A 144,179-nucleotide genomic window follows, 5' to 3' on the forward strand; every position below is an offset into this window, starting at 1 on the left:
ATTTGGAATCTTTTCAGATTGTCTTAAGCATCCATTTTTAAGAATTGTTCTATGGGTAGTCTTAATACAAACCTCACATATGATGCTTTTTGAACTTTTTCATTAGGTCACCAGGAAAGGCAAATTATTGTATTCAGGTATCCAAGTGACCCTATTATTTTCTGTGTTGAAGAAGAATGCCCTATCTCATGACCTATCAGAAGTATACAATTGCATCAATTTAGTGGGGGACAATTTTAAATGGAGGAATAACAACATGGCTCATTGTGCACATTTACTGACTTATCCTTTGTTTGGTTCCTGACTTGGTTCAAGGGCAAGAGGTTAGCCCAGCTAGACCCTGAGCACATGCTCTTATAATCTTCTATAACACACTCCACTCTTATCCTGAATTGGTGATAATACAAATATTTTTTTTTTTTTTTTTTGAGACGGAGTCTCACTCTGTCGCCTAGGCTGGAGTGCAGTGGCACAATCTCAGCTCACTGCAAGCTCCGCCTCCTGGGTTCACACCATTCTCCTTCCTCAGCCTCCCCAGTAGCTGGGACTACAAGCGCCTGCCACTACGCCCGGCTAATTTTTTTTGTATTTTTAGTAGAGACAGGGTTTCACCGTGTTAGCTAGGATGGTCTCCATCTCCTGACCTTGTGATTTGCCTGCCTCAGCTTCCCAAAGTGCTGGGATTACAGCGTGAGCCACCACGCCTAGCCAATAAAAATACTTTTAGTAGCTGCATGGATGAACTACTTTTAATGGCTATGTAAGTATTCTATTGCATAATATAATTATTGCATGATTACCATGACTTAATGGATAATACAGTTTTGGATAAAGCAAAATTTTAAAATGAGTTGATTTAAATAAAATGTTAAATAATAATAAAAGTTGTTGAATCATATAACAAAATTATGAATATGCTGCTCAAATCATTGACAATTGTAAAAATCAGCTGTTATGTTTACCCATCTTTTTCCACCAAATCAAAACATTCCTGCACTGTACATCTCTTGATACCCATGACCTCTAGACCATGTGAAGTCCCTATTCACAACCATCACTCTGTACTTTTCTCTCAGAAACCTCATCCAGTTTCTCATTATTGATTTGATAACTTTTCCACTTTAGGTTCAATGAACATGTGTGGTATTATGTCTATCTTATACTCATTGGTTCCTGATTTAGTAACTGGGTCGTGGTAGGACTTTAACATTTGCTACATGAATAAGCTGGAAATGACTCATTTCACAGGGTTTCAATCGTGGAAAAGGCAAACTCTGTAAAAAACAGGATTTACAAGACAGATAATAGGCATTGATCTTTAAAGTTATTATTCTGAGTCTTTTTAAGTTATTATGGCTGCTTTATTATATATAATGCAAAAATGCTATTAGTAAATTTTTTGTTTTCTGCTGCTCCTTTTGGTTGCTAAGTAGATATCAGATATACATGTTGGTAGGTTTCAGATATGGGAATGGGGATCTGGATCTGTGTTTCAGATTCAAGTCTTCAGAAAACTGGATTTTCAAAGTGGGGTTAGATGGACCTTGAGTTCCTTGGCATAAGTCAGAATAGACTACTGAGAGGTGCCATGGGTGGGTAAGGTAAGAGGGTAAATGAGAGAATCCAAAAACAGTAGTGATATGGTATAGAATGGCAAGCTAGTGAACACTGTGGATGGGACTGTCCAGTGATCATTTAGAACAGGTATATCTGATCCTGAATTTGAAGTTTACTTTATTTCTATAGTTCAAAGCGATTGTATATATTTAATACTTCATATACATTGAATTTTATTAATAAAAAAGGTTAATTAAAGAAAGGCACTGGATCTACCCAATGCGGAATAATGGCAGTAAATCTAGTAGTATTGGAAGATTGATAGAATTAATTTAGACCAAGCTGGAACTTACGGTCCAGAAGGGGCTAAGATAGATGCCCATAGTCGCATAAATCAGAGATATTGTGAGAAATTAAGAGATATTGCAAAATTGTACAGTTGAATTTCTAGTCTTTTTTGTTTGTTTGTTTGTTTGTTTGTTTTTGAGACGGAATCTCTCTCTGTCGCCCAGGCTGGAGTGCAGTGGTGCAATCTCGGCTCACTGCAAGCTCCACCTCCTGGGTTCAAGCCATTCTCCTGCCCAGCCTCCCGAGTAGCTGGGACTACAGGCGCCCGCCACCACGCATGGCTCATTTTTTTGTATTTTTAGTAGAGACAGGGTTTTACCATGTCAGCCAGGATGGTCTCGATCTCCTGACCTTGTGATCCGCCTTCTCGGCCTCCCAAAGTGCTGGGATTACAGGTGTGAGCCACTGCGCCTGGCCCCTCTAGTCATTTTCATGTATATATTAAGGGTAGAATAATCCAACTAAATTATTTAACAATGATTGTTGAACAATAATAATGAATTATTAAATAATAATTCAATATTTATATACAAATTTATTAATCTAGTATTTATGTTCATCTTTTTTATTTTTACAAAATGGCGATACAAGTAAAAGTTTTTGTTAGCCTTCAAGTTCAGCTCATCAGCTAAGAAGAAAATGAGAAAAGAAGAGATCCATTTGATCCATTTGTTATACAGTTGGGTATTCTGTTCAATAAGTTTAACAAATATCTACCAGGAGGTCTATATTATAGCATACATATAATGAATTAATCTAATATAAAACTTAAAAGTTAACTATAAGCATCAGTCCATGTTATAACATTACATGGATTCAAAATCAGTTGTGTATTTTTGAGGAAGTTCCTTAGAGTTAACTGGTCATTTTTATTTATTTATTTATTTTTAATTTGTGAAACTGACTTTGTGTATTTAGTAAAATTTATGAAGCCAATCTGGATTGACAGTGTATGTGAAAACAGAGAGATGTACTTGGGGCAGTGTTTATGGAAAGTCAAGGAAGGAGAAAGAGCAGTGAGACATTTAATAGTTATATGTGGATTTACTAATACTAATTATCTACATCTACAATAGTACATTGAACTCTAGCTTAGATTATAAACATAACATAAAGGAATCCTACTTTATGTCTTGGATTCAACTCACAAAAATAGAAATTTCAAATTGTTATACTCAGATATTTTAAGGGGACTTTTCCATTACTGAGGCCCCATAAAGTGAAATCATCCTTTATACTTGCTTTAACCTCAGCATTAATCTCAAAAAGCTTACACAGTGAGGTAGAATTTAAAAGACAACACAGGTCTATAAAAATATTAGGTACACAGAAACTTAGAAGCCATGTTAAAAGATCCATATATATACATATATATTACTATATATAAACTACTATATATATAGTAGTTTATTTTACATGGCTGAAATTAATTTATTCTCAACTTTAATCTGACTGATTCATAGTCACAATATTTGTCTTTTTGGGAGGGCTTCACAGTCTGCCATATAAAATATTTATATCTTTTTTTCTTCATATGAATCAAAATTATCATCATTCCTCTTCTCACTGATTTTACAAATGAAACCGCATAACTAATCCATAGCATTTTTAGAGAAGAAAAATGACTTGACACACAGCAGGAATATGCTCACCTGACAAGCCATCACTCTAAAGTTTCCATTAGCTCAATGAAAAAATGGCTTTACAGTGAAAAAAAAAAAAAAAAAAAAAATGAAGGCTTGGAGTCTATTACTCCCATGGCTATCGTTTGGCAAACTTACAGAAAAAAATCATTTTTTTTCTTCACAGCCTGATAATATTCAAACTTTTTCAATCACTCCTTAATGGTTAGCATTATTCTCACGCCTGGAAAAACAAAAATAAAACAGAGATGAGGAGAGAGAGAAAAGGTGTGGGTACAGGAATAAAAGGGAAAGGAGGAGTGTGGAGGAAGAGATAAAAGAGATGAAAGGAAAAAGTAGGGAAGGATGTCTCTGACTGCTGAGAAATAAATATAAGAGGTAATAACACAGGTAAAAGTGACATGGTTTGTGGTAGTTTTCAGTGTCCACCAACAACTTACAGACATTCTTGGAATGAGAAATGACTGGTGAAATAAAATTGATATAGTAACAAGAAAAAATGAAACATTAGATAACTAGAGTAAGATAGAATTCATCTAATGGATAATATTTGTAGAGCTTCTTACTATGGAATCTTCTTTCTGTGCTGCTATGTGCCGCACAGAGAAGGTAAAGGTGAGGGAGGCAGTGCTAATAACCTATGATGTGGCAACTGGGTTTATTCTGTTTCACACTCTATAAACTATGAGAGGTTTTATTTGCCTTTTTTAGACAAGAAAAAAATGTCTCCGAGACGTCGCCTTCTTTGGTTTGTATTCTCAGTAATCACCATTAATCCCTCTTGTCCATTATCAACCTTTCATTCAAGATACTTTGTTCTCCAGATGGCTAATCTCTATGGACTACTTCAAAGGGATCTCTCGCACTTTGATTTCTGTTTGGGTTCAGCCAAAGGAAGATAACAGAGGAAGATCAGTAAACAGTAAGAAAGAGAGGACGTAGTAAATGGTCCTCCAGTGCTCTCTCTGCTTGGCTGCTTTCTTCTAAGTGTGCTTTCTGATACCTACAGCCGCATTTCCTACCTTTCAGCTCCTTCTACAGCTATATCCTCCTATCTGGATTACGTTATACTCCCGCTCCCACTTTATCAGGCCTAGCAGTGACAAAAGTTCTCCAGTATTTCTAACCTTTAGAGACCTACACAATGTTTGTTATTATTATTTTTTTTTTCTTTTCCTTTTTCTTTCTTTCTTTCTTTTTTTTTTTTTTTTTTTTTTTTTTTTGACGGAGTCTCGCTCTGTTACCCAGCCTGTCACCCAGGCTGGAGTGCAGTGGCGAGATCTCAGCTCACTGCAAGCTCTGTTTCCCGGGTTCATGCCCTTCTTCCACCTCAGCCTCCCGCGTAGCTGGGACTACAAGCCCCCGCCACCACGCCCAGCTAATTTTGTTTTTATATTTTTAGTAGAGACAAGGTTTCACCGTGTTAGCCAGGATGGTCTTGATCTCCTGACCTCCTGATCCGCCCGCCTCCGCTTTCCACCGTACTGGGATTCCAGGCGTGAGCCACCGCGTCCAACCCCTCCCCCACTTTTTTTTTCTTGATATGGTCCCTACCTTTTTTGGAAAAAAAAAAAAAGAAAAAACTTGTTCCTAACGTCTCTTCAATTAACTCATACCAATGTGAAGTCACTTTCTATTAGAATTCATCTACTAGTTGACAAAGCCAAGATTTAAACCCAGGTTTGCCTATAAAACCTAGAATTTTTTTTTTTCTTACCAGCCAACAACCTATTTGGAAATTATTATTATTGTTATTATTGAGACAAGAGTTTAACTCTTGTTGCTCAGACTGGAGTGCAATGGCGCGATCTCAGCTCACTGCAACCTCTGCCTCTGGGTTCAAGCGATTCTCTTGCCTCGGTCTCCCAAGTAGCTGGGGTTACAGGGATGCACCACCGCACCCAGCTAATTTTGTATTTTTTAGTAGAGACAGGGTTTCACCATGTTGGTCAGACTGGTCTTGAACTCCTGACCTCAAGTGATCTGCCCACTTTGATCTCCCAAAGTGCTGGGATTACAGGTGGGAACCACCTCACCCAGCCTGGGAGATTATTTTTAAGGACCATTGGCCTGACAGTTATGTTTATTTTAAACCCTTCAATTAATAACTGTTTTCATTATTTTAGGATGATCATTTATTTAATAAAATTTGTGTTCCCTAAAAAATAAATAGTGACATAATTGCTTGAAGGCATTTATTAGAGATTTTGTTCTGGGACCAGATTCACACAATTCAGTAAGTAGGTTTGTTTTCATTGTTTCCAACCCCATGTAAGCTAACTTATCTATCTTAGCCAGCATTCCTAGATTGTTCATAGCTCCATGCAACTTTTTAAATAAATGTGACTCTACTGGGGCATCTACTTATGTCTCCTGGAACGAGTCAACCGGCCAAGCGTGATGGCTTATGCCTGTAATCTCAGCATTTTGGGAGGCTGAGGCGGGTGAATCACAAGGTCAAGAGATGGAGACCATCCTGACCAACATGGTGAAACCTATCTCTACTAAAAAAAAAATACAAAAATTAGCTAGGTGTGCTGGCACACACCTGTAGTCCCAGCTACTCGGGAGGCTGAGGCAGGAGCAATCGCTTGAATCCAGGAGGCAGAGGTTGCAGTGAGCCAAGATTGTGCCACTGCACTGCAGCCTGGGAAAGAGCGAGACTCTGTATCAAAAAACAAACAAACAAACAAACAAACAGTCAACCTATTTATTGTCTTATACTACACAATAACATTAAGGATGCATTTTTAAGCCAACATAAATGAGGGTATAGTTGAGTCCAAATCAGGCAGATTATGAGCAACTTGGAAGCAATCAACATGCACTTCACGTCTTTTAATCCCAGATGTTTAGTACTACATTTGGCCTACAATGGCCTAACTTAATAAATAAGTTACTAGATGATGCATTCATAATGGAAATAAAGAATATTCTTATTTATGTAATTAATCTTCCCTTTAATAATGCCAGACACTTCTGATTTCTCTTCTGCCTCATTCATCACTCATTCCTCATCTCATTTGCTGACTCCTTGTCTTTGATCTACTTTCTCTTTTTTGACAAGCCTACCAGGCTCTACAATCTCCCCTTTCAAGGTAATTTAAGATTTTTTTTGTGTGTGTATGACATGAATCTCTTTGGTAGCCTGGTAAAACATCAGGACTCATTCTTAGAATATTGTTTTTATGTGTAAGATATGTAATAGTGTAAATAAAATCAAGCATCAAAATATATTTTAAAAGGTTTGTATTCAAGTGATATATGTGCTTCTTTATATATTAAATAGGAAAATCTCATGGTATGCCTACTACTGCAATAAATTTGAAATCAATTTAGTATAAACCATGTTTTGATATATCAGCAAACACTAAAAAGATAGCTGTAATTCCTGTTGGTGATTATTATTATTATTATTTGCTTTTGGTAATAATTAAAGAAAATGCTAGTTAATTAAGCTTGGTAAAATATAAAATGCAAACATTTCCATTCATATTAATCTTTGGATTCCATCTATATCCATTTATCTTTTGTTAAAATGTCTAATTTAAATGGGTTGTTCAATATCATGATGGAAAACAGAATCTATATGCTAAAAGACTCACAAATTTACATCTATATTTCAGACTGCTTTCCAGAGCTCCAGTGAAACTGGGCTGTGTTTCAGACGTCTCAAATTTACCATAGCCAAAGCAGAATTCTGGAATTCTTGATTCATGTCATAAAATGATCTCTGTCTTAATTTTTTTCACTATTAAAATAAAGCCAAGAAAAGGCAAAACTATGGCACTGTTTTCTCATTTGCTCAATTTTTGCTTAAAGCTGGCCTTCTTCTCAGTCATTGCTTTACCTTATTCTGCCACATCAAGTTCATCAGACAAAATTGTCAGTTTTACTAAGGTCCAAATGTTTTTTACCCTAGCCCAAGACTGGTTAAATTTTCATCTGGATTACGCTAACCTTTTTAAAACTTTTTTTTTTTTTCTTCCTGCAGTTATTGCCGCTTAGTATTTTCTTCTAAGAGCAGTCAGAACTGTCTTTAAAATGTAATTCAAGTGATGGATCCATCTCTGCCTCTTTCTACAAATTTTGGTTGTTTTAATCACTCTAAGGTCCATCCACATCTGAGAGTCCCTTTGTTCCTAGAATACATCAAGCTGTTTCTTATTTTAAGGATACCCAATATGCTCCCACCACCTCAAAACCTCCTTCTTTCTTTTAAAATAATACAAATATCATCTTTTTAGAGAGGTCATTGTTGATATCCTACCCAAAAGAGTAAAATCATGTGCAGCAGTCACTCTTTTAAACATTATCCTTCAAATGCAGCATCTGTGTAATAATGACACATGCATAAATGATGATAGATAGACAGATAAACTATATATTATCATTTTATTTACTTATTAATTATCTGTCTTATCCAAGAGAATAATTGTTAAAATGTATGTGTTTTTCATTGAATCTTTATTGCCTAGTAGAAAATCTATCATACACTAAAGAGTTAATAATCAATACTGACTCATGGATGATTCATAAGCAGTAAGCTTCCCTAAACCTTTGTTCAGCAATATAATTCCTTCCAGATAAGAAACAGTTTAGAATTATTTTTAATAATCCTAATTCAACTATTTTTTTAAAATGCCATAATAGGTCAGGAGTGGTGGCTCATGACTGTAAATCCCAGCATTTTGGGAGGCTGAGGCGGAAAAAATTAGCCAGGAGAGGTGGCGCGCACCTGTAATGCCAGCTACTTGGGAGGCTGAGGCAGGAGAATCACTTTAATTCAGGAGATGGAGGTTAGAGTGAGCAGAGATCACACCACTGCACTACAGCCTGGGCAACAGAGTGAGACTCCGTCTCAAAAAAAAAAAAAAAATCCATACAAAGAGATATTTGTTTGTATCTGACATAATTTCATATAGCACTGAATAAAAATATCCATTTCAAAGTGATCTGGCCAGTATTTTTTAACATGTTCTAAGACATACATGGTGTCAAGATCTATTTCCTTTACCATTGTTCAAGGTCCTCACTTAAGAAACAAATTTTGTTGTTTACAATTATTCATAAATCAGCTAGATTATTTATTTATGAAACTCACTGTGATTATTTTAGGATTGGAAGGTGTGATGGTCTTATTTATGACTGTGTGATTTTCTGACAATAACTAAGAAAACATGAAAGTAATCATGACTTTACAAAACAGCTATTGACAAAAAGGCAAAGATAATACTTGGGAAATTCAACATATGCAAATCAGCAGGTCCAGATGACAGACACCTTAGGCTATTAAGGGAAGAGATAAACATTCTGGGCCACTTAAAATTATTTCAAACAAAAAACAAACTGGTCAAAATTTTTTAAAAACAGCATAACGTTGAGAAAATATAAATATGCAATCAATTTCTTTTTTAATAGAAAAAATTCTGTGTGATGTTGATATTAATAAATATGAAAATATGAGGTAGGAAAATGCCATCAGGAGCAAATTCAAAATAGATTTTGATAGGAAAACACCATTTCATCTATTCCCTTAGTTTTTGCACTGTAATGCAATTACTATGCACAGTACCATCATCATTCAAATATTAAAATAGCCTCTATTTATATATAGTTATGTAGAAGATTAAGTGATATGACTAGCTATATGTAATCAATGTGGAATCAGAATAAAAACAGCAAATAATAATCTCTATAAATGAAGTCATCTTAGGAAACTTTTGGGAAGTTGCTGATAAAGTAATATCAAATTTGAACTGAATTATAACCTCTGTACTAAACTGGAAGAATAAAAAGCCTGTCTCAAATTTCAGATAATATTAAATTGAGAAGAATTAAGAAACTGAGAAAGACAGAGATATGATGTAAGTCTAAAGATAAAAATGTGAGCAGAGAAAACAAAATTAAATTCACATTGAGAAAGAGATAACATATCAGATTAAACATAATTTTTAATTAACATAAAATTAAGGACAGAAAACTGTGTAAAACAATGTCCAAAGAAACCTAAGTGAAATATGGTTAGACCAATTAGATATTACACAGGAGAAAAAAAAAAAGAACAGCAACTTGACTTAAACTCCATCTGGAACCCAGTACCTGTATGAAATCCTTAATTGTAATAATTTCTAAGAATAATTTAAAATTTTGTTAAACACAAATAGTTATTTGTGTATTTACCATAAATCAAAAATAAACCAATAGCAGTAATACTCTGACACTGGAATTAAGCAAAATATTGGCTTTAGAATACAAAATGAGAGAGTCTGAAAGTTTTTATAGGAAGTGGCATGGTAAAATGGAAATGAAATCTAAAAATTCTGCCCTAACCTTATTGTGGCAGAAGCTGGACCAAAGCCAGGGCCTATTTTCTTTCAAAATCCAGACATCAGAGATTTATTCTCTGAATTAGAATTATATTAGTAATTAGTATAGATGAAGAAAAAATTGATTATACAGAATGAACAGTCTATCAAACCATTAATAAAAACCTAAATAAATTTCCACTATAAAGTAAATATATGCACCATATAATTTTAAACATATTTTTATATTTATTTCAGGTAAATAAATATACCTCTTGAGGCAATGCCTTCAATGAATATTTTATATTAGAACCTGGAAAAAGGAAGGGAAATTTTAATTCATTATAAACTATTTATGTAGAGTATACATGTAATTATATCATGCACTATATATGTGTAACAAGGTTCAGTATTTTATTAAAAGCATAAAATACATCTGTTCTTTGTCATATGAATGTCTTTTAATGGTGAAATACTATTATTATAGTTATTTTTTAAGTAGAAAATTATAGTTTTCTTTCAATATGCTAAGCTACATATATTTTGAATGATATAAAAAATAGACCACTGATCTTTTTGTGATCATCAATATGTGAAAGCAATATATAAGTGGGGTAGGGGCTGTTTGCCCTATAGACCTTGATAAGGACCAGTTTGGGTAATTATATTCCACCTGCCAAACTTCTCCCTGTAGGTTTTAGTCTGCAGAGCTGTTAAACAGCTGCCACATGTTATCATAGTGATAAGTGCAATTTGGTGATGAAGGAAATGGCTCATTTCTTTATTTAATTGAATTTAATAAAACTCAGGAGTTTGAATAAACATCTTATACATATTGTACAATCTTTTTGTACAGAACCTGCATGACCTAATCCATTTAACAATCAAGTTTTAAAATAATAAGTAATTTTCCTGAATAACATGCAATGACAATATGTTTATTTGAAGACAATGAGTAGGAGGAATTGAACAAAGTGTTTTGAAATGGAGATAAATTTTAGAAGAAAATGATACCTAGGCCCATGTCATGAAAGGTATAGATATGCAACCTCAAGTCATGTAAAATTAGAGTTGTAAGTTTTGCCAAGTATTTAGATTTTTGTTTCCATCAATTTGCAAGAAATTCATTGCATGCACATTTAAAATGGTTTCACTTTATATACGATTAGCTTGTATTTTCTCATTATGAATGTCATTTTGCTTTTCTCTGTTCATATTTCTTATATTTACACTTACTTGCATCAGAGTCCTGCCCTTGTTAGTGTTCTCCATTCTTTTCCAGTCAAAACAAGTTTGTTTAGGGAAACCACTATCACACACACACACACACACATTGTCAGACACACAAAGAATCCTTTGTCTACTGAACTTACTCATCTTTAGGTGTCATTCAAGAGTCGCCTCCTTACGGAAGAGTTCTGATTCACCACACATAGTGCAATTTCAATTTCCTTTGTTATTTTGTATTAGAAACCTTTGCTTCACTGTATAATACTTTCCTTGAGTTTACAATTATATATTTGCTTGCATGATTGCATGATCATTTTCTGTTTTTACTAGAGCTTAATTTCATGAGAACAGGGTTCTTTGTATAAACATTTTATAAATATTTTCTAAGTTAACAACCTTTTGGCAAACATTTCTCTAATTCTACATTGCTCACCCTTCCTTCTAACTTAGCCCTTTTTTCACTTCTGCATATATATTTAACATCAAACATTTAATAAATGCTAAGCACAATACTACTTTATGTTACATATGTTATAGCATTTATTTTTAACAGCAATCATATAAAAATGTATTTATATTGTCATTTTACAAGCAAGGAACAAAGACTCAGATAAGATAAACATGAGATAAATATGTTTTCACCTAGAAGTGACATGCTGAATTTAAACTTAGATTTGTTGATTTTTTTTTTTTTTTTTTGGTCCAGAACTCCAAGTATATCCCCACTCTGACTCCAGAGTTGGTTAAGATAACAGAACAGCAATATACTAAAATCAATGTGTGTTTTGAAATCAAGTAGATGAAGGTCAGTAAATCCCAGCTTTTAAGTATTAAAGCCTAGGTAATGAATTTTGTAATTTAGAGAAGAGTACTAAGGGATCTACTCAGTGTTTATATCTTTAGACATTATTGTGAGGGTCCTGCTGGTCACAATAATCTATATCCTTTTCTAGAAAATCTTAACATCTTAAATGGTCACAAATTATGTACTCCCTTTTTGTCACACTGTATCTAAAGAGAAAACTGAAAACTCTACAATAGCAAACAAGGCAAAAGATAAATTCTAAAAGTTAAAGGCATAGATCAAACTACTTTTAGAGATAAGTGGTAATTGTAAGAGTAGATATTATCTGAAGAATATGTAAGATCAACGATCTAGAATCCTGGTAGCATTTACAATATAGAAAATTGTAAATTATATAATCAAAGAAATAAACAGCATCATAATCCATTTCTTAGTGATTTTGCTAAGTATCCAATGTGTTTTAATCTAAATTATTTGTATTCCAGACTTTATATATGTGTAAGTTTCATAATTCATGGAATCTGGAAAATAATTATACCAGAGTTATTCTGATGAGCAGCATCTGAGTTAGGACTCTATAGCTTAGATTCTGAATTGAAGCTAAACAAATAATTTATCTGGCAAGCTCAGTTCCAATCAATATGCATTTCTTGAAATTTCAAAACCTAAGGAGCTGGAACCAATCTTTTAGCTTCAGGTAAAGATTCCACTTGAATCTTTATTTTCTCTTAGAAAATTGCTCTTCCTCTTATACAAGAAAAAGCATTCCCTTCTATAAACATATATTTTTCAGACTATAAAAACATATTTTTTTTCATTTCTTCACTTCCATTAAATATGTCCTTAAAATTCATCACATAAAGCAGTTACTTGATATTCTCCAATTAATCAATATATACTGGCTTATATAAACTGCCCTACTGTATTCAATAATTTTCTAACTTACTCGAGACCCTATAATCCATCACATAGATTACATTTTTTCTATCCTTAGACTTGAACTTTTTTTTACAGTATATAACTTTTTCCAGATTCTACCTTAGAAAGATTTTCTTCAGAAATATTGTCAAGAGTAACCATTCTCAGCATTTGAGAAATAAGAAAAATACCATGTCAAAGATAGATTCTCGGTTGACTAAATTAAAGGAAAACCTAGGAATATTTGTACTGCAATAATTTGTTTGCTTTCACAAATACAAAGCTTATCATGTCACTTAAATGTACTATTGCTCTTAGTTTTGTGTAATTATTTTTTCTGTGCAGATACTAACATAGTAACTGATACACATTACAATATGTGTGTGTTTGTATAATACATACATGGATGAATTACAGACCTAGGAAGTCATTTTCATTTTATCCTAAGGCAAAAGTGTCATTCTTATGAGAAAATGATCCATCATCAACAAATAACATGAGAAAGAGGTGGGGAAGACTTGCAGATTTAAAAGACTTAAGATACATTTAAACTACTTGAATTATGATCCAACTAAACTTTAAAAAACTCTAACATTTATGTAATAATCAGAAAATACGAACACTACCTAAATAGTAGATTAGCAATTCCTAACTTCTTGGCACCACAGACCAGTTTTGTGGAAGACAATTTTTCCACAGACCAGGGTTAGGGGTTGGGGATGGGGAGCTGGGGGCGGAGGTGGTTTCTGGATGCTTCAAGTGCATTATATTTATCATTAGATTCTCATAAGAAGTGTGCAGTATAGATCCCTCACATGCGCAGTTCACAATAGAGCTGGCACTCCTAGGAGAATCTAATGCTGTTACTGATCTGACAGGAGGCGGAGCTTAGGCGGTAATGCTTGCTCACTTGCCCCTTACCTTCTGCTGTGCAGCCCGGTTCCTAATAGGCCACTGAACAGTTGTGGTCCATGAGTTAGGGAACTTAGTTTTAGACAATACACTTATTTCACATATAATGATGATGTTAACTATCATTTTAAGAAGAAGCTATTGAAGAGACGCAGACTGAAATATGTATGCATGAAATTACATGAAGTCTTGGATTTGCTTCAAAATAATCTGGGGCAGGAGTACATAGGAATATAAATTAGAAAGAATGGCTGAAATGGATGATTTTTGAATCTTTGTGATGGATATAAGTTTATTAACCTATTTATCCTATTAATACTTTTATATATGATCAGAATTTTCTATAATAAAATGTTAAAAAGTAATATTTTCTAATGTAACTATTCAAATAATCTTTCAAAAAACTTGATATGCATTTAAACAGTTGGTAGTATTAGTGATATATCCTTTTTTTTCTTTGAGACAGAGTCTGACTCTGTCACCCAGGCTGGAGTGCAGTGGTGCAATCTTGGCTCACTGCAGCCTCTGCCTCCCAGGTTCAAGTGATTCTCCTGCCTCAGCCTCCAGAGTAGCTGGAATTACAGGTGCCTACCTGGCTAATTTTGGTAGTTTTAGTAGAGATAGGGTTTTCACCATGTTGGCCAGGCTGTTCTCAAACTCTTGACCTCAGGTGATCCTCCCGCCTCGGCCTCCCAAAGTGTTGGGATTGAGCCACCACACCCAGCCGATGTATTTTTTAATACAATACAATGGTGATTATTACACATCAATTTCTGCTACCAAATATTTCATCTCTAATAAAAGGATTATATATATACTTCTAAAAAGTGAGTTTTCCTTTACCCTGTCGCTGTGACACATTATTGTTGGCTTTCAACCCAAAGACACTGACATAGCTCCAATTCATATCAATCCCGAGCAGTGACAAATAGGTCTGCAGTGACTATAAGAATTAGGACATAGCTGGGCACGGTGGCTCACGCCTGCGATCCCAGCACTTTGGGAGGCTGAGGTGGGTGGATCACCAGGTCAGGATATCGAGACCATCCTGCTAATACGATGAAACCCCGTCTGTACTAAAAATACAAAACAATTAGCCAGGTGTGGTGGCGGGCGCCTGTAGTGTCAGCTACTTGGGAGGCTGAAGCAGGAGAATGGCATGAACTCGAGAGGCAGAGCTTGCAGTGAGCCGAGATCACACCACTGCACTCCAGCCTGGGCGACAGAGTGAGACTCCGTCTGAAAAAACAAAAAATAATTAGGACATTATACTACTATAAATTGAAATTGAGATAATGACTTTTTGTATCTTACTTGAAATATCACTCTTCTTGCACATTAAGGTTTATGGCAACATTATGTAAATTGAAAACTTGAAAATAAATTAACTTCAATGTGAATCTTGAACTCATGACTGTGCAAAGCGAGGCCATGTATCTAGCACATAAAATGAATTGGGACAGAATGAATAAAAATCAGAAAATAAATCAAGAAACTGAACACAATTTCTTTCTCTCTGTATTTCTCCCCCTACCACCCTTACTGGGTCTTCATAGCTAATCTAATCACTCTTGGGATTTTGATAGGAATGAAGCTAAGGATATAATCATGATAGAATAGGCATTTTATTCCAAATTAATCATTTTCATTAATAAAATTCATCAAAAATCATTGAATTCTTTGTATGGTTCAAAGTTAAGTTTCTGTAAATTTCAGCATATGATGACTTGAAGCCCAATTTTCTTCCATAACAGAAAATGTATTTTTTTATTCTGTTTGACTCCCAATCTCAAATCAGCTTTTTTCTTTCTTAACTTCCACATTCCCCAACTAGTTCTACTTACCTAAGGTAAAATCTTAAAAACATGGATGTTTTCACTTCTACTCTTGTTTCCAAATTGCTCAACAAGATCTCTTGATTCTTTCATAATTAATTTCCATTTTTACTGCCATTGCCTAGTCCAAATCCTAGGCTCTTAGACTGAAATTACAGTCTCTTCATTAATTTTCTTGTATCTAAGCTTTTCCATATCCACAGAAGACCTGACAGTATGGTCTCATAATTCTTTGTAAAATGTTCTTATATTACATTACTAACAATTAATTATATTTTAATTTTCTTTTATTTATAAAGTATTTTCAAATACATTAGATTGATCTCACAAACTTACTTTATTTATCTTTAAAGTCTTATGAAAATCTTACGAAAAGCTCAGAGGCTTTAACATTGATCTGCAAGTGGAGATTTACATCTAGGTTTTCTCTATTTCTGAATTTAATATTGATTACTCTTTAGTGCACTGGGTGTCTTGTTCATGAACCTATAGTGGTTCTTCATTCTTTCTGAGTATATCGTTTGACAAATAAATTATCCTCAACTATAATTTCCATTATCCCTACTCTGCGTGTGTGTGTGTGTGTGTGTGTGTGTGTGTGTCTATTATTTGTGCCTCTCTCACTTACTATTTAAGGTTTTTTTTTTTTTTACGACGGAGTTTTGGTCTTGTTGCCCGGGCTGGAGTGCAATGGCGCGATCTCGGCCCCCTGCAGCCTTCTCCTCCCAGGTTCAAGCAATTCTCCTGCCTCAGCCTCCCGAGTAGCTGGGATTACAGGCACCCACCACCACGCCCAGCTAATTTTTGTACTTTTAGTAGCGACGGGGGTTTCGCCATGTTGGCCAGACTGGTGTTGAACTCCTGACCTCAGGTGATCCGCCTGACTCGGTCTCCCAAAGTGCTAGGATTACAGGGATGAGCCACCACGCCCGGCCCACTATTTAACTTTTACTCCTTTTAGATCAAAGCTGATCAGAGCCCTTTTTCCTTGCATGCATTGCATCTACTGCCAACCTCATAAATTTCCTGCTACCTAAAATTTTATCCCATTTGTAATTCAAATCTTTCCATCTTTCTTAACATTTTGTAAATCAACTATCAGTAACATATTTTCTCATTAATTTGCAAACATATTCATTGCATAAAACATGCTATAACAGGTTGTAAATTATATCAAGTATTGACATTATACACAACTTTAATCCTATACTAGCTCATTATGTACATAAGAATTCTGTAAATACTAATTGGTTGAAACAACTGGTATACTTGCTTACACTGCAATTAGGAAGAGTTAGATGTACCTCCTACCTCATTTTAGCCTTTGATTTTCAATATGTCACTGATTCTGAGCCAACAGTTCAGTATCAATCATTATCCAAGCATTTTAATTACACTTATTATTTATTTTACATTAAAATAATTTCTACAGAGGGTTAATTTGTATAATAAAATTTTGAATAACTTTTGATTACTTCATTATTAGATAGCCACCTAAAGAAACCTTCTTGTTAAAGGTTTGTTGAATTTAATTGTTGTCAAAACTAAGTGCACACCTTAGCAATGTCTTTTATTGGGTAGATGTGAAGAAAGGCCAGGAGTAGGGTAGAGAGGCATAATTATAATGTATTCTTCTTGGCATACCTTTATAATTCTTGATCAGAAATTATTTACTGGGTTCTGAATTAATATGGGAAAGAAAATTCATGAGAACATGGTGGATAAAACACATTTGTGCCTAACACTATGTTTAGAGAATGTGGCGTCAACATTCAGAAGTAGAAAGAAAGTCACCAAGTTGCCTTGTCTACACAAGGGTAATAAAATTAGAGGGGTTTTTTGTTTGTTTGTTTTTTCTCATTCCTCAACTGACTATGCAAAATTTCCAAATATGTATGTAGGCATATAAACACATACACTCAAACATACTTCATTTGCTTAGAACTAGTAGAAAGTAGGTAGAAATTGATTCAGCAAGCAATTTTAAGTAATTTTAGCATTGTACAATTAAAGCCATAACATAAATCGATTCTTTAAAGTTAAAAATGATTTATGAAATTAGTAAATTGTAAATATTTTTCAATGAGTAAGATTGCCAAAATAGCATGAATGCATTAATTTGTGCCAAATGCCTTAAAGTTGACAATGCATCAGTAAATATATACTCACCAAGCCCATATAGTTTGAAAAGGCTTGCATTAAGTTATCAAGCTTGGCCTACCACAGTCTCTCAATAGCTGGTGGTCATAAAGGCAATACTAACAATTGGCTATAATGATTGAAGAAAGAGGAAGTGTTTCATTATCTGTTGACTACCAACTACCCCAAAACAGTGATTGAAAAACTCAATAATTTTCTTTTCCTTACAATATTGTTAGTTAGGAGTTCAGGAAGGGCTCTGCTGGGCAATTTACCTCTAGCTGGGAGGGGCAAGGAGATTCATTTCCAAGTTGGATCCCAAGCTCAAATGTCTAGATTTTTGGTGGAAGCAGTTGGAATATTGGCCTCAACTGGGCTTGTCATCTTCATCTTGCCCTTGAGGTATCAGGGCCACTCCATGTGGTTTCCTCAGTAAGTTAGACTTCTCACATGGCAGCTCAGGCCTTTGAAAAACAAGATAGAAACTGCCCATCTTATTAAAGGCTGGGCCTGGAATCGGCATGTTGTCACACCCACTGTGTTTGATTTGTCAATGTACTTACAGCCTAGTCTACATTCAAAGGATCGGGAAAAGAGCCTCACTTCCTGATGGAAGATGTATCGAAAAATTGCCAGTCTTTTTAATTTACCACAGAAGGAAAAATGAAGAGAAAATTTTCTTTAAAAATAGTCTTGACAGCCAGAATTTGAAAATAACAAGGAGTATCCCCATGTAATACAGTGTTATCAACCTTCCTCTGTAGGAGATTCTGTGATGTATCATCTAGATCTCCCCTTTAAGATTGAGGGACTTTTTTGTACTTCAGGAAATGTTACCTGCTTATAGATGAATCCCTGTTTGTGAATTGCTCTCAGTCAAAGGAAGCTTCCTTACTCAAAATTCCATTCTTCCATGAGACCAATTACATCCAGTGACTAGTCAATATGGTGTACCTGGACCTGCTGCCTTTCAGCTCAATTTGGGACAATACTGAGTTGCTGTTCCAGCTCTACAGTTCCTTGAGGATCTAAACAACTCAACTTCTCCCTCTGTCTACACTAGCTTCCTTCTTTTTCTCACTGCTATTGTTTTTGAGGGTACTCTAAAAAAAATCTCCTCACACAAAACTGCATTAGTGTTTCCTGGAGAATCAACATATGATGCTTTTTAAATGTATGGTAAATGGCTATAAAGCAATCTATAAATTATAACACATAGATATTTATTATTTGTTTTTTTATGCAAAATATCCGGCATAGTTTTGTATGCTTCTATCTTTGACGTGTTAATAAAATTAATAACAAGAAAGCTCTATTTGAAATTTAATGCATTCTATTTTTTTATTATTCTTATAATATTTCTATAAAAAGTAGAAATTTACTGAAAGTTATAACTTGGGATTGAATGGTAGTGCATTGTAAGTGTTTGCAGGAAGGTGAATTGTTTTAAAAAATAAAATTCCACAAGTAAACATTTCCTCCAATGAAGCTCAAAGAAATTACAATGTCATTATTTATAATACTTTGTTGATTCACTGTGTATTTTAAAGGAATTGGGGCTTATCTAAAACAAAATCCCCACAGTCAAAGAGCTTAGAAGTACAAAAGAGAAAAAGGCAATCAGAGCTGCAGGGGGGCTGAAAATCACATTGATTTGAAGATTAAAGATATGAAATTGAATGAGACAAAAGTAATGCAAATTCCATGCCAAATTCAGTCACAACAAAATCATTTTGCCTAGTTCACAAAATGGTACTTTTTTTTTTTTTTCTTTCATCTGTTTTAGCTCCTTCTAGGCCTTGAAAAAAGCAAAAGTGCTGACAGACTGTGAGGTCACACATATTGACAGTAAATATTTCATGCCCAGGGCAAAAATGATTAGAATCATCATATTTGAAATTTTTGATCCAAATCCTTCTACCTGGTGTCTTTTTATATAACTGACCTCTTTTTCCACAGGAGCCAAGTAGAATCATTCAGTGCTTTCTACATCTGCCCCATTCCTTTCACATCAGCATTTCAGTCTCCTTCGCTTTCTTCCCTTTGCCTCCCAGGCATTGACTTTCTCAATGCTGAGCCCTGTATTGCTATATTCCCATTCTCTTTTAAGACATCACTTTGTCCTTAAACTTCATACATTCTTTAGTACATTGAAAAATAAAACTCATAAATCTAAATTTGTATTTTCACTCCTATCTTCATGCTTCTAGGGTATTTCCACTAAATATCTCACTACTATATCTAACAAGATGCCCAAAACTTGTCTTTACACTTAATTAATATCATATCATACCATATAATCATTTTACCATTATTAGTGTATTTATGTGAGTAACATCATAATCCCTGTACTTCTGCATATTTTAAATATTGCCTTTTCCTTAGCAAATGTATTTCATCCAAGTCTCCTATAACATCAGGTCAAACATCATTATTAAGCCTGCCCAGTTTCTCTTGTTAGTTTGTTACCAGCCTTAATTAGGTTTTTTTTAATACATACACACCTAAACTGCTACATTTCACTCATTTGACAAATATTAATTGCACTCCAATAATATGCCAGGCTGTATGCTCAGAATTGAGAATACAGTTTTTACAAAGCTAGATACGCTGCTTGATGTCAAGAACCTTACTTTCTCCAAAAAGAAAAGTATTATGACAATATGGGAAGCACGAGGTGCTGGGGATATAAAGATGAAAGAAATTTTTTGATTTGTCCTAGCTGCTGCTTCTTTAATTCACACAGCATATCCATATAGTATGTAATCTGTTTTAGTCACTAGTACAAAATAGATACCAACAAATAAGAAAAAAAAGAAAATGAGTATTATATGTCATCTTCGTTTAATGTGTATATGCCAGGCACTTCAGGTGTTTCTAGGCATAAATACAAAATATGTTTTTGGAAAAGTGTTGTTAACTTATAGTAACTCATAGATAGTAAAAGAAATATTACTTTAAACAAATAATTAAAGCATACTTTTCCCAAATCTTAAAATGCTTCCTTTTACACTTGTGTATTAACCCCAACTAATCAGATGCTATATTGTAAGACATGCTGTAGTCTTGAAATAATTTTTATTGAGGTTTGCTTTTTCATGAATTTATAGCCTTCTATTTGCTCTTTACTGAATGATTTTTGAGAGGATAATATCTGATTTATATTTCTATGTCTTAGAGTGATAGTTCAGTATTTTGTACTTAATGTTCTTTCATATATCTATATATTGATAATTTTTCTATCTCAAGCTATTTATATATTACATACCATTCCTCCAATCTGAAATTCTAATTTCTTTAAAGAACTCCAAATGAGTGCCTTACAAAAGTTTTGTTAAAGAGAAAGCATTATTGTTTACTGTTTCTAAAAAATTTCATCAAAACACTTCAGAAGTTGGATTATATAGAAGCTTTCATGTAAGTCAATTTTTAATATCATTATTTAAATATATCAATGTTCAGCTTGAAGGATGGATCTCAGGCCTTCTAGTTCATCTTGCCCAATTGTTTGGTCAACATTGTTCTGCATATTACACCTGCTGTTAGTTAAAATATGCTTTAGTTAAAATATGCACTGCTGCCTCCACTGAGTGTTCCCAATACATCCCTCCTGCCTTAGGTTCTGACACCTGCAAAGCATCAATTGAGCTAATTAAGATAATTCTTTTTCCAAAGACTCCTTGGCCAAGGAAAATAGAAATCATTAGAGTAGCTTCCTTTTTTGGATTTATCTGTACAATGCTTATTAGTTATTCATTACAGTTCAAACAATTTGAAATTTCTGACTTCGTAGTTTACTAGAGATTTCTTACAGTGAGGAATTCACCAATTATTTTTATAGTTTATATCAAACTTCTTTATTATATTTTAAGCTTGGAGGATTACTAGATTCTTTTTAAATATGACATCTCCTTTAGCCAGAAGACATGTACACTAATTGTCTAATGTTTGGACAGAAACTTGGGAAGATAGGAGATAGAAGTAAATAGTTCATTTCAGCTTAAGATAGGTAAAGAATCATTAGACATCATATAGCATTGCATATATTACCTCTTTTTTTTTTCTTGAGACAGAGTCTTACTCTGTCACCCAGGCTGGAGTGCAGTGGGGCAATCTCAGCTCACTGCAACCTCCCACTCCTGGGTTCAGGTGATTCTCCTGCGTCAGTCTCCCAAGTAGCTGTGATTACAGGCACCTGCCACCATGCCTGGCTAATTTTTGTATGTTTGTTAGAGACAGGGTTCCACCTTGTTGACCTCAAGTAATACACCCACCTCAGCTTCCCAAAATGCCAGGATTATAAGGGTGAGCCACTGCGCTTGCCCATATATATTACTTCCTAAAAATAATTTTTGTAACCTATTGTGTGTATGTATGTGTATATATACATATATGAATTTTTATAGTCTTATGTTACTATTTTGTAGCATTAAATTGATACTGATATAATTCATCCCAGTGCTGAAAATTTCAGCTTGCTCCTACCAATACCCCCTTCTATTAATTATATAATAATCTTCAAGATGTGGAAAGAAAATCTTTCTTTTTCAAATTTACTGTCCACTACTTCCTTTTAAAACTTCTGTTGCAGGAAGTCAGGGACCCTGAACAGAGGGACCAGCTGGAGCCTCAACAGAGGAACATAAACTGTGAAGATTTCATTTTAATATGGACATATATCAGTTCCCAAATAATACTTTTATAATTGCTTATGGCTGTCTTTACTTCAATCTCCAAAGAGAAATTGTGAAGATTTCATTTTAATACAGACATTTATCAGTTACCAAAATTAATACTTTTATAATTTCTTATGCCTGTCTTTACTTTAATCTCTTAATCCTGTTATCTTCATAAGCTGAGAATGTATGTCACCTTGGGACCACTATTGTGTTAACTGTACAAATTGATTGTAAAACGTGTGTTTGAACAATATGAAATCAGTGCACCTTGAAAAAGAACAGAATAACAGCAATTTTCAGGGAACAAGGGAAGACAACCATAAGGTCTGACTGCCTGTGGGATTGGGCAGAATACAGTCATATTTTTCTTCTTGCAAAGAGCCTATAAACGGATGTGCAAGTAGGGAAGATATCACTAAATTATCTTCCCAGCAAGGAATATTAATAATTAAGAACCTGGGAAAGCAATGCATTCCTGGAGGGAGGTCTATAAATGGCTGCTCTGGAAGTGTCTGTCTTATGCAGTTGAGATAAGGACTGAAAAACACCCTGGTCTCCTGCAGTACCCTCAGGCTTACTAGGATTGGGAAACCCCACTCTGGCAAATTTGAGGTCAAACCAGTTCTCTGCTCTTGAATCCTGTTTTCTGTTGTTTAAGATGTTTATCAAGACAATATATGCACAGCTGATCATAGACCCTTATCAGTAATTCTGAATTTGCCCTTGTCCTGTTTCCTCAGAAGTATGTAATCTTTGTTCTCCTTTTTGCCCTTTGAAGCATATGATCTTGTGAACTACTCCCTGTTCTTGCAACACTTCCCCTTTTGAAATCGTTAATAAAACTTGCTGGCTTTAAGGCTCAGGTGGGCATCATGGTCCTACTAATATGTGATGTCACTCCCAGAGGCCCAGCTGTAAAATTCCTCTCTTTGTACTCTCTTTATTTCTCAGCTGGCCAATACTTGTGGAAAATAGAAAGAACCTACATTGAAATACTTGGGATAGGTTCCCCCGATAAACTTCCATATTCCGTTTTTTATTTCTATTTATGAAATACATTATACAGACTTCATACCTTCATAAATTCTCTTCTCAGATTTCCATGTCCTCATTTTTATAATTTACTGATCTTTCAAGTACCAACGTGCAAATAAAATAACACATTCTACATGAAGTCCTTCCTAAAACCTTATCTCCTAATAAATACTTTTCCTCTACTGTTATATCAATTTAACTGTGATTCTATTATGTTACTAATTATATACTATTAATTCAAGAATCCCTACATTTTATAGTCTAGGTATGATAAAATGTAGGCATAGAAGATAGATTGTTAAGTAAGATGCATATGCTCCATGTTGTTATAGACCTCACCTCACAGCATAACAGATGGATGTGGAGCAAGTAATAATGCTGAAGTATGATTGATATTATGTTAAGGGGATTAATTTAAATTATGTAAACATAAACATAAATATGTAAAGCATAAGCTAGACTTCTATAGAGACATTTAAGAAATAAGACAGTTTAAAGAAAAAAAAAATGAATAAGGTAGTGTTTGAATAGATAGTGTACCAGGAAGGAGAAGGAACCTGGTAGAAGGCTGAGGTTTGGGAGGGATTATGACAATTGTGAGGAATTATAAGATGAGAAGAGTAGTAGGAACATGAATGTGGCTGGAGAGGCAACTCAGAGTGATATCATGATTTGATATAAAGGGCAATTTGCGAACTCTGAACAATTTAGTGAAGTGAATGATTTGATGATGTTTATAGTTTGGGAGAGCTCTCTAACTGTAGTCTTAAAGATGAGTTGGTAATTAGAAAACAAGTCATAAGCAGTGACAGTGATGATGAACAAAATTATAGGGATTTTGTATAAGTAGTAATTTGAAAAATATTTCAGAGATTTATAAAATTTGGCTGTAGCATAAATGTGAGGAAAAGAGTGAAGAAAGAGATAGGAATGTTCATATTTCTGTGTTGAACAATTAAGTGCTACATTATTCTGAGATGTAAATCAGCATGTCATAAGTAATGAGAGTACTTGAAGTTTAGTAATTATCATATTAATTTAATAATACTTACATGAGATCAAAGTGAAGATATTGAACTATCTTTAACTGGATATATATATTGCATGTATATAGAGAAAGAGTGCAATTGAAAAAGATAAATAACAACTTAAAAAATGGATGAGATCTATTGTTGAGATAAAAAAGTATCTTATAATTAACACAATGAACCTCAACAGAATAGATAAAAATAAATCCAAACAAAAGGGTTTCCAAGCAAATTCTTTCTAACATTGAAGCTAAATGAAGTATCAACCATATCAAAGTTTACACAATCTTTTATAAGTTGAACATGGTATTGATACCAAACTAAGTAAGAGTAATTTCAGAGTTGGAAATAGATGTAAAATTCTTGACAAACTATTAGGAAGCAAAAATGAGCAGTGTCTAAAAACAAAACAAATTATCATAACAGTGCCATTCCCTTATATCTCCCCATGAGAATCAGGATAATTTAACATAGAAATGTAAGACTTTTCTTATGGCTCTCTGGAAGATTAGATATTTGGAAAGTGTATCTTGTCCAGAATTATTAAAATGCTATTATATATGTAATATATATATACATGTAATATACATATATTATATATATTATGTATATTACATGTATATATTGCATATATTATGTGTATTATATATATATTACATGTGTATATATGTGCAGAAGATTATGAGGTGCTTTTCCTCCAGATTCTGAGGATCAAATCCGTACCGATGGTTCAGGATACATTCCAGAGGATTATAAACTGAGGACGGTGAAGAGAACTGGTTGCCCATCCTGAAAGACAGGGAATAGAAGCATCCCTCATTCCCTTCCTTCTTTCAGTGAAAACTCAGTGAAAACTCAATATATACATATATTTTATGTATATATATGTATACATATAATGTGTGTGTGTGTGTGTGTGTGTGTGTGTAGCATTTGGTGATTGTCACATGGCCATGTTAAAAAATTAAATTTGAGAATAAATGAGGAGGAATTAATATATTTCATTTGTAGAACATTTTCCAACCCTAAATGACACGGAGTTAGAATTTCATATAAGAAATAGTATGGGATTAGGAGGCAAATTTGGATACCAGCAGGATGGAAGATCAAATTAATCTCTCTCCCATTCTAATGCTGAGTTCTCCACCAAAGGACTGTAGAGGAAGATAACCAGTATATTTGGCTTTATTAGAATTAGATTTAACTGTGTATAGTCCTAAAAAGCCAAGATTAAAATTTAATTTGAAATAATCTATAGTTTGTTGTGCCTGTCAATTGTCTAATGTAAACAAACATATACATTATTTGGATGAATATAAACAAATAACTCAGACGTTGAACAAACATGGAGTAGCAGGAGCCAGATTTACCATCTTATCCAAACAAAATTAAAAAATGAATGAGATGATACAAAACAAATGTTTTCCAGACACTGGATATTAGGCATAGAGGGCAGTGATCCTTGATAGATAGGAAACACACAAATAAAGATACAGAAACAAGCCTTATGATTGCCTAGAGAGAGTTTCTAGGCTGTGGTATAAGATAACCAAGGAGGAGTCTGGTCTTTTCGCTGAAATGCTGAGAAAGCTAGATGTATGGTGAGGCCAAGAAGACTAGATTTTAATAAAGAAGCATTCCGAGATAAGAGCTACACAGACAGAAACCTCCCAGGTTTTCCCTGCTTCATGAGTGCACAGCATATTAGTAACTATGGCTGGCACATGGCAAGGTCACCAGGACTCAGGGATAAGGGGTGGAGAGTGAAGGGAGGATGCTCACTTTTTCTCTCTGTCACACTCTGAGTTTTCACTGAAAGAAGGAAGGGCGCCGGGCGCGGTGGCTCAAGCCTGTAATCCCAGCACTTTGGGAGGCCGAGACGGGCAGATCACGAGGTCAGGAGATCGAGACCATCCTGGCTAACACAGTGAAACCCCCTCTCTACTAAAAATACAAAAACTAGCCGGTCGAGGTGGCAGGCACCTGTAGTCCCAGCTACTCGGGAGGCTGAGGCAGGAGAATGGCGTAAACCCGGGAGGCGGAGCTTGCAGTGAGCTGAGATCCGGCCACTGCACTCCAGTCGGGGCGACAGAGCGAGACTCCGCCTCAAAAAAAAAAAAAAAAAAAAAAAAAGAAAGAAAGAAAGAAGGAAGGGAATGAGGGATGACTCTATTCCCTGTCTTTCAGGATGGGCAACCAGTTCTCTTCACCACCTTCAGCTTATAACACTCTGGAATGTATCCTGAACCATTGGGACTGATTTGACCCTCAGAATCTGGAGGAAAAGTGCCTCATAGCCCTCTGCACAAAGGTTTGGCCAAATTATGATTTACAGGAAGGACTAGTTTGGTTTCAGGAAGGAATCATTCATTTCTACACCATCTGGCAATTGTAACTTTTCTGTACACATAAGGATAGATAGTCTGAGGCCCCACATGTGCAAGTTTTCTGTACTTTGCAAGGCAGTCCAGACCTTTGCCAATAATGTAGGATTGATCCAGCCCTCCTGTTTGCCATCTCAGGGAAGGCTGCAAGGGGCACCCCAGCAGAGGAACCCGCTCCCTCAAGCCCTGCTCTTCTGAGTCCACCATGACCTCCCTATCTGTCTGCAGCCTCTCACTTGCCCCTCCTAGAAATCCTTGCTCTAGACAAGCCCCAGTCTCCCTCTTCCCCCTCCAATAGATGAATGCTTTTGGGATTTGACTAAACCAGTAAAGGAAAATTATGGCACCAAATGCTTATATTAGAGATCAGTTTCTATCTTAAGAAGAAACAAACAGAAGGAAATGAAAAGGATCAGAGCAGCTGTGGAAAATAGTACTATACATATTAATCGACTTTTCAATTCATTCCACAGGGTCAACATGACTATTTTTTTCTTTTTTTGAGATGGAGTCTTGCTCTGTTGCACAGGATGGAGTGCAGTGGTGTAATCTTGGCTCACTGCAACCTCTGCCTCCTGAGCAATTCTCCTGCCTCAGCCTCCCAAGTAGCTGGGATTACAGATGCCTGCCACCATGCCTGGCTAATTTTTGTATTTTTAGTAGAGACGGGGTTTCACCATGTTAGCCAGGCTGGTCTCGAACTCCTGACCTCAGGTTATCTGCCTGCTTTGGCCTCCCAAAGTGCTGAGATTATAGTCACTGTGCCCAGCTGATATGACTGTGTAACCAAGTGACATAACATGTTAAAAGAAAAATAAAATGACAAATCAATATTCCTCAAAAACACACTCTAAAATTTGTAGCAGAACTGCAACAAATTGAATCTAACAATATAACAAAATAATAATTAATCATAAGCAAGTGTTCATTGAAGGGGCAAAATTGATTTAATGTTAGAATATCAGTCAAAGTAAATTTCAAAGAATATCATTTAATAATATTCAGCATTTATTTTGAATTTAAAGAACTAAGGAAACTAGAAATATAAGTCAACTGCTTCAATCTGATAAATGTCATTTACTAAAAACCCTAGAGCTAATATCACATTTAATGGGCTGGGCATGGTGGATTACGCCTATAATCCTAGCATTTTAGGAGGCCAAGGTGGGCGGATCATGAGGTCAGGAGATTGAGATCGAGACCATGCTGGCCAATATGGTGAAACCCTGTCTCTACAAAAAAATACAAAAATTAGCTGGGTGTGGTGGCACGCGCCTGTAATCCCAGCTACTCAGGAGGCTGAGGAAGGAAAATCACTTGAACCTGGGAGGCGGAGATTGCAGTGAGCCGAGATCGCACCCCTGCATTCCTGCATGGCAACAGAGCGAGACTCCATATCAAAATAAATAAATAAATAAATAAAAATTAATTAATTAAATAAAAAATACAAAAATTAGCCAGATGTGGTGGCGGGCACCTGTAGTCCCAGCTACTCGAGAGGTTGGGGCAGGAGAATCACTTGAACCCTGGAGACAGAGGTTCCAGTGAGCTGAGATCGCGCCACTGCATTCCAGCCTGGATGACAGAGCAAGACTCCGTATAAAAATATCTATATCTATATAGATATAGATAGATCTATCTATATATACACACATATATATCTACATATATCTATATATACACACATATAATATATATTGTTATATATGTATATATCTCTATATGTATATGTATGTAAATGTGAGATATATATCTCACATTTAATGGTTAAAAAAAATACTGGACTCTTTGCTGCTAAGGTCAGGATCGAGGAAAGGACATTGACTTCTATGCAATGTTTCACTGGAGATTCTAACCAATATAGTAGGTAATATAAATATATATACACATATATTTATCACTAACAACAAATGTGTTTTGAATATATTAGCTAAAATATTATATAATTGATATAATTTTATCTATAACACATTTCTAAATTTTTATAATATGACATACATATGTTATAATATGTCATAAAAAGTATGTGTCTAAGTACCAGTTATTTCCAAGCATTGTTCTATTTTACTCCTATATTTTTCTTTCTAGTCTGAAGTAGTATAATTAGTAAAGCTATTAAACTTGATATCCATTATTATGTACTTAAAAACTTTTTGAAATTGTGCGTGCAATCCATCAACCATAAGCCATTTAAATACAGATGTAGATTTCCTCATCTTTGATTGGCTTATAGATACTGCCAAATATCTACTTCAATTTCGAAGTCTAAATAAAAATTATAAAATTCTAAAAATATATGTAGAAATTGAACTATCTTAGGAAAGGGAGAGCAGAGAAAAACATATTAAATAAATCGATAGCATTTATTTATTTTATTGTTTCCTTTTTATACTTATATGTTTAAAAATACACTGACCGTTGTATGAAATTTCAGAGCTAAGAATAAAAACCTTGTTTTGGGTTTCTTTAGAAACCAGGTCAGAAATGTCACAGGTAAGTAACCAAATGCTGACAGTATTGAAAGGAAGAAATCCCACTTGTAGATTTCAGCTGCTGAGTACCTGCTAGAAGAGACAGGCTCCAGATTCTAGGCCTGTTATATTACTGCTTCAGACTGTAGAGGAAAAGCAGTTTGGACACAGGATGGGGAACAACATATACTGGGGTCGGGGGGGCGGGGGAGAGCATCAGGATAAATAATTAATGAATGTGGGGCTTAATCCCTAGGTGATGGGTTGATAGGTGCAGCAAACCACCATGGCACATGTTTACCTATGTAACAAACCTGCACGTCTTGCACATGTATCTCAGAATTTAAAATTAAGTTAAATTAAAAACGAACAGAAAAAGGAATTAAAATGATATATTTAATCTTTAGAAAATGTGTGAGCATTCTTAATTGCAAAAGGAAGTGCTGCTTCCTGCTTGGTTATTGCAACTTTGTTTTCTTTTCTTTTCTTTTCTTTTTTTTTTTTTTTTTTGAGACAGTCTTTCTGTGTTACCAGGGTGGAGTGCAGTGGCACAATCTCTGCTTATTGTAACCTCTGCCTCCCGGGTTCAAGCAATTATCCTGCCTCAGCCTCCTGAGTAGCTGGGACTACAGAGGCACGTCACCATGCCCAGCTAATTTTTTTTTTTTGTATTTTAAGTGGAAACAGAATTTCATCATGTTGGCCAGGCTGGTCCCAAACTCCAGACCTTGCGATCTGCTCGCTGCCCGCTTCAGCCTCCCAAAGTTTTGAGATTACAGGTATGAGCCACTGGGCCCAGCTGGTTATTGTAACTTAAATAGAAGACTTGGAAGAGTCCACAGTCGCCAAGGTATCAGTTACTTCAGTTTGTTACTTTAACCACATTTGGAAAGGCCATTTTTATTTTCATCATTTTATGATTCACATCAAATAGTTTTAAACTGGGCATATAATAGTTACTAATGAAAGCTAAGCTTGATTACCTTGGGTCCATTGGTATCTTTACTTTTGTCCTTATTTTGTAATAATAGAATAGTTATTTTATATGCATTTTAGTTTTACTTTAAGTAAGCCAACATAATGTAAATATTTGCTGTCAAAAGCATATACTGCTCTTCAGACAAGTATATACTGCTTCTTAATTTTGTTTTGATCTTATATTTTGCTATATTTAAAAGCCATTTTTGTTTGATTTTATATTTTGTTAATTTTGTTTGATTATATATTTTGCTGTATTTACAAGCCATTTTTAAAATATCTACAATATCATGTGAAATGAACACTAATCTATGGCGTTAAAATAAAAACACAGTGATATAAACTGTTAACCGCATGTGAAGTAAACTCTATTAACTACTGTATTATTAAATCAAGAAAGGTACGTGCTCTTTACAGTGAATGAGATGAATAAGGCACTGTCTTAAGGTGAATGTCGTCACCTTTTGAAAATTAATGTTTGCTTTAAATTCAATTTTTCACCATAATAATCTGGAATTTTATAACTGCTAGTTGTGAAACAATGATTAATCAGCATATGTTTTAATGTGTATTTTAAGTACATTATCTCATATAATCCCTACTGCAGTCAACCTTCGTAGGTAGATAGTAGGTAAATACTACATCAACATTTTACAGATAATGCAAATGAGGCTTAGCGTAGATGAGGTAGACCAATGTACAACAAACAGAAAGCTGGAAGACATAACACTGTGATTTGCCGTTCTGATTCACAGTAGAGGCAGTACGTTTTTGTCCCTTTGTTTTCTTTGATCTCTTCTTCAGAGTAATATTTAGCTCCTTCTTCCTCCTTTCCCTTTGTTCCCACATTCTCACATTAAATTTCTAATCTTAATTCATCCTCTATAATATTTTTTCACTGTGGTTGTTTTCCTAGTCTTCTCTACTACTAAACCAGCCTCATTTTATTTTCTTCGGATACTGAAGTACGTTTCTAAATAATTCCTGGTCTTTTATATTTTTCCAATTTATCCAACCCATGGACTACATATATAAAAACCAGTGTTGTCGTTTTTCTACACACCAATATAAACACAAACATACACACTAAAAAATGTACTATGTTTGTTGTAATAGGAGACAAAATAGGGGAGAGGGAGGAGTCAGGAGAGAAGATTGCGGAGAATAAATGGTATTGTAAAACTTTAACATAGAATGTTTTTATTGCAAAAAAGGAAGCTTGTTTCTTACTCTGATGCTTTGCAAGTATGTATAAATTATTGACATATGCTACAACTGAAAATGGCTGCTCCTTGTCCTTTCCTTTTCCCAAAGTCAAAAATACCTTCCCCCTTTTAGTATTCTTTTCTTCTCTTATTTGTGTGTCTATCATAGTGGAACTATATTGAACTTCATTTCTAGGTAGTCTATTAGCATGAACATACAAACAAAGGAAGAAAATCAAGGAGGGTGATGACAGAAGAGTTCTGTTTGACTCAGGAATAAAATCTCACAGACTCATTATATTTTCAAAGAGAGTCACTTTATGTAGGATTGACAATGATTAAGTATCTGGACAAGTAAAGGGAAACAGTGATAGAGTTATGATAAAAAGGAAATTGTTAACAGTCAACTTCCTTCTTTGATGGCAATCAAAGGAAGAATTATTATGTATTCTATTTAGAATTTTAGCATTTATTATGTACATAGAATTTCAGCCTCTCATCTGTCTTAACATTAACAAATCTTTCAGTGAAATTGAAATATACCACAGCTACCAAAGAAATGAAATTAAGCAATTAAGAAAGGAAATTTAACTATTTATTTTTCAATTACTGGCTCAAGAATGTGAACAGGTCATATATTAGAATTTTTTTTTTAATTCACATACAGTAAAAATAAAATGTGGAAACAAAAATATCTTAATTGTTAAAAATATATAATATCCTGGCCCTCATAGCTATTACAATGTATATTTAATTTTTTTATTGGGTAAAAAGAAGCATTTGGGTATAGCATTTGAAAATTTAAGTGTGTGATTGTTTATAACACTAAAATATCAACAGATATTTTCAATTACATTTCAATGTTTGAAATATACTTGAAATATTTACTAATTTTATTGTTTGTGTATTTATTTATTTATTTGAGACAGGGGGACTCACTCTGTCACCCAGGCTGGAGTGCAGTGGTGTGGTCTCAGCACACTGCAACCTCCACCTACCAGGTGGAGGCGATTATCATGCCTCAGCTTCCCGAGTAACTGGGACTACAGGTGCTCTCCACTATACTCAGCTAATTTTTGTGTTTTTAGTAGAGATGGGTTTTCTCCATGTTGGCCAGGCTGGTCTCAAACTCCTGACCTCAAGCAATTGGGCCATCTTGGCCTTCCAAAGTGCTGGGATTACAGGCACCCAGCCAGAATATTTATTAATTTTAAATATAATTTAAGAAAAATATGTGTATGAAATTTGTCATAAAATATCCATTTTAGCTAGCCTGTGTTCAGCAAACAGTAATATTGATTATAATATTGATTATTCAGAAGGATGGCCATAAAGGATTTTACCGATTTAGAAATGATTTCAAAATTTGTATTGATTGCTTTTATTTTAAAGATTTTTATTTTCTTTTAGTAGAATCTGTCTGTTCTTTCCTTAATGTCTACTCTTCATTGATAACCTTTATATCCAGTGTGATGTTTTACTACTTTTTCTTTCCCAACTTGCCTTCCTTTATCTTTCATTCCTCTGCTTCACTAACATTGATCATTAAATTCTTTGTCTTTTTGATGTGCTCTTCATCACTAAACTACTTAGTGAAGGAGGTCACTGACTTGCTGGAAGATGGGAATTAATGCAGACATTCAGAGAATGTTAAGAGTGAAGGTTATTTTATTTTTTCCAACTGCTGCTCCTGTGATATTAAAAAAATATTTTCAGCAGTATTTTTCGTATAGATTCCATAAATTGGGTCCTATAAGATATCAAATTGAAGTAAAAAAAAAATTAAGTAAACCACACAGATGATATCACCTCTAGATAGAGACTTCTTTGGACATGGTATCAAAAGATGATAGACATGAATTTCCTTTGTAATACTTAAATGGGTATTTTGTTATTTCTTTGATTGTTATTATCAAAACCATTATCTTCAGTTTACAAATTTTCATTACAGCAAAGGTGAAAGAGATAGTCCAGTGTTGTTGGTATGATAAATTTTAGTTGAAGAAATTGAGGCTCAGGTCTCATAAACAACCAATCTTTTCTGACGTCTAGTCTCTACGGTAAGCACAATTTGCCTAAAAAAGTTAAACAAATATTGAACTCTAGTTATTGAATTTGATAACTGCAGTAGTCATATGCTAAATGCAAATTAATGTTTGTGTTTTCCACATTTAAATAAATTAGTAAAAGAGGATGAAATGAGTAATATTTCTCACTGCTGAAAAAAAGTATTATAATAATGTAGAGGAAGACTAAAATTTACCTTTAAGCATTGAAATATAATTGGAAATTAATGTAGTCATGATTTTTAACAGAGAATTTGTATACAGATCTCTAACCTCAAACAGTCTCTGTCAATCTTTATTTCCTAGAGGCCTTCAAATCCATGTCATAATACTAGTAAAGTAATATGAAGCGCTAATATCTTGGTTTCTAAATATCATTCTCAATAGAAAATACCAAACCAAACCAAGATTCCTTGAAGAAGTTGAATTTATGTCAGGGATACAGAATGGATGTGTCTTAAACACACCATTGTGACACAAAGTAATGAAGTGCTCATAAAGTGATGATGATATACCAAGAGCACACAGGGAAAAAAAAAAGTAGTAGACAGAAAAAAATGAAAAGAAAGCAAATAAGACCAAATGTAAACAATTGGTGAATATAGTAAAAAAGTAACCACTATTACTAGAATATTCCTGTAAATGTGTTGTTATATCAAATCAACAATTAGACATCCAGCTTCTGTTAATGGCAGCCTATTTCTATCATACAATTGCTAATTTAAAGCAAAGCTAATTGGAATGTAGTGCAGTGTTTACAGTACATGTTGTTATACATTATTCTTTGTTATAAAATCCTTGTTATTTTAAGCCACTAGGTTGTGGTAATTTGTTATAGCAGACCTAGGAAACTAATATTTAGATTTAAATATGGGAAACTGGGTCCTAGTATACTCCATACATAAAAATGTAGAGGTGGCTTTGGAATTGGGTAGTGCATAAAGACTGGAAAAGTTTTGAAGTATATGGTAGAGAAAGAACCTAGATTTCTTTGAAGAAACTGCTGGTAGAAATATGACTGTTAAAGGTGATTTGAGTGAGGGCTCAGAAAGAAAGGGAGCTGCAAGAGAAAGCTTCTATGTTTCTTAGGAGACATACATATCACCATGAACAGAATGTTTCCAGAAATATGAATGGCAAAAGTGCTTCTGGTAAGGTCTCAGACTGAAAAAAGAAACATCATGTTAGAACCTGGAGAAAAAGTGATCCTTATTAAAAAAAAAAAAAGGCAAAAATTTGCCAAATTAGGTTTTATTGTATAAAAAGTAGAATGTTTAAGTGAAAAACCTGAGCATGAAGCTGAGGAGATTTTCAAGCATAATGCTGAAGTTGTCACCTGATGTCTGCTTGCTTCTTATGGTCAAATGTGAGAGAAAAGAGATACATTAAGGAAAGAACTGCTAAACAAACAAACAAACAAACAAAAACAGAGCTTGTTAATGCAGAAAATTCTCAGCCTGTCAATATTACAAAAGATGTTCATGCATACTCTTGAAAAATTGTCAAAGATATGGCTGGACAATCTTTTGCTAAAGAGATTAGTCTTGTGACCTTTTGCATCTAAACAACCATCTTAGCAGATGCCAGGAATAGAGATGGGGTTATCACAGATGGATCTGTGGACAACTTTTATGTCTAAGGCATGGATTCCATTAACACTCACAAAGGTTAGACAACTTATCCCAGCTGAAACACTGCTAGCCTAGACTGAAAGGGACATGGATGTAGAAAATAGAAGATTGACTCTGAGAGCAGGGCTATAGAGGAATAGGTCATCAGAGAGAGAATAGTTGCAGCCCTGGAGGACTAACGGGGTGAGCACCAAACCACAGGTGATAAACATTTCTAACCAAACACAGAGGTTTCTTAGGTCTTGAAACCTAATAAAATATGTCTTGTTGTGTTACAAAGTTGCTTTGGACCAGTACCATTTTCTCTATTTAAGAATGGGAATTTTTTCTTATACCTGCCCTACCATTGTATTTTGGAAGGAGTAAATTATTTCCTAGTTTCAGAGGTCCGTGAATGGGGAGGCATTTCACTCCAGGAAGGATCATGCCTGATCGTATGCTTACTTGATTAAGATGATGAGATTTGAAACTATTTGAATTTATATTTAGGGGATACTGGAGACTTGAAGGTGGTAATGAAGTAGGTTAGTTTTTAATTCTTTGGAGGATATTTGGATGATATCACTTTATATTGTATGGAAGACATGTGCATTATGGGGGGAGGCAAAATGAGGGAGATACTGGGTTGTATAGTGTCCCCTCGAAATTCATGCCAACCTAGAATATCAGAGTGTTAATGCATTTGAGAGTAGGATTGAAGTGCTGGTGTAGCTAAACTAGGGCCTACAGCTCCTTTGGTATCAAATCTTTGTACAGACATAGAAGACCTATCGTTTTCTCAGCAAAATTATGACTTGACCCTACTTATTAGTCCAGTGACCGAGAGGGAATGATAATGGTAGATCCTGAGGAGGCTGTATGTGTTATTTCAAGGAAGGCACTCCTGTATGGTCTTCAAGCAGTAGAGTGAACTGCCTTAGACAGGGAAGAGTGAGTCACTTTTGCAGGTCTAAGGATGATTTTAACTAACCTAAGAATTCAAGATTTCTGAAGTGTACAGTCCCATAAGTGTCCTTAAGAATTCTAATGGTCCCAGAAATTCCTAATTAAGTTTCTAATTTTCATAGAGCACATTTTCTGGGTTGAGAATTTAACCTTTGCCAAAGCTTTTTCTGGCATCCAGCTAAATGAGGTAACACTCTTTATATAATTCTAACTAGACTTTCTCATTTATTAATCATTCATAAACCTGTATTGCATTTCTTTAATGAATCAATAGCATCTAGCAAGTGTCGTCAATTCCATATTACTTACTATAACCACTTCTTCTGGACCTCCCAAATGCTAGAAATACTATACTGTCCACCCATTCCATTTTATGTTATCCCTTCACAATCCCTTCACAATTCACTACCGGATGATTTTTTTTTTTTTTTTTTTTTTTTTGAGACCGTGTGTCACTCTGTCACCCAGGCTGGAGTGCAGTGGTGCCATCTTATCTCACTGCAGCCTCTGCCTCCTGAGATCAAGCAATTCTCTTGTCTCAGCCTCCCTAATAGCTGGGATTACAGGCATGCATCACCACGCCAGGCTAATTTTTGTATTTTTAAGACGGGGTAGAGATGGGGGTTTCACCATGTTGGCCAGGCTGGTCTCGAACTCCTGAACTGAGGTAATCCACTTGCCTTGGCCTCCCAAAGTGCTGAGATTACAGGCATGAGCCCCTGTGCCTGGCCTACTGGATGAAATTTTAAGAATTGCATCTCTATTGCATGTAAGAGACATTTACTACTAAACCTGACCAGTGACTGAGTACTCATTAGCATGTTGCTGGTGGTTTATTCTGCTTTATTTTAGGATTAGTTTCCTAGGAATGCATCCAATACCAACAGACATAAGTCACTTTGCCCAGGAAATAAAGATTTGCTTACAGAGATTTTGTTGATGGGTGCGACTGAGAATACTATTTGTAAGAGAGTGAATCAATCAGGATTGGGTATAGAGAGAAGTTGAATTATGATTCACTTGTAACTGAGGCATCAGTCAGTTGGACTTTGGAAATGAGATGGGTTTTCAGGGATACCCTGAATATATGTGAGAGGCGTGGACCTCTGTACACCTTCGTCACACTATCACTGAAGATGGGATTCCCATATGGTAAGGGCAAGATGTTAGGTGAAACAGCTCCCTTCAGCTTGACACTATTGCTAGAGAAGAAGTTGACTATGAGAATTCAGCAGGCAATACTCCAAGCAGCTGCAGTAATTACGCCCTTAAATAGTATCTGGGAAGTACTCAACAGCATTCACTAAAAGTAATTAGTCCTGGTGCCCTTCAAGCATACGAATGGCTTTGAATGTTAGGGGAGAAGACACATTTACAAAAATAACTTGGAATTCCAGAACCTGTCTGCAGTCTTACCAATGGAAAAGCAGATGTCAGAAATAGTTGAGTAATAGTTACAAGAAACACTTTTCTAACAAGAAAATGCCCTAGGGAGATAAACTGAGAATCTCTTAATTGCTCTTAATCTAGGAAATCATGAGAAATATTCTACTAAAATTAAATATAAACTTGATGCTGTTTCTCTTGTTTTAAATGAAAAATAAATCATAATTCTACATCAAATTTAAATTGCCCATGGAAATAAGGCAACAATCTTTTCTTGAAAATTAGATCCAAAAAAATTTTTTGGAGATATGTAGAGGCGTAAAGTATACAGAAATACATCATTCAATCCATTTAAACTTCATCTGTTTTTCCAAAGTAGGTTAGAATATATTTGTCAGCTAGCCAGTGATGAAGAAAATATGTCCTACAGCTACAATAAGGATATGTTTTGACTAGACCATCTTGTTTTTTTGGAGATGTGAGACAGTATGCTTTTCTTATACATCATCTTTTTAAATGATTGGTAAGTAGCTAACATTGTGAATTCTGGCTGACTGAGACCAGTGGTATGCAATTTTAGCATGTGTATTATATATTTTCTGTGTGTAAGACCAATTCTAAATTTGATGTGCCAAAATATCTGCTTCCAATTTTGCCTTTAATTTATTAGAATGTGTAAGAGAGTGGCTGTCCCAAACACAGATCTCTTACTAGCATGACAGTTACTCATTACTACTTGGCTAAAGCACTATATCAATTGTGTTTCATTTTAGAATCCTTTCATCATTTAGATAGATTTGAAAATTATTCTTGATTGGTTACGTTAGCATGTTTGGAATGCTATGTTATGTAGGTTATTACCTACAGTACTTCATTAGTTATTTCTCTATTGGGGTTAAAGTTGGCATGCATTTTTTATATTTGATGTTTCACAGTGCTATGCACTGGATACAAGTTTGAGATACATATTTATTAGTTGCATGTTAATTTATTTTGAGGATTTATTTTGTTTATAGTGGTAGTTCTCTATGAATTGCTTGACCTATTGAATTTTGATTAATTTGTACTTATAATGATAGATCAAATTAAAATAAAAAACCACACTAATAATACAAGATATACATTTGTGGGAGACTAGTAAGTTATCTGCCTCAAACTATATTATTCATAGATGAAAATTAAAGTTAATTAAAATATTGATCACAAAATAAGAACTGCAGCTTTTTGTTTGTGAATCTTATAAACAGGAATATTCCTCAAGGTCACATTTCTTTTTTCCTTTCTTTAAACAACAAATCAAATCATTTCAGAGGATAATAGCTTGCTTTAAATAATAAAAAACAATGGCAGAGGCAGATTTTCTGTGAAACTAGTGAGGCTTAAACTTCAAGGAAGCTAACTTAAATGGATGCCATCTGAGTCTCTGAAAGGGGTGCTAGCAGAGTGTTTTAAAATACATATTTTAATGACTTTTCCAAATGTAAGATATTTCAACTTCTATTTTCATTCTAACTTCCTCTTTATCACAGTTTTCTCTGTGTTAGGTAATATTGACTACCAGAAGGATTTTGAGGATCTGGCTAAGGAGAAGAAGGTTGAAAGACAGATTTAATTAAGACTTTACATGCTACACAGTCACTGCTGTATATAATTAAGATATTGTTAGTAATCTCCATTTATTGTAAAGGCTTCTGGAGTAATTCTATTATGCTTTGTGCTTATTCATCAAGATTTGGTACCAGAAGTGTTATCAACATACCCTAGAATCTTTTCCTGTTCTAGGTGGCAATCAGTAATGGCAGCCTTTTATGCCAGGTGGTACATGGATCAGTGCAATATTTCTACATGTGAAATGTGTTGCATCCAGCCTCCATATTATCACTAGAAACTTCACTTTCTTCTTTGTGGTAGGAAAATTACAATGTAGCAATTATTCTTACCCTCTAAAAGGGATATTCAGCAAGTTCCTGACTATTGGTCCCGGAGCTTGCTGAAATATCCTGAAGTGAGAGGTTAAAGAAACTATCTCCCTATCTATGAAGATTTACCTCCCTATCTATGATGGCTATGATGTTACTTCAAGTACAGTGCATTCAAAGAACCAGCCAGTTTGTATTAATCCTGTCCAGTCATCTCTGTCATCAATGTAACAAATCAATAAGATATTTTGCAGACTTCAGATAGTCTAGGCCTCTTCATATTATATTGTGACAGAGAGTAGAAGAGTTCATCTAGCCTTGAGCAAATTTGTGAAGGAATATTTTTATTTGTCCCATGAATACGAGTTAGGTTATTTATTTATTTATTTATTTATTTTTTGGACTAGAGGAAAATACTTTCTCAGATCTATTCTAGTAATAATACTACATCTGGCAAAACAACCACAACTGGGACTAAGTAGTTAAACCTGGGTCAGTTTATGGCCATTCTCACAAATTAAATAGCGATGAAAGCCTCATGGACAAAGACTTCATGGCTGAAACACCAAAAGCATAGCAACAAAAGCCGAAATTGACCAATAGGCTCTAATCAAACTAAAGAGCTCCTGCACAGCAAAAATAATCTATCATCTGAGTGAATAGGCAACCTACAGAATGGGAGAAAATTTTTACAATCTATTCATCTGACAAAGGGCTAATATCCAGAATCTACAAAGAACTTAAACAAATTTACAAGAAAAAAACAACCCCTTCAAAAAGTGGGCAAAGGATATGAACAGACACTTCTCAAAAGAAGACATTTATGTGGCCAACATACTTGAAAAAAAAGCTCATCATCACTGGTTATTGAAGAAATGCAAATCAAAACCACAATGAGATAGACACCATCTCATGCCAGTTATAATGGCAATCATTAAAAAGTCAGGAAACAACAGATGCTGAAGAGGATGTGGAGAAATAGGAATACTTTTACACTGTTGGTGGGAGTGTGAATTAGTTCAACCATTATGGAAGACAGTGTGGTGATTCCTCAAGGATCTAGAACCAGAAATACCATTTGACCCAGCAGTCTCATTACTGGGTATACAACCAAAGGATTATAAATCATTCTACTATGAAGACGCATGCTCATATATGTTTATTGCAGCACTGTTTACAATAGCAAAGACTTGGAACCAACCCAAATGCTCATCAATGATAGACTGGATAAAGAAAATGTGGCACATATACACCATGAAATACTATAGAGCCATAAAAGAGAATGAGTTCTTGTCCTCTGCAGGGACATGGATAAAACTGGAAGCCATCATTCTTGGCAAACTAACACAGGACAGAAAACCAAACATCACATGTTGTCACTCATAAGTGGGAGTTGAACAATGAGAACACATGGACACAGGGAGAGGAACATCACGTACTGGGGCCTGTAAGGGGTTGAGGGGTAAGGGGAGGGAGAGCATTAGGACAAATACCTAATGCACGCAGGGCTTAAAACCTAGATGATGGGTTGATAGGTGCAGCAAACCACCATGGCATATGTATACCTATGTAACAAACATGCACATTCTGCCCATGTATCCCAGAACATTGATCTCTACAACTTCAAGAAATCAGTATAATTTAAATATATATATATATATATGTGTGTGTATATATATATATATATATGTATATATATATATAGCTGTTTTTTTTCTTAGCTAAGTGTACAACAGTTTCAGAGGCTTCCACTTGGCATTCTCCAGTATGATAGTGCTTACTCCGTAAGCCATAGACCATGTAGGGTTCCGTTTACTGCCAAGTATGTTAATCCAAATTGTACATTCAATGAGACAGTAACCATTGAGTATCTCTGCGGACTTACAGGACTCACTACAAATTGGATTTTAGCCAGAATTATATGTATTACCCACTCTTTATAAGAAATCATATTTTATATGTTGGTATATCATTTTCAACTCAGATCCTATGTCTCAGAGTCTTCCAAATGTCTGAGTATTCAAATTTCCAAGTATATATTCACTCTTATGAATGACTCCAAATACTTTTGGGAAAATTACCAGGGATATAATTACAATATATGCTGATGATGATGTGGCAGGGTCCTTCCTCCTCTAGCCTTGACCATTCCATTAGCCAAAGGGTCCGAGTTAGAAAAGTGGCTCAGATTCAGGAACTGAGTAAAGAATATGACTTTTTCTTATAACAACTGCCGTAAGCTTTCTGCTTTCTTTTCTGTTTTCCTTTGATTGTACATTGTTATAAATAAAGTTTCATTGCCACAAAAGAAGTAGCACTTGAATATAAAATTTTCCTTTTAATTTTCAGCAAGGCAAGTTAGTCCTATAGAAAGATGCACCCTTACAGATGGAGCAATGGTGAGAGTACACTTGGACAAGGGAGGGGAAGGGGTTCTTATCCCTGACACACGTGGCCCCTGCTGCTGTATCATTTCCCTATTGGCTAGGGTTAGACAGCATGGGCTAAGCTAATTACAATTGACTAATTTAAAGTGAGTGACAGGGTGAGTGGTTTGGTGGGAAAAATAGTTATGACAGAACAGGTAATCAGAATAAGGCAGGGTGGAGTAGGTAATCTGAATGAGTCAGGGTGGAGCAGGTGATTGAAATGAGATAGGGTAGAGGAGGTAATCAAAAAAGGTTGCCTTATGAGGAAATTAAATTTAAAAGTAGAAGGCAAAAAATTGAACATACTAACATATTGGTTCTTTGAAAAGAAATTTAGAACTCGTATCTAACAACCCCTCCTCTTGCATTTCCTTGCATCTTTCTTTTCAAACTTTTTTTTTTTTTTTTTTTTTTTTTTTTTTTTTTTTTTAACACATCTTGGCTTAGTCGTTTTGCTTGATTTCCAAAATAAGCTTCTCTGGATAAGGTGGAGGATAGTTAAGGGAGGTTTTAGTAAGTGCCATTTTTATGTGCCTGTGCACCAACCCACAGATGCATGGTATGACACAGCACCCAACAAGAATAAGTACACCCATTATGGCTGTGAGGGAAGTAAGAATGTAGGCTATTATTCTTTTCCATTTACCAAACCACTTTTCTAACCATCCTGTAAAGGACTCATTTACCCCTGAGTTGTTGGCTAACTCATTGGACAGAGCAGTCTGAACTTGCAATGCCTGTTACACTTCCATCAGGGGCAGTGTTGTACAACATTTAGTTTAATCATAACGCAAACTCCTCCTCTTTCTGCTAATATCATGTCTAAGGATGTTCTGTTTTCTCAATCCATCTGGCTGGTAGCCCTTAATTGCTCAGCTATTCCTGTAACAGCATCTCTAAGGTAGTTAATAAATTACTGTTGGTTGTAGTAGATGTAGTTTATCTAATCTACATTTTTATTAATCGTCACCTACCAAAATATTGACTCAAATCCTGCAGCTATCTGATTTCTGGCTTTAAATTGATCTGATATTCCCCGTGGGACTCTAATTGTGTCTAAATAAATATGAGAGTCAAAAGACCCATAAGGGGCTTCTCTTGCTTTATGACGTCTTATTTTTCCTTCCTCTGGTTGATGAAATGCCAGGGTGAAAGGGATAGCCAATTAGACTAAAGCACAAGTGCCACTCCAGTTATTTGGCAGAGTGTCCAGTAAAGGTCCACCACAATACCACCAAACATCCACTCAGGGATGAACAAGGGCTGACTGATTGATAAGCTCTAGAAAATTCTTAAGCTTATCACATCCCTTCAGGTATCCAAGAAATACTAAGTTTCCTCCCTGTTGTGAGTGACACGAAGCAAACTTAGTGTTGGGAGACGGAAGCTGGATGGCCCTTGAGGGCAGACCTGTCGGGTGCTGGACTTCAGGATATAGCAGAGAGAGAGTTTGGCACAACTTATTACTCTAGGTTATAGAATCCTGTAAAATTGCTACCATGCATCCCACGCCTGGTTGACTGGAGGACCACCCTAGTGGAAAGGGGGCAATCTGGGCCTCTGACCTGCCATACGCACAAGCATAGCAATTGCTTTTGCTTAACGTGTGGACACAATATTTGATTCACTTCAACCGGGCATTCGCCATCTTGGTATCCTGTCTTAATTGCCAAAGTTTGTTTTAAGTCTTTAACTTCTACTGTCCTCTAGTAAAATTAATGTATGGTTTTAGGAAATTACAAAAACTGGGTGGGGCAGCCCATCCTTGCTCTTTAGTGGTCCACAGAACATTGGACCAATTAAGGCATAAAAGCTCTACGTCTGGGGGAAGACTCCTGGTTGACACTGGGGTCTTTACTGAATTCTCCCCAGATTACATGGCCCCAATTTGCTAAGGCCCAGTCTGAGGAGAGTCATGAGGGACAGAGGTACTTTTCTGAAGTAGAGAGCTGTCTTTGACTTGGCAAGTCCCCACAGAGTATAACAAGGCAAGCATCAAATGCAATAGTTTTAGGCAAAATTGACTTGGTTATGTTATAACTAGATGATCAACAATAGAACGAGGAAAGAAGAAAGAGTAATAGAATAGATGAAAAGAGTTAAATTTTTCTTAGCTTGAGTTTGGTAGGGTTTTTCCCTGGGACCATGGCCCACAACTCTGGAGGGGGCGGTGCTTTCTTGACTCAGATGTGATGAGTCTATCTCCATTCTGCTGTACAAACAGCAGTCTTGGTGGTTAGCAGGATAAGATAGGGTCCTTCCCAGGATGGCTTGAGTTTTCCTTCTTTCTATCCTTCGATGAGAACATGATCCTCAGGCTGGTTCTGGTTTACCAGAAATTCTAGGGATGGTACCTGTGTTAAAAGACTTCTAGTTTTGAGGGAAAGGAAAGTGGAAGATAAACCAAGTATATAATTTCTAATAAACTGATCTTTTGTTTTAAATGTGGGGACATCAGCAGTAAACTTTCCAGTCCTTGGTGCCTTCTTATTAAGGAATTTCTTTTAGCCCTATTTTCATTAGTTTTTAGATCAAAAAACTGAAACATCATTTTATATTTGACAATGCTTCCTGTATGATTTTTATACTGGATAAGCTAAATTTAATCTTTATATTAGTGTGTTATTAATGTTGAACTTAATTTTAATAAAATCTTGTAGGCATATTTATTCAATTTTTAATGTCTGACCATAAAGTAAGATTTTTTATAGACTATTTTTAACCTTTTATAATTTTTGTTAAAGAGCAGATTAGTGCTTTAAAAAAAAAAAAAAAAAAAAAAAAAACTGTTGTGCTTTTATTTCAATGTCCAGTTCACAGAAGAACTGGATGATACCCCTTTAACTTTACCCAGTATGTTTACCCACAGAATTTCCTTTACAATTAACGTTTCAAAACTTGCTTAAACCTTTAAAACAAAAAATATATTTCTTAAACCTTTTAATGTAGGTAAAAACCCACATTCTTATGCCTCCTTATAATCCTTTTATTAAAGGTATATTTTACTTTCCTTATAGACCTTGCACATAAAGTATTTCTTCAATAGTTTTACATTCAGGAGGCCTAATTACTTTTAAATTATACAATATTTCTTGCATAAATTCCCTTTTATAACATTTTTTCATGACTTTTACAGACAATTCTTCGACATGCCTCAACTTTCTGACTTGTTGCAAACATCCCTTTCTTTAACAATCAGTTCATTTATTTTAGGACAAGAAAATACCATATAACATTCCTTTTTACATAAATTCTCCCCCACTTTAATATTTTTTTTTTTCCAAAGATGATAACCATTCTTTTCCAAAACGAACTTCCTTCATGTCTGTGGACTAGATTGTCTAAGGCCACAAGAATAATACATGTTACACTGTTAACTTTTAGCAAACTTTACTTTTGTTGAAAACCTTGTAAGTTTGGGATTTCAATTATTTTTTGCTATTACTAGGACATTGTTCAGTCCATGTTAACTTAGAATTGGTATGGATGGCTCTTTCCTGATTCTTTAAGTTCTTTAAGGCTTGACTGAGTGCAAATAGCTTGCACGTTTGAGTAGACCAATTATTAGGCAATTTTCCTAACTTTGCTTCTGCAAGAGTTTCCTTATCACTTCGTGAATACCCATTGTGTCTTTTTCCCTCAATCACCCAGGAGGAACCATCTATCTCCTGTCCTGAAGGGAGTTCCTCCTAGGTCTGGTGGGACCTTTGTATGGTAATTAATTAAGATTTAGATCCCCTGTTAGGAAACTTGCTAGGTTAAGGGAATTATCAGTGGTTAATGTTAAATCATCTTCTTCAAACAGAATAGTCCCATACTTTACCTCACCCATACTGGTGAGGTGTGCTCACAATGAGGTTTTCTCTAAAAGCTATTTTTCTACCTTCTTCTGCTAGCCAAGCAGTTGGCACTACAGATTGAATGCACTTGGGCCATCCATGGGTTACTGGGTAAAGGATTTTTGATAGAAAGGCTACGAGTTGTCAGTGGCCTCAGTGCTTTCTGGCTCCACCCTTGTTTACACTGACAACAAGGCAGTATTGAAGTGTTACAGGGTCATGGAGAAGACCTTCAATTATCAATTATAGGTTTTACATTTGGCTTTTAAAGGAATAGGGTGCACTGTTTTCTCTTTACTACTTGTCTTTGTCTTTCTTTCTCTCTTCTATTTTTTGTCTCTCTCTTTGACTACCTCATTGCCTGTCTCTTCCTCTCTCTCTGCCTCTCTTTCTCTCTTTTTCTCTTTGACTCTCTTTTTGTCTCTCTGTCCCTTCCTCACTCTTTCTGCCTCTCTTTCTCTCTCTCCTCTCTCTTTCTCTCCTCTCTGCTGTTCTTTCCCTGCCTCTGCCACCACTTATGTTGTTCTTCTCCCCTTTCCTTCCTCTTCCCCTAGAGGGGCCAGCAGGAGTGCAGCTACTCTTTCTTCCCCTGAGAAGAAAGGAAAGGGGAGTTCTTAATATTATTCTTACTACCAGAGGTTTAGTGTGAGGTTCAACCACCCGCATGGAGATTCCTCACCTCTTTGTGAGGTTCAATCCCCCATCATGGGTATGTCTCACCTCTTTCTGAGGTTCAACCCCCTCTTGGGGAATTCTCACCTCTTTTTGAGGTTCAACCCCCCCATGGGAATGTCTCACCTCTTTCTGAGGTTCAGCCCCCCTCATGGGGAATTCTCACCTCTTTTTGAGGTTCAACTCCCCCTTATGGGGATTTCTCACCTCTTTCTAAGGTTCAACCCCTGCTCATGGGGATTTCTCACTTCTTTCTGAGGTTCAATCGCCTCCCCCCATGGGGATTTCTCATCTCTTTTTAACCTCCAAGACATCCTGACTAAGGAATATTTAACCACCCCCTACAGCTTTCTTTCCCTAGCTCCAACTAAGGAATGCTTTACCACCCCTGTGGTTTCTCTCTTTTTGGTATGTCCTAACCAAGGAATGATTTACTGCCTTGCAGTTTTTTCCTTAGTCCCGACCACCAAGAAAATACTTTACCAGCTCCCATGGCTTCTCCTTCCTTGGTCTGTGCACAGAGTCATTGCCACAGTATGTGAGGATCCTTTAAACTAGGTTGCTGATCGTTTTTTTTTTTTTTTTTTTTTTTTTCTTCCACGTTGCTGAGAACTTGGGTTATTCCTCGCACTGGATGTGTGTTGATTTCTTACCCCTGAGGCTACCACAAAGGGGCAGGGCATGCCTCCTCATTAGAGACAACCAGAGTCTGCCCCCGGAGGGGAATGTAATCACAGGTGAGCCCCCAAATTGTTATAAATAAAGTTTCAGTGCTGCAAAAGAAATAGCACTTGAATATAAAATTTTCTTTTTAATTCTTAGCAAGGCAAGTTACTTCTATAGAAGGGTGTGCCCTTACAGATGGAGCCATGGTGAGAGCCCACTTGGACAAGGGAAGGAAAGGGGTTCTTATCCCTGACACACTTATCCTTGCTGCTGTGTTGTTCCCCTGTTAGCTGGGATTAGACCACACAGGCTAAACTAATTCGGATTGGCAAATTTAAAGAGAGTGATGGGGTGAGTGGTTGCGACAGAGCAGGTAATCGGAATGATTCAGGGTGGAGTAGGTAATTGGAATGAGTCAGGGTGGAGCAGGTAATTGAAATGAGTCAGGGTGGAGCAGGTGACTGAAATGAATCAGGGTGGAGCAGGTAATCCAAAAAGGTTGCTTTATGAGGAAGTTAAGTTTAAAAGTAGAAGGCAAAGAATTGAACATACTGACATATTGATTCTTTGAAAAGAAATGTAGAACTCATATCTAACAAACATGTTAAAAACAAACAAGCAAACAAACATAAAAACTTTTTGTTACTCATCTGTTGTTACTAGGCCATACGTCATGAGACCGTGTTTTATTAACCATCTCCATAACTATTTGTGGGTCAAATCTCCTAGGTTGCCACTGTACCCTTGCCAGTCATTATAGTAAAAGTGGTCATATTGTCTCTGGTGGATAGGGATCGCTACCTAACCTTTGTAGTTCAGGGCTCCATCATCCCCATGGATATTAATAGACACATTTGTGTTACCTCTTCTACCATCATCAGCTCTGCTGCAGAAAACAGTCAACACTGAACTGCTTAGCTGTCTAGAGCCTCTCACTAGAATGTTCTCAGTGGTCTTGGTGAACAATGTGTCCTCTGAACTCTTCTGTGAACATCTGGTGTGTCTTCTGGCCTCACATAACAAATATGGTTCAAAATTGCTCACTCCCTGACTTTTGTATTCATTCCTCTATAATCTGCTAGGGAATTTCAGGTATTTTCACCTCACTCAGCACAGACCATAACTTTTACAATGGACTCAATGCTGGTATCCGCTCCGCACCACACACACAATTCTTATGTTGAACTTCTAACCCCCACTGTGATGGTGTTAGGAGGTGGGGCCTCTGGGAGATAATTAGCTCATGAGCATGGAGCCCTTATGACTGGAATTAGTGTCCCTATAAAAGGAACCCCAGAGAGCTATCTCACCTTCTTTCCTACATATGAGGAAACAGGACAAAAGCTATCAGCAAACCTAGAAGAGGGCCCACAACAGAATTTGACCATGCTGACACAATGATCTTGTACTTCCAATCATCAGAACTGTGGGAAATAAATTCCTGTGTCTAATAAACTACCCAGTCTATAATGCTTTATTATACTAGCCCAAACTAAATAGTTTTCTTTAGGCTTCTTAAAAGTACCCTAACAGTTAGTTCACCCCATGCTCTGGGTCTTTACCAAGGAATTATTTTTCCTAAGAAAGTGATCACAATTTAATAAAATTTTGTTTTTCCACTCTTATTGTTTGGCCACTTGATCAAGTTATTGGCAAAATCCAGTTCCAATGGAACTCCCTAGCTTATGTTGCTACATGCTGGCAAATTCTTGTAGCACCTTTAGTGTGTATGTTCTTCTCTACTTTAACATGTATCCAGGTGGTTTTTAAATTCTGAAATCTAGACCTGGTTATCAGTTTGGCAGAAAAGAGAAGATGGGGTAGCTCTTAAGGAAAGAGTATCAGATGGTTATTTTTGTGTGTCAATTGGACTTGGCGTCTGTGTGCCCAGATATTTGACACATTTTTTTTCTGGGTATGTCTGTGAGGATGTTTCTGGATGAGGTTACCATTTGAATTGGTACACTGAGTAAAGCCTATTGCCCTCCCCAAGTTGGGAAGACATCATCCAATCTGCTGAAGGACTGAATGGAAAAAAAAAAAAAAGGTTAGTAAGGAAATGTTATTTATTTGTCCTACTGTCTTCAGGGTGAGGGTATTGCTCATCTGCTTTTGGGCTGAAACTTGAACTAGAACTTATACTATGAGCTGTACTGGTTCTCAGGTCTTTGGACTTACAATGGAACAGACACTGTCAGTTATCGTGGGTCTCCAGTACACCCAGCTTAGCTTACCAATGGCAGATCTTAGACTTAGACTCTATGATTGCATGAGGCAATCCCTTATAGCTATATATATATATATATATATATAGAGAGAGAGAGAGAGAGAGAGAGTAATATTTATATGTTTATATAATATGTATCCATGTAATAAATATAATAATATAGATGTCTACCTATCTATATCTATTTATCTGTATCTATCTTTTTGTATCTGTCTATTTAGATCTATCTGTTCATCCATCTATTGTATTGGTTCTAGTCTTCTGGAAAACTCAGACTAAGAGACTAATACCTAATACAATACAAGCTATCTTTACTTTTTAATGGATAGGCCTTGACAGGGTTAGCCATCAATTCAGTCAGCAGAAGTGCTGTTATTAGGGGTTGGTGGTCTACTCCAGCGAGTTTTTAGGGCTTAAGGGGGACTGCTTGGCAAAATACTTAGGAATATTCACCCAGATGTCCCATCACATCTTTTGTGTATTCACATTTTTAGTGCCTATAATCCTCTTTTTGGCTAATGTAATCATTTATTATCATTTTATTTTATTACGTTTATCTAAAACTATTGTATTTTACATCTGCCTATTATGTGTAGAGCTATCATTATTCTTATTTTACTTTTCTCTTCACCTCTTACTTCTCTAATAAGATTTATGTGTAATTTCCAGTTTGGCAGAACATTAATATTTGACCTACTATTTTTCCACCATTTTCTGTACCTTTTTTAAAAGTCTTAGATAAATAATTAAATATAAATGCTCATTATCAACTCTTTTGTTAAGGTTACCCTAGTCATCTCTTAGTTCATTGGCATTCATCCCACAATTAATTCCTTGAGAAGAGCTCATCAGTACAGTTTTACCTGAGTTCTTCCATATTTAAACATTTAAAAAAATATATGTACTTGACACTTAAAGAGTAGTGAGACTAGAATATAAAATATTTAACTTATACTTTCTTGTATTTTTTCATGCTGCTTCAACAGTAAGCTTGCTTCATGTATTACATGTGAGAAATGTGACAGCAGCCTAATTACAGGGGCCTTGAAGATTTTTATCTTATTTTTAACATCTAATATTTTTGTGAGGCTTTTTATCAGAGTTCATAATTCTTTCTCAATTTTCTTATGTATAGTGAAAATTTTCAGTATGTGGATTTAGGATTTCACTTATATTTCAATTTCTTGAATTTTAGTTTTAAATATTAATTCTCTTCCATGGTTTTGTGCTTTTTCAAAAAGAATTCAGTTTTATATATGTTGGACCATCTTTGCCTATATTCCATCATAACTACTTTCCCTCTGACCCTTTCTAATTTCTGTAGCACATTTTTATTTTCTTAATAACTTCCCAAGCTCTCTTCAATATGACTTCTTAGATATTGATTCTAAAATATTTTCCAGTGGAAACTTTGTAATTTAATCCTCATTTCTGAGACTACTTTTTTTTTTTTAAACAAGATTTTCTGGTTTGAATATGATCTACTCTCTTATTTCTTCTTACTTATTATTTATATCTCTTCTTAGTTTCTGAATTTAAGATTCTGTTTTTAACATATAACTCTAAATTTAAGTTTGAAAATATTAAATAATGTTTAGTATGCTGTGTAACAGTTTTCTTCTGGTGCAATATTGTCTCTCAAATAGGGTTCAACTTAATTATTTCAATTCCCATTTTCTAATTTTTCCTCCATTAATGATTCATGAAGTTTGTCTCTTTTTTCCTAGTTTTAGGCATTTGTACAGGTAGTGTGCTTAGCTTGAGAATTTTTTTTTTTTTTTTTTTTTTTTTTTTTTTAAATTTCTGTAGTGGCTTACTTTATGGTGGACTGGTGGGAAGGGAGAGATTTGGGGCTGTATTGTATTTCCTCTTGTTTGTGTGTGATCCGTAACTTTTTCATCTTATCTTATGTTTACTTATTTTTTACCTCATTGCCAAACCTGAAAACAACAAGAACAACAACAACAAAAACCTCTTCCCTTCTTTATTTATTCTCTTATCTTCTCAAAATAATGTTTTCTTTAGGTTACCATTTTCAGTCTAGTTGCTTTGAAGCTCTTCTCTACACTTAATTCTGTAAACTGGCAAATGTCATACATGTCTTCTCTATTTTAACACTTAGCATCGACATTCTCTTTCTGTGAGTGGTGTTGTTTGTGCTTCATCTGTGACTTCATCATTTTTCTTTTCTGTGGAATATCTTTAGACTTCTTCTTCCCACAAGCTTACAACACAACTATAATTCTACTGGACATTTTGCTGTTGTAAGCCTGTTGTCTACTGATAGGTAATTTGAGGACTATAGTATTGTCTTCATCCACATGGTGCTGAAGTTGTGATTTATATGCAATTTTTATCCATCATATAAACTGTAGAGTTTTTTATTTTAATTTTTAATGTTTGCATAGAGTCAAATACAGACAGCCACCATTATCTTAGGGCCAATTTAGTCCATTGTGCACTTTTAAATGATCAATGTCCTAAATAACTTTTCTTTACAAATATATCTACATCGGTATCAATATCTGGCCATTATGGTACTCCAAAGTGTTTTATAAGAACCATGATTTCTTAATAAAAATAGTTAATATATATGTTCTATGTGTGCATGTGTGTGTGTGTATGATGTACACACATGTGTAAACATACTATATTTCATTTTTTATTTCAGAATATAGATATGGGCAAAGAAGTGGTAGGCAATACTTTTAACAAATTGTGTAACTACCTCCGAAAGTAATTTAGACAGGTAAACCACAGTATGTATAATCAACACTAGACATTAATAATACAATAAGATTGAATAAAGCAAATGGTAAAAATCATCATGTATTTTATTGAATACATTTGATACTTTTGTTCTACTACATAAATACTGCATACAATGATTTATCCAGAGAAGTTTAAGTTTGAAAACACAAAGGTCCAAGGTATATTTCAGTTAGGCTCATACTGATAATGTATGACAGATTTCTAACCTGCCTATCCTTTTACCTGACCTGGTGCCAAATAACATTATAATATAGAATTGTTAAAAGATTTACTATGATGCAATGATTGTCATGACCACCATTTTAGAAAAAATAAACTTTCCTCAGCATAAATCAGCTTTACTACAGGTAATATACACTTTGGGAGGCCAAGGCAGGCAGATCACCTGAGGTCAGGAGTTCAAGACCAGCCTGGCCAATGTGGTGAAACCGCATCTCTACTAAAAATACAAAAAGTTAACCAGGCATGGTGGCAAGCACCTGTAATCCCAGCTACTTGGGAGGCTGAGGCAGGAGAATTGCTTCAACGCAGGAGGCAGAGTTTGCAGTGAGCTAAGATCGTGCCACTGCACTCCAGCGTGGGCGACAGAGCAAGACTCTGTCTCGAGAAAACAAAAAAAAGAACTTTCCCAGCTATTTCATCAGAGCCTGCCCTGGACATTAATGCATGGATGAATTAGTAGATGAATGCTTTCAAAAGATAGAAATAATAATTGAGAATATTCAAAGGCAGAAGTCAAATAAAAATTAATTCAAAGTAGATATTCTTCCATTTTAATAATGGCGTTGGTAGACTATACAAACTCTCATGGTGACTACCATGAAGAATTATACTTACTTAAATTTGTAAGATATTATTGTCTAAGAAGTCACTATATTTATGTATTATCTTATTTTTGGTTTTATGTATTTTTTATTAATTATGTGAGCCTTCAGATTTCTAGAGATTCTTACTTGGTTTTAAGGAATAACAATAATTTTCACCAAAAAGGATTTAAGTTAATTACTTCTGACCCACATCGAAACAACATCCTGGATGAGGACAGCTCCCCCGTCCCCACACACACACACATTTCTCTCTCTCTCTTTCGAGATATAGATAGACTTACAGATATAGATATATAGATAGATGTAGATATAACGTATGTATTTCTCTCTCTATAGATATCTATATATTTCTATATATAGTCTATGATACATGTGTCTATGTGTGTGCTTGTTTCTATAAGTATATATACATATATATATATTCTCTATTACTTCAGTACATTGTTCTCTTTATTCTCTTTTGATATTGTTAAAGAAAAACAAAACAAAACTTTGGTTTCTCAATTAATATAAGGTCAGAATTCATTGTCTCAGAATAGAATCTGTTACAATTTGAAGAAATAATGTAGTAGAAGTTGGTCTTCTGGGTATAAGCTTTGTGTGGGTCCTTAACATTTCAATTTAAATTTAGATTGACCTCTTAACCCAACACCTTGCTTTAAATTAATTTTTCTCAGATGACACAAATTACAGAAACATTTTGCTAATGCTTCACTGATACAACATCACAGATAAACCCTTGAAATGTATTCAAGTGCTTACGATTAAAAATGAAGTTGCCCATTGTAATGCTAATCCATTATGTTTTATTTATGAAGCATACCAAAATTAATTTCCTAATTTAAAATATTATTAGACACATTTTTATGTCAATCATTTCATTGTTGATGTTTTTATTTTTTATTTTCTGTTTTTTTTTTTTTTTTTTGCTTTTTGTTTTTATGAGATGGAGTCTCACTCTGTTGCCGAGGCTGGAGTGCAATGGTGCGATCTCAGCTCACTGCAACTTCCACCTTCTGGGTTCATGCAATTCTCCTGCCTTAGCCTTCCAAACAGCTGGGATCACAGGCGCCCACCATCACCCCCAGCTAATTTTTTTGTATTTTTAGTAGAGACAGGGTTTCACCATGTTGGCCAGGCTGGTCTTGAACTCCTGACCTCAAATGATCCACCCACCTCGGCCTCCCAAAGTGCTGGGGTTACAGGCATGAACTACTTTGTGTTTTTATTGTTTTAACTGATAGATCTTTAATAATCAGAATGAAAGAATTTTTTAGTGTGCTGAAAACCTCGAGATAAATCTGTTTCAGTATATTAACCCCTGATATTTGGCAACAGTTATAAGAATATGATCAATGTTGCTTTTGGCAGAAAATACATCTCCTAAAGATTTCTGAAATTATAACTATTCCATGGCCAGGTAACAATGATTTTGGCACTCAGCATTTTTCAACCTCTTTTAAAAATAATAGTATCTGGAATTTTGAAATGATTGTTAATTACTACCTAATCTCGGGAATGTGGGTTAGTTGTTATTTATGCCAATTCCCCTCCTCTTCATAAGTGGACACTAAAGACTTAATTCAATAAGCTTATTTGATGACCCTAAGCAAAATAGATTTTTGTTTTTTGTTTTTCAAAATTAGAGACAGAAACTAGTGCTGGCCCATGGAAAAAAATACATTTTCTATGGATTCCGGCAAAGCAAAGTTCTTTGTCTTTTCCTCAGTTACGACATAGATAGACTCTTATCAACCTTCTTATTGAAGGTATAAAATCTGAAATTGCACCTTATTTCCAACTGCAAAGTAAAGCTGGCAAATGGATGTGAAGAAAACCTTTTTTTTTTTTTTTTTTTCTCACAGAGAAGGCAGTGCAAAACAGACCAAAATTATCATCATCCCTGTTGAAAATATTTGAGATGATAGACCAAACCTTACTTGATCTAGCTTTACTTCTGGAATTTTTGGTTGTGACAGATAAAACTTCCTCTTACTATCTAACAGGCAGTGAGGTAGATTTTATGTCACTTAAAATAATAAGCCTCCCAAAAGATACTTTGATGCTCAGAGCTGTTTGCTTTTAAGGATGACTAATTATAATAATAGTATTGTTTACGTGAGCCAGTGGGGCAGCAAAGGGAATCATACATAGCAATCATTTTCAACTTTTTAAAATGTGAAACTAGAGTTGCCTCCATTTGAAAGATTTGCAATGCTATATTCATAGACTAAGAGGTACATCATATATCTAGATGTAAATTTTTAGAAGACTACTCAAGTGGTCACTAATATTGGTATTTATCTTCAGAAAAATCTTTCAAATCCATCTCTTTTTAATCAATATCAGTGCCCAGACTTTTTTTTTTTTTTTTTTTTTTTTTTTGATAGGGTCTTTCTCTGTCGCCCAGGCTGGAGTACAGTGGCATGGTCTCAGTCCACTGCAACCTCCATCTCCTGGGTTCAAGAGATTCTCCTGCCTCAGCCTCCCAAGTAGCTGGGATTACAGGTACACGCCACCATGCCACGCTAATTTTTGCATTTTTTAGTTGAGACAGGGTTTTGGCGTGTTGGCCAGGCTGTTCTCAAACTCCTTACCTCAGGTGATCCACCCACCTCAGCCTCCCAAATTGCTAGGATTACAGGCATGAGCCTCCACACCCGGCCTCACTGCTCAGACTTTATGCACTCAGTTTCTCCTGCTTTGAAAACTGAAACAGTTTTCTAACTAGATTACTTGACCCTATCCTTAGCTTTGTCCAATAAGTATATTGTCAAAATGACCTAATAAAACATATCTGTCCATGTCACTACCTGCTGATCAAAGATTTAATAGCTTTCATCTTTTTCAGAATACAAGTGAAACTAATCATAACCTATGGTGCATTTTATGATCTAAAGCAGTGCTATAAAATAAGAAAATAACACTCTAAACATAAAATTATCACAAACTAGAAATGCTATGTTACTAAAAAACCTATTGATTATAAACCAAGTATTAAAAGATTACTAAATTACTAAATAAGTAATTACTAAATTACTAAATAAAATAAAAATGGATATATCAATTGTGAAATGGTGACATACTGCTAATGCAGCATTAAAAAATATTTAGGTATGGCTGGGCGTGGTGGTTCACTCGTGTGATCCTAGCACTTTGGGAGGCCGAGACGGGCGGATCACAAAGTCAGGAGATTCAGACCATCCTGGCTAACACCACGAAACCCCATCTCTACTAAAAATACAAAAAATTAGACCGGCATGGTGGCAGGCGCCTGTAGTCCCACCTACTCGGGAGGCTGAGGCAGGAGAATGGCGTGAACTCGGGAGGCGGAGCTTGCATTGAGCCAAGATCGCACCACTGCACTCCAGCCTGGGCAACAATGCAAAACTTCACCTCAAAAAAACAAAACAAAACAAAACAAACAAAACAAAACAAAACAAAACAAAAATTTAGGTACTTCGAAATATTCTATCCTATCAGTTTCTTAGTGTAGTTAGCCACTAGCCACATGACTACTGACATTTAAATTTAAATGTATAAATTAAAGAAATAAATGCATTTAAAATTAAATAAAATCTGAAAACCAGCTTTTCAACTTTGTTAATAACTTTTCAAGTGCTTGGTAGTTGCATGAAGCTAGTAGTTACTGTACTGGACACTGAAAATATAGAATATGTTTAGCATATCAAACATAGTACTGTAATATTATCTAGTCCTTTTAGAAAAAAAATCTTTTTTATATAGCATCAGTTAATCTGGGGCTTTATCTAATCTGAATATATATTTATACCACAGACAGAACTGAAAATGAGAATCTTTCTGGGTTAAACTGTTAAACACACAGGCTCCATCTTCTGCTATGTCTTAACTTTAATTTGAAATTCAGAGAGGTTTTGAGTTTGCAATACCAATATTCATATTCTAATATAGGTTTAAACTGGTCCTTGCATTGGTGGAGATGGAAGTTTCTACTCAGTTACAGGTTCACAGCCAGATCACTAACACTGACTTCACTGCCCCTTTGAGACTCTGGTCACGTCACTGCTAAGACTCGGATATATGATTATCAATCTATCCATCTATCTATTATCTGTCTATAATGCGTTATATTTGAAACTTAGGAGTCTCTGCAAATTATTCCCCAGAAGCCCTGGTATATGCCAAGTTGTTGCAGCAATGTAGACCTGTTTATTCCTGCAGGCTATTGTATAAGTACCTTACACACATCTCCCAGAGAAGATAGGAGCCCTGTCAGGTTGGAACCAATATATTTTCCTCTGACAAGTGCTTTCCAAGTCACAAACATAGAGTGTATTGGCTCATGTGCCTGCATTCACCACTCAGCAATATATCAGTACCTGTGTTGGCCTTTCTCCACCATAACCAATAACATCATCACCTCTACAAATGGCATTTAGTACAAAGACATTAATCACACTAAGGACAAGCTCATTATAAACCACCTAGTTACACCTGAGTGTTTGAGCCAGTTTGTATCTGGTCAGTGAAGGCAAAAGGCAGTATTCCTCCATAATGATCCTGCCTCCCTACAGACTTTATTTACTGAGACGAAGGAGATTTATCCTCTGTTATTTGCTATAGACACCTTTCACTATCAATCAGAGGTAGGTTTAATCTCTCACTGTGGCATTGATTTCCCTTTGACATCTCTTTACTTGTGCTTTTTACTGCATATTCTTGAGTTACAGGTTATAAAGAGCATCCCATTTTGGACACTGCACTATACAAACTTTGAAGTATTAGCATTAATGAGACATTCAAGAGATGTTCAAGAAGTCATAGCAGCCCCAAGAATCAGGGCAGAAAAACTGCTTGCCAGCAAGATTGCATCAGGTGCATCTCCAAAATGGGAGTTCCCATTTCAGTCAAGGGGCGAATTTCTTGCCCTTTTCCACACACTTATACCTCGGGAAACTCAGTAACATACTCACTAGTATAGCAACTATATTACAACGTGGCTATGAAAGCCACCCTGCTCAAAAGTCATACATTTTAAAAATGGAACCATTATTTATTATAACAGCCATGAGCATAAATTTTAGCCTTCCAGTATGGGGCATGTCCAATTGCAAGAACCAGTACATTCAGGGAAGACCAACGTTTTGACTTGATACTGGATGGTATAGTCAAGAACACAGGGAAGAAAATGTTCACAAGAGTTTTAGGAATTGGTGAGGAGAAAATAATAGTGTCATTATTTACAGAAGTTATCACTTTGAAAAATCAACATAAAATTATGTACTTCTCTTCAGTGAAGGACTTCATAGATAACACTAACAGAAAATCAGAAACTAAAAACTATCTTTGTGATATCTAAAATTCACAAGGCATTAATGTCTAAAATATGACAGGAAGTCCTACAAATTAAGAAAAGTAATAGAAATTTCAAAAGAAAAGCAGGTCATTAAAAGTGCTTCAGGCAGAGTCCCTGTCAGAAACAGATAAAACACTCAAACTGAGTAAATAAAGATTGTTCAATAAAGGGTCTATTTACAAAGTTGTGGACAGGGTTTACGAAAAATACCAAGGTTTATTGCCGTATCTTGAGTCTAGAAATGGCAGAGACACTGTTTGGATTTCTAGGATTGAAAGGGAATGAGCAGAAAGTTATTACGGACAGAGGAAAAAAACATATATATGTGTGTGTGTGTGTGTGTGTGTATAAATATATATATGTATTTATATACCTGGCTATACCTGGCTATGCCTCCTATTTCCTGGCTATGCCTCCTACTGTTGAATGTGAACCACAAATCTGAAGGCAAGGAAGCCTTTTGATGGAGCTGGTACTGGTCACCTTTCCAGGGAAAAGAGTAGAGTGGAGAAGGGTGGTAGAGAAGGGTGAGAAATGGACCCTAAAAGGCAAAACAGATGATGTCTAGGAGAGATGTGGACAGGCACTATAGAAGATAAGCCAGAAACTTCCAATCTAAATGTCAAATGAGCTCTTAATATTGCCTCAGATTGACTCTTAAATCTACTTAGCAATTACACTATATTTCTCTAATTCACTCACTTTCTTATGTTCCTTGATGACCACTCATTTTTTCTCCTTAATCCTAAAACTTGCAAGAACCCCTCGTCTATCTTCACTCTTAGTTAAGGACTTTTCTTACTTTCTTATGAAAAACTTAGAACAATGAGTAGAGAATCTGCATATACTCCATTCACCATGCTCCCACCTGCTGGCATATATAGTTGTGTATTTTGCCCTTTTGCTAAACTCTTTCTCTTTCACTGGTGCCTAGATTTCAAATATTTAGGTTAATAGAGATCATTGCTCCTATAGGTTTTCTCTCTCTTTTTGATTAAATTTTCTCTAATAGATTTTCCCATCAGCATTCAGATATTTCTCATATCTTAAAACTATATATATATATATATATATTTCACCTTGCTACCCCCAAAAATCTTTATCTTTTTGAAGATGGCATGTATACAGAAGGGTATGTATCACTTTGGTTCATATTTCGCTGACGACAGGAAGTAACAGGCTCATGCCTGAGTTTTATTTGCGGAGAAATGAAGCCTATGATTTACACAGAGTGAGAATGCCAATAGTTTTAAACATCTTTAATGAAAATCAAAATCATTTCCTCTTTAATACTATAAAATATCTAATAATTTGCATTTTCTTTTTCTCAGTACCAGGTCCTCCATGGGCTTTTACTATGTATTTATCAGTACCTAGCACTTCTGTCTTGTTTTCAATTTAGCTTTTATTCCTATAAAATTTTTCTCTCAAATTTTTTGAGATTTACCATGTTAATCTTTATCTCCCTGTATCTTTTCTGGGCTCTTACATTGTGTTTTGAGTTTAGATTTAAAATAGGTAATGTGCTGGTTTTGTAAATATAGTCACACATTTTTGATACTTCTTTCTTCAAAAGGTGGACCTAACCCCCACTTTTTGGCTGTTTACTAAACTTAGTGACTTGTTTTTAACAAATACAATAAAGTGGAAGTGACAGCATGCAACTCTAAACACTAGATCACAACAGGCACTATTATTAGCATTTCTCTCTTGAACTCTCTAACTCTCTCACATCACTCACTCTGGGGGATGAAAGCTGCCTGGTGAGCAGCCCTGTGAAGCAGCCCAAGTGGTGAGCAACTGAGACAATCTGACATCTGTCACATGAATGCACAGAGAAGTGGATCCGCAACTCCTGTCGGGCCTTCAGAAGGCTGTGCTACAGGCAGACATAATGATAACAATCCTAAGCGAAACCCCGAGCCAGACCACCCAGCTAAGCTTCTGAACACCTGACCCACAGAAACTATGAGATAATGCATGTTTTTTGTTACATTAAATTATTGCGAAAATTTTGTTAACGATTTTCACCAGCTTTATGAAAACATTTGGATAACTGGCTTGTTGATTTATCTTTTTTTTTCCCTCCATCCACTGGCTTCTTTTATAAATTTTGATTATTTTTAAATTAATAACTGACTTTTAATGAGGCTGATACTTCTTTTACCAGCTGTTGTTTGTGTTAGAAATAATTATCTCTGATTCACAACGAATATTATGAGCATCTAAGTTATTTTGCATCTTCCTACTCTACAGAGATTAGAAACTTCAGGTCTTTTCAAAATACAGAGCCTCCTCTTTCCCTCCAACATGCTTGAAAGACTGTGTGTGTGTGTGTGCGCACGCACGTGTGTGTTTCTGTCTTCTGTATTTCCCTATGATGCCCATTGTGTTTACTAAAATTCCTGCTTTGTAGGTAAGCTTTGTTGGTTGCTCCTATTATTACAAAAAAGAGTTTATTTGCCCCTACTTTAAATGCATATGCTATGCTATTTGTCTGAGACCCCAAATCAACTTATGCTCTTTTTCTGCCCTGGCTTAATATCTCCCTGCACTCCTTCTTTACCTTCACTCAATTTGAGAGCCCTTCCTCAGTGTTATGCTGTAAGCCTAGGTATGACTCCCAGGTTTAATGTTCATCTTAATTTTTGTCATTATCAGTAATTTTTTTTTTTTTTCCTGAGGCGGAGTCTCGCTCTGTTGCCCAGGCTGGAGTGCAGTGGCACTATCTCAACTCACTGAAACCTCCACCTCCCGGGTTCAAGCGACTCTCCTGTCTCAGTCTCCCGAGTAGCTAGGATTAGAGATGTCCATCACCATGCCCAGCTAATTTTTCTACTTTTAGTAGAGACTGGATTTTGCCATGTTGGCCAGGCTAGTCTCAAACTCCTGACCTCAGTTGATCCGCCCACCTCGGCCTCTCAAATTGCTGGATTACAGGCATGAGCACAGCGCCCACCTCATTATCAGTAATTTTTAAAACGATAACTGGGCAATGCTATATCAATTAACTCTATATTTAAAGCATTATTTATATCATTATTTATAAAGCTTCTCTTTGTTCATTTAGAGCTGAATAAAATTTTCCTCCTATGATGTATCAAATTCATTTATCAAAAGCTCTTTGGAAGAATGTTTTTGTGATTCTAGATTTTCTTCTATTATAAACACTACTCCAATAATGATATCTTTAAATATCTGTTTTATAGAGAGTGTATTGCTTCATAACCCCTTTCTGCACTAGCAACATACCTGCTCTTTATTAGCTTCCAAGATTATACGTCTTCATGTTTTTTTGTTCAACCTTGCTTTCAAAACAAACTCAAGAGGAGGATCCATTGCCAGCCTGTGAATCCCTTTCTTTTTGTTGTAAACAAAGGACCAGCATCTTTTCTGAAGAACTGACTTGGTCTGAGGTCTGCACTACAATCATTTTTTCTGAATATCTTTTCTCCCCTGTGTTTGAGCTTCACTGCATTTAGAAATTTTTTTTTTTTCTATCCCTTTTTGTGTTACAGAAGCTGCTTACTTTTGTGGACAATGGCAATTGCTTTTCTGGTTCTTTTTCTCTTTGTTGTTCTGAGGTGGGTTCTGACAGATAAAAAAAAAATCTATTTTATATTTGACAAATTAAACTAGAAGCTGTACAGCTTCAAGACACGCCTATGAATTTAGTTACATATGAAGGTCCAATAGCCACATATACTTAGGTAATTAGCTACCCTAATCAGAATTCTTTTTTCCTTATTTAGTCCCACCCAACAAAAAATTTGACTAAAGAGAGATGTATTTTAAAGTGGAAGATAGTTCTTTTTTTTTTTTTTTTTTTTTTTTTTTTTTTTTTTTTCTTTTTCTTTGAGACAGAGTCTCACTCTGTGGCCCAGCCTGGAGTGCAGTGGTGAGATCTTGTCTCACTGCAAGCTCCGCTTCCCGGGTTCACGCCATTCTCCTGCCTCAGCCTCCCGAGTAGCTGGGACTATAGATGCCCACCAACATCCCCGGGTAATTTTCTCTTTTTTCTTTTTTTTTCTTTTTAGTAGAGATGGTGTTTAACCGTGCTAGCCAGGATGATCTTGACCTCCTGACCTCACGATCTGCCCGCCTTGAGTTCCCAAAGTGCTGGGATTACAGGCATGAGCCACCGCGCCCAAACCGTTAAATTAGTCCTTAATTTAACAATGAATAACAGTTTGAGAAAAATTGTACAAATAATTTTTGTCCCTTCATTATTCCAACTCAACACTAATCAAATTGGTTTGATTAGAATTTTGTTGTGGAAGAAATCTTGGATAATTCTCTCTCTCGCTCTCTCTCGCTCTCTCTCGGGCCTCTTTAGATAATCTTTGTGTTAACAATTAGTGCACTGCCATATTTCTTAAATACAAAATGAAATGGTTCAATATTTTAAAGAAAAAGATACACGAAATTCTTTAGTTACTAACACTATATTATTGATCCCCATTAGTATCTAGATTGTCAAAAGTGATATTCACTTGTTACATATGTCAGAATATAGCCACTATTCATAAAAAAGCACATGCATTTCTTGTGCACTAACCCCGATTTTAAATGCTTTACATATATTGACATTCATTCTTTGCAATTACCTTATGTGATATGTACAAATATTATCACCATTATATAGATTAAGAAACTGAGGCACATTGAGTAACTTGCCCTAAGTTACATAGTCAATAACTGGTAGAGCTGGAGTCAAACAAGGCAATCAGCCTCCAAAGTTCATGCTTTCAAATACTGCTTTCTTTTCTCTCTAAGTCCCATTCTAAATGCTTTGAAGAAAACATGAACTCTCATCAGTCACACTGGAACTACAATTTACAGATAAGACAACTAAGCTTCGGAAAAGTTAGGTAACTGATTTGTAGTTATGCAAGTTGAAAGTAAAACATTTCCTATTCTAACGAAATTCTACATTACATTATTTTCACTGGCTATGGACAGACTGATGTCCATTCCAACTTTGTAATGGGATTATTTGAGTATTTGGATGCAGGTTGCTCTAATCTAGGGCATAATTTATATTTTTGATTAGTTGATTTTTAATTTGATTAGAAACAGATAAAGGAATATATTGTTCTGTTTAAATAAGTAGTATATAATAACCATGAAACAAATATCTGCTTGAGATTTCAACATTTGTTTATGCTGCATTAGCACATTTTTTAACATTAAAATATAACTGCCTTGTGAATCTTAACAGAACAAGACATATTTTTGAAATTACTTGTTATTTTATTAGATTCTAAAAACAGTTTCATAAAATTCATCTTTAGTAAATATTGAGCACAGACTTCTTTAAAACAGCATCATGGCCAGGCACAGTGGCTCACGCCTGTAATCCCAGCACTTTGGGAAGCCAAGGCAGGTGGATCACGAGGTCAGGAGATTAAGACCATCCTGACTAACACTGTGAAACCCTGTCTCTACTAAAGATACAAAAAACTTAGCCCAGCATGGTGGCAGGCGCCTGTAGTCCCAGCTACTCCGGAGGCTGAGGTGGGAGAATGGCATGAACCCAGGAGGCGGAGCTTACAGTGAGCCCAGATCGCGCCACTGCACTCCAGCCTGGGTAACAGAGCAAGACTCCAATTCAAAAACAAACAAACAAACAAACAACAACAACAAAAAAAAAAACAGTGTCGTATTTTTCTGTGTCCCTGAGCCTTCTATTCAGTCTTAAATGAGAGGGACCAAATGCTGTTTTTACAAAAGAAAATAAGAAGGTTCAAAGTCACCATTTTTACTTTCCGTGAGACAGTTTGTGGAAATGATCCTTTTTTGATCATATGTGCAGTGGCAAGCCTTGAAATATTTTTAGGAAGCCACTAAGTACTGAGCAGTTGTATGAAAACTCCTTGGTATGCCATGGATATCTATACTAAAAGTTTTCACAACAGAATATAACACAGTCTGCCATTTTCCATTCTAGAGAGCCACATGGATTTAGTAGATATAAAAAAGTTGAAATAATGTTTAGTATTCCTATTAAAAGAAAGGACAGTTGGACAGTCAGTAGGGATTTTTCCTCATTAAAAAGACAGCACAACTTTGGGAGGCCGAGACAGGCAGATCGTGAGGTTAGGAGTTCTAACACGGTGAAACCCCGTCTCTACTAAAAAAACAAAACATAAAAAAATAAAAAAAATAACCAGGCGTGGTGGCAGGTGCCTGTAGTCCCAGCTACTCGGGAGGCTGAGGCAGGAGAATGGTGTGAACCTGGGAGGCGGAGCTTGCAGTGAGTTGAGATCATGCCACTGCACTCCAGCCTGGGCCAACAAAGTGAGACTCTGTCTCAAAAAAAAAAAACAAAACAAAACAAAAAAAAGCACAATATTATCTTTACTAAGGTTTTGAAATAAAAATATATTAAGCAAAAATAATTTATCAATGATGTAATTCATCATTTAATATGGTAGTATGATTTAAATGTGAACAATCATTGCAAATATTATTTTTTTTTTCCCCTTGGAGACCAAGTCTTGCTCTGTAGCCCAGGTTGGAGTACAGTGGCATGATCTTGACTCACTGTAACGTCCACCTGCTGGGTTCAAGCAATTCTCATGCCTCAGCTTCCCGAGTAGCTGGGATTACAGTGGTGCACCACCACACTCAGCTAATTTTTGTATTTTTAGTAGAGTCAGGGTTTCATCATGTTGGCTAGGCTGGTCTCGAACTCCTGACCTCAGATGATCAGCTCGCCTCAGCCTCCCAAAGTGCTGGGATTACAGACAAAATCGTATTTTTTTAAGAAGTAAGAACTATAGTGATCATACTTAATGAATCAATTTTTACTGACGAAGTTTTACTACTATTATCACTTTCATCTGTTTAAAAGATAATTAGGTGTCAATACATAGCATTTCATCATGGAAATCAAAATTATGGGTTTTATGAGTTTTTTTTTCTATGAAAGGAGTTTTTGTACCTGCATGCAATATTTAATTATTATTTTTCATATTTGACATTATTAATTTTTAAAAAAATTCAGGTTTGATATTAATGACTACACTGTACTTTATCATTTATTTTCAAATGAAATTGTATCTTACATTAAGATTTCATCCTCTAATATGATGTTATCTTATACTTATTTTAATTTTATGGAGAGATGTCAGGAACTAGGGAATAAAGTACTTTCCATCTATGCAGAAAGTTTGATCTGTAATGAATACAACAAGCGAAGGGGAGTTCTTGGTGTTGATGAGCCTGCGTTATTTTTCTGTGGATTCAAGGATATAATTTTTTGCCAGATGAACTGACAGATGACTATTATATCTGGTGGTACTTTGAAATTCAACCTCTTAATGAGATGCCCCTTTCCAACTAATCACTGTCACAGAGGATGGCGCATTACCAAAAGTATGATTCTAGTCATAGCTGGGGAAGATTAATATATAGTGACAACTGGGAACTCTAGGGGACTTTGGGGATAGAGAAGGTTAATTGGAAATGCTGAAATTAATGTTCATTAATTTGATAAACTGAAGAGCCACAGCTTCTTAAAACTAGATTTCTTTCATCTAATAATGCCTGTTATTTACTTGAGAAGATTCATTATAGAAATGAAAATGAATGACTATATAGAACTTAAAAGAGAGAGAAATAGTATCTAAAGAAGTAAACTTTGAAATCCTTTCTAGTTCTAGAATAAATAATTCATATCTAATTAATAACTAATTCCTGGGGCTCCTGATTGTTTTTACAAATTGTGTTTTGAGCATCTAATTATTTTACACTATTAAACACACTAACAGTGTTTAGCAATAAATTGCATATTCTCAAAATATGCTCCATAAAATACATTTTATAAAATAAGTTTCAATGGTAAGTAAGTTTGGGAAACCCTAAAAAAAAAAATAATTAAAAAGATTTACAATGCTCATTAACATTGATTTAAACTACATTTAACCCCAAGGTTCTCAACCTTTTACCATTGAGTATGTTTTCCAAATTAACCTATTGAGAGATGATGTAAACATGGTTTGGCAAAAGCTGGCCTGAGCTTATAAAACTATCTCAAATATTCCTTTTTTTTTTTTTTTAAAGATAATTCTCTTAGTAGAAAATGTAGCAGAAATAAATAAAAACTATCAACAACAAAAAAACTATAACACAATACTTTTACTTATTCCAAAATAATTAAGAGAACATATAAGAGACTGTGAAGATTTTCAGAATTAACTGTGTAAAAGACCCTGACAAATAAAGCAAGGGAAGGATGTGAAGGCGGGGTTCTCATGCACAAATGCCTGATAACAACTATCACTAAAATCTCTGCAAAAATCACAACGTTGTACAAAGGCCAACATAACATTACATAAAAATTATATTTCTACAGGAACATCTTCCCAGCAACTACCTGTTCAACCTTGGACTCATACCAGCCTTGCTATTGACCACTGTATCCAATGACAATAACTTCAATAATTTTGAAATCCTGCTCATTTTTCTTTTAAACATCTTAGTTTTCCTTTACCTCTTTGAAATGCACGTAGTTTACTATGGCACATATATTTCCATTGCAATGACCATTCGCAGGTAAATGCCATTTTCTGTTAGAGAGTCTCTCTGTGTTATTTAGATTGACAAAGCTTAGATTTACCACATGACAAATTTCTATGCATTATGCATGTCTTGTTTTTATTTTGATCAAATAAAATAAAATAAAAATAAAACAATCTTAACAACTCATGTAAAATATTTAATTCATATTTGGTATCAAGACCAGCTAATTAAATTCTTATTTTGTGATTATTTTTTCAATTTGTCACTTTATGTTTTTACAGATCAAATGTTATTTTTATTTTCCAATGCCTTTAAAGTTACTCTGTGTTTCTGGAAACTGTGTTGTGTTGATACAAGGTCAGCACATGACAAAAGATTCATGTCAAGGTCAACTGGGTATGTTCTATCAATCACAGGGTTATAAACACATTTTTGTGTCTTATAATACATTTGAAGTTTAGTTGTTGTATAAATAGTAATAAATTGAAATAATTTAGTTTTTCTCAAAATATCAAAATAAAGAATTCATCTTTGTGCTATGTATGCAAATTTTTACAATACACTGCATATCAATGTGTATGTGTGTATCTGGAATTTATTCCTTCCGGTGGGTTCTTGCTCTTGCTGACTTCAAGAATGAAGCTGTGGAACTTTGTGGTGAGTGTTACAGCTCTTAAATTTGTTGTGTCCAGAGTTTATTCCTTCAGATGTTCAGATGTGTCTAGAGTTTCTTCCTTCCAGTGGGTTTTTGGTCTCGCTAACTTCAAGAATGAAGCTGTGGACCTACGCGGTGAGTGTTACAGCTCTTTAAGGTGGTGCAGACCCAAATAGTGAGCAGCAGCAAGATTTCTTGTGAAGAGTGAAAGAACAAAGCTTCCATAGCATGGAAGGGGACCTGAGCAGGTTGCCGCTGATGGCTGGGGTTGGCCAGCTTTTATTCCTTTATTTGTCCCCACCCACGTCCTGCTGATTGGTCCATTTTACACAGTGCTCTTTGGTCCATTTTACAGAGTGCTGATTAGTCCATTTCACAATCCTTTAGCTCGACACAGATAGATGATTGGTGTGTTTTTACCGAGTGCTGATTGGTGTGTTTACAATCCTCTAGCTAGACAGAAAAGTTCCCTAAGTCCCCACTTGACCCAGGAAGTCCAGCTGGTTTCACCTCTCAATCCCCCCTCTAAACAGGACACCCCAACTGCTGTTGGGAATTGAGTGATGACCGCTCTAGCTACTTCCTGCTGGATAGGGGCGAAGAAGGGGCCCTGCAGTTGTAGTGTCCTCCAGTGGGGAACTCTTTAGGCCAGTCAAAGGGCCAGCGGGTTGGTCCAGGGCTCCTCGGTAGAGGTTGTTAGTTGAGCTCATTTGGGATTCCATTTGTAAGAGCATCTGTAGCTTGATGGCCTCGATCCTAGAGGAGGTTAAAAATACAGGGCCCAAAGGCGAGTAATAGCAAGATGACTGTCACAGGACCTAGAAAGGGGAGAACCCATGTCGCCCAATGCCAGAGGTTGGTATAAGAGTTTGAAAGGCGTTGTCTGATTTCAGAAGCCTTTTCCTGTAAATGTCAGACAGTGTCTCATACTATCCTTGACTGGTTAGTGTAAAAGCAACACTCATCTCCTAAGAAGGTGCAAAGTCCTCCTTTCTCAGCGGTGAGGAGGTCTAGGTCTCGGTGGTTTTGGAGAGTCATTGCTGCCAAAGAGTCTATTTGGGATTGTAGAGTAAGGATAGATTTTGTTGTTTCTTACAAACTGAGAAATGCTTTGAGAGTGTGTGGTAGTAGGATAATACACGTTACACTGTTAGCTTTTAGCAAACTTTACTTTTGTTGAAAACCTTGTAAATTTGGGATTTTAATTATTATTTGCTATTAATAAGACTTTGTTCAGTCCATATTAACTTAGAATTGGTAATAGATGGCTCCTCCCTGATTCTGTAAGTACTTTAAGGCTTGGCTGAGTGCAAACAGCTCCCACGTTTGAGCAGACCAATTATTAGGCAATTGTCCTAACTGCTTCTACAAGAATTCCCTTATAGGAGAAGCTAGAAAAGCACGAGAGACAGGGAGTGGTTTCTAGAAGTGGGACTAGCCTCAGAGAAGAGAGGTGAGATGAAGTTTTTCTGACAGGCGTTATGACACAGGGGGCAAGGGTCAGGACAGATAGGATAGATAGGTGAGTCCTGCTTGGGTGATGTGACTTTGAGAGTTCCACTCATGGCCGCCAAGTCAACCAACTTGTTGTCAGGACCCTGGAGCTGAATGGCTTTTCTATCTGTCGACCCTCAGCTCAGCCCGGAAGTACAGGAAAAGTGGAAGGTGGTTCCAGGCAAACCAACACTCCTAACTCCAAAGTCGGGGGTTGTTTGAGAACCCTTTCCCAGAAAGCCTGACACCTGTGTCTTTAGTATGGTGGCCGCACTAGTCACTTTTAACTATCTGACAGGTGCCCGATATTTAGCCCCTGAATTCTAAGGAAAAATAGGGCAGAATAGTGAGAGAAAGGGGTCCAGTGGTACTCACTGCTTGGCAATAGGTGATAGTCCCTTCGTGGTCGCCAAAATCTGTCCAGAATTTATTGCTTCTGGTGGGTTATTGGTCTTGCTGAGTTTAAGAATGAAGTTGCGGATCTTCGCAGTGAGTGTTACAGCTCTTTAAGATGGTGTGTCCGGAGTTTATTCCTGCAGATGTTCAGATGTGTCTGGAGTTTCTTCCTGGGTTCATGGTCTCACTGACTTCAAGAATGAAACCAGAGACCTTTGCAGTGAGTGTTACAGCTCTTAAAGGTGGGGCAGACCCACAGAATGAGCAGCAGCAAGATATACTGTGAAGAGCCAAAGAACAAAGCTTCCACAGCATGGAAGGGAACCAGAGCAGGTTGCCGTTGCTGGCTGGGGTGGCCAGCTTTTATTCCCTTATTTGTTCCAGCCCATGTCCTGCTGATTTATCCATTTTACAGAGCACTGATTGGTCCATTTTACAGAGTGGTGATTGATCCATTTTATAATCCTTTAACTAGATACAGAGCGCTGATGTGTGGGTTTTTATAGAGTACTGATTGATACATTTACAATCCTTTAGCTAGACACAGAGTCCTGATTGGTGTATTTTTACAGAGTGCTGATTGGTGTATTTACAATCCTTTAGCTAGACACAGAGTGTTGACTGGTGCATTTACAATCCTCTAGCTAGTCAGAAAAGCTCTCCAAGTCCTCACACAATCCAGGAAGTCCAGCTGGCTTCACCTTTCATATGTACCTATTTTTGAACTCTCTAAACTCTTGTTTTTATGTTCTGCTCATTTATCTAGTCCTGTACCAATATACACTGTATTATTTTCATAGATTAATAGATGCTTTGGCATCTCAATAGAAAAACAACTCCCGTATCTTTGTTCTTGTTTTTCTAAATTATTATGATTCTTGAATATGTTTTTCATATACATTTTAGCATTAACTTGGTAAGATACAAAAATATTCAACATGGACTTGGCATGGTGACTCATGCCTGTTATCCCAGCACTTTCGGAGGCCAAGTCAGGCAGATCACCTGAGGTCAGGAGTTCGAGACCAGCCTGACCAACATGGAGTACCCCATCTCTACTAAAAATACAAAATTAGCCAGGTGTGGTGATACATGCCTGTAATCCCACCTACTTGGGAGGCTGAAGCAGGAGAATTGCTTGAACCCATGAAGCAGAGGGTGCAGTTAGCCGAGATTGTGCCACTGCACTCCAGCCTGGGTGACAGAGCTAGACTCTGTCTCAGAAAAAAAGAAAATTCAACCTAGATTTTTATGGAAATAACATTGCATTGGCTGATTAATTGGGGCAAAATTTACAATATAATAGTACTGAAAGATTCACAGAATTGAGCGGATCCATGGACAAGCTGTAAATATACCTGAGGAACTTCATTACATCTTTCAGTATATTTTTACAAGTTCTTCAAAGGGATTAAGTTAATTCATAGTTTCTTCAGGTTTTGGTTGTTATTGTAAATTGACTATTCTTTCCTATTATATATTTCTTGATTGTTGAAATTTTTTTAGCAGAAGCAAAGATTTCCCCCCAGCTTTATTGAGATATAATTGAAAAATTAAAAATATACATAGTTTAGGTATGCATCTTACTGTCTTGATATACTTTAACACTGAAATATAATTACCAAAATCAAGCTAAGAAACATATCCATTAACTCATTTAGTTACTTTTTTTGTGGTGAGTATGCTTAAGATTTACTCTCAGGGCTGGGTGCAGTGGCTCAATCCTGTAATCCCAGCACTTTGGGAGGCCAAGGCAAGCAGATCACCTGAGGTCAGGAGTTTGAGACCAGCCTGACCAATATGGAGAAACCCCGTCTCTACTAAAAATACAAAATTAGCTGAATGTGGTGGCACACGCCTGTAATCCCAGCTACTCAGGAGGCTGAAGCAGGAGAATCGCTTGAACCCAGGAGGCAGAGTTTGCGGTGAGCCATGATCGCGCCTCTGAACTCCAGCCTGGGCAACAAGAATGAAACTCCATCTCAAAAGAAAAAAACAAACAAACAAACAAAAACAAAAACAAAACAAAACAACGATTTGCTCTCATCAAATTAAAAGTATAAAACACATTATTTTTAACTATAGTCACCATGCTATAAATTAGCTCTCCAGAACTTACTCATTTTAGAAATGGTAGTCTACAACTGTTTACCAACATCTACTCATTTACCTCAACCCGTGACTTCTGGTAAGCACCTTATACTCTCTGTTTCTGTGGGTTTGAGGTTTTCTTTTCTTTTCTTTCTTTTTTTTTTTTTTTTTTTTTTAGATTCCACATACAAGTGAGATAATGTAATATTTGTCTTTCTGTGTCTTGCTAATTTCACTTAGCTTAACACTCTCCTGGCTTGTCTGCGTTTTTGCAACTGGCAGAATTTTTTCCCCTTTTTGTAGCTGTATAATATGCTATGTATGCATGATACATATTTTTTTACGTTTTCTCTATTCATTTATCTGCCAGTGGACACAAGCTGACTTCATATCTAGGCTATTATGAATAATACTGCAATAAACAAGAGAATGAAGATTTCTCTTTGACATACTTATTTCATTTCCTTTTGATATATACCCAGTAGTAGGTCACATGGTAGTTTTTAATTTTTTGAGGAACCTCTATCTTGTTCTTCCATAATGGATGTACCAACAGCCACTCCCAATCCACAGTACAGAAAGATTTCCTTTTCTCCACATCCTTGACAACACTTGTTATCTTTTGACTTTCTGATAGTAACCATCATAACAGCTGCACAGTGATGTCTCATTGTGAGTTATGTTGTCATTTTCCTGATGATTAGTGATGTCGACCACTTGTTTATTGCCCTGTTGACTATTCGTATGCTGTCTTTGAAAAAAGTCTCTTCAGGTCCTCTTCACATTTTTAATTAGGTTATAGGGTTTCATTTTGTTTTGTTTCTTTTTTTTACCTATTGAGATTTTTGGCTATGTATTTTGGATATTAACTCCTTATCAGGTATATAATTTGCAAATATTTTCTTCTATTCCATAGGTTGCCTTTTCATTTTTTAAAATTATTTGCTCTGCAAAATCATTTTAATTTCATATAGTACTACTGTTTATTGTAGCTTTTGCTGCCTATGCCTTTGATGTCATATTCAAAAAGTCATTGCCAAGAACATTTTTATGTAGTATTTCCTCTATGTTTCCTTCTAAGAGTTTGAAAGTTTCAGATCTTGTTCTTATCTCATACCACTTACAAAAATTAACTCAAAATGGATTAAAGACTTAAGGGTAAGATTTGAAACTGTAAAATTACTAGAACAAAACATAGGGGCAAAGCTCCATCAGATAAATCTGGGAAAAAAATTTTATGTGAATCTCAAAGCATAGGGAACAAAAGTGAAAACAAACCAAGGGGTTACATCACACTAAAAGGTTTCTGCACAGCAAAGAAAACAATGACCAGAGTTAAGAAGCAAGTTACAGAATAGAAAAAAATGTTTGCAAGCCATAAATCTGATGAAGAGTTAATATCCAAAATACATAAGAAACCCAGACAAGTCAATAATAAGAAAACAACCTAATTAAAATAAATGGGCAAAGTACCTAATAGATATTTCTCTAAAGAAAACACAAAAGGCCAACTGGTATATGAAAAAATGCTCAACATCACTAATTATCAGGGAAATGCAAATGAAAACCACAATGAGATAGCACTTTGCACCTGCTGAAACTGCTATTATCAAACAGATAAAAGGTAACACGTGTTGTTGAGGATGTGGAGAAATGTAAATCCTTTCACACTGTTCTTGAGAATGAAAATTGATACAGCTATCGTGGAAAATGGTATGAGGTTTTTCAAAAAAAATTAAAAATAACACCACCACAGGATCTGGAAATCCCACTAATGTGTATTAACCTAGAGGAGCTTAAATTACTATGTTAGAGGGTTTTGCATTCTTATGTTCATTGCAGCAAAAAGTTAAGTAATCAACCCAAGTATTCATTAGTGAATAAATGCAGAAAATGTGGTACATATACCAATAGAAAAATTATAGCCTTAAAAAAGAAGGAAATTATGTCATTTACAATATGTATGAACCTGTAGGATATTATTTTAATTGAAATGATTCAGGCACAGAAAGACAAATATGGTATGATCTCTCTTACATGTGGAACGTAAAAACTTAAACTGAGAAACAGAGTATAATGATTGTTCCCAGGTGTGGTGTTAGGGAGATTAGTGAGAAAACCCAGAAAATTTTAGTCAGATAGGAGGAATAAATTTAAAAGATATGTAATGCTGTTACTATTTTTTAATCTTATCGATTTTATTTCAACATGGCAACTATATTTAATAACAATGTATTCTTGAAAGTCACAAATAGAGTATATTTTAAATGAGTATATTTTAAATGATCTTACTGAAACAATAAATATGTGAGGTGATACCTATGTTAATTAACTCAATCTAGCCATTCCACAATGTACACATATTTCAAAACACAATGTTGTCCACAATAAATATATAAAATTTTTATTAAATATAATTTTCAATTCTTATATTCAATTCTTCAATCCTTTTGTAGTTAATTTTTTATGGTGCAAGATAAGGATCTAATTATATATTTTTTGGCATTTGGATATCCAGTTTTCCTAAAACCATTTACTGAAGAAATTATTATTTCTCCATTAAGTATTTGTGGCAACTTTATCAAAGATTACTTTCCCAATATGGGTGGGCTTATTTCTTGGCTTTCTACTGTGTTCTGTTGGTCTATGTGTCCATTTTGATGCCAATACCATACTGAAATGATTACTATAGCTTTGTAATGTAGTTTGAAATCAGAAAGCAATATTTCTCCAGCTTGGTTCTTCTTGCTCAAGATTGCTTTAGTTATTTAGTTCTTCAGGTATTTAGTCATTCTGATTCCATAAAAATTTTAGGATTGATTTTTCTATTTCTTAGAAAACTATCATTGGAATTTTGATAGGAATTGCATTCAATACGTAGATTGCTTTAGGTAATATGACTACTTTGATAATATTCATTCTTTTAATCCATGAACACAGATTATATTTCCACTTATTTATGCCATCTTTAATTTCTAAAATTAATGTTTTACAGTTTTCTGTTTATAAATCTTTCACTTCCTTGTATAAACATATTTTCAAATATTTTATTTTATTTTTTCATAGCTGTTGTAAATGGAATTGCTTACTTATTTTTTTATGGTTCATTAATAGCATATAGATATATAACTGATTTTTACGTGTTCATTTTGTGTTCTGTTCCCTTAATGAGTTAGTTAATTAGTTCCAAGATATTTTTTGGTGGAGTTTTTAGGATTTCAATATAGCAGATCATGTCATCTGCAAACAGAGACATTTTAACTTTTCCTTTCAGATATGAATGCCTTTTATTTATTTCTCTTGCCTAATTGCTCTAACTGGCACTATGAGTCATATGTCAAATAGAAGTGCCAAGAGTTACCCTCCTTACCTTGTTCCCAATCACTGCTGAGTACATTAGCTATGGGTTTGACTCATATAACTTTTATTGGGTTGGGATACATTTCTTTTATACCTAATTTTTTAAAGTTTTTTCTTTTGTGAAAGAATGTTGATTTTTTAAATGCTTTTTCTGATCTAAAGAGATGACTATATGATATTTCTTCTTCATTTTTGTTTGTTTTTTGAGACAGGGTCTCACTTTGTTGCCCAGGCTGCAGTGCAGTGTCCTTCCACTTCAGTCTCCCGAGTAGCTGGAATTACAGATATAAGCCACTGTACTCAGGCTATTATTTCTGTTTATGTGGTATAACACATTTATTGATTTATGTTGAACCATCCTTGCATTTCAGAGATAAATCACACTTAACTGTGGTAAATGACCCTTTTTCACATGCTTTGAATTTGGTTTGCTAGTATTTTGTTAGTGATTTTTGCATTTATGTTCATCTGGGATATTGACTTAGAGCACTTTTTTTTTCTTATAGTGTCTTCATCTGGCTTTAGAATTAGGGTAATGCTGGCTTTATAAAATGAGTGTGAAAGTATTTTTTCCTCTTTAAGTTTTTGGAAGACTTTCAAAAAGATTTGTGTTAATTTTTTAAATTTTCATTAGAAAAATAAAATTTTTATTTTTAAAATTTTAGTCTGAACTCTTCTTTGTTGGGAGGGTTTTGATTAGTGGTTCAATATCCTTAATCATTATTTGTCTGTTCAGATGATCAATTTCTTCATATTTCAATCTTGGTAAGTTGTTTGTTTCTAGAGTTTTATTTATTTCTTTTAGGTTATACAATTTTTTGGTGTATAATTGTTTATAATCATTTCTTATGATCCTTTGTAGTTCTATGGTACTGTGGCAATATCTCCTCTTTCATTTCTGATTTTATTTATTTGAATCTTCTCTATTTTTTCTTAACTGATCCATTTGATTTCAAAAAATACTTAATTTTATCTCTTTTATTGTTTTCCTAGTCTCTACTTCATTTAATTCTGCTTTAACTTTTGTTGTTTCCTTTTTTCTGCTAACCCTAAGCTTAGTTTTTTTTTTTTTTTTTTTTTTTTTCTTTTTTTCCTTTTCTAGTTCCTTGAGTTACAAATATAGGTTGTAGGCCGGGCGCGGTGGCTCAAGCCTGTAATCCCAGCACTTTGGGAGGCCGAGACGGGCGGATCACGAGGTCAGGAGATCGAGACCATCCTGGCTAACACGGTGAAACCCCGTCTCTACTAAAAACTACAAAAAACTAGCCGGGCGAGGTGGCGGGCGCCTGTAGTCCCAGCTACTCGGGAGGCTGAGGCAGGAGAATGGCGTGAACCCGGGAGGCGGAGCTTGCAGTGAGCTGAGATCTGGCCACAGCAGTCCAGCCTGGGTGACAGAGCGAGACTCCGTCTCAAAAAAAAAAAAAAAAAAAAAAAAAAACAAATATAGGTTGTTTATTTCAGGGGTCCTGAACACCTGGGCCATGGACCAGCATTAGATTCTCATAGGAGGGCAAACTCTGTTGTGAACTGTGCATGCAAGGGATCTAGGTTGCACACTCCTATGAGAATCTAATGCCTGAGGTGGAACAGTTTCATCCCAAAACCATCCCCGCAGATCGTGGAAAAACTGTCTTCCATGAAACTGGTCCCTGGTGCTAAAACGGTTGGAGACTGCTGGTTTATTTGAGATCTTATTTTTCTTAATGTAGGTGTTTATTGCTATGAACTTTCCTCCTATAATTACTTTTGCTGCATCCCATAAGTTTAGGTATTATGTGTTTACATTTTCATTTGCTTCAGCATATTCTGTAATTTCCCTTTTGATTTTCTTCTTGGCCTAATGACTGTTTAGAGATATGTTGCTTAATTTTCATATATTTATGATTTGTTTAACTTTCTTCCTGTTATTGATTTTTACTTTTGTTTGTTGTGATTGGAAAAAATACCTGATATGTTTTCAATGTTCTTAAGTTTGCTGAGACTACTTTTGTGGCCTAACATAAAACCCATCCATGAGAATGTTCCATGTGTGCTTGAGAAGAATCTATATTCTGCTGCTGTTGGGTGGATTGTTCTATATATGTTTTTTAGGTCCATTTGATTTAAAGTGTTGTTTAAGCCCAATGTTTTCTTACTGATTTTTGTTTTTAATGAAACTACCAAATTAGCTAGTAGCTACTGTTCCCAGCAGCCATCAGAGGCCTGGATAAAAGAGCACCATTTGAGAACCCACCTGCATGAGTCCCTTCAAATATTCTAAATTTAATTATATATTTACGTTTATTAGTGAGTTTTTTCTCACTGTATCAGTGAGTCTCTCTCTCTCTCTCTTTCTCTCTCTCTTTTTTGAGACAGAGTTTCACTCTTGTTGCCCAGGCTGGAGTGCAATGGCATGATCACAGCTCACTGCAACCTCTGCTTCCTGGGTTCAAGCAATTCTCCTGCCTCAGCCTCCTGAGTAGCTGGGAATACAAGTGTGTGCCACCATGCCTGGCTAATTTTTGTATTTTTTGTGGAGACTGGGTTTTACCAGGTTGGCCAGGCTAGTCTCAAACTCCTGTTCTCAGGTGATCCACCCACCTTGGCTTCCCAAAGTGCTGGGATTACAGGCATGAGCCACCATGCCCGGCTCATCATATATCTATTTATAATCAGTGTCCTTTGGTTTCTACTTGAAGAATTGTCTTCCTTATTTCTTGTAAGGTAGATCTAGTAGTGATGAATTGCCTCATCTTTTGTTTGCCTTGGAATATTTTTTTTCTTTCATTTCTGAAAAACAGCTCTGCTAGGTATAGTGTTCTTGTTTGACAGTTTTTTTTTTTTTTTTTTTTTTTGTATTCTTGGGTTTATAGAACTTTGAATGAAGCATTTCATTTTCTCCTGGCCTGCAAAGTTTTTGTTGCATGGGTTTACTTTTTTTTTTTTTTTTTTTTTTGAGAGAAAGAGTCTCACTCTGTAGCCTAGGCTGGAGAACAGTGGAGTGCAGTGGCATGATCTCACTCACTGCTACCTCAATCTCCCAGATCCTAGTTCAAGCAAATCTCCTGCCTCAGCCTCCCGAGTAGCTGGGATTACAGGCACGTACCACCATGCCCAGCTAATTTCTGTATTTTTTAGTAAAGACGGGGTTTCACCATGTTGGCCAGGCTGGTGTCGAACTCCTGACCTTGTGATACACCCCTCGGCCTCCCAAAGTGCTGGGATTACAGGCATGAGCCAACTCACCTGGCCACATGGGTTCACTTTTATATGATGAATCACTGTTCAATTGCCGTTCTCAAAATTCTCTTTGACTTTGAATTTGATAATTTGATTATAATGTGTCTTAGTGAAAGCCACTTTTAGTTTGACCATTTGAAACTTACAAGCTTTATGTAACTATATATTCATATCTTTTCTCATATTTGGAAAGTTTTCTGCCTTATGTATTTCTTTACGTAAGCATTCTTGCCCTTTGACTGTCTCTGTTCCTTCTGAGATTCACATAATGCGCATATTGGTTTGCTTGATGATATCTCATCATTCCTGCATGTTTGCTTCACTGTTTTTGGTCTCTTTTGGTTCCTCTCACTGGTTTATTTCACACAGTCTGTCTCTGATATTTTTCTTTTGCTTGGTCAAATCTAATGTTGAAGCTCTCTATTAAATTTTCTGTTGAAACATTATATTCCTTATCTATAGAATATATGTTTCATTTTTTTCTTATGGTTTCTATCTCTTTATTGAGCATCTCTTTTTATCTCTTTTTTTTTTTTCTGATATATTTAGTTGTCTATATGAGTTTCCTTAAGACTACTATTTTAAATTCATGTTTAGGCAATTTGTAGACTCCCACCTATTTGAAACCAACCACTGGAGCTTTATCTTGTTCATTTGTTGGTGTAATATTTTCTTGCTACTTCACGTTCCTTTCATTTCTGTCTTTGTATTTGAAAAAGCAGTCACATCCTCCAGTTTTTACTGACTGACTTCGAGAGAGAAAGGTCTTCACTAGTGATCCCAGCAAGAGACTCTTGAGGTCTCTTAGATCTTTTCTATGGTTGCACCCACTCTACTTTTGTTTTCTTCTAGGGGGAAGTTTTAGGATTGCGTGGCTCTCTAGAACACAATATTAGGCCCAGTGCTGTCAGTCTTCCGTTTATTTTTCCTGAGTCAGTGCCCTGAAATGTTTAAGGTGGTGAATCTTCTCCTTTCTGCTCCTGATATTTATGTGCTATCTGTGGAACTTCATATAGGTTGTACACAGGAATATGTGGAGAACAGTCCACTGTAGGTGACACCTCTTGGTGTCTGTGACCCAGTTAGCAGAATCTGTGGCCTGCTGTTTACAACTGCACACTGCCTGCTGTGTACTCCCACCCATTCTGTCTCTTCCTAACCCTCAGGAAATTGCCATCCCTTAGATATTCAACTTTGCTGATTCTCTCAGTGATCCATGTGGGGAAGAGACAGAAGTGGGCCTCCTGGACAGTTTCCCAAAAGACTGGGTGAGCTGGGTGCTCATTTTGTACTCATCTTTCCCTGTGGGAGAAATTGCAGGCCAGAGGGGTCTCTCTCAGCATCAAACTCTACCACCTTGGGGGAGGAGTAATGTGAGTAAAATGAAACTGCTCTGTTAATTAATACCTTTGTTATGTATTTACTCAGTTTTTTGATTCCACTGTGGTGCTTAAAACCTCTAAGCTAGAACCCAGAGTCCACAAAGTTATTCTTCTCAATGGCTGGTTGTCAAAATTGATTCCTTTGGGATGTGAGGCTGAAATCTCCCATTCATCCATACTGCCCATTTCTCATAAACTGGACATTTTAGGTAATCCATTATAGCAACTCCATATTTTAAATTGTTTTTTCAGTTATTTTTATTTCTTAAGTAATTTGCCTGGACTTAAGCTGCAAAATCTTCCTCCTCTCCAAAAAAGATAGCCCCTGCTATTTATTATTATTATTGCTTTTTATTTTTATCTCTTAGGCCAACTTGTGAAGCAACACCCAATATATCACATTACTTAGTTGTCAGCTAATGCTTTCAGCTGAAGTTTTGTTCAAGCTCATCAAACCTGAGAGGCTTCTATCCAATGCTGATTGATATATCTGTGGGTTGAGAAACATATTCAAAATTCATCCAGGTCTTTAAAACTTATTTGACTTCAGTGTTCACTGTTCTCTTTAGTGTCTTCCCTTTGTAGCAGTATAGTTTTCAAAAAACCAGAGATGTCTTAGAGCTTATTTAATTCAGTATTATATATTAGTTTTTTAGGGCTACCATAGAGAAATAATACATCGAGTGGCTTAAAGATCAGACATTTATTTTCTCACAGTTCTGGGGGCTAGAAGTCCAAAGTCAAAGTATTGTTATGTTTGTTTGTTTATTGCCTCCTGAAGCCTTTCTCCTTGGCTTGCAGGTTGCTGCCTTCTTGCTGTGTGCTCACATGGCCCTTCCTCTGTGTGAACACATCCTCTATGTCTCTCTCCCCTTTATATGGACATTAATCTTATTGGATCACGACCCACCTATATGACCTTATTTAACAGTGATCATCTCTTTAAAGACCGTATATTCAAATACAATCACATTCTGAGATGTATTAAAAGTCAGGACTTTAAAATATAAATTTTGGGAGGATACAATTCAATCTGATACACTATGGCTCTTTCTTTTTTCCAAGATCTCTGTCTATTCCGGGTTAGTCCACTGTTTATCCTAATCAAGGTCATAACTCTGGATACTAGAAGCAAGGTGTTTTCCCCATATACTTTCTACCACTTTTAGTTGACTAAACCTTGAGCTTTTGCCTACAACCCTCATGCCAAATTGTATCTGCACACTCTGGCGGCACAGCTGCTTGCTTTTGTAGCCAAATCTGCCCTGGTAAAACTGTAGTTCTTCACAATTTGGTGTAAGGATCAAGAATAGTAACAAGCCCAAGCAATGAATGAGCAGATTCCCGTTTTCTCTTACCCTAAGAATTACCAGTTTATTTAAAAATACTTCTAAGTTTATTGTATGCCTTACATTAATTTCTAGAAACTTGAAATTGTCGTTATCAGAAATTCTGTCCCATTTTACACTTCTGTTTTCTTTTGTGTGTATGTTTTTCTCTCCTTCCCCACCCCCTTTTTTGTGTGTGGTAGGATTGCCAACTTCTTTATTCCTTCACATACGGAAATTTAACCTCTTCTGAGTCTTGCTTTTGCTCTAACAAATTCCTTTTGGGTTTAATTTTGTCTTTACAAGAATACATCTTTTACTTATGATCTAGGAGGCTTCTGTTAACAAATTTTCTGAGTTCTTGTAGATCTTAAAATGTCTTCATTCAATAAATTTTGACTGGATACAGAATTTAAAACTAAACATTTTTTCTCTAGATATGAAAACTATTTTTAATAATATATGTAGATAAAGACTCATTATATTTATTCCCACACCTAACTTTTAATTCACTAAAATATTTAGAAATTGTACTTACTCAAAATCATTTAAGATATTGTCATATATGTGTGCATACAAATATAAATAAATAAATTATATATATATATATATATATATATATTTTTTTTTTTTTTTTTTTTTTTTGAGATGGAATTTTGCTCTTGTTGCCCAGCTGGAGTGTAATGGTGCAATCTTGGCTCACTGCAACCTCCACTTTCCAGGTTCAAGGTATTGTCCTGCCTCAGCCTCCCAAATAGCGGGGATTAAAGGCATGCGCCACCACACCCAGCTAATTTTGCACTTTTAGTAGAGATGGGGTTTCTCCATGTTTGACAGGCTAGTCTGTCAAACCAGCCTGTCAGGTGACCCGCCTGCCTCGGCCTCCCAAAGTGCTGGGATTACAGGCATGAGCCACTGCTCCCGACTGTCCTGTATATTTTTAAATGTTCTTAAGGTTCAATAAAAGACATGTGTGTATGTACTATTTTTGATGCATACGAACCTAAAGGATATTTCACTCTTCCTGTAGAATCTCTTGACTGAGCCCACTTATTTCCTATGAAGCACTTACACATAGCAGATATTCAGTGGAGAAAACTGCTTGTGCTAATGATTTCTATTTACCCTTTCTAGACCAAATCCTCTCCCAAGCCTGCAGAGACAAAAGACAGTGTCTGTAAGGAAAAGTAGCTTGCACTACAAAGCTTATCTCAGGACAGTCATTTTTTTCATTAAATTTACTTATTTTCCTCATTTTTTTTCACAGCTCTCCAATGTCTTTAAAGATAATTTTTTTATAGATAGTCTGCTAGGATTTGCTGTATCTTTCTCAGAAATAGAACTTATCTACCACTTTTTATTTATTATTATTTGAATATTAATGTTTTATTATACCTACATATATTAGCAATTATGTGATCATAGTATCATGAAAGATGACTTAATCAATGTTATAAATATTTTTGCTTTGTCTGTTTTCAAAAAGTTCTCTAAACTACCTATTCAACCCATTTAAGCCTTTGAAATTACCATTTGTTGAGGTATTTTCCAACTAATAATGTTCTCTGAACCAAATAATAATCTGGTTATTTTGTTTTTTTTTGGTTCTTTTTTTATGGGTACATAGTAGGCATATATATTTATGGGGTACATGAGATACTTTAATACGGGCATCAATGTATAATAATTATATCAGGGTAAATGGCATATCCATCACCTCAAGCAACTTTCGTTTCTTTGTGTTATGAACATTTTAATTATACTTTTAATTATTTTTAACCCTGTAATAAATCATTGTTGACTGTGGTCACCTTGTTGTGCTATCAAGTACTAGATCTTATTCATTCTATCTAATTATATTCTTGTACACATTAATCATCACCACCTCCTGCCCCCTTCCCACTAGCCTTCTCACTATCCTTTTTGAATTCTCTATGGCCTTGAATTCAAATGTTTTAATTGTTAGTTCCCGCACATGACTGAGAACATGCAAAGTTTGTCTTTCAGTGCCTGGTTTATTTCACTTAAGATAGGGTGCTCCATATCTATGTTGTAAATGACACGATCTCATTTTTATTTTTGGGGAGGGTGCATAGAACTCTGCTGTGTATACATACCATATTTTCGTAATACATTCATCAGTTGATGGACACTTAGGTTTATTCCAAATATTGGCTTCCATGAATAGTTCTGCAATAAACATGAGAGTACAGCAAAGGATATACTGAATTTATTCTGGGTACATACCTAGCAGTGGGCTGCTGGACTGTATCTTAGTTTTATTTTTAGTTTTTTGAGAAACTTCCATAATGTTCTCCATAGTGGCTGTAGTAATTTACATTCCCACCAACAGTGTATGAGGGTTCCCTTTTCTCCACACTCTTACCAACATTCATTATTGCCTATCTTAGGATAAGAGCCATTTTAACTGGAGTGAGATGATACTTCATTGTAGTTTTGATTTGCATTTCTCTGAGGATGAGTAATATTGATCACCTTTTCATATGTCTGGTTGCAGTTTGTATGTCTTCTTTTCAGAAATGCCTATTCAGGATGCTTATAAATTTGCTTTTTTTTTTTTTCAGACGGAGTATTTCTCTGTCACCAGGTTGGAGTCAGTGGCGTGATCTCGGCTCATTGCAACCTCTGCCTCCCGAGTTCAAGTGATTCTCCTGCCTCAGTCTCCCGAGTAGCTGCGACTACAGGTATGCGCCACCATGCCCAGCTAATTTTTGTATTTTTACCACAAACATGGTTTCACCATGTTGGCCAGGTAGGTCTCAATCTCCTGACCTCATGATCTGCTCACCTCGGCCTAACAAAATGCTGGGATTACAGGCATGACCCACTGGGCCCGGCCTCATTTGCCTATTTTTTTTTTTTTTTTGAGACGGAGTCTTGCTCTGTCGCCCAGGCTGGAGTGTAGTGGCTGGATCCTGGCTCACTGCAAGCTCCGTCTCCCGGGTTCACGCCATTCTCCTGCCTCAGCCTCCCGAGTAGCTGGGACTACAGGCGCCCGCCACCTCGCCCGGCTAGTTTTTTGTATTTTTTAGTAGAGATGGGGTTTCACCATGTTAGCCAGGATGGTCTCGATCTCCTGACCTCGTGATCCGCCCATCTCAGCCTCCCAAAGTGCTGGGATTACAGGCTTGAGCCACCGCGCCCGGCCCATTTGCCTGTTTTTTATTCAGATTATTAGATGTGTCCCTATTGAGTTGAGTTCCTTATATATTCTGCTTATTAATCCCTTAGATAGACAGTTTGCAAATATTTTCTTCCATTCCGACAGACAGTTTGCAAATATTTTCTTCCATTCCGTGTATTGTCTCTTCACTTTGTTAATTTCTTCCTTTTCTGTGCAGAGCTTTTTAATTTTATGTGATCTCATTTGTCCATTTTCATTTGGTTGCCTCTGCTTTTGAGGTATTGCTCAAAAAATCTGTTCCCAGACCAATACCCTGAAGAGTTTCCTTGATGTTTACTTGTAGTAGTTTCATAGTTTGAGGTCTTAGATTTATGTCTTCAATCCATTTTGATTCAATTTGTGAATGTGGTGAGAGATAGGGGCCTAGTTTTATTCTTCCACATATGTATACCCAATTTCCCCAGCAGCACTTATTGAAGAGACTGTTTGCCAACGTATACTTTTGGCACCTTTGTTGAAAATGAGTTGACTGTAGATGCATGGATTTATTTCTGAGTTCACTATTCTATTGTATGTATCAGTTTCTATGCCAGTACAATGCTGTTTTGTTTACTATAACTCTGTAATATAATTTAAAGGCAAGAAATGTAATTTCTCCAGTTTTGTTCATTTTGTTCAGAATAGCTTCAGCTATTCCAAGTCTTTTTCATTTCCATATAAATTTTAGGAGTTTTTTTTCCTATTTCTTTGAAGAATGTCATTAGTATTTTTAAAGAGAGTTCATTGAATCTGCCAATTGCTTTCAGTAGTATGGGCATTTTAACAATATTGAGTTTTCCAATTCATGAACTTGAAATATTTTTCCACTTTTTGTGTCCTTTTCAATTTTTTGAATGTATGTTTTTATTGTAGGGCTCTTTCACTTCTTTGATTAAGTTTATTCCTTGGCCTTTTATTTTAACTGTAGCTATTGTAAATGGGATTACTTACTTGATTTTTTAAAGATTGTTTGCTATTGGCATATAGAAACACTACTGATTTTTGTATATTGGTTTTTTATTACACTTTACTAAATTTGTTTATCAGTTCTAATAGTTTTTTAGTGGAGTCATGAGATTTTTCCAAATATAAAATTATATTATCTGCAAATAGGATAATTTGGCTTCCTTTCCACTTTGGATACTATTTATTTATTTCTCTTGTTTCATTGCTTTACCTAGGACTTCCAGTACTAAGTTGAATAATGTAAAAGTGAGCATCCTTTTTTGTTCTAGATCTTGGAAGAAAGGCTTTCATTAGTTTTTCCCCATTCAGTATGATACTAGTTCTGAGTCTGTCATATATGGCTTTTATTTTGTTGAGGTATGTTCCTTCTATACCCAGTTTTTTTTTTTTTTTTGAGGGTTTTTATTATGAAGGAATGTTTAATTTTATCAAATGCTTCTTCAACATCAATTGAAATGATCATATCATTTTTGTCCTTCATTCTTTCGATATAATGTATCACATTGATTGATTTGCAGAAACATCCTTGCATCCCTGGGATGAATACCATTTAGTCATGATTAATGATTTTTTTAATGTGTTGATGAATTCAGTTTGCTAGTTTTTTGCTGAAGATTTTTACCACAATCTTCCTCAGAAATATTGGCCTGTAGTTTTGTTTTTTTGGTATGTCTTTTTCTGGTTTTGGTATCAGGGTAATACTGGCCTCATAGAATGATTTTGGAAATATTCCTTCCTCCTCTGTGTGTTGGAATAGTTTGAATAGGATGGATATATATATTTCTGTTAGTGTTTGGTAGCCTGAAAGTCATCAAATTCTGGCTATTTTTGTTGGGAGCCTTTTTATTATAATCTTCAATCCCTTTGCTTGGTCCATTCAGGTTTTAGATTTTTTAATGGTTCAATATTGTTAGGTTGTATGTACCATGGAATTCATTCATTTCTTACAGGTTTTTCAATTAGTGGCATATAATTGCTCATGGTAGTCTCTAATATTCCTTTGAATTTATGTAGTATCAATTGTCATGTATCTTTTTTCACTTCTGATTGTATGTATTTGGGTCTTCTCTCTTTTCTCAGTCTGCTAAAATTTTATTTATCTTTTCAAATAAATGAACTTTTCATCTATTGATCTTTTATACATATATTAATTTTATTTATTTTTCTCTGATCTTTACTACTTTCTTTTCTTCTACTAATTTTGTGTTTCATTTGCTCTTGCTTTTTTAGTTGTTAAAAATGCATAATTAAGTTGTTTATTTAAAGTTTTTCTGCTTTGTTGTAAGTGCTTATTGCCATAAACTTTCCTCTTGGTACTGCTTTTGCTGTATCACTTAGGCTTTGGCATGCTGTGTTGCTATTTTTATATGTTTCAAAAAACGATTTCCTTTTCTTCTTATTTCCTTTATCCACTGATGATTCCGGAGCATATTGTTTAATTTCCATGAATCTGTGTAGTTTTAAAATTCTTTGTTATTGAGTTCTAATTATCTTACATTATGGTCAGAGGAGATATGTGACATGTTTCAAATTTTTTGAATTTTTAAAAACTTTTTTGTGCATAACATAAGGTCTCTCCTTAAGAACAATCCGTGTGCTGAGGAGAAGGGTACACATTCAGCAGCCATTGGATAAGATCTTCTGTAAATAGCTTAGGTCCTTTGATCTATATTGCAGATTAAGTTCAATATTTCTTTGTTGATTTTCTATCTGGATGATCTTTCCAATGCTGACAGTGTGGCATTGGAAACTCTGGCTATGATTGTATGTGAGTCTCTCTCTCTCTTTCGCTCTAATAATATTTGCTTTATGTATACATAGGTACTGCATTGTTGGGCGCATATTTATTTACAATTGTTATATGCTCTTGTTGAATTGACTCCTTTATCATTATATAATGACTCTCCTTGTCTCTTTTTATAGTTTTCTTCTTGAAATATATTTTATTTGATACACACGTGTGCACACATACACACACACACACACACACACTCCTTCCTTTTGTAGTTTCCATTTGCATGGAACATATTTTCCATCCTTTTATGTTCAGTCTGTGTGTGTCTTTATTCATGAAGTGTGCTTCTTGAAGGGAGCAGATGGGTCTTGCTTTTTTATTCATCCAGCCACTCTGTATATTTTGATTAAAGAGTTCAGCACATTTTCCTTCAATGATATTACTGATCATAAGGACTTACTCCTGCTGTTGTGTTATTTGTTTTCTGGTTGTTTTGTGGTCTTCTCTTTCTTCCTTCTTTCCTATATTCCTTTTTAGGAAAGTGATTTTCTCTGATGGTATTACTGAATTTCTTGCTTTTTAGCTTTTTTGTATCTGTTGTAGGTTTTTATTTTTTTTGATTTGAAGTTACCACAAGGCTTGCAAATACCATTTATAATCCATTATTTTAAACTGATAACAAACTCTGATGCAAAAATTAACAAACAAACAAGAAGGAAAAACTAATAGAAACTACATTTTAAGTTCATCTTCCTCCACTTTTAAACTGTCTTCGTTTCTATTTAAATGTTATTATACTGTCTATGTCTTAAAAGTTGTCATAGGTATTAGTTTTGATAGGTTTCTCTTTTTGTTATCCTACTCAAGATATTAGTAGTTTACACACTACAATTACAGTGTTATAATATGCTGTATTTTTTTGTGTGTCAAGATTTCACAGTTCTACCACTTAATTTATACTAAATAGTTTTTACCAGTTAATAGAAGTTAGCTGTATACATTATGTATTTGCATGGGGCTAGGGGATGGGAAATATGAAAAATACTAATTCATATAGTGAGAAGAAAACATGACAAAACCTAGAGGTGGAGATGCACATGATCTAAACAAGACTAAGAAAACAAAAGTATAATAGTGTGAAGAATATAGACTAATGAGAAGCATGGCATGACATAAGGCTGTGAAAGAAATTATAGATCACATTGAAACTGTGAAGCTGTTCTTGTAGACTATGGTATTTATTCTTAAAGAATGAGATTTTGTTTAATGCATTGATTACCCATTACATATAATCTATGTATATAATAATACATCACATGTTGATCATGGGATTGACTTAGGTAATTTGTAATGGTAAAATTATTCCTGCCACAGTATATAGAATAGAGTGGAATTAAGAATAATTTGTAAAGAAATTAGTGCTGTATTACCGGTGATTGCTGAAGAGTATCAAATGTAAAAGTATAAATGGAGAAAAATGAATGGATTATAGAGATTTTGTGGCATAGTATGAACATAATATGGAGTTGATTAGCTGTGGACTCAAAGATAAAAGGTAAAGAGATTAATTATTACGTTCAGATTTCTGGTGTAAGAAAATATATTGATTAAGGTAGTACACAGGATAAATGAAAAGAATCAAGTCTGTAGGGGGAATAAATGAATGTAGTTCTGTTCACATTAGTTTTAAAGGGCTTATAAGACAAATAAATGAGGATGTAAAATAGGCTTAAGATTTTTTTTTTTTTTTGACAGTGTGAAGAAATGTCAGGGCTAGTGTAAATATAAAATAAAAGAGATTAACAACAAACCTATAAAAATGGTATGGTAATCTGGGAAAGCATATTAGTTGTAGATAATAAAGTAATCTAGGACATATCTTGTGGAAATTAAACATTTAAGGAGTGGTGGGATAAGTAGCCATTGGCAAAGTGGCTGAAACAGAGCAGCTAGTGAAACAAAAAGAATGAGAAAAAAAAAAAGCAAATGAACAAATAAAGGGGAACTTGTGTTATAACAAAAGCCAGTGAACAAAGTGATTTAAAGAAGGAACAAGTGATGAGCAGAAGTAATTACTATAAACTAGCGATTCCTGGCTAATTTTTCTTTCACATTGTCTTTCACATCCTCATGTAAAATTTATTCCCCAACATGAGTTCTCCTTGCATCGTCCATTGTTACCAATCTTCTCTAATCTCTTGTCTATACTATGTGATCACTTCTCAACTAGTTTCACTGCTTCCACTCTAAGCCCTTACAGCAAATTTTTCAAATAAGAGCAATAATGATATTTCAAAAATGCAAGTTAAAAAATGCAAATCAAATCAGGTTAATCCCCTACTCTCAACTTTCAACAGTCTCCTGTAACACTTGTAATAATATCTAAACTGATTACAAGAGACTTTACATCCTCTGGTATCCTCTCTGAACTTATGCCTTAATCCACTTTGATCACTGTATTCTAGTCACAGTTATCTCATTGATAGTTTCTGGTCATGTGAATTGTATTTTTGACTCAATAACTTTTCAGGTAGTTTTTTTTTTTTTTTTAATAATAGATTGATTATAAAGATAACGATAATTCTTAACTCCTATCTGTATCCACACCCTTTGTAAAATGATTCTGCCACTCATTCCAGCAAAACATAGTCTCTTTCCTTCAGCCCATGACTTTAGGCTGACGTGATTTTCCTAGGCCAAAAAAATGTAACAAAAATGATGGAAGATTAGTTAAAAATCTAGGCCTCAAGAACCTTTGAGTACCTTCCTCTCTTTCTTGAACCCCAATAATGAGCTAGCATGATAAAGAAAGAGAGAGCTGGAGGTGGAGTAGAGCTGATATATTCTTGCCAAGGCAATCCTAGATTAGTCAACTCCTATCTACCTGGCAGCTGAAACAGGTGTATAGCTGAGCCAACCTAGGTAGTGTCATCCAAAGTTGGCCTAGACTAAAAGAGTGATCCAAAGACCCATGAACTCATGAACTAAACAAATGCCAATTGTTTTGAGTCAATGAGTTCTGGGGTGACTTTGTTACATAGCAACAGCTTAATGATACCGTTCTCTTTGCTTGGTATAATAGTCTATAAGACATTTCCATTATAGCATCCTCACTTAATTTAAGTCGTTGTTTATATGCTACTGCTTCAGAAAATACTTCTCTGACCATCTTTTCTAAAATCACTGCCTTCTTATCCTACATTATTCCTTCATTGTGCAAATAAGCTAACAGTTCTATCAATTCATTAAGTATTTGTTTTTATTTAATCTTATCATCTTTGTTTTAGTGTTAAATGTACAATAAAAATATAGTACTTCAGTATACCTGGCACAATGGAAGAGATCTATAATATTGTGTTTTATTTTACAGTTTGCATGACATAAATCCACACTTTTCATCTCTTTGATGAATTTCTTTATCAAGTTTTACAGTAACTCAAGTAAATTGTCCCTCTGAATGTCCATTTCACATGGTTTATGACATATCAAAATTCTAGGGTGACTACAACTTAAGAAATCAAGCTGAGCCATCTCCTCTTTTGATGAACTATGGAGGATAATGTTCAATAGTATGTAAATATTACTTAAATATCTCATTGTAAAAAAAAAAAAAAATCCTTCTGATAAGTAAGTAGCTGAATTAGATGGAGCCACCAAGGACTATCTGAGTTTCAAACTGGTTGGAATTGCATTCTGTTGAAGCTGTTCTCACTTAAGTATATTACAGATCCAGCAACTGAGCAATGTTTGATAATTACATGTCTTGAGGTAATCTTATTTGGGTTAAATCTGCTTGGATTTATATTAGTCAAGACTTCCCCTTTGTTGTTAGTTTTTCACAAAGAGCCTGAAGTGTCTGAAGTGTTCAATGCAGACTCAAAAACCAATAATTCTTTATTGCATTTGTGGGGCAAGTGTTATATTAACACTCCAGCACTCTCACAATAGAGGAAAATGCCTGTTAAAGTGTTCAGTTTTACATGTGCTATTTACATGTGCTAAATATTTCTCATTGTTGGTTCTTGAACAAGGTTTACTATTATCTTCCACAGTAATTACTACAAATTTTCTAAATAAAGTCAGTTATATCTACTTCCATACATCCTGGTAAGGAAATGATGATTGGTGATAAATAGTCTGGAAAAAAATAAAGCTTGAGAACAACATAAAAAAGACGAAAACACAGTATTTCATTTGGTTTCTAAAAAAACGAATGAACAGGCTACATTACTAGTATATGACTTTTCAGCGTAATAGTGAAGCATGTCTTAAAAGTAACATGAGACTGAAACAGAAAGGCTGTTTGAATTTATGAACATATAAACCGGTAAAACTCCTAGACAAGAGAGTATAACTCTTGATGGTGGCAAGCTTTACCTTCTATACTAGGAAAATAAACCTTATTTGTTGGAAAAACTACTTCTGATAAAGAACTCGGATGATTCTAGCATGACAGTGTGAGGACCTCTGCTGACTCACTCTCCAGTCGAACTGGTGAAAATACACACACACACACATATGCATGCACACACACATTTAAAGTCTCTAGAAATGGTCATTAAAGCAAATAACAAATGAGGAAACATCGATGCATAAAAATTTTTGAAAACGTGGTGTAAAAGGGATAAACTGGTATGTGAACCAAGACTACTGTCCCTACCCCACAACAATCCTGTGTTATGTTTCCTTAGGGCTTAGTTGGGAACCCAGCTCTCCTTATAAGTAAAATTAAATCATTGCTATTATGGCTTAGTTATACAATCCAAGTAAGACTAACATTTTACAAGCATTTTAAAAACAAATAGTAAGATATTATGTTGGAACTAGGAATATTCCTAGAACTTTAACAGAATAAAAGTTTTAAAGAACCCGGGCATTGAGGATTCCTACAAATGTACTCCTTAAAGTACATTAAAAAATTTAAAGTAATTTAATTTTAGGATGAAATCTGAATAAGCCCAAATATATGAATTTTTCTATTTTGTCTAAGCTGTACTATACTGAACCAGGGGAATAAAAGCAAGAAAAAAAATCTGATTTCAGTAAATTTTCAAATTTCCTTTAAAGCAATATTAACTCTAAAGGACCTAGGAAAGACATTTATATTATGGTTAACTTTAGATAGATGGATAGTTGATAGCTTGATAGACCTTACCAAATCCGAATCAAGAGAGTTTTATTTTCATTTCTTATAGCTGACATCCTAAGAAACATTATCTTTTGAGGGCACAATCTTTCACTTGCATACTCTATGGTTATGCATCTAAATCTGGATCCAAGGCTTAAGACCTAGTATATTACTGGTGCTCAATTATCTGTTTCAGTGAATTGTTAACTCAAGTAGCTATCATAAAACAATTTTCTTTTTTTTTAATGCCCAATAATTGACTCAATTATTTTAAATAGTCATGTAAAGAAATAAGCAACACCCTACATTTGTCTGTGCTTTTTTGCTCCAGTAATCATCAACAGAGAAAATAAAACTTAAAATAATTTTGTAGAACTTGATTTTTTCTCATAGAAAAATATTCAATATGTAACTGATAATTGAAATGAGAGATATTTGTTTGCTCCTCATATACTTTTAAGTATATTACAGCTGAAATGAACCCTATAATCATTTACAAATATTTTAGTATTCATCAAAATGTGTTACATATACAGATACAACTTTTTTCTCACTTGTAATTAATTCTCCTTGAATCCCAAAGTGCTGATATCCATGCTTGTGAGTTATTGTAAGGAAATTGAGTAGGAATTTAATTTGCCTGATAAGTGATACTTCTTGCTGAAACAGCACTGTATCACCAAGGATAAAATGAATCCTTAAAAGAAGGCAAAACCAAGCTGTAAAAAAATATCTGGTGGTTTTGAGATTAGAATACTCACTGTATTTTGCCAGTGTATTGGCATTCATCATAAGTACATAATTTCTGCCAGTTAGTAATTTTGTATAAAATGGATGACAGAACAGGTCTCTTCATTGAAATGTAGGTAGTGTTTCATTGGTTGCATCTCTGTGGTGTCAGATATTAGCTTTAGCTTGTAACATATGCTCTTATTGTAGAGTTTATTAGATTCTCCTAGGTAGAATTATAAGAGCAAATATAGCGGGCTTTGTTCTGATTTTCCTATATCCTTAAGGTCTATTATTTTGCAATATTTTGACATTTGAAAAAAAATTCCTCTGGCAAATACTTAAATTGAATTTCTTAAGAATTTTTTATTCAAAACATTTTTTAATGTTGTGAATGAAAAAGCTTGGCTCTGCGTGTGTGTGCATGTGAGTCTGTGCATGCATATATATGAGTGCTTGCATATGTATATTGAAGGGTATATGTGATATATGTACTGAATTAGCCAACATTTTCCAGAGAAACAGAACCTATATATAGACATATGATAGATGATAGATAGATGACATATATATATAGATACAGATATAGATATGTAGATTTAGAGATAGATATAGATATAGATAGATATGTAATCTGAAGACAGAGGAAAGCCAGTAGCATGATTCAGTCAGTCTGAACATATGAGAACCAGGAGCAGCAATGTGCAAGGATGGGCAAAAGAAGATGGATTTCTCAAGCACAAACAGGAAGCAAATTTGCCCTTTCTCCACCCTTTGTTCTATTCAGGCCCTCAAGGAATTGGAAGATGCATACTTTGAGTGACTTTCTTCACTCAATCCACTCAAGTGCTAATCTCGTCTGATAACATCCTCATTGACACACCCCAAAATAATGTTTTACAAGATATCTGGGCATCCATTAGCCCAGTCAGGATGACACATAAAATTAATCGTGGCATGCATCCATGCACATATGTTGGTGTAGATGAGTGGTTAGGAAACAAAAGTGTTGAAAAATTTATATTGTGGATATTCTTTTACATTTAGCACTATTTTATCTAAAATTTTGGGATAACCAATTGACTAAAAAAGATAAAATTGGGAAAAAAATAAATGAGTACGTAAGAGATAACAATAATGAATAATTTATGTGTCAGTTTTTCTAATACCCCCAGAAACTATTTCAGATATCTCCCCTCATCTTTCATTTCCTTTTCAAATGAATAAATTAAAAGCTTCCAAAATAGCAGTCGAATAATTTTATGTGTAAATAAACTTGGAAGATTTCTGTAGTTCCATACAATTGTTTTACTGATATGTTAAAGGGTTCACAGTGAAATAATTAAGACTAAATAACAAGGATAAAATTTTACCTTAAAGAGCATATTTTTGGTACAAGTACAATGGGCCACAGCTTTTTACAAATTAGAATTTAAGAGTTAAAGTGCTAAATTTTGTTGGTGCAATTTATTAGGTACTAAAGGAAATATTATGCTTATGTAAAAATAATGAATTAAGATTGTAATTTACAGGCATTTAAAAGTATAGCTGTTTGATGATGTATTCTTGGACATATATAAATACACAAATGCATGTATAACAAAAATTGTGATAAGGATAAAAACATGGCTTAATTTTCACTGGGGATTAGGGGAGATTCCTCTGAGTGATAATATTTAAATTTTGATGAGAAACAAATGTAGGAATTAGCTAAGTGAAGAGTAAGAGAGTGTCTCAGAGAGAAACAATAGTATGTACTCAGGACTCAAAGCAGAAGGCAATATGTTGTTCTTGCCTTTTCCAGAATGTTGTAGAGTTGAAACAGTATGTAGGGTTTTTAAATTGTCCTCTTTTACTTAGTAATATGCATTTAAGTTTCTACCCTGTCTTTTCTTGTCGTAATAGCACATTTTTGTAGCACCGAATAATATTTTGTTGTCTGGATGTAGCACATTTTATTTATTCGTTCACCTATGGAAGGACATCTTGGTTGCAAGTTTTAGCAATTATGAAAAAGAGGCTATTAGTATGTGTGTATTGGTTTTATATGGACATATGAACTCAACTCCTTTGAGTAAATATCAAGGAACATGAATACTGGATCATATGGTTAGAGTATGTTTTGTTCTGTATGAAACTGCCAAACTGTCTTTTTTTTTATTTTTAAATTTTGCATTCCAGCCAGCAATGAATGAGAGTTTCTGTTGCTCCACATGCTCATTAGCAATTGTTATTGTCAGTATTCTGGAGTTTAGCCTTTCTAGTGTCTCATCATTTTACTTCTACTTTTTGTATATGGTTTTAATGCTGTCTCTAAGAAATACAATATCATACCTAGTCTTTTCACAGTCTTCTAAATATTAATATTGCATCACTTGTCATAAAATGTAGAAAACTTCCATTTAAGTCTTTCTTCATCATCTTTCATTTTATCACTGTCAGATGAATTGTATTTGTGTATATCTAAACCCTACATGCCTGTGTTATAATTTTTGTTTTAAATAGTGATTTAAGTTTTTGCTTTAAGCAATTGTGACTATTTGATCTTGAATCTTTTCTACATCTGCTTATTATTTTCAATGTTTTTCTTGATATATTTCTCTGAAAAACTTTTCCCAGATATCCAATATTTCTGATATTTTTCTGTTACCAACTCATGTTGATGTCCACAATCTTCCATTTTTGTTTCCTTCCTTCCTTCCTTCCTTCCTTCCTTCCTTCCTTCCTTCCTTCCTTCCTTCCTTCCTTCCTTCCTTCCTTCCTTCCTTCCTTTTCTTTCCCTTTCTTTCTTTCCTTCCTTCCTTCCTTCCATCCTTCTTTCCTTTCTTCTTTTCTTTCTCTTGCCTTCCTTCCTTCCTTCCTCCTTCCCTCCCTCCCTCCCTCCCTCCATCCCTCTCTCTCTTTTCTTTCTCTCTCTTTTTCTCTCCCTCTCTATCTCTCTCTTTATATCTTTCTTTCTGGAGTCTCTTGCTCTGTCACCCAGGCTGGAATGCAGTGGCACGATCTCTGCTCACTGCAACCTTCACCTCCCAGCCTCCCAAAGTGCTACATTACAGGCGTGAGCCATCGAGCCCGGCCTTTCCTTTCCTTTCTTCCCTAGAGGTTTTAGTTGTAATCAGCAAAGGAAAATGACTTAATTTTATTTGCACTGCCATTCCCAAACTCAATTTCCACCTCACAAAGTTTTGATATATTTTCAGGATTATTTTGTTTCAACTATTTTCCCCAAGAGTTCTTCTTTGACATGTGAGTTGTTCAGGAATGTGTAACCTAATTAGCAAATTTGGGATGATATGAGAATTTTATTTTGTTGTTATTTTCTAGTTTAATTCTATTGTACTCAGAGATACTGCTCTGTGAAATTTCAATTATTTTACATTTTTAAGACACATTTTATGAGCAGATTTGTAGTCACTTGTCGTAATAATTCTCTGTTCACTTGAAAAAATACAAAATCTTGACTTGTTTAGTGGGACATTATATCATTTTATAGAAACACATAGATACATATATTGAAAAGTCAATTAGGTCAAATTTGTTAATTTTGTTTTCTAAATCTACTTTATTCTTAATGAATTACTTTCTTTTGTTCTATCATCTACTCAAAGATGTAAGTTTAAAATATACAACCATGAATGTAGATGATTTCTCTTTCAAATGCTCAATCTGTTGAATTTTGCTATATATATCTCTATTTGTATTGCTAGGGTTACCCTGCGAAATAGGAAAAGTTCCCTTTTTCCCCTAGCAGGGTGTGCGATGGGGGTGTGACTCGCTTCTTCAGTGCCCTGATGCTCAAACCTCTAGGGGAGCATACAGATGGGCAGGCTATGGGTCTCTGACCCCAAGGCAGTGTCTTGGGGTGAATGTTTACAGCTGAAACCCCAGTGGGCATGTGTCTTGTGTTAATCAGCTCAATTAGACCCCTGCCTAAAGGACAGAGGGCTTTCTGTATCCCTGGGTTCTTGTCTTGGTGTACTAAAAGAATTGGATCACATATGGACTAGGAAAATGAGTGCAAGGTTTTATTGAATGGAAGCAGCTCTCAGTAGATGGTGGAGCCAGAAGGAAGATGGTTTTCCCCTGGAGTTGGGCTGCTTGGCAGCCTGGGTTCTCTTGGTCGAGACTCTGTATCTTTCTGCCGGTCAGTGGCCTGCTGCATGCTGGTGCCTATTGATGCGTTCCTCTCAAAATCCAGCTTCGGGTAGGTTCTTCTGCTGATGTGGTCCTCTTGGCATCCAGATGCTTGTGTGTCTGCCTGCTAGGGTCTTGGGGTGTTTATAGGCACAGGATGGGGGTGTGGCAGGCCAGGGTGGTCTTGGGAAATGCAACATTTGGGTGGAAAACAAAAATTCCTGTCCTCACCTAGGTCCATGGTTACAGGCCCTGGGGTGGGGGGAGTGGGGAGAGCCCTAGCCAGGGACCATGCCCTTCTCACCTTCTGCATCATTTAAAGGGACCATGCCCTTCCCTTCCCAGCACTTCCCTTCCTCCCTTCCATACCATTTTCCCCCTCTGAAGAAGAACATGTAACTGTCTTTAAAATACGAATGATGACTGGTCTTAGCTGCTTCCTGCTGACAGGGAGTATTGTTTTGGGGAAAACAGTGGTTAGATTCCTTCTAGAGGTCTATCTAAGGATTCCATGCAAAGAGGAGCCAATGGCTTCTAGGTGTGAGAGGGAAAAAAAACAAAACAAACAAACAAAAAAAACAAGTTTTACAAGGTTAAGTATGCATGGGTTAAACATGTGTATTATACAAAGCAAAAATGTAGTGGCAAAGATTACAGAGAAAGAAAGTGAAATATACTAATAACAACATTCTACCCCAAGCTGTTTCACCCTGGTGAAAGAAATTAAACCTTGTATGGGAGTGGAGTAACTTTAGAAGAGAGATAACTCTTCTTGCCATATTTTAGCAGTTAACAGGTGTACCTCGGGCACTCTGGGTTTTGTGGGCTTGCATGTTGACCATTAAAGCTTTTACTTCTTTCCTGTAACTCCTCTTTCTTTCCTGGTCCTCCCTGTCTCTATTATAAAAGACCAAGGTACCACTTTCAGGAGGGTCCTCTCATGTACTGTCTGGTCCCAGGGCCCATTTCTGCAACTTCCTCCTGATATCAGGAGCAGCCTGAGTAATAAACTTTAAGATTAGCTATTCCTTGACTGAATCAGGAGATAGAGAGTTGTATTTTACCAAGGCCTCTCTTAGTCTTTTTACAAAGGCAGTGGGATTTTCATCAAATACCTGGTCAATCATTGACAGCTTAGTATAATTGATAGACTTGGTTTTAGTCCTACCTAAGCCCTCCATTATGCACACCTGAAAGTGTCTCCTCTTCCAGGCTTCCATCTCATCACTGGGATCCAATCTGGAGTCATTCCCTAGTACTGCTTCTCTTCCAGTTGGATAATATTCACCCCCTTTCCTCACGCTATATGCGATACAAAGCTCATCTCCAAATCTCTCTGCTGCTTGCAGAGTGAACTGATTCTTAGTGTCTGTGAGGGTCTGATTCAAAAGTAACAGAATGTCTCTCCAGAGAGTTCAAATATTTGGGTGAAATTCTGGAAAACCTCTATGTATCTATCAGGGTCATCTGAAAACTTGCCAAGATCCCCCTAAATTTGCTTTAAGTCCTGTAGGGAGAAGGGGACCTGAACCTTACTGGGCCCAAATTCAATGGGCATCTGATGGAGGGGCAAGAGTGAGACTGGGACTTGTTTGGAGCCAGGATTTCTAGGAGAAGGCAAGTGAGAGGCTCAAGCTGTATAGGGAGGTTGTTGTAGACCTGGAGGAGTAGGGCTTGAGGGAGCTGGCTCCCCCGCCTGGAGTACTTCTGGGATTCCTATTTTTAATTCCCTGGGCTTGCCCCTTGCAGCCTTCCCTGAGATGGCAAACAGGAGGGCTGGATCAATCCTACATTGTTAGGAGAGATCTGGATTGCCGAGCCCCAGCAACCTTGACAAGTGTCAGCTATAAGTACCAATGTGGTATGTAACCATGAATCCAGGAAAACCTGGAGAATAGGAATTAACTACCCTCACCTATGCCTCCCTTTCTCCTTGCTGTTAGCAAATTTTGAGTACCCTGGGCCTGTTTATGCCATGAAGCATGGCCTTTTTCCATTGGGTGAGGTTCAGTCAGCAGGAATTGGTCCTTCCCATTTACATTGTGCCTGTTGCCTGGCTTTGGATCCTTCAGACCTGGTCTTTTTTTCTAGGGTTTCAGCCTGAAGGTTGGAATTGAGTTTGAGACTGAAAAGATATTACAGAGGCTTTTTGTTATCCATTTAGTGTTCCAAATAAGCCCTGCCGAATTTGCAGTTATCAGCCAGCAGGAGTCTCTCCTTCCTTAACTTTCCTATCAGAAACAGCGCTGAGGGGGTGTCCTCTCACTTAGAAAAGGAAAAAAAGAGAAAAACAGTTTATGGGGCAAAAGGGGAGAGATTCTGTGGGAAGAACCCCTTGCTTAGTGCAAATGGGCCCCTCTAGTCCTTGTAACTTTCCCATCCTTCCCCTGGTTCAGACCAGGTTGGATTCCTTGACCACGGGAGGAAAGGTTCTGTTGGTGTGACCAGCAAGAAGCAGCCTGTAGGGTCCCGGCTGCCGCAGGTTTTCTCCTGTCCCTCTCGTGGCTGTTGGGCTCAGCCTTTTGCCTGCTATGGGCACACCTAGGCACCTGATCTGGGAGGGGAAAGGATAAGGAGAGGTGCCCTGAGCTGTGTGTGCGGGTGGCTGTCCAGGTGGAGGCATACGTGGCACCTCCGGGAACAGTTGGTCTGATTTGCAACTTTGGCAGCTGAGCCAAATGCTTATTTTACTTAGTAACATTGCCGCAGCCTGTAGCAAAACTCGTAACATTATAAAGGAAAAGTTAAGAGCCATTTCAAACCATGAAAAAGAGAGAAAAAAGATGAAAGGAAAACAGAGCCTCTTACTTGCTGGAAAGAGAGCGAGGTGGCAGAGTTTTGGAAGAAAGGCAGACCCAACAGTTTCGCATTGACTCACATTCAACCTCCGAGATCCCAAGTGAGCCCCCAGTTGAATGGGAGAAACTCCTGTGTCCCCCTAGCAGGGCATGCAATGAGGTTGTGACTCACTTCTTCAGTGCCCCACTGCTCAGACCTCTAGGGGAGCATACAGACCTGCAGGCCATGGGGTTCCAACCCCACGGCAGTGTCTAGGGGTGAATGTTTAAAACTGAAGCCCAAGTGGGCGTGTGTTACAGGATGCTGTTTTAGTTTAGCCATCCACAGGTGGCTTGTGTTAGTCAGCTCAATTAGACCCCTGTCTTATTGCAAGGACAGAGGACTTTCTGTATTGTGGGATTCTTGCCTTGGTATACCGAAAGAATCAGATCACACACGGGCTTGGAGAATGAGTGTGTAAGGTTTTATTGAGTGGAAGTAGCTCTCAGCAGATGGGGGAGCCAGAATGGAGATAGTTTTCCCCTGGAGTTGGGCTGCTCAGTGGCCCAGGCTCTCCTCTGACTGTCTCAGCCAAACTCCATGTTGTTCTGCCAGTTGGTGGCCTGCCAACATGCCAGTGCCTGATGATGTGCTCCTATCGACATCCAGCTGCCCGTGTGTGCCTCTGCTGATGTGCTCCTCTCGAAGTCCAGCTGCCTGTGTGTCTGCCTGTTAAGGTCTCGGGGGTTTTATAGGCACAGGATGGGGGCATAGCAGGCCAGGGTGGTCTTGGGAAATGCAACATTTGGGCAGAAAAACAAAAATGCCTGTACTCACCTAGGTTCATGGGCGCAGGTCCAGGGGTGGAGCCCTAGCCAGGGATCATGCCCTACCCCACTTCTGTATAATTTAAAGGAACCACGCCCTTTCCTTCCCAGCACTTCCCTTCTCCATTTTTGCGTCACTTGTACTTCTATAGAATTTTGGCGCAAGATTGTGATAGAGATATTTTTTGTTTATCACATGCTCTTATCATTAAGTTTCTTTTTTCTCTGTTCTATACTTCTTATCTGTACATATATATATATTATATATATAGAGAGAGAGGCTGGTATTAATATAGCTATGTTAGCTTTTTGTTGTTTGCCATTTGTATGGGATATATTTTTCCATCTTTTAAACATTTACTATTCTTATATTTAAAAGTTGCCTCCTGTGTATAGCAGAAAATTTTGCTTTATTTAACTGTTCTGATAACCTTTGCATATTACTTGGAAATCTTACACTGTATAAATTTAATGAATTCACTAACATTAATTCAGTTTAAATCACAATCTTTTTTGCTTTCCATTTTTGTTCGTTTGTAATTTTTATCCTTCTTTCTTGTCTTCTTTCAGTTTATCATAATTTTAATTTTTTTCTTATATCTCCTAAATTTGTTTTGTAAAATTTTATTCTTATAGGCATTTACCTAAAAAGTATAATATGCATTGCAATTTATTAAATTTTATGTTAAATCATGTTTTCAACATTTTCTGAAAACAAAGTAAATGACAATTTACCACATTTAATGAATCTCTAACCTGCACTGAGCTACGCTGTTTTCAATTACTCAAATTGAATATTGGATATTTTGATGTTTTCATCAGTGGGATCTGGGTCTTAATGAAATTGTTTAAAGAGTGTTGGACTTGTTCTGGCTCACACTTAAGTTAATTGCAATTAGTTGGCTAAAATTGAGACTTGCTTGATTAGGGTAGATCCAGAGCAGCATTTATTATATATTTAATTTAGCTCCATACTATAGTGTGACCTTTCTGAGGAATCTGCTCATTGCCTATGTATGATGAAGTCTCTTCAGTCTGGGTAGATGTGAATATAAAATACTTCCAGCTATGCATCACTGACTAGAATTATTTAGTCTATTGCTTTCCGGTGGTTCTCTCCCAATACGATGTAGTTTTTTCTTACACATGAGCAGATCAGTACGTAAACAAAGCCTTGAAGGAAATATCACTCCCTCACCCTCCATGAAGATCTTTAGAGCTCTCTCTGTGCAGTTCTCTCTTCTGCAGTAGTGTCATAAAAAATGTAGCTTCTTGGGCTCCTTAGGAAACAGTAGGTTCCTAAGCCGACTCAGTGAGACTTTTAGACTCTGTGGCTTTCCTTCTTGCCGTGTGGCTTGCAAATGGCGTCCAGACAATGAACTTGGATAATCATAGTTTTTACTGTTTGTTTATTTTTCCTCAGTGACTACATCCCTATGTTGTGTATTGTGATGTCCAATATATTAAAACAGTAGATTGTAGTTTTCTAGTTGTTTATAATGGGAGAGCAATTCCTGGACAATCACGGTTAAGGCAGAAGTCCCTCAATTTCATTTTGAAAAGAGATAGAATAGAAAGACATGAACAAAGACATTTCTATGAAACTAAGTGATATGGTTTGGATTTGTGTCCCCACCCAAATCTAATGTTGAATTGTAATCCCCAGTCTTGGAGGAGGGGCCTGGTGTAAGGTGACTGGATCATGGGGGCAGATATGTTCCTTGCTGTTCTTATAGGGTGTGAGTTATCACAAGACCTGGTTATTTAAAAGTGTGCAGCACTCCCTCTTCTCTCTGTTTTCCTCCATCTACTGCTATGTAAGACATGACTGCATCCCCTTCCCCTTCCACTACATTTGTAAGTTTCCTGAGGCCTCCCCAGCCATGCTTCTTGTACAGACTACAGAACCGTGAGTCAATTAAACCTCTTTTTTTAATATAAATTACCTAGTCTCAGGTAGTTGTGTTGTTGTTGTTGTTATTGTTGTTTTGAGAAAGAGTTTCACTCTTGTGCCCCAGACTAGAGTGCAATGGCTCAATCTCAGCTCACTGCAGCCTCCACCTCCTGGGTTCAAATGATTCTCCTGCCTCAGCCTCCGGAGTAGTTAGGATTATAAGTATGTGCCACCATGCCTGGCTAATTTTTTGTATTTAGTAGAGACATGGTTTCACCATGTTGTTCAGGCTGCACTCAAACTCCTGATCTCAGGTGATCCACCTGCCTTGACCTTCCAAAGTGCTGGGATTACAGGTGTGAGCCACCTCACTCAGGTAGTTCTTTATAGCAGTGTGAGAACAGACTAATACGTGGACACAAATGTTGTATACCACTCACAGCCCTGGCTTCTAAAATCTTTGGGGTTATACTCTGCACTCTCTATCTATTCTTATTGGCCAATTAGATGCAGATAATCTGGTGGAAAATCTAAAAACTAATAATACAGCCACTACATGGAAAATCCCTGCTTCTCTGATTGCTACAGAAACTTGTTTTTGCCTCCCAACCTTATTTGTCCTTTGGCATATTCACATAATGAATTATGGGATGAGTGAAAAATAAACATTCATTTTGTTAAATGACATCGTGGTCTATGTGGGTGCATGTTATCCCCTTTGATGCATGTGGCACTGGCATCAGCCTTAATATTCATGTTGGTTCACTTAACAGAATTCATTGAACAATTGCTATTAGAGATAACATATAGTAGGTAATTCTGTGATAAATGAGGTATTGTTAATTCTTTCAGAGAACTCACACTTAGAAAGGTAGATATGATAAAATGAAATGTAGAATGATAAATATGATAATGAATATCTTTGCAAGCTCTGGTAAAAAGCTGGTAAAAAATTTAAATAGCCACATTTAGTTAATAAGCTACCATATTGTACACCCTAGATCTACGCACTCCAATAAAACAGAGATTGATGAGTGGTTACAAAAGAAAGATTCTACGATGCCTCCTTCAAGAGATACCTTTAAATATAGAGACACAAGGAAAAAGTAAAAGTCTTTACCATGCTAGCAGTAAATAAAAAAAGGCTAGAGTGAGATGTTTTCAACATTTTTAATATCAGAATAATTTCAGACAAACATAAAATTTACAAAAATAGTAGTGAGTTCTTAAATACCCCACACCATTTCTATTATTAACTTATTAACATCTTCTATTGTTATCACATATTTGTTGTAATTAATCAACCAAAATAAATTAATTTCCTTCTTTCTTTCTTTCTTTCTTTCTTTCTTTCTTTCTTTCTTCTTCTTTTTTCTTCGTTCCTCCTTCCGTTTTTCGTCCTTCCTTCTTTTCTTCTCTTCTTCTCTCTCGTCTCTTTCTTTTCTTCTTTCTTTCTCTTCTTTTTCTTTCTTTTCTTTCTCTTCTTTCTTCTTTCTTCTTTTTTCTTTCTTTTTTGTTTTTTTCTTTCTCTTTCTCTCTCTCCTTTTCTTTCTTTCTCTCTCTCTCTCTCTATCTTCTCTCTCTCTCTCTCTCATCTCTCTCTCTTTTTGGAGCTACGGTCTCAATCCATTGCCCAGGCTGGAGTGGAGTAGCGCAATCTCAGCTCACTGCAACCTACACCCCTCCATCTCCCGGGTTCAAGTGATTCTTCTGCCTCAGCCTCCCGAGTAGCTTCCAAGATACCAACTAAGAATATCACTTTATATTTAATCATCATGTCTCTTTGGGATCTCTTTGCTGTGAAAATTTCTCAAACTTTCTTCATTCTTGATGATCTTGACTATTTTGAGTACTTTTGAGAAGTACTGGTCAGGTGTTTTGTAGAACATCTCTCATTTATAATTTGCTTGATGTCTTTCTCATGATACGTCTATGGTTTCCATTTCTCTCAAAAATTTATGTGTGGAAACTTAATTGCCAATGTGACAGTATTAAGAGGTGGGGTCTTTAGGAGATGATTAAGTCATGAGGGCATTGCCTTCATGGATGGGATGAGAGCCCTTAAAAATAATGTGAAGGAGTGGGTTCACTTCCTTCTGCACTTCTGCTATGTGAATACAAAGAGTCTGCCTCTTTTTTTACCTTTTTACGCTTTCCACCTTGTGATATGCAATAAGAAGATCCTCACTAGAAACCAATGCCATTGCCTTAATCTGGGATTTATTCTGTCCTCCAGAATCATAAAAAATAAATTTCTGTTTTTTTATAAATTATGCAGGATCAGGTATTTTGTTATAGTGGTGTAAATGGACTAAGACAGATATTGATACCAAGGAGTTGGAATGTTGCTACAACATCCCTGAAAATGTAGAAACATCATTAGTACTACATAATGGGTAGAGGCTGGAATAGTTTTGAAGTGAATGCTGGGAAAACATGTATTACCCTGAACAGATCAGTAAAGGTGATTCTGATGAGGGGTCCAAGGAAGATGAGAACTGTAGAGAAACCTCAGTCTTAGAGATTGTTGAAGTGGTCATGGACAAAATGTTGGTAGAAATATAGATAGTAGAGGTCGTTTCAGTGAGGTCCTATGTGAAAGTGAGGAATATCTTACTGGAAACTGGAGAGAAGGCCATTCTTGCTACAAAGTTGCAAAGAACTTGCCTAAATTGTGTCCATGCCCTAAGGATTTTTAAAGGCAGAATTTAAGAGCAATGAACTAGAATATTTGTTGTTAACAAATCTCTAAGCAAAATGTTCAGTTGTCGCATGGTTTCTCTTTACTGCTTAGAAAAATATGAGAAGAGAGAAATAATATAGAGATTAAACCTACAATCAAAAGGAAAGAAGAATAAAAAGATTTTGAAAAATTATCAACCTGGTCATATAAAGAATAAAAAGTGTGTTTAGGACAGAAAACCAAGAGTGGGGTCAAGCAACCATGTGATAAGGAAATTATGATGTGTAGAAGGAAGCCAGAAGCTATTCATCAAGACAATGGGAGAATGACTGAAACACATTTTGGAGATCTACCCTTCTATGTCCATCACAGCCTCAGATACCCAGGGCCTTAAGCAGAATGGTTTCCAGGGAGCAGGCCAGAGTACCAGCAGCCAGGGCATCCCTGGGACTTCAGAGCTTGCTGCCCAGTACTACCTTACATCTCTGCTCCCTGCACTCTGATGCAGTGTTCCTTGGCCACTCCAGCTATGGCTCAAGGGGACTCAGCTGGAGCTCAGGACACCCCACAATGGGCACATATGGCAAGCTCTAGCAACATCCACATGGCATTAACTCTGCAGGCATGCAGCATACAAGAGCTGTAGAGACATAGCTTCCTCTAACTAGATTTCAAGGAATTTCTTTGTGAGTATTAGGGCTGAGGCAGAGACAGTGCTACAGGGACACCTGCTGCATGGGTCAGTGATATTGTCTAGATCCCTAAGGCAATGCCCAGCAGAGCTGTGGGATCAAAGTCACTGCACAGAGGCCCCTCTAATGCAATGCTTAATGGAGCCATAGGGGCAGGGCCATCACTAAGACCCCAGACCTATAGAGCCACCAGCATACAACACCAGCCTAGCAGAGCTGCAGGCACTGGGCTTTAACCCGTGAATGCTGTCGTATGGACTGTACTCACTGAAGCCAGGGAGGCAGGACTGCTGAGGGACTTACGGGTTCAACACCCACTCCAGTGTGTCTAGAAGGCAGAATATGGAGTCAAAGAAGATTATTCTGAAACCTTAAGGCTTAATATTTCTTGCCCTGTTGAGGTTTTTTTTTTTTTTTTTTTTTTTTTTTTTTTTTAATTTTTAAAATTATACTTTAAGTTCTAAGGTACATGTGCACTACATGAAGGTTTGTTACATAGGTATTTATAATCCTTTGAGTGCATACCCAGTAATGGGATCACTGGGTCAAATGGTATTTCTAGTTCTGGATCCTTGAGGAATTGCCACAGTATCTTCCACAACGGTTGAACTAGTTTACAGTCCCACCAACAGTGTAAAAATGTTCCTATTTCTCCACATCCTCTCCAGCATCTGTTGTTTCCTGACATTTTAATGATCACCATTCTAACTGGTATGAGATGGTATCTCATTGTGGTTTTGATTTGCATTTCCCTGATGGCCAGCGATGATGAGCATTTTTTCATGTGTCTGGTGGCTGCATAAATGTCTTCTTTTGAGAAGTGTCTGTTCATATCCTTTGCCCACTTTTTGATGGGGTGGTTTGTTTTTTTTCTTGTAAATTTGTTTAAGTTCTTTGTAGATTCTGGGTAATAGCCCTTTGTCAGATGAGTAGATTGCAAAAATTTTCTCCCATTCTGTAGGTTGCCTGTTCACTCTGATGGTATTTTTTTTTTTTTTTTTTTTTTGCTGTGCAGGAGTTCTTTAGTTTAATTAGATCCCATTTGTCAATTTTGGCTTTTGTTGCCATTGCTGTTGGTGTTTTAGTCATGAAGTCCTTGCCCATGCCTATGTGCCTATGTCCTGAATGGTATTGCCTAGGTTTTCTTCTAGGGTTTTTATGGTTTTCGGTCTAACATTTAAGTCTTTAATCCATGTTGAATTAATTTTTGTAAAAGGTGTAAGGAAGGGATCTAGTTTCATCTTTCTACATATGGCTAGCCAGTTTTCCCAGCACCACTTATTAAATAGGGAACCCTTTCCCTATTTCTTGTTTTTGTCAGGTTTGTCAAAGATCAGATGGTTGTAGATGTGTGGTATTATTTCTGAGGGCTCTGTTCTGTTCCATTGGTCTATATCTCTGTTTTGGTACCAGTACCATGCTGTTTTGGTTACTGTAGCCTTGTAGTATAGTTTGAAGTCAGGTAGCATGATGCCTCCAGCTTTGTTCTTTTTGCTTAGGATTGTCTTTGCAATGTGTGCTCTTTTTTGGGTCTATATGAAATTTAAAGTAGTTTGTTCCAATTCTGTGAAGAAAGTCATTGGTAGCTTGATGGGGATGACATTGAATCTATAAATTACCTTGGGCAGTATGGTCATTTTCATGATATTGATTCTTCCTATCCATGAGCATGGAATGTTCTTCCACTTGTTTGTGTCCTCTTTTATTTCACTGGGCAGTGGTTTGTAGTTCTCCTTGAAGAGGTCCTTCACATCCCTTATAAGTTGGATTCCTAGGTATTTTATTCTCTTTGTAGCAATTGTGAATGGGAGTTCACTCATTATTTGGCTCTTTATTTGTCTGTTATTGGTGTATAAGAAAGCCTGTGATTTTTGCACATTGATTTTGTGTCCTGAGACTTTGCTGAAGTTGCTTATCAGCTTTAGGAGATTTTGGGCTGAGACGATGGGGTTTTCTAAATATACAATCATGTCACCTGCAAACAGGGACAATTTGACTTCCTCTTTTCCTAATTAAATATGCTTGGTGCTTTCTCTTGCCTCATTGCCCTGGCCAGAACTTCCAACACTATGTTGAATAGGAGTGGTGAGAGAGGGCATCCCTGTGTTGTGCCAGTTTTCAAAGGGAATGCTTCCAGTTTTTGCCCATTCAGTATGATATTCACTGTGGGTTTGTCATAAATAGCTACTGTTATGATATACATTCCATCAATACCTAGTTTATTGAGAGTTTTTAGCATGAAGGACTGTTGAATTTTGTTGAAGGCCTTTTCTACATCTATTGAAATAATCATGTGGTTTTTGTCTTTGGTTTTGTTTATGTGATGCATTACATTTATTGATTTGCATATGTTGAATAACCCTTGCATCCCAGGGATGAAACCAACTTGATCGTGGTGGATAAGCTTTTTGATGTGCTGCTGAATTCAGTTTGCCAGTATTTTGTTGAGGATTTCTGCATCGATGTTCATCAGAGATATTGGTCTAAAATTCTCTGTTTTTGTTGTGTCTCTGTCAGGCTTTGGTATCAGGATGATGCTGGCCTCATAAAATGAATTAGGGAGGATTCCCTCTTTTTCTATTGATTGGAATTGTTTCAAAAGGAATGGTACCAGCTGCTCCTTGTACCTCTGGTAGAATTCGGCTGTGAATCTGTCTGGTCCTGGACTTTTTTTGGTTGGTAGGCTATTAATTATTGCCTCAATTTCAGAGCCTATTGGTCTATTCAGGGATTCAACTTCTTCCTGGTTTAGTCTTGGGAGGGTGTATATGTCCAGGAATTTATCCATTTCTTCTAAATTTTCTAGTTTATTTGCATAGAGGTGCTTATAATATTCTCTGATGGTAGTTTGTATTTCTGTGGGATTGGTGGTGATATCCCCTTTATCATTTTTTATTGTGTCTATTTGATTCTTCTCTATTTTCTTCCTTATTAGTCTTGCTAGCAGTGTATCTATTTTGTTAATCTTTTCAAAAAACCAGCTCCTGGATTCATTGATTTTTTGAAGGGTTTTTTTATGTCTCTGTCTCCTTCAGTTCTTCTCTGATCTTAGTTATTTCTTGTCTTCTACTAGCTTTTGAATGTGTTTGCTCTTGCTTCTCTAGTTCCTTTAATTAGGAACTAATTAGGGTGTCAATTTTAGATCTTTCCAGCTTTCTCTTGTGGGCATTTAGTGCTATAAATTTCCCTCTACAAACTGCTTTAGCTGTGTCCCAGAGATTTTGTTACGTTGTGTCTTTGTTCTCATTGGTTTCAAAGAGAGTCTTTATTTTCTGCCTTCATTTCATTATGTACCCAGTAGTCATTCAGGAGCAGGTTGTTCAGCTTCCATGTAGTTGTGCAGTTTTGAGTGAGTTTCTTAATCCTGAGTTCTAATTTGATTGCACTGTGGTGTGACAGACAGTTTGTTGTGATTTCTGTTCTTTTACATTGGTTGACGAGTGCTTTACTTCCAACTATGTGGTCAATTTTGGAATAAGTGCAATGTGGTGCTGAGAAGAATGTATATTCTGTTGATTTGGGGTGGAGAGTTCTGTAGATGTCTATTAGGTCTGCTTGGTGCAGAGCTGAGTTCAATTCCCAGATATCCTTGTTAACCATCTGTCTTGTTGATCTGTGTAATATTGACAGTGGTTTGTTACAATCTCCCATTATTATTGTGTGAGAGTCTAAGTCTCTCTGTAAGTCTCTAAAGACTTGCTCTATCAATCTGGGTGCTCCTGTATTGGGTGGATGTATATTTAGGATAGTTAGCTCTTCTTGTTGAATTGATCCCTGTACTATTATGTAATGGCCTTATTTGTCTCTTTTGATCTTTGTTGGTTTAAAATCTGTTTTATCAGAGGCTAGGATTGCTACCCCTCCTTTTTTTTTTTTTTTTTTTTTTTTTTTTTGCTTTTTTCATTTCCTTCATAGATCTTCCTCCATCCCTTTATTTTGAGCCTATGTGTGTCTCTGCACGTGAGATGGGTCTCCTGAATACAGCACACTGATGAGTGTTGACCCTTTGTCCAATTTGCCAGTCTGTCTTTTAATTGGGCCATTTAGCCCATTTACATTTAAGGTTAATATTGTTATGCGTGAATTTGATCCTGTCATTATGATGTTAGCTGGTTATTTTGCTCGTTAGTTGATGCAGTTTCTTCCTAGCATCGATGGTCTTTACAATTTGACCTGTTTTTGCAGTGGCTGGTACTAGTCATTACTTTCCATGTTTAGTGCTTCCTTCAGCAGCCTGTAGGGCAGGCCTGGTGGTGACAAAATCTCTCAGCATTTGCTTGTCTGTAAAGGATTTTATTTATCCTTCGCTTATGAAGCTTAGTTTGACTGGATATGAAATTCTGGGTTGAAAATTCTTTTCTTTAAGAATGTTGAATATTGGCCCCCACTCTCTTCTGGCTTGTAAGGTTTCTGCCAAGAGATCTGCTCTTAGTCTGATGGACTTACCTTTGTGCATAACCCGACATTTCTTTCTGGCTGCCCTTTACATTTTTTCCTTTATTTCAACCTTGGTGGATCTGACAATTATGTGTCTTGGGGTTGTTCTTCTCGAGGAGTATCTTTGTGGTGTTCTCTGTATTTCCTGTATTTCAATGTTGGCCTGCCTTGCTAGGTTGGGAAAGTTCTCCTGGATAATATCCTGAAGAGTCTTTTCCGGCTTGGTTCCATTCTCCCCATCACTTTCAGGTACACCAATCAAACGTAGATGTGGTCTTTTCACATAGTCCCATATTTCTTGGAGGCTTTGTTCATTTCTTTTTATATTTTTACTCTAAACTTCTCTTCTTGGTACATTTCATTAATTTAATCTTCATTTCATTAATTTAATCTTCAATCACTGATACCCTTCCTTCTGCTTGATCAAATTGGCTACTGAAGCTTGTGCAAGAATCATGTAATTCTCGTGCCATGGTTTTCAGCTCCATCAGGTCATTTAAAGTGTTCTCTACACTGTTTATTCTAGTTAGACATTTGTCTAATCATTTTTCAAGGTTCTTGGCTTCCTTGCAATGTGTTCGAACATCCTCCTTTAGCTCAGAGAAGTTTGTTATTACTGACCTTCTGAAGGCTACTTCTGTCAAATTGTCAAAGTCATTCTCCATCCAACTTTGTTGCATTACTGGCGAGGAGCTCCAATTCTTTGGAGGGGAAGAAGTGCTCTAGTTTTTATAATTTTCAGCTTTTCTGCTCTGTTTTCTCCCCATCTTTGTGGTTTTATCCACCTTTGGTCTTTGACGTTGGTGACCTACAGATGGGATTTTGGTATGGATGTCCTTTTTGTTGATGTTGATGCTATTCCTTTCTGTTTGTTAGTTTTCCTTCTAAGAGTCAGCTCCCTCAGCTACAGATCTGTTGGAGTTTGCTGGAGGTCCACTCCAGACCCTGTTTGCCTGAGTATCACCAGTGGAGACTGCAGAACCGCAAATATTGCAGAACAGCAAATATTGCTGCCTGATTCTTCCACTGGAAGTTTCGTCTCAGAGGGGCACCTGGCTGTATGAGGTGTCAGTCTGCCCCTACTGGGAGGTATTTCCCAGTTAGACTACCTGGGGGTCAGGGACCCACTTGAGGCGATCTGTCCATTGTCAGAGCTCAAACACCATGCTGGGAGAACCACTGCTCTCTTCAGAGCTGTCTGACGATGACATTTATGTCTGCAGAAGTTTCTGCTGCCTTCTGTTCAGCTATGCCCTGCCCCCAGAGGTGGAGTCTATAGAGGCAGGAGGGCCTCCTTGAGTTGTGGTGGGCTCCACCCAGTTCAAGCTTCCCGGCCACTTTGTTTACCTACTCAAGCCTTAGCAATGGTGGAAGCCCAGCCTCCAGCCAGGCTGAAGCCTTGCAGATCAATCTTGGACTGCTGCACTAGCAGTGAGCAAGGCTCTGTGGGCGTGGGACCTGCTGAGCCAGGTGCGGGATATAATCTCCTGGTGTGCCATTTGCTAAGACCGTTGGAAAAGCGCAGTATTTAGATAGCAGTGTCCCTATTTTCCCAGTACACTCTGTCACAGCTTCCCTTGGCTAGGAAAGGAAAATCCCCCAACCCCTTGTGCTTCCTGGGTGAGGTGATCCCCACCCTGCTTCAGCTTGCCCTCCATGGGCTGCACCCACTGTCCAGCCAGTCCCAGTGAAATGAACTAGGTACCTCAGCTGGAAATGCAGAAATCACCCTTCTTCTGTGTCAATCACAGTGGGAGCTGCAGACCAGAGCTGTTCCTATTTGGTCATCTTTGCCCTGTTGAGTTTTGATCTTACTTGCTACCTGTTACTTCTTTCTTGTCTACCTCTCCCTTTTGGAATGGGAATGTTTATCCTATGGTTGATCCACCATTGCATTTTGAAAGTGTCTATGCTGTTTGATTTAACTCATTCACATCTGAAGAGCAATTTATCTCAGATAAATCATACCTTCAGTCTCACCCATATCCAATTTTTTTTTTTTTTTTTTCCAGAGATGGATTTCACTATGTTGCCAAGGCTGGCCCTGAACAAGTGATTCTCCTGTCTTGGTCTCCATAAAAGCTAGGATTACAGATGTGAGCCACTATGCCTGGCCCATGTCTGATTTAGATGAGACTCTGGACATCAGACTTTCAAGTTAATACTAGAACAAGTTAAGACTTTCAAGGCTATTGCGATGGAATTAATGTACGTCATAGCAGAATGACATAAACTGAGGAATGATGGGTGGAATGCTATGGTCTGAATGTCCTTTGAAATTCATGTGCCTTGTTCTCATTCGTAAGTGAGAGTTGAACAATGAGAACACATGGACACAGGGAGGGGACCATCAAACACCAGGGGGGATGGAGGGCAGGGGAGGGAGAGTATTAAGTCAATACCTAATGTATGCAGGACTTAAAACCTGATGACAGTTTGATGGGTGCAGCAAACCCACCATGGCACATGTATATCTATGTAACAAACCTGTACATTCTGCACATATATCCCGTAACTTAAAGTAAAATTTAAAGAAAAGTTTTTGAAATAATGTGCTTTAAGTTAATTTCCAGTGTGACAGTGTTCAGAGGTGAGGTCTTTAGTAGATGATTAAATCATAAATGTGGAGCCCTCATGGATAGGATAAAAGCCCTTATGGAAGAGCTGGAAGGAGTGGGATCAGTCTCTTCTGTTCTCCTATTATGTGAGGAAACAGAGTTCATCCCTTTTGCCCTTTTCATCTTTTCTGCCATGTGATGACATAACTTGAAGGCCCTCATCGCACATCAAAATACCAGCACCTTGATCATGGATTTCCCAGCTCTAAAACTGTCAGAAATATGCTTCTGTTCTTTATAAATTACCACGTCTCTGAAATTTTGTTATAGCAGCACAAATGAGCGAAGACAAATAGATTTAAAAACAATGTTTTAAGAAAAATACCATAGAGGTCAAGTGGTAGGTATTATTAATATTACTTATCTCTGTTTATATTTACCTTAATTATTTGGCTGAGGTAAGATTGTTGGTTGGTTTTATGCACTCTGAAGTCATTCTTAATCCCACCATTCTCCATACTGTGCACACTCAGAGAAAGTCACTATGTGCATTTGAAGAGTGAGAGATTGTAGTCCAACTTCTTATGGAAGGCATATGTGTATAAATTAAATTTTCCTGCATAGGAAATTTGTTTTCTCTCAACCATTTACTTATTGATATAATTTGCTTATATCAGTATAGACTAAAATATACTAATGTTAGTCTAAGCTATAATCTAATACCATTGTACTTATTTTGTTGCCCAAATTATTACAGGTATGGTCATTGAGAATTCTTTACATTGGATCCTGTGTCCCTTTGACATAACTTATCAGTGGTGATTTTGTTGTTGTTTCTGTTATTGTTTGACACAACTTTCTAGTACCATAAAATGCTTCTGCATATATCCTGCCTCAGTCTTAGAATCAGCCATTTCTCCGTGGATCTCTAGTTTCTTTTATTGGACAGTAGTATTAGAAAATATGATCTGACCACTAGCTGTACTGGTTGCTACTGGATTCCATTGCTTCTAGCTGACATATCTAGACGCTCAGTTGGCAGAGTAAGGAAATGTATATATGAATACCAACCCATATTTATGTATGTATATGTTATGTAAATATAAATGCACATATATCTATAGGTATTTCTATATGTAATAATAGGTATCTTTGTTAAACTAAAGAGGAGTTTATTTTCATCGCTAATTCGTTACCACCTGGATCAGCCCAGCTCTTATGTTATTTACATATTTTGACTTTCTGTGGTTTTAATTGTGCATTTTATATGATTATATTTTATCTCTTAGGAAATTGACTGTTGTTAAAATATTTCATTAATTGTCATGGTGTTTTTTAATATGCATTTTAAACTAATCTTAGGTAAAATAAAAAACTATAAAATTTCATGTGTAGTGTGGGTAGGTTATAACAACTTACACCTAATTCATCTCTCTAATCCGTTATAATTTATTGTTATTCATTCCATTTAACCATATGCTACCATCACCCAATACATTGTTATTATTACATCTTTTGCATCAATAACAAAAATATTTTTTAAACTTGACCCTCATGTATACATTCTCCTATATTTCTCCTTCTTTACGTAGATCTGGGTTGCCAATTTGTATTATTTTTCTTCTCCATGAAAGACTTTTTAAAACTTTTGTTGCATACTGGGTCTGTTGATAATAATTGAATGCCATAACTTTTTGTTTATCTGAGAATGTATTTGTTTCTCCTTCATTTTTGAAAGACAATTTTATTGGATACATAATATTAGCCTGGTAGGTTTTCCTTTCAACACTTTAAATATTTTATTTGTATTTTTTTTCTTGCTTATATGGTTTCTGATAAGTCCATTGTAATTTTTACCTTTCAACTGTATGAGTTAGATGTTTTCACTTCTGAGTTCTGACAAGACGTTCTCTTTATTATTGGTTTTCTGAAGTTTGCAAGTCCATTGTAATTTTTACCTTTCAACTGTATGAGTTAGATGTTTTCACTTCTGAGTTCTGACAAGACATTCTCTTTATTATTGGTTTTCTGAAGTTTGCATTTGATATTCCGAAGGGAAGACATTTTACTGTTTATCCTGGTTGCTGTACTCTAAGCTTCCTTCATTTGTGGTTTGATGTCTTAGATACAATTTTCGAACAACCTTAGATAATATTATTTCAAATTTTACTTCTATTCCATTATCCTTTTCTTTCTTTCATGAGTTCTAATTGTACATATTATACACCTTTTAAAATTGTTTCCCAGTTCTCAAATATATTGTTCTTTTCTGTTCATTTTTTTTCTCTTTCCATTTCCGTTTGGGAAGTTTCTTTGCATCTATCTTTTGTTTTTTGAGATAGAGTCTCACTCTGCTACCCAGGCTGGAGTGCAGTGGCAGGATCGCGGCTCACAGGAAGCTCCGCCTGCCCGGTTCAAGCAATTCTCCTCCCTCAGCCTCCCTAGTAGCTGAGACTATAGGCACGTGCCACCAGGCCCAGCTAATTTTTTGTATGTTTAGTAGAGACGGGATTTCACCGTGTTAGCCGGGATGGTCTCAATCTCCTAATCTTGTGATCTGTCTGCCTCAGCCTCCCGAAGTGCTGGGATTACAAGCCTTTTTATCTATCTTTAAGTTCACTTATTGTTTCCACAGCTGTATTAAGACCAATGATGATCTCATCAAAAGTGTTTTTCATTTCTGCTACAGAGTTTTTAATTATTATTATTTTATTTTGATTCTTAGGACTTCCACCTCTCTGCTTTCATTACCCATATTTTCTTGCATGACTTTTTCTTTTCCATTAAAGCTCTTAACATATTAATAATAGTTATGTTAAATTTTCTGTTTGATAATGACAGATGCAGGAGGCAGATTGGGGGAGTGTCCCTGGGGAATCTGTGACTAGCCTGGGAAGTGGGAGAACCGGGACAAGCCACCGGAAGTTCTTGCCTTTGCCGGGAGGAGAAGCCTGGTCTCTTCAGTTCCTGTTGGTGGCCTGGAATCATTCTGTGAGATGGGAGCCCTCTAGCAGGAACCCCTCTAGCTTTGCTAAGGGTTTTGTGGGTTTTCCCCCCTTTTTCCAATACATTCTGCTCCCATCACCCTTCAATGTGTCTGCGTGCCTAAGTTATTCTGGTTGTGACACAAGAACCCAGATTTAGCATACTAAGGAGCAGAAATTCTGCAACAATAATTCCAACATCTGTGTCACCTGAGTCTTGTTCTTACACTTGTTTTAGCTTTTCATACTTTTTTATTGTCTTTTAACATGACTCATATTTTGTTGAAAGCCCAAATGATGTAGTAAGTAATGGAAACAGAGGTAACACGCTGTTATTGTGTGGTTTCATGTTCACTTGTCTAAGAGTTGACCCGTTTCTACTATTTGCTATAGATTTACTTGCCTTTGGATTTTGATTTCTCTAACGTTTTTTTTAAAAAAGTTATTTTTGTTTTATTTAATTTTATTTTATTGTGGTTTTTTGGTCTACCTTGTTGACTTGAAGCCTCCTTAAGCACTCCCCTTGAGAGAGTGTGTGAGTTTTGTAGCTCATTCAGCTGCAAGCCACTGTTGTTGTGCTGAAGCTTTCTTTGTGTAGTGGAGAGATGTGGGAAAGGGAAACCGTTCTATTATCTCATGATTAAATCTCAGACTTTTGGTAGAACTGTCCCCTGGCATATGATCCTCACAACTTTCTTAAGTTTCTGTTTACCCCCTTGGTTGTGGCAGAAAAAGCATAACAAGCTGGAGTGGGAAAATTGTTCCATCCTCAGGTAGAATAAGACTGTAGTAAAGTCTTTTTCATTGGTGAATAGATGTTTGCTTTGGAGAACACTCTGGGCATATTTTACGGTGGTTACATTTCAACTTCCAGACCCAGGAGAAAATATTTCTTAGCTCTTTACTATGAGATCCTGATAAGATTACTGAAAATAAAACCCATGAAAATGTAGAGTCCCCTCAGATTACATCTCCCAGGAGTTTCTCACTCTCACTTTAGTCCACATGTAGCCTCCAGCTATTCCTCAAAATTACCTTTTTACATGTTACTGCAAGCTTATATTTCTAGTCATTTCAGCTTCAGATAAGTTCTGACTCTGGATTTGCTTGTCTCTCCAGATTTCTGGGAGGCAATTTGTCATAAACCTCAGTTCTATAACTGGTTCAAAAAAAGTCACTGATTTACAATTTATTTAGTTTTAGTTTTTGTTTTTTGTATTAAAGATATGTTGACTTCCCAGCACTTTATACATTGGAACCGAAACCTGGTTTTCTGGTGTGATATTTTAATATAAGATAAAATAAAATAGATTCTAAACAAAAATTTTAAAAATTACCCAAAACTAGAGGGACACTTTACAATAAAAACATAAAAACATGTGAAAAAGACATACAGCTATAATTGAAAAAGTATATGTACTAACAACTAAGATTTGAAATACATGAAGCAAAAAATTAATTAAAGGGAGAAATAAATAGTTCTACATATGTGGTAGAAGTCATTAATACCTTCTCTCAGTAATTGATAGAAAAACTATATGAAATTAGTGGATACAGAAAATATGTGAACACTGCTGCCATGGACTGAATTTTTGCATCCCTCCAGATTTATATATTGATGCCTAAATTCCCAATGTGACGGCATTTGGAGCTGGGGCCTTTGGGAGGTCATTAGGTCATGCAGGTGGAGCCCTCACGAATGGGATTCTTTTCCTGCTGGAATAAACATGGGAGAGATGTTCTCTGCTCTGCACCACATGAAGATCCAGTGATAGCATGGTTATCTGCAAAACAGGAAGTGTGTGCTTTTACCAGAACCCACCATGTTGGCACTCATGTGTCAGATTTCCCAGCCTCCAAACCAGTGAGAAATAAATTTCTGTTGTTTAAGCCACCCAGTCTATACCGAGTTATAGCAGGCCAACCTTACTAAGACAAATACCGTCAGCCACCTTGATCCAATAATATTCATAGAAAACTACATATAACTGTGACAGAATACCCACTTCTTTCAAGTGTACATTCATTGAGGAATTGCATTGCTAGACTACAAAAAAAGGTCAACATATATAAAATTATCTACATCGAACCCAAATGAAATTAAATTATAAATAATAAGAAAATACTAGGAAAACACTAAATTACAGAAGACACTTTAAATAACTCGTGAACTCGTGAAGGTAAAAACATAAAGGAATTTTAAAAAATTAACTGAATGGTAAAAATAGATGTGAAATTTGTAAGATAAAATTAATGTTGCTCTAGGAGCGGGAATTATAGCTCTAAATACTTATATTAGGAACTAAAACAAAAATCTAAACCAAAAACTTTAGGTTCAACCTTATTACGCTAGAAAAGTAAATGCAAAATAAACCCAAGTACAGAAAGCAATCAAATTAAAATAAGAGCTGAAATTTAATGACAATTAAAATAATAAGACAATAGAAAAAGTTAGTAAAGCCAGAAGCTTATATTTTGATAGATCCACAAAATCAGGAAAATCTAGCTCTGCTGATCATGTAGCAAAGAAAATAAATATAAATCACCCACTCAGCATTGGGAGAGTTATCACCAATAATTCTGAAGAAAGTAACTATGAAATAATAAAAGTTCTAAACAATTTTATGCCAACAAATTTGAAGTCTTCAATAAAATGTACAGTTTTCTTGAAATATATTATATATACAAATTAATGTAGAAAAACATAAAATATCTGAACATCATCTTAATTATTAAGGAAATTAATGTGTTGCTGGCCTGGCCAATTAGTACATGTAAAAAGGATCGAGCTCACAAAAAATTTAAAACTATAGCCTATAGAATGACTAAAATTTCTTCATTTACAAAATATGTTGATTGAGGGAGATAATCTCTAAATTTCTTGTTCACTTTACATTTTAAGAAAATAATATTGTAGACAAAATTAAATGTTAATAGGGATGATGCTAGAATAATGAACATAGCTTTTTAAATATTGAAATTTAATTAATGCTTTATGTCTCGAAGTCTATCTTGATTCTTCCTCTTAAAGGTCAACAGTTTTGGAAAATAACAAGCATAGTTTAATTCAAAATGTATACTAAGCACTGAAGGAACATTTACTATAAATTAATGTATTCTGAGAAGCATGAGATTAGATTATATTTTAATTTGACAAGCATGACTAAAATGGCTGTTATTTTTCATTGTGCCATAATTATTATATTAACAGTAGTTATTGTGTACTTCTTAGAAGACTACATTTCATGCTTAATATTACATGGCGTAAATATCATGTGAATGTGTATATGTTTGAGCTGTAGTAATTCTTACTGCTATTATTTTTATTAAGAATCCTATACATTCAAATTGTCTTAAAACCTTTGGGAAGATACTAGTAATTCATAAACAGAAAAGTTTTAAGTGTCTGAATTTTTTCTTTGAATCATGACCATGAAAAATTACAAACTTATAATTAAGACTCTGGTGTTCTCACATGGCTATAAAGAACTACCTGAGACTAGGTAATTTATAAGAAAAGAGGTTTAATTGGTTCAGGGTTCTGCAAGTTGTATAGGATACATGGCTGAGGAGGCCTCAGGAAACTTATGATCATGATGGAAGGTGAAGGGGAAGCAAACATGTCTTACATGGTTGAAGATGGAGGAAGAGAGAAGGGGGCAGTGGGTAGTGTGCTACACCCTTTTGAACAACTAGATCTCATGAGAACTCACTGACTATCATGAGAACAGCAAGGGTCATGTCTGCTCCCAGGATCCAATCACCTTCCATCAGGCCTTTTCTCCAACACTGGGGATTACAATTCAATATGAGATTTGGGTGGGGACACAAATCCAAACCTTATCATCTGGAGCTTATTTATCTAAGTGTGACTATTTTATATCTTGATTTTTTTTCATCTAATACCTCCAAATGAAACACTCCAGTTCAAATGTTATTAGTTTTCTGTAGCTTAGTAAAAGCTTGCAGATCCTAGAAATCTGGGAAATGGCAGGAAAACCTTGCTTGGAATCTGCTTTGATTTGAACAAGTAATGGAAGATTTTTCTCTCATCAAGGCAGAATTAAACTTATAAGAAAGTTACAAATTATAAATTAGTGGGAAAAATAATTTATGACGTATTAAGAAGAAAATAATCTCTTGGAACTTAAGAGCCATTTTACTACAACCTCTTACTGAAATATTGATTTTTAATGAAACAGCGGACTAAACTAAACTGTTAGCATCGTCTCTAAAGGACAGGAAAACTCTTTTATTATATATATATATATATATTTAATTCCATTTCAGATATTAAAAGGCAATTATAAAGTAAGAATACAGAAGGGATAAATGAAAATAAAGTAGAAACCAAATGAATTAGAAAACCAACAATAATCAAATCTATCAATAAATGCCAAAGATTTTTTTAACAATATCAAAATAAAATATATAATATGTAGCTAGCATAAATACAAAGGAAGAGAATAAGTAAATGTATGCAAAATAATAAACTTTTTATTGAATTATATATACAAAAAGCATAAAAACATGACTGTACAGTCATCTTTATGACAAAGTTTAGTCAATCACTCTCTCCTGAAGAGAAAAAACACTGTACTTATTGTCAACACAGAAGATTCATTTTTCATAAATTATATCTAAATATTTGGATCCATTTTTTGATACTCTTTTTTTCACACAACAGTTTTCTGTTTGTTGTTGTATATTGTTCCATTGCGAGAATGTACAACAATCTAACCATTCACTTTCTTCCTGTTGGTCGTTTAGGTTTTCTCAGTGTTGGTTTGCTATTAAAAGTGCTACTATGAGCATTCTTGTATATAAATTTTGTCATACTTTTGCACAGTTATTTTGTCAATACCTCTAGGAAAGAATGTGATGTGCTATAGGGTACACACATGCATATATATGAATTCTTGACCCTGGTAGCTTTCAGTAATTTCATAAAATTCTTAGTCATTATCTCTTCAAATGTATCTTCTAGTCCATTTTCTCTGACTTCTGGAACTCGAATAGAACACATGTTAAATTGTTAAAAATTATTCAACAATTCTTGGAGGCTTCTTTCAAATCTGTAATCAGTTGAGGAATGCAACAGTGGAAAAATAGCAACTATATTGCTTTTACAGATGATTGGAGAAATTGAATCTTGAAAGATATGCTGATCTTCAGACTGACCCACAGAGAATAATCAGGTCTGAATTAATATACATAGGTTTAGCCCACAGGAGAAGGGACTGCTGATAAAAATTTCTAATTACAAAGAAAACAAACCAGCCTGTACCATCTTGTGAAAGGCAGTCACAAAATCAGCACTGATGTGGTGTTACTGGTGGCAAATATCCAAGTCACACAGCACCAAACATGTTACTGGTGGAAGGTATCCAAGTTAACAGTGGTGAATCTGTATGGGTCTGCAACAACCTCAGTGCTTGCCCCCTCAGAAGAAATAATTCAACTGAGGGGTATAAGGCAGAAAAAGAGGCCAAGGCAAGTCTCAGAACAGGAATGAAAGTTTATTTTAAGAGGCTTTAGAACAGGAAAGAAATAAAAGTATGCTTGAAAGAGAACCAAGAGGGCACGTGAAGGTCAAGTGCGGTGTTTACCCTTGATCCTAGGACTTTAGGACTTTATAGGCTGACCCTTTTCCCATGATTCTTCCCTAAGGTGGGCTGCCCACATGCTCAGTGTCCTCCTTCTCCTTGGAGGGTGAGCACGCGCAGTGTGTTTAGGAAGTTGTATACATGCCCATCTGAGGCCTTCTTTTCTTTTCCTGTGGTGTGCCCCCATATGGTCATACTTGACTATTTTGTCTCTTAATGCACATACCCAGGAAATTGCTTCTTCCTGGCATCTGCATTCAGTTAACACTTTAGTGTAACAGGTGTGGACCATCAGGAAATGACCTCTCCCTGGCATCAGCTGCCAAAATCATAAAACAAAAATAAATAAATGATACCTAATTAAAATAAAAAGCTTCTGTACAGCAAAATAAATAATCAGCAGAGTAAACAGACAACCCATGGAATGGGAGAAAATATTCCCAAACTATGCATTTTACCAAGATCAATATCTAGTATCTTTAAGAAACTCAAATGAATCAGCAAGAAGAAAAAACCAATACCATTAAAAAGTCAGCAAAGGACATGAATAGACATCGCTCAAAAGATATGCAAATGGCCAAAAAACATATGAAAAAATGCTCATTATTACTAGTTATCAGAGGAATAAAAACTAAAACCGCAGTGAGATACTACTTTACTCCTGCAATAATAGTCATTATTAAGAAGTCTAAAAACAATAGATTTTGGCATGGATGTTGGGGAAAAGGGAATGCTTATACACTGCTGGTGGGAATGTAAATTATTATAATGCAAACTGTATGGAAAACAGTATGGAGATTCCTTAAAGAGCTATCAGTGGACTTTCTTGTTTTCTTTTTTTATTTTTTCTGAGACAGAGTCTTACTCTGTCACCCAGCCTGGAGTGCAGTGGTGCCATCTCAGCCTGCTGCAACCTCCGCCTCCCGGGTTCAAGCAATTCTTCCGCCTCAGCCTCCTAAGTAGCTAGGATTACAGGCATGCGCCACCAGGCCTGACTAATTTTTGTATTTTTAGTAGAGACAGGGTTTCACCATGTTGGCCAGGATGGTCTCAAACTCCTGACCTCGTGATCCGCCCACCTTGGCCTCCCAAAGTGCTGGCATTACAGACGTGAGCCACTGCGCCTCGCCATGAACTTTCTTTTTCTTTGGGTAGATACCCAGTAGTGGGATTGCTAGATTGAACTGGTAGATTTTTAACAATTTAACATGTGTTCTATTCGAGTTCCAGAGGTCAGAGGAAATGGATTAGAAGATTCAATCTAGCAATCCCACTACTGGGTATCTACCCAAAGGAAACAAAATCATAGGAAAAAAGACACTTGCACATGTATGTTTATAGCAGCAAAATTCACAATTGCAAAAATGTAGACTCAACCAAAATGCCCACTGATTAATGAGTGGATAAATAAAATATGATATATACACCATGGAATACTACTCAACCATTAAAAGGATTGAAATAACGTAAAAGGATCAAAATGTCTTTTGCAGAAACTTGGATGGAGATGGAGGCCATTATTCTAAGTGAAATAACACAGGAGTGAAAAATCAAAAACGATATATTCTCACTTATAAGTGAAAGCTAAGCTATGAGCATGCAAAGGAATACAGAGGGATATAATGGACTTTAGAGATTCATAAGGGGTAGGATGGGAGGGGGCTAGGGATAAAAACTACATTAGATACAATGTACACTACTTGGGTGAGAGGTACACTAAAATCTGAGAATACACCACTGTATAATTCATCCATGTAACATAAAAACACCCGTAGCCCAAAAGTGGTTGAAATAAAAATTAATTACTTAAATAAATAAAAATAAACATTTACCAGTATGAATTTACCTCTAACCATTGCTAACGGATGCATACCATTAATTTTAGTGTGTGTATCTTCAGTTTCATTCATCTCAGAGTATATTTTAATTGTTCTTTTGATTTCTTATTTGATCCAGTGGTATTCAGAACTGTGTTGTTTAATTTGCACATATTTGTCAGTTCTCCAAATTTATTTTTGTAATTGATTTCTAATTTTATTCCTCTGTAGTTAGTCAGAGAACATATCATATTGCTTCTTTTTAAATTTATTGAGGTTTGTTTTTTGTTCTAGCATATGGTGTGTACTGGAAAATGTTTCATTTGCCCTTGAAAATTGTGCATGTTCTGCTGTTGATGGGTGTAGTGTTAGGTCTAGTTGGTTTATAGAGATATTCAACTCTTCAATTTCTTGTTGACTTTTGCCTTTTTTATTAATTTTTGAAAGCGAGACATTTAAATCTCTCACTCTTATTGTGTAATTGTCCATTTTCTGTCCATTTCTGTCAGTTTTTGTCCTCATCTATTTTGGTAGGTTCATATATCTTTGCAATTATTTTACCTGTTTGGTAGATTGCCCATTTTATCATCATAAATATCCTTCATCTCTAATCATTTTTTGTCTTAAATTTGGTATTGTCTGATATTAATACAGCCACTTCAGTCTATTTACTGTTTGCAAGATGTATCCTTTTTGTCTCTCCTTTTACTTTGAATCTATTTATATCTTTGAAACTAAAGTGTGTCTCCTTTTGACATCATGCAGTTGGGTCTTGTTTCTTTATCCAATCTTAGAATCTCTGCCTCTGAATTGGATTGTGTATTTATCATTAGCCATGCCAAATTATGACCCTGGATGGTAAAATTTCACAGGACCTACTAAGTGGGCAATGTTGAAATAGCCTCTCCAAAGTGGAAAAAAAAAGATCATTTCCTCACCAAATACTTAGAGAGAAATATATCACATTATTAGGCCTCTTTGCAGGGGTTATATACCACATTTTACCTTGAGGTCTAACTCAGGGGTAAATAATTTAGTTTTTTGTTAGCCAGAAAGAAAATATTTTAAACTTGTTGGCATACAGTATCTGTCAGCACTACTGAACTCTACCATTGTAGTATGTAAGCAGTCATAAACAATACATAAACAAACGGGAATGGATATATTACAATAAAACTTTATTAACAAGAACAGATGGCCAGCTTATGGGTCATGATTTGCTGACTCTGTTATAACTCATTTACTGTGTTATCTTTAAAACTGTCCAGCATAAAAACAAATAAACAAATAAAAATTTGGAGCTAGTCCAGAGTTCCCCTTTTTAATGGTGCATGAATTTTCTCTGCAGATAGGAATTCTGTATAAAGCCTTTGACACTCCTCAATAACAGAAGTAAGTACAAAAACCAAGAGAGCTTTTACTGAAATCACAGTCTTCTACAGATCACTTTTATTATTTGGCATAATAGCTTCTTACTTAAACATAGGACACCAAAGAATCATATAGCCCCAACTCTTCATCCTGAACTGCATATTATATAACCACAAAATAACTAAACTGACTGTATGCATCATAATCATAATGAACACCTCTTAAGAGGTAATTGGAGATATATGTCTATATAGATATCTCCAATTTATATATAGAATGATATATTGAGTGATAACTCCAATAATATATCTTGAATGATATATAGTATATATTATCTTATAGCTAGTAATATATTATTATTATCTAATATATAATATATATAATATTATATTATGTATATCTTATATATGTTAGATATAAACCAATTTTATTCTCTCTACTCTTCACTGTTGTAAGTAATTTTAGTACTTGTTAATAAATATAGCTGGGATTAGAAGTAAACAAGAAAAAGTAATTAACATTATTAGCCAGAAATACAATGGTAGAGCTTTGTGTTTCTATTTTGGCGAAAGATGTTGAGAAAAATTTTACGTTTTTAATTAGCTATGATAAAGTATAATTTACATGCAATAAAATTTACCAAGTTTATATGTACAATTTGATGAGTTTTCTCAAATGCGTACATTTGTATAACCACTACCCTAATCAACATAGGAAACATTTTTATCACTCCAAACGTTCTTTCCTGCCTTTGATCAAGTAAACTGTCCAATTGTTTGCCACAATTGTGACAAACATATTTTTGCTTTCCCTCACTATAATTTGCAATTTTCACGCCCTATTCGAAATCTTTTGCCCTATTGCAAAGTGCAGGAAATTCAGAACACATTGAAGGTAAACAAGAGAATGACTGTTTTTGCCTTTTTCCTGATTGTATGGGGAAAGTATTTGCAGTCAGTAACTATCAAGTGTGATGTTAGTGTTTGTGTTTCCCTCCACAACCTGTAAGATATTCTTTATAAAAGTAAAACAGTTCTCCTTTATTTCCTGTTTATTGATTGATGCTTTTTGGTTTGGGTTTAGTTTTTGTTTTTATAAATCATGAGTGTATGTTGAACTTTTTCTAATAGTTTTGCTGCAGATATTTGGCAGTATCTATAAGCCAATCAAAGATGAGGAAATTTACATCTGTATTGAAATGGCTCATGGTAGATGGATCACATGCACAATTTCAAAAAGTTTTTAAGTGCATAATAATGGATATCAAGTTAATAACTGTACTAATTATACTACTTCAGACTAGAAAGAAAAATATAGGAGTAAAATTGATCAATGCTTGGAAACAACTGGTAGTTAGACACATACATTTTGTGACATATTATAACATATATATGTTGTATTACAAAAATTTAAAAATGTGTTACAGATAAAATTCTTATATCAATTATATAATATTTTAGCTAATATATTCAAAACACATTTGTTGTTATTAGTGATAAATACACATGTGTATACATTTATATTACTAACTATATTGGTTAGAATCTCCAAGTGAATGTCCTTTCCTCCATCCTGACCTTAGCAGGAAAGAATTCAGTTTTTTTTTTTTTTAACCATTACATGTGATATATATATATTTTTTAAACAGAGTCTTGCTTTGACACCCAGGCTGGAATGCAGTGGCATGATCTCAGCTCACTGCAAACTCTGCCTCCCAGGTTCAAGCAATTCTCCTGTCCCAGCCTCCAGAGTAAATGGGATTACAGGCACCTGCCACCACACCTTGCTAATTTTTGTGTTTTTTGTTTATTTTTTTCTATTTTATTTTATTACTATTATTTTTTTTTTTGAGATGGAGTCTCGCTCTGTTATCAGGCAGGAGTGCAGTGGCATGGTCTCAGCTCACTGTACTCTCCGCCTCCTGGGTTCAAGCAATTCTCCTTCCTCAGCCTCCTAAGTAGCTGGGATAACAGGCACCCACCACCACACCCAGCTAATTTTTTGTATTTTTAGTAGAGACGGGGTTTAACTGTGTTAGCCAGGATGTTCTTGATCTCCTGACCTCATGATCTGCCTGCCTCAGCCTCCCAAAGTACTGGGATTACAGGGGTGAGCCACCACACCCAGCCTATCTTTAGTTTTGAAGGAGTTACTGAATGTTTGTGAAGTCATAGAAAACATATATAATTTTATTTAAAAATCTTTCATTAAGTATTTTTTTTCTCAAGGCCCTTCTAGTTCCTGTCTTTGGGCCTTTCTTTTTCTTCCTCCAAGTGATCTTTGGATCCACTTCTCCTGTTCTCTGAATTATTTAGCAGAATAGCTTTGATAAGCTTTGTAGAACTTCAAGGTAGACCTGCTCAAGGGGCCCTGGAGGCTCCTTAAAACTTGCTGAGAGTTAAAGCATGTACTAAATAAACCATATACAATAAAAATAATGGACATCTCAGCTGCTAAGAAAATAAAAATACACCACATATTAATTACATTTAGAAAATTTGACTACCACCTCTGTTGATTTGGAAATTCATGATGGAACTACTTAATTGTCTAAATGAATATCTGTACTGATAGTCACCTTCTGAGCTCTTTTGAATAGCAGCAAGGGACATTTCTGACATTACTTCTAATTAAAGTAAACATGTTATATTAGCTATCTATTGCTGTGTAACAATCTTATCACAAACTTAGCAGTTTAATCAATACACATTTATCAACTCAGTTTCTGTGGGTCAGGAATTTGAACATAGCTTAGGTCTTTCCTTTTCTGAGGTTTGTATAAACCTATAATCTAGGTCCTGGCTGGGGCTGTGGTCATGTCTGATATGTAATGTAATTACATATATTCCATCACCTTTATCATAGTGTATTTTTTGTAAGGAAGCTACAGGTCTGACTTCAATCAAAAGAAAAGGATCATACAAGGACATGAACACCAAGAATTTGGGACATGGGAACCACCAAATATCTGCCATGTTTAGGCTACGGACACGAATCTTAGAAGTAAGTGCTTCTATGAAGCAAATGTTTTCCAACAGAGATTTGATCGATGCTATTTCTGACAGACCCAATTAGCCCAAATTTTATAAATACAATAAATAAACAAATATCTGTGGAAAGCATAAAGTATTTTAGAAAAATGAAAAAAATTAAACAATATCCAGAAATCAAGCAAAAATGGGCAGTTATAAATGGAAATGGGCTGGGTGTGGTGGCTCATGCATGTAATCCAAACATTTTTGGAGACTGAGGCAGGAGGATCTCTTGAGCCTAAGAGTTCAAGACCTGCCTGGGCAATGTAGTGAGACCCCAACTCTACAATTTAAAAAAAAATAGCTGGGTGTGGGGGCATGCACCTCTAGTCCCAGCTATTCAGGAGGCTAAGGTGGGAAGATTGTTTGAGTCCAAAAGGCTGAGGCTACAGTGAGCCATGATCACACCACTGCACTCCAGGCGGGGCAAAAGAGCAAGATCCTGTGATACGGCTTGGCTCTGTCCCCAACCCAAATCTCATCTCCAACTATAATTCCATGTTTTGACAGAGGGACCTGGTGCTAGGTGATTGGATAATGGGGGCACTTTCCCCAGGCTGTTCTCATGATAGTGAGTTCTCACGAGACCTGATGGTTTCATAAGGGGCTCTTCTCCCTTTTGCTTGTTCTCTTTTTCCTGCCATCCTGTGAAGAACATACTTGCTCCTCCTCACCGTCTGCCATGATTCTATTTTTATAGTAGTGTGAAATGGACTAATACACCCTATCTCAAAAAATAAAAATAAAAAATAAAAAAATAAGTAAATAAAATGGAAACAGAAGCCCCTATTATTCTACCAAATTCTGACTTCATAAATATTTGCATCATGGATGCAGAAAAGGAAATAAAATAAATGTATTAATTTTCTGTTATTGCCATACCAAATGACCACAAATTCAGCAGTTTAAATTAACATCCATTATTGTCTCACATTTTGTTGGTCAGAAATCTGGGCACAGCATAACTTTTCTCATTCTCTGCTCTAGGTTTCACAAAGCAGAAATGAAGATGTCACTATGGCTGTGCTTCTCTTTGGATGCTCTGGAGATGAATCCCTTTCAAGTTTATTTAGGTGGTTGGCAGACTTCGGTTTATATTATTGTAAGAATAAAGTTTCCATTTGCTGGCTGTTGGCAAAGGGAGGACTCAAAGCTTTTAGATGCTACCCACATTTTATGGCTTATGTTTACCTTCCTCCATCATCAAAGCCAGCAGCATGGGTCAAATCCTTCACATGCTTCATATCTCACTGATCTTCCTTCTAACTCCCTCCTTCTCTGGTTTGAGTTAAAAAAAAAAAAAAAAAAAAAAAAAAAAACTCTTGGATTTTTAAGGGCTCCTAGTATTAGATTGGGTCCACCAGGATAATTTCCCTACACCTAGTCCACAACTTTAACCCATGCCTGCCTGAGGTTGCAATGTTTTTGAATTTTTGCATGAGTGAAAAATCCAACCTTGGCGATGGCCTTGAGCAGTAGAATATAAATAACTCCCATATGCTTAACGTTCCAATAATGGAACACTAGACATATGAAATGCATCCACAAATGTCCTTCGGTAGTGTAACCTACTCAAAGGTTGTGAGGATTAGGGAATGGACATCTTTGTTGGGACATTCTTCTGCCTATCACAGTAAGCTACACAATGACAATAAGACATGAAGAGATTTATTTTTCTGTAAAAAAAAAAAAAAAAAGTTGTGTTATGTGTTCTCCTAAAGGAAATATAAATTGATAATCCAAATACATGAAATACATCACAGAGATTTAAGAGCTTTTAGTTGTAATCTTTTATCCAGCAAGAAACAACTTCTCCTGAATCCCATTTCATTGTTACTAATCTCAGTAACAGCATTATTTTTAGGAGAGTAAAATCAAAGCTGATTACAAAGTATTTTGGCATCTACTATACAATCTTTGAGCAGTTCTTGGATTTAGAAGAAATGCTAAGGAGGCACAAAATTTTTATGCAAAATTATCTTGGGTTGGCAACAGTATAACTGTCTGTATTTTACAAAACCAGTGCCAAAGCATTGGCTTAAAGGAATTCAGAGTTGTTTGTTTATTTTCAGTAGCTGTCTTTTTTTTTTTTTTTTGGAATCCTTAAGGGCATCAAGTGGTCCTAAAGAAGTTAGTATATTTTATGTGTTTGTATTTGGTGAACTCTTAAGTGTGCTCAGCAACTTTATGCTCCTTCAGGATACGCTTCATGGAATAAACGTAAGCATTAGCTGATCTTTTTTTTTTTTTTTTTTTTTTTTTTTTTTTTTTTTTTTTTTTTTTTTTTTTTTGAGGCGGAGTCTGGCTCTGTCGCCCGGACTGGAGTGCAGTGGCTGGATCTCAGCTCACTGCAAGCTCTGCCTCCTGGGTTTACGCCATTCTCCTGCCTCAGCCTCCCTAGTAGCTGGGACTATAGGCGCCCGCCACCTCGCCCGGCTAGTTTTTGTATTTTTAGTAGAGACGGGGTTTCACCGTGTTAGCCAGGACGGTCTCGATCTCCTGACCTCGTGATCCGCCCGTCTCGGCCTCCCAAAGTGCTGGGATTACAGGCTTGAGCCACCGCGCCCGGCCGCATTAGCTGATCTTAAGAAGGATGATAAACATCAATAATCATGGTACGTTATTTAAATAATTCCTGTAGAAAATACTGTGCTAAACATTTTTTTAAAGCACCACACTTAATTCTGATTTTAAAGCAGGCACTATTGTTGTCTCAAGTTCAAATATGACATAACTGAGGCTAACATGTTACTATTTATACCATTAATACCTAATAACGGTGCATGTAAAGCCATGAATGTCTATTGCTAACACATAGGAATTTTGTTTTCCATCCAATACACACATACACACACACACATACACACATGCACACACAAACACATATATGTTCAAAATCTAAAAACATCCACACAACTGGTATGCATTTTTAAGACTTCAGTGTTCCATCCCTAGCTCAGACCATGGTGTTAACTGCTGATGCTGAAGATCAACAATATGCCAGAACAATTAAATGTGATTGGATTTGTAAATTGTATATCTTCATTTTATTTTATGAGACCGTATTAGTCCATTCTTCTGTTGTGAATAAAGACATACCAAGACTGGGTAATTTATAAAGAAAAAGAGGTTTAATGGACTCACAGTTCCACATGGCTGGGGAGGTCTCACAATCATGGTGGAAGGTGAAGGAGGAGTAAAGGTATGTCTTACATGGCAGCAGCCAAGAGAGTGTATGTAGGGGAACTGCCCTTTATAAAATCATCAGATCTTGTGAGACTTACTCACTGTCATAAGAACAGCATGGGAAAAATCAACCCCTATGATTCAATTACTTCTCATCAGGTCCTTCCCACAACACATGGGGATTATGGGAGCTGCAGCTCAAGATGAGATTTGGGTGGGGACACAGCCAAATCATATCAGAGACAGTCACGTTCATGATTTTCATTTCATTATATTCTAGTTTTAAAGTTGTACTGCTACTTTAGGCAGGACCTCTGATTATACCAATTTACCTGAAAGTGAAGCCATAATTAAGATATGTTGATAAGGCAAAACACAGTAAATTACAAATTAAGTTATATCACCAGTTCTATAAATTTTAGGTGCCATAAGGGGCATTTTGTTAAAAGACATGTTAAATGAGTTCCTGAAGGTTTGAAATATTTGGGACAAAACACACTGGCTAAACTCCAAAATACCAGATAATTGAACTTAGATCCTTTAGTGGGAATAATTAGGCATCATTTGCATAGGTAAGGTCATTTGAACAACTTTCTGGTGGAAAATAAAGCTAATCAAGATTAATGATTCTTAAATATATTGCTTCTCTACTTAACATATCAAGGCAGTATTTTCTGGATAATAGAAAATGCTTTATTCATTCTACTAGGAAAATAGTAGCTATAGGCTATTTATTTTCACTGATTTTATCACAATGCATTTTTGTACATGACTATAATATGTTAAAATATATATCATATATTCATATATGTGCATACATATATCTACATATTATATAATGTATATGTGTGTATATTATCTATTTTACATAATTATATATATAGCATATTAAATTACAACATATCATGTATGTTAAATTATTTTACAAAACAATTTTAAAATAGATATTCAGAGAAATGAAGTTACTTGTTAAAGACTGTACAATTTATAAATAATCAAATCAGGATCAGACACCAAGTCTCTTCAACCCCCAAATCATTTCAAAGCCTAAAGAGATATAAGTAGAAAAAGATATATATAATTTACCTATAATATACAACAATACAATTTTTCTTCTTGGATTGTGTTCTTCTCACGTGTTTTCTACCAAGTAGACACAGGACATAGAAAGGATATATTTATCTTAGGTAGCTATGTATAGACATATGAAACTACAAACAAATTAGTATGTCAGAAATACTGCATCAGCATCTTGATTTTATCAAAATCTCCAGTAACAGTTGTTTAAAAAGAGAGAGTAATATATTTGCTCTAGCTCTAATGCTTTAGTAAGTATGTGTTTTGAACAAACTTGGTCCTCTACAAATGTTGTTAATTAATATGACTCATTTATCATACTGTAAAGATAATTGAGAAGTAAGGCTAAGTCTGGATCTGAACAAAGACTACAAACCATCCTCTTTCATTGAACAGATATAGGGAAGCATATGAACTAAATGGCTCAGTACAGCCTAATGATTAAAAACAAAAAGAAACCTGGACATTTGTCTACTATCTTCTTATGGGCTCCAGTGTGCCCCCTCAAAATTCATATGTTGAAACCCTAACCTTCAGTACCTCAAAATGTGACTGTATTTGTAAATAGGGCCTTTACAGAGGTAATTAAAGTACAGTGAGGTTGTTAGGGTGGGCCTGAATCCAATATGATGAGTGTCTTCATAAGCAGAGATCAAGACACTGAGAGAGAGACATCAGATATCTGCACACTCAGGGAAGCTGAGTCAGGAGAATCATTTGAATCCAGGAGACAGAGGCTGCAGTGAGCTGAGATCGAGCCACTGCACTCCAGCCTGGGTGACAGAGCGAGACTCTGTCTCAAAAAAAGGAAAAAAAAAAAAAAAGGAAGATGGCCAAATAGGAACAACTCCAGCCTCCATCTCCCAGCATGAGTGACACAGAAGATGCGTGATTTCTGCAATTCTAACTGAGGTACCAGGTTCCTCTCACTGTGGCGTGTTGGACTGTGGGTGCAGTACAGTGGGTGCAGCCCACGGAGTGAGAGTCGAAGCAGGGTGAGGCATCACCTCACCCAGGAAGTGCAAGGGGGAAGGGAATTTCCTTTCCTAGCCAAGGAAACCATGACACACAACACCTGGAAAATTGGGTCACTCCCACAGTAATACTGCACTTTACCAAGGGTCTTAGCAAATGGCACACCAGGAGATTATATCCAGCACCTGGCTCAGAGGGACCCACACCTACAGAGCCTCCCTCAATGCTAGCACAGCAGTCTGAGATTTAACTGCAAGCCAGCAGTGAGGCTGGGGGAGGGGTGCCCACCGTTGCTGAGGCTTGAATAGGTAAACAAAGTGGCTGGGAAGCTCAAACTGGGTGGAGCCCACCGCAGCTCAAGGAGGCCTGAGTACTTCTGTAGACTCCACTTCAGGGGACAGGGCATAGCCAAACAAAAGGTAGCACAAACCTCTGCAGATTTAAATGTCCCTGTCTGACAGCTTTGAAGAGAGTAGCGGTTCTCCTAGCACGAAGTTTGAGATCTGAGAATGGACAGACTGCCTGCTTGAGTGGGTCCTTGAGACCCAAGTACCTAACTGGGAGACACCCCCCACTAGGGGCAGACTGACACCTGACACCTCACATAACCAGGTACCCCTCTCAGACAAGATTCCAAAGGAACGATTAGGCAGCAACATTTGCTGTTCAGCAATATTCACTCTTCTGCAACCTGCACTGCTGATACCCAGGCAAACGGTCTGGAGTGGACCTCCAGCAAACTCCAACAGACCTGCAGCTGAGGGTGTGACTGTGAGAAGGAAAACTAACAAACAGAAAGGACATCCACACCAAAACCCCATCTGTACGTCATCATCATCAAAGACCAAAGGTAGATAAAACCAAAAAGAAGGGGAAAAAACAGAGCAGAAAAGATGAAAATTCTAAAAATCAGAGCACCTCTCCCCCTCCAAAGGAATGTAGCTCCTCACCAGCAACAGAACAAAGCTGCATGGAGAATGACTATGATGAATTGAGAGAAGAAGGCTTCATACGATCAAATTTCTCTGAGCTAAAGAAGGAAGTTCGAACCCATCGCCAAGAAGCTATTGAAAAAAGATTTGATGAATGACTAACTAGAATAACCAATGTAGAGAAGTCCTTCAATGACCTGATAGAGCTGAAAACCATGGCACGAGAACTACGTGACAAATGCACAAGCTTCAGTAACCAATTCGATCAACTGGAAGAAAGGGTATCAGTGATTGAAGATCAAATGAATGAATTGAAGTGAGAAGAGAGGATTAGAGAAAAAAGAGTAAAAAGAAATAAACAAAGCCTCCAAGAAATATGGGACCATGTGAAAAGACCAAATCTACATCTGATTGGTGTACCTGAAAGTGATGGAAACCAAGTTGGAAAACACTCTTCAGGATATTTTCCAGGAGAACTTCCCCAACCTAGCAAGGCAGGCCAACATTGAACTACAGGAAATACAGAGAACACCACAAAGTCACTCCTCAAGAAGAGCAACTCTAAGACACATAATTGTCAGATTCACCAAGGTTGAAATGAAGGAAAAAATGTTAAGGGCAGCCAGAGAGAAAGGTCAGGTTATGCACAAAGGGAAGCCCATCAGACTAACAGCGGATCTCTCAGCAAAAACTCTACAAGTCAGAAGAGAGTGGGGGCCAATATTCAACATTATTAAAGAAAAGAATTTTCAACCCAGAATTTCATATTCAGCCAAACTAAGCTTTAAGTGAAGGAGAAATAAAATCCATTACAGACAAGCAAATGCTGAGAGATTTTGTCACCACCAGGCCTGACCTACAAGAGATCTCGAAGGAAGCACTAAACATGGAAAGGAACAACTGGTACCAGACACTGCAAAAACATGCCGAAATGTAAAGATCATCGATGCTAGGAAGAAACTGCATCAACTAACGAGCAAAATTACCAGCTAACATCATAATGACAGGATCAAGTTCACACATAACAATATTAACCTTAAATGTAAAGGGGCTAAATGCTCCAATTAAAAGACACAGACTGGCAAATTGGATAAAGAGTCAAGACCCATCAGTTTGCTGTATTCAGGAGACCCATCTCACATGCAGAGACACACATAGGCTCAAAATAAAGTGATGGAGGAAGATCTACCAAGCAAATGGAAAACAAAAAAAAGGCAGGAGCGGCAATCCTAGTCTTTAATAAAACAGATTTTAAACCAAAAAAGATCAAAAGAGACAAAGAAGGCCATTACATAATGATAAAGGGATCAATTCAACAAGAAGAGCTAACTATCCTAAATATATATGCACCTAATATACAGAGCACCCAGATTCATAAAGCAAGTCCTTAGAGGCTTACAAAGAGACTTAGACTCCTACACAATAATAATAGGAGATTTTAACAAACCACTGTCAATATTACACAGATCAACAAGACAGAAGGTTAACAAGGATATCTGGGAATTGAACTCAGCTCTGCACCAAGCGGACCTAATAGACATATACAGAACTCTCCACCCCAAATCAACAGAATATATATTCTTCTTAGCACCACATCAAACTTATTCCAAAATTGACCACATAGTTGGAAGTAAAGCACTCTTCAACAAATGTAAAATAACAGAAATTATAACAAACTGTGTCTCAGACCACAGTGTAATCAAATTATAACTCAGGACTAAGAAACTCACTCAAAACCGCTCAACTACATGGAAACTGAACAACCTGCTCCTGAATGACTACTGGGTACATAATGAAAAAAAGGCAGAAATAAAGATGTTTTTTGAAAGCAATGAAAACAAATATACAACAGACCAGAATCTCTGGAGTACATTTAAAGCAGTGTGTAGAGGGAAATTTATAGCACTAAATGCCCACAAGAGAAAGCAGGAAAGATCTAAAATTGACACGCTAACATCACAATTAAAAGAACTAGAGAAGCAAGAGCAAACACATTCAAAAGCTAGCAGAAGGCAAGAAATAACTAAGATCAGAGCAGAACTGAAGGACATAGAGACACAAAAAAAAAATCCTTCAAAAAATCAATGAATCCAGGAGCTGGTTTTTTGAAAAGATCAACAAAATTGATAGACCACTAGCAAGATGAGTAAAGAAGAAAAGAGAGAAGAATCAAATAGACACAATAAAAAACAATAAAGGGGATATCACCACTGACCCCACAGAAATACAAACTACCATCAGAGAATACTATAAACACCTCTACACAAATAAACTAAAAAATCTAGAAGAAATGGATAAATTCCTGGACACATACACCCTCCCAAGATTAAACCAGGAAGAAGTTGAATCCCTGAATAGACCAATAACAGGCTCTGAAATTGAGGCAGTAATAGCCTACCAACCAAAAAAAGTCCAGGAACAGATGGACTCACAGCTGAATTCACCAGAGGTACAAGGAGGAGCTGGTACCATTCCTTCTGAAACTATTCCAATCAATAGAAAAGGAGGGAATTCTCCCTAGCTCATTTTAAGAGGCCAGCATCAACCTGATACTAAAGCCTGGCAAAGACAAAACAAAAACAGTCGAATTTTAGACCAATATCCCTGATGAATATTGCTGCAAAAATCTTCAATAAAATCTTGGCAAACTGAATCCAGCAGCACCTCAAAAAGCTTATCCACCATGATCAAGTGGGCTTCATCCCTGGGATGCAAGGCTGGTTCAGTATATGCAAATCAATAAACATAATCCAGCATATAAACAGAAACAAAGACAAAAACCACATAATTATCTCAATAGATGCAGAAAAGGCCTTCAACAAAATTCAACAGCCCTGCATACTAAAAACTCTCAATAAATTCGATATTGATGGAACGTATCTCAAAATAATAAGAGCTATTAATGACAAACCCACAGTGAATATCATACTGAATGGGCAAAAACTGGAAGCATTCCCTTTGAAAACTGGCACAAGACAGGGAAGACCTCTCTCACCACTCCTATTTAACATAGTTTTGGAAGTTCTGGCCAGGGCAATCAGGCAGGAGAAAGAAATAAAGGGTATTCAATTAGGAAAAGAGGAAGTCAAATTGTCCCCGTTTGCAGATGACATGATTGTATGTTTAGAACACCCCATCATCTCAGCCTTAAATCTCCTTAAGCTGGTAAGCAACTTCAGCAAAGTCTCAGGATACAAAATCAATGTGCAAAAATCACAAGCATTCTTATACACCAATAACAGACAAACAGAGAACCATATCACGAGTGAACTCCCATTCACAATGGCTTCAAAGAGAATAAAATACCTAGGAATCTAACTTACAAGGGATGTGAAGGACCTCTTCAAGGAGAACTACAAACCACTGCTCAATGAAATAAAAGAAGACACAAACAAATGCAAGAATATTCCATGCTCATGGATAGGAGGAATCAATATCATGAAAATGACCATGCTGCACAAGGTAATTTATAGATTCAATACCATCCTCATTAATCTACCAATGACTGTCTTCACAGAATTGGAAAAAAACTACTTTACAGTTCCTATGGACCCAAAAAAGAGCCTACATTGCCAAGACAATCCTAAGCCAAAAGAACAAAGCTGGAGGCATCACGCTACCTGACTTCAAACTATACTACAAGGCTACAGTAACCAAAACAGCATGGTACTGGTGCCAAAACAGAGATATAGGCCAATGGAACAGAACAGAGCCCTCAGAAATAATACCACACATCTACAACCATCTGATCTTTGACAAACCTGACAAAAGCAAGAAACAGGGAAAGGATTCCTTATTTAATAAATGGTGCTGGGAAAACTGGCTAGCTATAAGTAGAAAGCTGAAACTGGATTCCTTCCTTACACCTTATACAAAAATTAATTCAAGATCGTTTAGAGACTTAAATGTTAGGCCGAAAACCATAAAAACTCTAGAAGAAAACCTAGGCAATACCATTCAGGACATAGGCATGGGCAAGGACTTCATGTCTAAAACACCAAAAGCAATGGCAACAAAAGCCAGAATTGACAAACGGGATCTAATTAAACTAAAGAACTTCTGCACAGCAAAAGAAACTACAATCAGAGTGAACAGGCAACCCACAGAATGGGAGAAAATTTTTGCAATCTACTCATCTGGCAAAGCGATAATATCTGGAACCTATGAAGAACTAAAATTTACAAGAAAAAAAACCCCATCAGAAAGTGGGCAAAGGATATGAACAGACACTTCTCAAAAGAAGACATTTTTGCAGCCAACAGACACATGAAAAATGCTCATCATCACTAGCCATCAGAGAAATACAAATGAAAACCACAGTGAGATACTATCTCACACCAGTTAGAATGGCAATCATTTAAAAGTCAGGAAACAACAAGTACTGGAGAGGATGTGGAGAAATAGGAACACTTTTACACTGTTGGTGGGACTGTAAACTAGTTCAGCCATTGTGGAAGACAGTGTGGTGATTCCTCAAGGATCTAGAACTAGAAATACCATTTGACCCAGCCATCCCATTACTGGGTATATACCCAAAGGATTATAAATGATGCTGCTATAATGACACATGAACATGTATGTTTATTGTGACTCTATTCACAATAGCAAAGACTTGGAGCCAACCCAAATGTTCATCAATGACAGACTGGATTAAGAAAATATGGCACATATACACCGTGGAATACTATGCAGCCATAAAAAAGGATGAGTTCATGTCCTTTGTAGGGACATGGATGCAGCTGGAAACCATCATTCTCAGCAAACTATCGCAAGAACAGAAAACCAAACACCACGTGCTCTCACTCATAGGTGGGAGTTGAACAATGAGAATACTTGGACACAGGAAGGGGAACTTCACACACCAGGGCTGTTGTGGGGTGGAGGGAGGGGGAATGGATAGCATTAGGAGATATACCTAATATAAATGAGGAGTTAATGGGTGCAGCACACCAACATGGCACATGTATACATACGTAACAAAACTGCACGTGGTGGACATGTACCCTAGAACATAAAGCATACTAAAAAAAACTAAAAAATTAAAAAAAGAATTTATGAAAAAATCACGTCATAATGTCTTTAGTAGGAAAAAAGCATTCAGTTTCCAAAATGGCAAGGTTTTCAGCTCTTTGTTTCTCTATGGCCTTCTGAGTTTGTCATTGCTCAAAGCCTTTTCTACTGTATGTATCCAAATGTTTCTTGCCACACACTGATTATGGATTTGGTACTTCATTTGGCTAAGTGATGACCATTTTTAGTCCTTGGCCAAGAGCAAATTGATAAACACACAGAGTTGTGGCGGCCGGGGGGAGAGGGGGATGCAATGAAAGTCATTATTGGCATCTCGTAAGAAAGGCATTTTCATTATCTGTTGCTCCATTCTTATTGGCTCCAGTGTGCCCCCTCAAAATTCATATGTTGAAACCCTAACCTTCAGTACCTCAAAATGTGACTGTATTTGTAAGTAGGGCCTTTACAGAGGTAATTAAAGTACAGTGAGGTTTTTAGGATGGGCCTGAATCCAATATGATGGGTGTCTTCGTAAGTAGAGATCAGATCATAAAAACCAACAATATTTAGCAGCTTAAAACCAACAAGCATTTATGGTTTCATGGTTTCTGTTGGTCAGGCATTTAGGTGCTGCTAGGCTAGGTTCACCTAGCTCAAGGCCTCTCAGGAAGCCACAGTTTAGGTTTTCACCAGGGCTGCAGTCATCTCAAAGCTCAACTAAGGAAGGATTCACATTCAAACTTATTGAAGTGACTTTTGGCAAGACTACTGGCAGAAGACATCACTTCCTTACCATGTGGGTCTCTCTCTCTCTCACGTTACACAAAACATGGTAACTGGCTTTTCTCAGAACAAATAATGGGAAATGGAGATAGTAAGCAAAACAGAAGTCATCTATTTTATTGTAACTCAATCTCACCCCTTTTATCATATTGAGTTCATTATAATTAAGTCACTAATTCCAGCCCACACTCAAGGGTAAAGGATTAATTAAATGTGTCAAAAGCAGAAGGCGTGGATTATAGAGGACCTTTTGGAGGTTGCTTTCTACAAGGATAATATCTTAATTAGAGATTTTGGAATCTGCCTGTATTAGTTTTTTCTCACGCTGCTATGAAAAAATACCAAAGACTGGATGATTTATAAAGGAGAGGGATTTTATTGACTCACAGTTCTGCATGGCTTGGGAGGTCTCAGAAAACTTACAATCGTGGCAGAAGGGGAAGAAAACCCATGTTTCTTCACAAGGTGGCAGGAAAGAGAAGTGCCAAAAAAGGAAAAAGCCCCCTATCAAACGATCAGATATCATGAGAACAGCTTGAGGGTTACCGCTCTCATGATTAAATTACCTCCCACCGGGTTCCTCCTATGACATTTGAGGATAATGGTAACTAAAATTCAAGATGAGATATGGGTGGAAACACAGAGTCAAACCATATCACTGCCTGATCTTCTTACCATGCAGTGAATATCACATTATTACTTTGGTAGGTATTTATAAGTTTTATAATATTATTTCACGTACAAACAATTTCTACATTATTCATGCCGGTTAAAAATGCTAATACCTAAATTCTCCAGGTTAAAATTAATTGGTCTGCAATGAATTAAGGTGACTCAGGGTAAATAAGGGCTGGGGTTTCCAAAGTAATATTAACTTGACACTCATTTTGACACTCTCCGTAGGCTTTTCAGTAAATAAAAGCTTTTTGTCTCACATATAAAGGCAGAAGTTCCACTTCAAATTACAAGTAATTTGAATAAATAAAGTAATAGTATCAGGATTTTGTGAATCTACTTTTCCTTCCTTTCTTCATTGTCTTCCTTCTTTTTTTTCTCTTCTTCTCTCTCCTCCACTTTTTTCTTTTTATCTATCTTTACAACAAAAACTTAAACAAGTCCCAGTCATATCCTTTAGTTTGCCTGGTAACTGTCTAGAAATAGTATCCCTATTTCAAAACTCATTAACAACAACAAAAAATTACTAAGACCTCAAACAAGCTACTAGCTTCCACCTGTAGATTCAATCTCACCTCCTACTGCACCCTCCTTTCCATTTGTGGTAGAATATTGTCTAAGAAGTCATAAAATCTTGATCTCGAGGCATTTGTTTATTGTATTTTATTAAACTAGTATAAGGTGAGATTCTGTCATTTCCAATGAAAAGAATGGCAATGACAGGAGATAATGCAATTTTAATGTACCAATTTATCAATGAATGCTTAAAAGCTTTTTATTATTTGTTCTTCTTAAATTCTGTTTTCTTCATTCTGACACAATTAAAACAAATACAATAAACAAATACTTAGTTTTCAAGGTTTAGCTCAAAATTCCACACCCCTGTGAAGAATTTATAAAATTAACTAATTCTTTCTTTGTGAACTGAAAGCATTTTTACCACAGTACTAGTATAGTACTTACTATATTACAACTATAATTGTTTTTAGTTTTTGTAGTTGTTGTAGTTGTTAGATTTTTAAGGCTAGAATGTGAAAATACTGAGTCCATACTGAAGAAGGCAGATAACATAGTGAACTGCCCTGTGTATTTCAAGGAGTTTTCAAGGGATCATCTGCTCACATTTATAATTGAGAGCAAAGGGTAGATTCAAAAGGAACTATAACTATAATCATATATATACATATATATGTACACACGCATATATACATATGTGTGTGTATATATATACATACATATATGTATGTGTGTGTGTGTGTATATATAATTTTTTTTGAGACAGAGTCTTGCTCTGTTGCCCAAGCTGGAGTGCAGTGGTGCCATCTCAGCTCACTGCCACCTCTACCTCTGGGTTCAAGTTATTCTCATGCCTCAGCCTCCTGAGTAGCTGGGATTACAGGTGGACACGACCAGACCTGTGTAATTTTTTGTATTTTTAGTAGCGATGGGGTTTCACCATGTTGGCCAGTCTGGTCTCCAACTCCTGGCATCTAGTGATCTGCCCACCTTGACCTCCCAAAGTGCTGGGATTACAGGCTTGAGCCACTGTGCCCAGCCTAGGAACAAAGTATTTTATGTCATATATCTTTTACAAACTAACCTTTTCACATTGTTTATTAACATAAGGTTTTGTTTGTTTTCTGGTCACCATCTTTGGAAAACAGCCATCTCTCATTCACATCATTCATTTCAGTGATGGGACAAGGAGTTTTACATGACCAAAAAGGAAACAAAACTCTCTTTTTATGGGTCATTGATAAGAAACTGTTGTTATGCTTTCCCTAGGAACTTTGTTGGAATTGTAGGCGGGAGGCGCTAATTCTGTCTTATAGTTCTGGTGAAAAGAGCATTTGTAGCTTACAGCTGCCGAGGAGTTATTTTAAGAAGATAGAGAGGCATCTAATAATGAATATATCAGAATAGAAAGCAGAGTGAGGAAGTGAGGAGATTAGAGACTGATTTGTGCAATTGTTTTATGAAATGATTGAGTACATAGATTTAAAAAAAAACAAAATTATATTTTTAAAGTTTTATAAGCCTATTTATTATATTGTATTTTAATAAACTAGTATAAAGTGAGATTCTGTCATTTCCAATGAAAAGAATGACAATGACAGGAGGTAATGCAATTTTAATGTACCAATTTATCAATGAATGCTTAAAAGCATTTCAACAGGGCAGTCATATAATGTAGAAGAACATGTACTTCAGAGGTAAACTGCCCAAGTCTTGTTCCCAGCCTGCCATTTATTAGCAGCATGTCTATTGGAAAGTTACACATTCTTTTTATTCTTTGTGTGCCTTTGTTTTTTCATCTGGAATATGGGAATAATCACAGAACAGAAATATACAGGAATATAACATTGTTACAGTGTGTGTGTATGCATGCACGTGTGTGCTTATGCAGTTTTTAGAAGATTATCTGGTTGATTGAAACATAACTGTTGGCAATAAAATACCTTACAAAGTTTGCTTGAACCCATTCATTAATCAGAGGGTGTCTACTATATGCCAAACAACTATGCTACATATTTTAGTTAATAATAATAAATAGGATGTGTTCATTGCCCTAAAATTATTTACCACCAAATGGTGGGAAAGGACCTGAAACTAAGTTATTAAAATAGAGCAACATGTAACAGATCTGTAAAACATTCCTCTGGTCTAACTGAAACTTTTTACCTATTGGTAAACATTTCCCCATTCCACACCCTAAACCCCAGCCTCTGGCAACCACCAGTCTACTCTCTACTTCTATAAATTTGACTTCTTAAGATTCTGGATATAATTTAAATCATGTGGTATTTTTTTTTCCTGGCTATTTCGCAATTATTATTGTCAAATAACAATAACATTTTAAAAAGATCTTTTAAAAAACTAAACACTCCTCCCCAAAAATAGACCAAAACAATTATTAATTCATATGTACACACAAATGACAATAGAATAACTGATGGTGTCATAAATAACTGAGACCAGAAGTAACAGAGAAGAGTTCACAAAAGACACAGGTTTGAGTAGCATAAAGGAAAACATGAGTTTAACAAATGGGGTAGACTAGAGGACAGAAGTGTTTTAAAAAGTTAAAGAAATATAGAAACGTATCTAGTTACTGGATTACATACAATAGCATTTACATCTTAAAATAGTTTTGAAGGTTTCTTGTACATCAAAGCAATTCTGTCCTGTAGATTTAATTGTGAGTTAATCATTTTCCAAAAAATCAAGGATAATGTTTTCTATATATATTAAAGATAGATGCTACTTCTATTTACATCCTTTATATTCTTACATTAAACCTGTTTTCCAGGAATAAATTAATCCAGTAATTCTAACTCGATCAAAGAACTAAAATGAACACAATAGGTCAAAAACTAGTTCATAGAAACAATTTCAATTAAGCTATGGAATTTTATTTTCATTAAGTTCCTCATTAGTGTTCTTAAAATAACTTCTCCAATGCAATTTTAATTCTGTAACACCAATATTTTGATTAGATTAGACAAATTGTTATCTACTATGAAATTTGATATGTCCTTCAAATTTTATCTCTAATTGAAATATTTTTATCTATTTAATAGATTAATTTGTTAATTAATTTAATTATAATCCCCCTCTATGGTTGTTGGAACTTTTTCAATTATTTATTGGACCATTTTCAAACAACTCTGTATTCAAATCTCTCAAGCATTTCTTTTTCTTTCACAATTTTTGGTGAAGCGGTTCACTGGAGACCAGTGTTACAACAGTTAGACCAGTATATAACATGTTTTGTTTTAAAAAAAAAAAAAATCCCTGTCTTCTGAAAACCTAGAACTTATGGTCTGGGCTTCTGGAACTTAAAATAGTAAAATTGTATTGACCCCATGATTACTTCATAATCCTTGTTGTGTTGTGTTTTAATTTATGACAGTTGAGAAGCTCTTTGAGGTGTTTCATTTTTTAGGCTTAGTGCTGCCAGATGCTTGAAGTAAACAACATGTTGAAGATACGTGGTTATCCTACATGTATATAAGAACTGGGATTAAACTTCTCCTTTCTTAAGGAGCTTTTATTCATAGGAGTGGTTTAATAGTTACTGCCTTCTCTCTCCCACAATGTGCAAGGATAAGTGACAAAACAAATCCATAATTAAAACACTTTTTCCTTTAATTTTCTCAGTGTGAAATTATCGCATAAAAGGTGATGATAAAAAGGGATAAACTAGTAGATTAAGTTTATTATAACTTTAAGCATAAATTTATGAGTGGGGCTAATAGATATACCACAAAGCAGATCATTTTCATGTTTGAAAATACTTCATAATGCATAAAGCATGAAGTTAGTCAAAAAGTAAGATAGAG

Source organism: Rhinopithecus roxellana, chromosome 15 (genome assembly GCF_007565055.1).
Source record: "Rhinopithecus roxellana isolate Shanxi Qingling chromosome 15, ASM756505v1, whole genome shotgun sequence".
In the NCBI taxonomy this organism is placed as follows: domain Eukaryota; kingdom Metazoa; phylum Chordata; class Mammalia; order Primates; family Cercopithecidae; genus Rhinopithecus; species Rhinopithecus roxellana.